This window comes from Oncorhynchus kisutch, linkage group LG3, assembly GCF_002021735.2.
Source record: "Oncorhynchus kisutch isolate 150728-3 linkage group LG3, Okis_V2, whole genome shotgun sequence".
Classification (NCBI taxonomy): Eukaryota; Metazoa; Chordata; class Actinopteri; order Salmoniformes; family Salmonidae; genus Oncorhynchus; species Oncorhynchus kisutch.
This window is the reverse complement of record NC_034176.2, coordinates 6,580,168-6,720,377: the sequence shown is the minus strand read 5'-3', so window position 1 is coordinate 6,720,377 and position 140,210 is coordinate 6,580,168. Positions and strand designations below refer to the sequence as shown.

Below are 140,210 nucleotides of genomic sequence, written 5' to 3'. Positions count from 1 at the left end.
TTAGTGCTTGGGGTTATTGTCTTACTGGAAGATCGACTTGTGGCCAAGTTTCAGACTCCTGGAGAGGCAACCAGGTTTTTGGCTGAAATGGCCTGGTACTTGGCAAATTTGATGATGCCGTTGACCGTAAAAAAAGGGCCCCAGGACAAAACAAAAATAATATTTTTGGTCTTCTTTTAAGGTTGGGGTTAAGGTTAGGTTTAAAAATATAATTTCTCAGAAGATAAATGGTAGAAAAAGGCAGAGTTTTTGACTTTGTGGACAAAAACAAAAAAAACAAGCAAAATAGTCCCATAACATCAAAGATCCACCACCATATTTTACAGTTGGTATGAGGCTCCTTTTTAATGGCATCCAACAAATGTAAACACCTGCAGTTTGATAAACGGAAACGGTCTCCATCGGAACCTGTACTATGTTCAGATGACATGAAAATAAAGCTACTTTGGTTCTTCTCATCTTTATCAAGGGTGTCAGTAGTTGACTGCTGTGGCTACCTAATTGACTGGTGTGACGAGCTAGTTGACTGCTGTGGCTAGCTAATTGACTGGTGTGACTAGCTAGTTGACTGCTGTGGCTAGCTAATTGACTGGTGTGACTAGCTAAATGACTGCTGTGGCTAGCTAATTGACTGGTGTGACTAGCTAGTTGACTGCTGTGGCTAGCTAGTTGACTGCTGTGGCTAGCTAGTTGACTGTTATGGCTAGCTAGTTGACTACTGTGGCTAGTTAGTTGACTACTGTGGCTAGCTAGTTGACTGCTGTGGCAGTCAAAGTATGTGGGAAACATCCCTGGCAGGCATTGCCGTCATCTTAGCTTGCTACTGAACTTCTGAGTGATAGGAAGCAGGAGCACCAATCAGCCTACACCACCGCACATACACCCATTGTTAGTGTGACAACTAGCCATGTCATCAAATGAATGCTGTCTGAACACAAACCCATTGTTACTATGACAACTAGCCATGTCATCAAATGAATGCTGTCTGAACACACACCCATCATTACTATGACAACTAGCCATGTCATCAAATGAATGCTGTCTGAACACACACCCATCGTTACTATGACAACTAGCCATGTCAACAAATGAATGCTGTCTGAACATACACCCATCGTTACTATGACAACTAGCCATGTCATCAAATGAATGCTGTCTGAACACACACCCATCGTTACTATGACAACTAGCCATGTCAACAAATGAATGCTGTCTGAACACACACCCATCGTTACTATGACAACTAGCCATGTCATCAAATGAATGCTGTCTGAACACATACAAATCTGATGTGGTCACTTGTAACTTGCTGTTTGGACAATGAGAAATTTCAAAACGGATTTGAAAAACATAACTGATTTGAGCATTAAGGCCTGCAGTGTGAGCAAGGTTTCATTGCTTTCAACTAAATTTAGCACCTTCACCTTCATTTAAGCAGGTAGGTAGACCAGTTGAGTGGTGTGATTAGCTAGTTGACTGCTGTGGCAGTCAAAGTATGTGGGAAACATCCCTGGCAGGCATTCAACTAGGCCTACATTTAGCAGGGAGAACAACGACATCCAGTTGTCCATTTTCAAAAACGCAGAATTAGTTGCAGGAAGAAAAACACACTGAATTAATTCGTCTCCTTGGAATTCACATTCATCACAAATAGCAAGATGTTTCACATTTTGTAAGAGTTGTTTGTGGTAAGCATGTATCTCTTCTTATTATCATCATTATCATCATATTTTCATTGAACCTTTGTTTAACCAGGTAGACCAGTTGAGAACAAGTTCTCATTTACAACTGTGACCTGGCCAAGATAAAGCAAAGCAGTGCGACACAAACAACAACAAAGAGTTACACAATAAACAAAACGTACAGTCAATAACACAGGTATAACAATAATAACATGGGTAGAATAACATGGGTAGAATAACATGGGTAAAATAACATGGGTAGAATAACATGGGTATAATAACATGGGTAGAATAACATGGGTAGAATAACATGGGTAGAATAACATGGGTATAATAACATGGGTAGAATAACATGGGTAGAATAACATAGGTAGAATATAATGGGTAGAATAACATGGGTATAATAACATGGGTAGAATAACATGGATATAATAACATGGGTAGAATAACATGGGTATAATAACATGGGTAGAATAACATGGGTATAATAACATGGGTAGAATAACATGGGTAGAATAACATGGGTAGAATAACATGGGTAGAATAACATGGGTAGAATAACATGGGTAGAATAGCATGGGTAGAATAACATGGGTAGAATAACATGGGTAGAATAACATGGGTAGAATAACATGGGTAGAATAACATGGGTATAATAACATGGGTAGAATAACATGGGTTGAATAACATGGGTAGAATAACATGGGTAGAATAACATTAATAACATGGGTATAATAACATGGGTATAATAACATGGGTTGAATAACATGGGTAGAATAACATGGGTAGAATAACATGGGTAGAATAACATGGGTTGAATAACATTAATAACATGGGTATAATAACATGGGTAGAATAACATGGGTATAATAACATGGGTAGAATAACATGGGTAGAATAACATGGGTAGAATAACATGGGTAGAATAACATGGGTAGAATAACATGGGTAGATTAACATGGGTAGATAAACATGGGTAGAATAACATTAATAACATGGGTATAATAACATGGGTAGAATAACATGGGTAGAATAACATGGGTAGAATAACATGGGTCGAATAACATGGGTAGAATAACATGGGTAGAATAACATGGGTAGAATAACATTAATAACATGGGTAGAATAACATTAATAACATGGGTAGAATAACATTAATAACATGGGTAGAATAACATGGGTAGAATAACATGGGTTGAAAAACATGGGTAGAATAACATAGGTAGAATAACATGGGTGAATAACATGGGTCGAATAACATGGGTGAATAACATATGTCTTGTAATAAAGGCTATTATGGTCAGATAAAATAGGATTAGATGAAGGCTAATACAAGTTTATAACAAAGTAATAATGTAATAGTAGCTGTGTTAGTATTACTATATTACCATACTTTAATAGTCCCAGACTGACAGTGAGTCTAGTAGATAGGAGGCCTATTATATCAGTCCCATCATTATAATACAGGTGTTTTATGGCTTTGCAGAACCAGAAAACTCCAAATGGACCAAAGGAGGAAGAAAGCACAGCATTTCACTTCCTGGATTTCACTTTCCCCTCTGAACCAGAATAGAAAGTTAGGCAATATAATGAACCTGAACACCGTGTGGGTAAACCACATGCAGCCAGCCCATGTCTGTGCCACCTTCTATGATCTGAGTATGATGAGCATGGTGGGTCAGTGGAAACCTGGGGTGTGTTCACGACCCCTCAAACCCACACGGAAACCAGCAGATGCAAACTGAAGGAAAAGGGGAGGGACCAACATGAATTTGTCCAGAAGAAACTTGAATTTTTATTGAAAAGCATGTTTTTGTTCAAAGGTAATGGTTTCCATTACAAACTGTTTGTTACGGTTTTGTTCTGAATGAACAGACCTCCGGGTGTTAAGACCAGTGTCTCCCAATCCTGGTTCTGGAGACCCAAAGGGGAGCACTCACACACCTGATTCAAATCAAAGGTTTGATGATGACTTGATTAGTTGATCAAGTCTGAGTGCTCGTGCAAACAGCACTAACTGTTATATAGACCTCATAACACTGTTATATAGACCTGATAACACTGTTATATAGACCTGATAACACTGTTATATAGACCTGATAACACTGTTATATAGACCTGATAACACTGTTATATAGACCTGATAACACTGTTATATAGACCTGATAACACTGTTATATAGACCTGATAACACTGTTATATAGACCTGATAACACTGTTATATAGACCTGATAACACTGTTATATAGACCTCATAACACTGTTATATAGACCTGATAACACTGTTATATAGACCTGATAACACTGTTATATAGACCTGATAACACTGTTATATAGACATTATAACACTAACTGTGAGAATCACACTGTTTTATTCAGTGGAAACTATTGCAGCTCATACTGTAACTATCATGCATGTTGGTCCCAGTAGTTTCCATTGGAAATGATGAGTGTGTACCTAACCTCATCTGCATACGGTTGGCTGTTAGCAGGCTCCCACACTAAAGGACTGTTAGCAGGCTCTCAGACTAAAGGACTGTTAGAAGGCTCCCATACTAAAGGACCGTTAGCAGGCTCCCACACTAAAGGACTGTTAGCAGGCTCCCACACTAAAGGACTGTTAGCAGGCTCCCACACTAAAGGACCGTTAGCAGGCTCCCACACTAAAGGACTGTTAGCAGGCTCCCACACTAAAGGACTGTTAGCAGGCTCCCACACTGAAGGACTGTTAGCATTCTCCCACACTGAAGGACTTTTGGCAGACTCCCATACTGAAAGACTGTTAGCAGGCTCCCACACTAAAGGACTGTTAGAAGGCTCCCACACTAAATGACTGTTAGCAGGCTCCCACACTGAAGGACTGTTAGCAGGCTCCCACACTAAAGGACTGTTAGCAGGCTCCCACACTAAAGGACTGTTAGCAGGCTCCCACACTAAAGGACTGTTAGCAGGCTCCCACACTAAAGGACTGTTAGCAGGCTCCCACACTGAAGGACTGTTAGCAGGCTCCCACACTAAAGGACTGTTAGCAGGCTCCCACACTGAAGGACTGTTAGCAGACTCCCACACTAAAGGACTGTTAGCAGGCTCCCACACTAAAGGACCGTTAGCAGGCTCCCACACTAAAGGACTGTTACCAGACACTCTTATCCAGAGAGACTATCAGTTTAGTGTGTTCATCTGAAGATAGCTAGGTGGGACAAGTTAGACATACCGGAACCAACAAGTTCACCACACTTTGACATTTAAACGTTGGCGTGCTTCTGCCTGGTTTGTTAGGCCGATATAGTTACAGCTTAGTCATTTAGCAGATCTTTATCCAGAGGGATTTACAGGAGCAGATTAGGGTGAAGTGGTGAGGCTGATCTCAATTCCGGTTCAAGAGGTAAGATGAAACATGATAGCACTAGCAAACACTTGAGTGGAGAGAGAAGAACTGTGGTAAATCACCACAGAAGAACTGTGGTAAATCACCACAGAAGAACTGTGGTAAATCAACACAGAAGAACTGTGGTAAATCACCACAGAAGAACTGTGGTAAATCGAGCAGAGGATGGTGCCACGAGCAGCAGGCCAGCGAGGAGTAGCCAGGCTCAGCAAGAGAAGATTGTGTAAAAATATGCTATGTGTCGAGGGGAACATGATTAAGGTGAATGTGGAAGCAATGTGAAGGTTAAGTGCTCTAATTGTGGGGGAGAACACGGTGCGGCATTTGGTGGATGGCAGGTACAGAGAGAGGCTAGAGAGGCTCACATATATACAATTAGTCATGATGTATCATATGTAGAGGCTGTAAAACAGATTGGTGGACTTGCAGTGTGGACTGATGGAGCTTCCATAGCTGCTCCTGTAGTAAGTGAACCTACTGTCAGACTGATGGAGCTTCCATAGCTGCTCCTGTAGTAAGTGAACCTACTGTCAGACTGATGGAGCTTCCATAGCTGCTCCTGTAGTAAGTGAACCTACTGTCAGACTGATGGAGCTTCCATAGCTGCTCCTGTAGTAAGTGAGCCTACTGTCAGACTGATGGAACTTCCATAGCTGCTCCTGTAGTAAGTGAACCTACTGTCAGACTGATGGAGCTTCCATAGCTGCTCCTGTAGTAAGTGAACCTACTGTCAGACTGATGGAGCTTCCATAGCTGCTCCTGTAGTAAGTGAGCCTACTGTCAGACTGATGGAGCTTCCATAGCTGCTCCTGTAGTAAGTGGACCTACTGTCAGACTGATGGAGCTTCCATAGCTGCTCCTGTAGTAAGTGAACCTACTGGCAGACTGATGGAGCTTCCATAGCTGCTCCTGTAGTAAGTGAACCTATAGTCAGACTGATGGAGCTTCCATAGCTGCTCCTGTAGTAAGTCAGCCTACAATTTTGTGGTGTCCAATTGGTAGTTACAGTCTTGTCTCATAGCTGCAACTCCCGTATGGACTCGGGAGAGGTGAAGGTCGAGAGCAGTGCATCCTCCGAAACAAAGCCAGCTGCACCAATGTGTCGGAGGAAACACCGTACACCTGGCGACCCGTGTCAGCGCGCAGGGACCGCCACAGGAGTCAATAGCGTGCGATGGGACAAGGAAAGGGAGGTTGTGGTAGAAGTTAGTAGGGATTTATTTGGTTTTTATTTTCATGATTACACATGATTATACAGAATTGGGCATATCATGATTGATAGTACTTTCTAGCACAGTAGGTGATGCACTTACACGATTGTTTGCAGAACGCCATGATATCATAGAAGAAGCAGAAGAAGAAGAGAGAAGAAACCGCATCAGCCCCTCGAAAGTGAGGCAGCTTGTATTTCGGGATGCAAATCTCTCATAAAAGCAAAATATGGTCAGCATTGCTGGTTATAACATGGTAATAAAGCAGAGAGCGAAAAGAGGGACCAGTTTAATGTCTTAAGTGGGATGCTGCAGTTTTGCAAATTGTTATTTATTTTTCTTTGATATTTTGCAATATTCTATTGTTATGTTGTTCAGAATGATTTCATTTTTAATTGTTACATTTATATACATTTTGTTTATATACATTAAAAGGTTATACGTGAAATGCAAATGTTTAATAGCATGGGTGGTAGAATGCATTTTTAAATACATTGTAGTTAAGGTAGAGTATGATTTAATTTAATAATTTAATTAGAATCGTTTTAACACCAATCATAGTCAAACTATCGCAAACTGTTTGACTTGAAAAAATACAAAACATATTTTTATTAAAGAGCCGTTTGGGGCCAAAAGAGCTGGACTGTCCACAACAACAGCCCCTTAAATCACATGTCTGACTTTCTGATTTGTAAATTCACCGCAGTTCCCAACATTGACCAGCAGGTGGTAATGATACTCTCTTCTCAGACAGTAAATGACCACCAGTCAGATACATTTATTTTGTTAGGAGGGGATGGAAAAGCATTGAGACTATTTGTCATGGAAGCAATTTCACTCATTTACTCATGTGAAGGTGTCCAAAGAGATAAGAGAAGCTAATATTGATAGTCACTATCTTTACAGCTCAGGATAATATGACTATAATTAAAGATCATCACTACCATCTGCTGGCTGGATCGGTCTTCTGATTAGAACCCTATTCTACACACTGCTAACCTTATGCCTAACCTTAAACCTAAATTAAGATCAGAAATGCACATTTTTGTTTTCATTACATTTTATGATAGTCCTATAGACAATTTAGACTTTGTGACTGGGTTTTCTAATAACCAGAGAGGCTGGGGGGAGGAGTTTACTCCAAATACCTGAGCAAAGGTGAAAGTGAAAGGTGGGTCTCAGTATAGGACTGAGGTGTAGATTGTTCTGTAAAAACATGTAGATATGCACATATAGTGACTATTAGAGTGGTTATAGATTTAAATAAACTATTTTTAAAGTGAAGTGGAGGACGTGAAGACCAGTAAAGGTAAGAGGAGATCTCAGGATATTTCACTTTCCAAACTAGACACAACAGTCCTGTTTTAAAACAATGAGGACTGGAGAAAGAAGAAGGGATGTTTGTATCTGTGTGATTGAGCAAAAGAGAGAATTTGATGAAAGGTAATGATGTAAATATGAATGTTTTCTCGTTTTATTGAGAAATGAGCCACACACCCCGCCTTCATCCCGGCTGTATGTAATAACACACTAAAATGTCTGGCTAACAATGTAAGAAATAACACTGGAATGTTGCCTCGGGGCAAGAATCACTTCCTCCCTCTCTATCGGCGCCATTTTATATATTGACTACGTCCGTCCTGGCTCGCTCATTAATATATTAATCAAAATGACTGATTGTCTCTTATCTGCTTGTCATCCCATTATGCCATAGTTTGTCCATCTCAATTAACAGTAGAAACCACATTTGTTTAAGCAAGTCATCCATATCAGCTATGTTTTTTTTAAAGCAGTAAATGAGGCTGAATGAACTGTTTCAATTAATGGGGCTCAATGAGAAATAGTTAATGACAAATCACCAGTAACCTTCTAAGACGACATGGTAATATTGTCTAGATAGAGAACGACAGATCAGCTGTAAACAAGCAGGGCAGGTGGTAATACAGGCAATTAACTTAAAAACAAACAGTTGAAATCAAATGCAGCTTTAAATATCTACCTGTAAAACATAAGATCCAGCATCACTGTCTGTTAGTGCCCAGATTGTAATGGTTTTAACCCAAACTCAGCCTTTACCCCCAGCCCTGTCCCCTACACACCCTAACCCAAACTCAGCCTTTACCCCCAGCCCTGTCCCCTGTCCCCTACACACTCTAACCCAAACTCAGCCTTTAACCCCAGCCCTGTTCCCTGTCCCCTACACACCCTAACCCGAACTCAGTCTATACTCCAAGCCCTGTCCCCTACACACCCTAACCTAAACTCAGTCTATACCCCAAGCCCTGTCCCCTACACACCCTAACCCAAACTCAGTCTTTACCCCCAGCCCTGTCCCCTGTCCCCTACACACCCTAACCCAAACTCAGTCTTTACCCCCAGCCCTGTCCCCTACACACCCTAACCAAATCTCAGTCTTTACCCCCAGCCCTGTCCCCTGTCCCCTACACACCCTAACCAAAACTCAGTCTTTACCCCCAGCCCTGTCCCCTGTCCCCTATACACCCTATCCCAAACTCAGTCTTTACCCCCAGCCCTGTCCCCTACACACCCCAACCCAAACTCAGTCTTTACCCCCAGCCCTGTCCCCTGTCCCCTACACACCCTAACCCAAACTCAGTCTTTACCCCCAGCCTCCTAAATTGTATGTCTGACTTTCTGATTTGTAAATTCACCGCAGTTCCCAACATTGACCAGCAGGTGGTAATGATACTCTCTTCTCAGACAGTAAATGACCACCAGTCAGATACATTTATTTTGTTAGGAGGGGATGGAAAAGCATTGAGACTATTTGTCATGGAAGCAATTTCACTCATTTACTCATGTGAAGGTGTCCAAAGAGATAAGAGAAGCTAATATTGATAGTCACTATCTTTACAGCTCAGGATAATATGACTATAATTAAAGATCATCACTACCATCTGCTGGCTGGATCGGTCTTCTGATTTGAACCCTATTCTACACACTGCTAACCTTATGCCGAACCTTAAACCTAAATTAAGATCAGAAATGTACATTTTTGTTTTCATTACATTTTATGATAGTCCTGTAGACAATTTAGACTTTGTGACTGGGTTTTCTAATAACCAGAGAGGCTGGGGGGAGGAGTTTACTCCAAATACCTGAGCAAAGGTGAAAGTGAAAGGTGGGTCTCAGTATAGGACTGAGGTGTAGATTGTTCTGTAAAAACATGTAGATATGCACATATAGTGACTATTAGAGTGGTTATAGATTTAAATAAACTATTTTGAAAGTGAAGTGGAGGACGTGAAGACCAGTAAAGGTAAGAGGAGATCTCAGTATATTTCACTTTCCAAACTAGACACAACAGTCCTGTTTTAAAACAATGAGGACTGGAGAACGAGGAAGTGATGTTTGTATCTGTGTGATTGAGCAAAAGAGAGAATTTGATGAAAGGTAATGATGTAAATATGAATGTTTTCTCTTGTTATTGCAGTGAAAATGGCAGAGTCCAGAGTTCATAGTAAGTCAACATGCTATAATTAATGATTAACTTTTCTTTCATGTATCTGGGAGAACAGAACTAAACCAACTATTGAAAATGAAATGTGTTTGTGGTTTTATTTGTCATTATGTGTAAATGTGTGTCTGGATGAAATGTGTTTGTAACATGAGGAGTTGTAGCTGAGTTTGTGTCTGTGAGAAACAGCTCTACTGCTCCACAGTGACCTCTCCCTCCAAACATCTCTTTATTATAGAACCCATTTAATCCAGTCGGACACAATATGGAACTAAATCAACCTTTTGTACTTTACTGGCTCTAGAGAAGTTAAAGTTGTACATTTCAACAAATAAGTTGTTCTCCTGAGTGGAGGAGCTGTCTAAGTGTGAGAGGCGTCTCTACAGACTCGAGTTCAATTCCAGGCTGTATCACATGATTTGGAGTCGCATAGGGCAGAGCACAATTGATCCAGTGTTGTCTGGGTGTCATTGTAAATAAGAATTTGTTCTTAACTGACTTGCCTCGTTAAATAAATATATGTATCCAGAGCAATTAGGACTAAAGTGCCTTGCTCAAGGGCATATTAACAAATGTTTTCCTAGTTTCCTCAGGGACTCAACCCAGCAACGTTTGGGTTACTGGTCCAATGCTCTTAAGTGCTCAACTACCTGACAAACATGTCTGTCTAATGGAGAAATACAGAGCCTCTAATTTCTTCTAATTTTATAATTTATTTTAGATATGCCTGTATATGTACTTGATTGTATAGGTTTGAGGGTATTGGCATGTGGGTGTTGGGGTTAGGGCATGGGGGTAACAGGGCTGGGGTGTGTGGGTCACTGAGTTTAGGTGTGTGGGTAAGTGGGCTGAGGTATATAGATATTGAGGTTGAGGAATAGGGGTAAATATCTGTTCATGTTATTATAGACAGAGCACTCTGTCACAACTGTGACCAAGAATAAAACATACTTTTAAATAGATAAATAATCCAAATGGATGACATGTTAGGCTACTAGTGGCATAAGATTAGCATAGTGGCATGTCTGGGAAAGATGTGGGAACAAATGGGATAATATCATTCTAGATTGTAGCATCACATTCTTCCATGACATATAGACTTTCCTTCAAATGAATCTGTCTGTCTGGGATTGTGGGGGTTGTATTTTAGAATTGACATGGTCCTGGTTGTTGTGTGTCTATTGTAGTTTTTAATTCAGATGTGTTTATAAATGTACTGAGAAGATTTGAGTTCCTGACACAGATGATGTCATTAAACATGAAATGTTCTCTCTTTTCTGAACAGCTCAGTTTAAACTCACCTCAGAAGACTATGTGAGGGCTTATGTTGGTGAAGAGGTCACCCTCCCCTGTCACCTCTCACCTGACACCAGTGCTGTTGACACAACGATCAGGTGGTTTAAAGGGACAGAGTGTATTTACCTGTATAAGAATGGCCAGGTGACAGAGAGGAGTGGCTATGAGGGCAGAGTGAGTCTGATCACCCAGGAGCTGGAGAGAGGCAACGTGTCTCTGAGGCTGAGAGACATCAGGAGGTCAGATACAGGAGTCTACATCTGTCAGGTCATCCATGGAGAACAGAAGGAGGAGGCTGCAGTGGGTTTAAGGGTCAGAAGAGGTAAGTGTTCTAGAACTCCAGTAATGTTTCTAAACACCTAAACAACAACAATAACAACCAGTCTCTTTCCCTGTACAGAACACTTGTACTTTCTCATGTAGGTAGGAGTTCATAGTAGGAGTTACAGATGAATAGACTAGATTCATTCTGAATATCAACTAGTTACAATGCATATTACATTCACTCTGAGCTTTGAGCTGGTCCTAAAGTATTAGAACCATTCCAACATTACTGTCACGTCCCTTGATTGTCATTAGTAATGAATGTGATGAACACTCACACCCCTCTGATGAACATCACATCACTATGGTATTTCCAATAGTAGCACTGCTTACATCCCTTTCCCTAGATGTACATTAGTAATGAATGTGATGAACAGTCATTCCAATATGATGTATGGTATTTGATTAAATTATGTCATGAGACAGAAATTTAATGAACAATAATAACTAATGCATTCTGTTTTACATGATCATTATTCATGACTCTCCATCTTGGATAATGGGTGAACAGTTTGGGGTGAGTAATTACTTATTTGTCTGTTTTGTTTATTGACAACCAATAACACAAGACAAAGAACAGACCAGAGTGTTAATCTGATACTATAAAAACTACAGGCCTTGTGAACAGCAGTGTGTCTTCTTCAAGGCTACACATTAAATCCGTTTCTTTACATTTATCAATACTCTCCCCAAATGTTCTCAAGGTCGGTTGGATTAAGATGTATAGATGTTCTGTAAATTATCCAGAATTTTTACATCATAGATCTCCCACAGAATATCTGCTATAGAGCTCAACATGTCAGAGGGGTTGAGTTAAATGTGGAAGACATATTTCAGTACAATACATTCAGTTGGACAACTGACTAGGAATCAATTTTTCCCTTTAACTTCCTTTTCACTTATTCCTCCCACAATATATCTGGCATTGAGGTCAATATTTCACATAGTCCTCCCACAATATATCTGGCATTGAGGTCAATATTTCACATAGGCCTCCCACAATATATCTGGCATTGAGGTCAATATTTCACATAGGCCTCCCACAATATATCTGCTTTTGAGGTCAACATTTCTCACTTCGAAATGAACATGGAATCAGCTTGAATTCAGTTTGATGTCCTAGTATGAATCATTCTGTGATGTTTAGACTGTTCCAATAGTAGCACTGCTTACATCCCTTTCCCTAGATGTACATTAGTAATGAATGTGATGAACAGTCATATCAATATGATGTATGGTATTTCATTAAATTATGTCATGAGACAGAAATTCAATGAACAATAATAACTAATGCATTCTGTTTTACATGATCATTATTCATGACTCTCCATCTTGGATAATGGATGATCAGTACAACGTGAGTAATTACTTATTTGTCTGTTTTGTTTATTGACAACCAATAACACAAGACAAAAAACAGACCAGAGTGTTAATCTGATACTATAAAAACTACAGGCCTTGTGAACAGCAGTGTGTCTTCTTCAAGGCTACAAATTAAATCAGTTCCTTTACATTTATCAATACTCTCCCCAAATGTTCTCAAGGTTGGTTGGATTAAGATGTATAGATGTTCTTTAAATTATCCAGAATTTTTACATCATATCCCTCCCACAAAATATCTGTTGTAGAGCTCAACATTTTAGAGGGGTTGAGTTAAATGCGGAAGACACATCTCAGTTGAATACATTCAGTTGGACAACTGACTAGGTATCCCCCTTTCCTTTCCCTTTCACTATATATCTGCCATGGAGGTCAATATTTCACATAGTCCTCCCACTATATATCTGCTATAGAGGTCAACATTTCACATAGTCCTCCCACTATATATCTGCCATAGAGGTCAATATTTCACATAGTCCTCCCACAATATATCTGCCACAGAGGTCAACATTTCAGAGGGGTTGAGTTAAATGTGGAAGACATATTTCAGTACAATACATTCAGTTGGACAACTGACTAGGAATCAATTTTTCCATTTAACTTCCATTTCACTTAGTCCTCCCACAATATATCTGGCATTGAGGTCAATATTTCACATAGTCCTCCCACAATATATCTGGCATTGAGGTCAATATTTCACATAGTCCTCCCACTATACATCTGGCATTGAGGTCAATATTTCACATAGGCCTCCCACAATATATCTGCCACAGAGGTCAATATTTCACATAGTCCTCCCACTATATATCTGCCACAGAGGTCAATATTTCACATAGTCCTCCCACTATATATCTGCTATAGAGGTCAATATTTCACATAGCCCTCCCACTAAAAATCTGCTATAGAGGTCAATATTTCACATAGTACTCCCACAATACATCTGCCATAGAGAACAACATTTCACACTCCAAAATGAAAATAGAATCAGCTTGAATTCAGTTTGATGTCCCAGTATGAATCATTCTGTGATGTTTAGACTGTTCCAATAGTATCACTGCTTACATCCCTTTCCCTAGATGTACATTAGTAATGAATGTGATGAACAGTCATTCCAATATGATGTATGGTATTTCATTAAATTATGTCATGAGACAGAAATTCAATGAACAATAATAACTAATGCATTCTGTTTTACATGATCATTATTCATGACTCTCCATCTTGGATAATGGATGATCAGATGAGGGTGAGTATTTACTTATTTGTCTGTTTTGTATGAAGACAACCAATAACACAAGACAAAGAACAGACCAGGATGTTAATCTGATACTATAAAAACTACAGGCCTTGTGAACAGCAGTGTGTCTTCTTCAAGGCTACAAATTAAATCAGTTCCTTTACATTTATCAATACTCTCCCCAAATGTTCTCAAGGTCGGTTGGATTAAGATGTATTGATGCTCTTCAAACTATCCAGAATTTTTACATCATAGACCTCCCACAATATATCTGCTATGGAGGTCAACATTTCACATAGTTCTCCCACAATATATCTGCCAAAGAGGTCAACATTTCACATATCCCTCCCACAAAATATCTGTTTTTGAGGTCAACATTTCTCACTTCGAAATGAACATGGAATCAGCTTGAATTCAGTTTGATGTCCTAGTATGAATCATTCTGTGATGTTTAGACTGTTCCAATAGTAGCACTGCTTACATCCCTTTCCCTAGATGTACATTAGTAATGAATGTGATGAACAGTCATATCAATATGATGTATGGTATTTCATTAAATTATGTCATGAGACAGAAATTCAATGAACAATAATAACTAATGCATTCTGTTTTACATGATCATTATTCATGACTCTCCATCTTGGATAATGGATGATCAGTACAACGTGAGTAATTACTTATTTGTCTGTTTTGTTTATTGACAACCAATAACACAAGACAAAAAACAGACCAGAGTGTTAATCTGATACTATAAAAACTACAGGCCTTGTGAACAGCAGTGTGTCTTCTTCAAGGCTACAAATTAAATCAGTTCCTTTACATTTATCAATACTCTCCCCAAATGTTCTCAAGGTTGGTTGGATTAAGATGTATAGATGTTCTTTAAATTATCCAGAATTTTTACATCATATCCCTCCCACAAAATATCTGTTGTAGAGCTCAACATTTTAGAGGGGTTGAGTTAAATGCGGAAGACACATCTCAGTTGAATACATTCAGTTGGACAACTGACTAGGTATCCCCCTTTCCTTTCCCTTTCACTATATATCTGCCATGGAGGTCAATATTTCACATAGTCCTCCCACTATATATCTGCTATAGAGGTCAACATTTCACATAGTCCTCCCACTATATATCTGCCATAGAGGTCAATATTTCACATAGTCCTCCCACAATATATCTGCCACAGAGGTCAACATTTCAGAGGGGTTGAGTTAAATGTGGAAGACATATTTCAGTACAATACATTCAGTTGGACAACTGACTAGGAATCAATTTTTCCATTTAACTTCCATTTCACTTAGTCCTCCCACAATATATCTGGCATTGAGGTCAATATTTCACATAGTCCTCCCACAATATATCTGGCATTGAGGTCAATATTTCACATAGTCCTCCCACTATACATCTGGCATTGAGGTCAATATTTCACATAGGCCTCCCACAATATATCTGCCACAGAGGTCAATATTTCACATAGTCCTCCCACTATATATCTGCCACAGAGGTCAATATTTCACATAGTCCTCCCACTATATATCTGCTATAGAGGTCAATATTTCACATAGCCCTCCCACTAAAAATCTGCTATAGAGGTCAATATTTCACATAGTACTCCCACAATACATCTGCCATAGAGAACAACATTTCACACTCCAAAATGAAAATAGAATCAGCTTGAATTCAGTTTGATGTCCCAGTATGAATCATTCTGTGATGTTTAGACTGTTCCAATAGTATCACTGCTTACATCCCTTTCCCTAGATGTACATTAGTAATGAATGTGATGAACAGTCATTCCAATATGATGTATGGTATTTCATTAAATTATGTCATGAGACAGAAATTCAATGAACAATAATAACTAATGCATTCTGTTTTACATGATCATTATTCATGACTCTCCATCTTGGATAATGGATGATCAGATGAGGGTGAGTATTTACTTATTTGTCTGTTTTGTATGAAGACAACCAATAACACAAGACAAAGAACAGACCAGGATGTTAATCTGATACTATAAAAACTACAGGCCTTGTGAACAGCAGTGTGTCTTCTTCAAGGCTACAAATTAAATCAGTTCCTTTACATTTATCAATACTCTCCCCAAATGTTCTCAAGGTCGGTTGGATTAAGATGTATTGATGCTCTTCAAACTATCCAGAATTTTTACATCATAGACCTCCCACAATATATCTGCTATGGAGGTCAACATTTCACATAGTTCTCCCACAATATATCTGCCAAAGAGGTCAACATTTCACATATCCCTCCCACAAAATATCTGTTTTTGAGGTCAACATTTCTCACTTCGAAATGAACATGGAATCAGCTTGAATTCAGTTTGATGTCCTAGTATGAATCATTCTGTGATGTTTAGACTGTTCCAATAGTAGCACTGCTTACATCCCTTTCCCTAGATGTACATTAGTAATGAATGTGATGAACAGTCATATCAATATGATGTATGGTATTTCATTAAATTATGTCATGAGACAGAAATTCAATGAACAATAATAACTAATGCATTCTGTTTTACATGATCATTATTCATGACTCTCCATCTTGGATAATGGATGATCAGTACAACGTGAGTAATTACTTATTTGTCTGTTTTGTTTATTGACAACCAATAACACAAGACAAAAAACAGACCAGAGTGTTAATCTGATACTATAAAAACTACAGGCCTTGTGAACAGCAGTGTGTCTTCTTCAAGGCTACAAATTAAATCAGTTCCTTTACATTTATCAATACTCTCCCCAAATGTTCTCAAGGTTGGTTGGATTAAGATGTATAGATGTTCTTTAAATTATCCAGAATTTTTACATCATATCCCTCCCACAAAATATCTGTTGTAGAGCTCAACATTTTAGAGGGGTTGAGTTAAATGCGGAAGACACATCTCAGTTGAATACATTCAGTTGGACAACTGACTAGGTATCCCCCTTTCCTTTCCCTTTCACTATATATCTGCCATGGAGGTCAATATTTCACATAGTCCTCCCACTATATATCTGCTATAGAGGTCAACATTTCACATAGTCCTCCCACTATATATCTGCCATAGAGGTCAATATTTCACATAGTCCTCCCACAATATATCTGCCACAGAGGTCAACATTTCAGAGGGGTTGAGTTAAATGTGGAAGACATATTTCAGTACAATACATTCAGTTGGACAACTGACTAGGAATCAATTTTTCCATTTAACTTCCATTTCACTTAGTCCTCCCACAATATATCTGGCATTGAGGTCAATATTTCACATAGTCCTCCCACAATATATCTGGCATTGAGGTCAATATTTCACATAGTCCTCCCACTATACATCTGGCATTGAGGTCAATATTTCACATAGGCCTCCCACAATATATCTGCCACAGAGGTCAATATTTCACATAGTCCTCCCACTATATATCTGCCACAGAGGTCAATATTTCACATAGTCCTCCCACTATATATCTGCTATAGAGGTCAATATTTCACATAGCCCTCCCACTAAAAATCTGCTATAGAGGTCAATATTTCACATAGTACTCCCACAATACATCTGCCATAGAGAACAACATTTCACACTCCAAAATGAAAATAGAATCAGCTTGAATTCAGTTTGATGTCCCAGTATGAATCATTCTGTGATGTTTAGACTGTTCCAATAGTATCACTGCTTACATCCCTTTCCCTAGATGTACATTAGTAATGAATGTGATGAACAGTCATTCCAATATGATGTATGGTATTTCATTAAATTATGTCATGAGACAGAAATTCAATGAACAATAATAACTAATGCATTCTGTTTTACATGATCATTATTCATGACTCTCCATCTTGGATAATGGATGATCAGATGAGGGTGAGTATTTACTTATTTGTCTGTTTTGTATGAAGACAACCAATAACACAAGACAAAGAACAGACCAGGATGTTAATCTGATACTATAAAAACTACAGGCCTTGTGAACAGCAGTGTGTCTTCTTCAAGGCTACAAATTAAATCAGTTCCTTTACATTTATCAATACTCTCCCCAAATGTTCTCAAGGTCGGTTGGATTAAGATGTATTGATGCTCTTCAAACTATCCAGAATTTTTACATCATAGACCTCCCACAATATATCTGCTATGGAGGTCAACATTTCACATAGTTCTCCCACAATATATCTGCCAAAGAGGTCAACATTTCACATATCCCTCCCACAAAATATCTGTTGTAGAGCTCAACATTTTAGAGGGGTTGAGTTAAATGTGGAAGACACATCTCAGTTGAATACATTCAGTTGGACAACTGACTAGGTATCCCCCTTTCCTTTCCCTTTCACAATATATCTGCCATAGAGGTCAATATTTCACATCGTCCTCCCACTATATAATTTCAACCAAGGTGGCATAGCAGTTCAGACGTCTTTTGTCCTCGTCTTGTCGTGTCCTGTATATATATATATTTACAACTTTTTCACATACATTTTATTTTTATTTTCCATCAACTCATCTTCAAAACACTCTCCTGCAACCCGCCTCACCAATGTATATTTATAAAAAAGTATTATTTACCTCAGATCTGTAATCCTCCAAGAAGCTAGCCAGAAACTCCAAGAAGCTAGCCTGAAACTAGCCAGAAGCTAATCCAGAAGCTAGTTCAGAAGCTAGTTAGCTCCTCTTCTGGCAAATCGTTAGTATTCGGTCCGTCTTTGGACACTGTGCTATCTAACCTCCAAACAAGCTTCAATGCCATACAACACTCCTTCCGTGGCCTCCAACTGCTCTTAAACGCTAGTAAAACCAAATGCATGCTTTTCAACCGGTCGCTGCCTGCACCCGCATGCCCGACTAGCATCACCACCCTGGATGGTTCCGACCTAGAATATGTGGACGTCTATAAGTACCTAGGTGTCTGGCTAGACTGCAAACTCTCCTTCCAGACTCATATCAAACATCTCCAATCGAAAATCAAATCAAGAGTCGGCTTTCTATTCCGCAACAAAGCCTCCTTCACTCACGCCGCCAAGCTTACCCTAGTAAAACTGACTATCCTACCGATCCTCGACTTCGGCGATGTCATCTACAAAATGGCTTCCAACACTCTACTCAGCAAACTGGATGCAGTCTATCACAGTGCCATCCGTTTCGTCACTAAAGCACCTTATACCACCCACCACTGCGACTTGTATGCTCTAGTCGGCTGGCCCTCGCTACATATTCGTTGCCAGACCCACTGGCTCCAGGTCATCTACAAGTCCATGCTAGGTAAAGCTCCGCCTTATCTCAGCTCACTGGTCACGATGGCAACACCCATCCGTAGCACGCGCTCCAGCAGGTGTATCTCACTGATCATCCCTAAAGCCAACACCTCATTTGGCCGCCTTTCGTTCCAGTACTCTGCTGCCTGTGACTGGAACGAATTGCAAAAATCGCTGAAGTTGGAGACTTTTATCTCCCTCACCAACTTCAAACATCAGCTATCTGAGCGGCTAACCGATCGCTGCAGCTGTACATAGTCTATTGGTAAATAGCCCACCCTTTCTCACCTACCTCATCCCCATACTGTTTTTATTTATTTACTTTTCTGCTCTTTTGCACACCAATATCTCTACCTGTACATGACCATCTGATCATTCATCACTCCAGTGTTAATCTGCAAAATTGTAATTATTTGCCTACCTCCTCATGCCTTTTGCACACATTGTATATAGACTCCCCCTTTGGTTTCTACTGTGTTATTGACTTGTTAATTGTTTACTCCATGTGTAACTCTTTGTTGTCTGCTCACACTGCTATGCTTTATCTTGGCCAGGTCGCAGTTGCAAATGAGAACTTGTTCTCAACTAGCCTACCTGGTTAAATAAAGGTGAAATAAAATAAAAATTAAATAAAAATTCAGCTAACCACGGTTTGTGGTCATCAGCTATCCTTTAGCTCGAAAATCTATCGCCAGTTCTGTACGGTGCAGCGCGGCTCGGAACGGAACATACCGGACCAATTTTTTTCTCCATGTCCCTGGATTTCGACTGCTCTCTGGACATTCATACCCGGATCTCACAGCTAGCTAGCTGCTATCCGTGTGACTATCGGCCTTCGTCGATTCCGGAGCAAACATAAATTATTCCGGAGCTAGCAAGCTCCGTCAATCACTCCTGAGTTCCATCAATCACACCTGGGCTGCAGTCACCTATCCGGACCCGTTTTACTGCCTTCGCGGAGCCCCACCGGGCCTTCACAACTGGACTGCCGACGTTATCTACCCGAAGGAGTTATTCGGCTGGCTCCTCCGTCGCGACGTTACCTGAACGCCCATCTGCGGCCTGCTAACCGTTAGCTGTCTTACAGGCTGCTATCTGAATAGACAATCGGACAATTTATTTATCTTTATTATTATTATGTTTTCTTCTTGGGCCTCTATAACTATATCTATTGTTTTTATTTTTGTTGTTGTTGTGTGATTTGGATTAATCCCCTCTACCACACGGAACCCCACTAATCTACTGACGGAACGCAAGAGGTGGCTAACAACAGACCTCCATCCTATGCTAGCTTGCTACCGATGCCCTGGCTAGCTGTCTAAATCACCAACCAACCTCTCCACTCACCGGACCCTTTTGATCACTCGACTAAGCATGCCTCTCCTTAATGTCAATATGTCTTGTCCATTGCTGTTCTGGTTAGTGTTTATTGGCTTATTTCACTGTAGAGCCTCTAGTCCTGCTCAGTATACCTTATCCAACCTATTAGTTACACCACCCACACATGCAATGACATCTCCTGGTTTCAACGATGTTTCTAGAGACAATATCTCTCTCTTCATCACTCAATACCTAGGTTTACCTCCACTGTATTCACATACTACCATACCTTTGTCTGTACATTATACCTTGATGCTATTTTATCGTCCCCAGAAACCTCCTTTTACTCTATGTTCCAGACGTTCTAGACGACCAATTCTCATAGCTTTTAGCCGTACCCTTATTCTACTCCTCCTATGTTCCTCTGGCGATGTAGAGGTGAATCCAGGCCCTGCAGTGCCTAGCTCCACTCCTATTCCCCAGGCGCTCTCTTTTGACGACTTCTGTAACCGTAATAGCCTTGGTTTCATGCATGTTAACATTAGAAGCCTCCTCCCTAAGTTTGTTCTATTCACTGCTTTAGCACACTCTGCCAACCCGGATGTTCTAGCTGTGTCTGAATCCTGGCTTAGGAAGACCACCAAAAATTCAGACATTTTAATTCCAAACTACAACATTTTCAGACAAGATAGAACTGCCAAAGGGGGCGGTGTTGCAATCTACTGCAAAGATAGCCTGCAGAGTTCTGTCCTACTATCCAGGTCTGTACCCAAACAATTTGAACTTCTACTTTTAAAAATCCACCTCTCTAAAAACAAGTCTCTCACCGTTGCCGCCTGCTATAGACCACCCTCTGCCCCCAGCTGTGCTCTGGACACCATATGTGAACTGATTGCCCCCCATCTATCTTCAGAGTTCGTGCTGCTAGGCGACCTAAACTGGAACATGCTTCACACCCCAGCCATCCTACAATCTAAACTTGATGCCCTCAATCTCACACAAATTATCAATGAACCTACCAGGTACCTCCCCAAAGCCTTAAACACGGGCACCCTCATAGATATCATCCTAACCAACTTCCCCTCTAAATACACCTCTGCTGTCTTCAACCAAGATCTCAGCGATCACTGCCTCATTGCCTGCATCCGTAATGGGTCAGCGGTCAAACGACCTCCACTCATCACTGTAAAACGCTCCCTGAAACACTTCTGCGAGCAGGCCTTTCTAATCGACCTGGCCGGGGTATCGTGGAAGGATATTGATCTCATCCCGTCAGTAGAGGATGCCTGGATATTTTTTTTAAATGCCTTCCTAACCATCTTAAATAAACATGCCCCATTCAAGAAATGTAGAACCAGGAACAGATATAGCCCTTGGTTCTCCCCAGACCTGACTGCCCTTAACCAACACAAAAACATCCTATGGCGTTCTGCATTAGCATCGAACAGCCCCCGTGATATGCAGCTGTTCAGGGAAGCTAGAAACCATTATACACAGGCAGTTAGAAAAGCCAAGGCTAGCTTTTTCAAGCAGAAATTTGCATCCTGCAACACTAACTCAAAAAAGTTCTGGGACACTGTAAAGTCCATGGAGAATAAGAACACCTCCTCCCAGCTGCCCACTGCACTGAAGATAGGAAACACTGTCACCACTGATAAATCCACCATAATTGAGAATTTCAATAAGCATTTTTCTACGGCTGGCCATGCTTTCCACCTGGCTACTCCTACCCCGGACAACAGCACTGCACCCCCAATAGCAACTCGCCCAAGCCTTCCCCATTTCTCCTTCTCCCAAATCCATTCAGCTGATGTTCTGAAAGAGCTGCAAAATCTGGACCCCTACAAATCAGCCGGGCTAGACAATCTGGACCCTTTCTTTCTAAAATTATCTGCCGAAATTGTTGCCACCCCTATTAGTAGCCTGTTCAACCTCTCTTTCGTGTCGTCTGAGATTCCCAAAGATTGGAAAGCAGCTGCGGTCATCCCCCTCTTCAAAGGGGGGGACACTCTTGACCCAAACTGCTACAGACCTATATCTATCCTACCGTGCCTTTCTAAGGTCTTCGAAAGCCAAGTCAACAAACAGATTACCGACCATTTCGAATCTCACCATACCTTCTCTGCTATGCAATCTGGTTTCAGAGCTGGTCATGGGTGCACCTCAGCCACGCTCAAGGTCCTAAACGATATCTTAACCGCCATCGATAAGAAACATTACTGTGCAGCCGTATTCATTGATCTGGCCAAGGCTTTCGACTCTGTAAATCACCATATCCTCATCGTCAGACTCGACAGCCTTGGTTTCTCAAATGATTGCCTCGCCTGGTTCACCAACTACTTCTCTGATAGAGTTCAGTGTGTCAAATCAGAGGGTCTGCTGTCCGGACCTCTGGCAGTCTCTATGGGGGTGCCACAGGGTTCAATTCTTGGACCGACTCTCTTCTCTGTATACATCAATGAGGTCGCTCTTGCTGCTGGTGAGTCCCTGATCCACCTCTACGCAGACGACACCATTCTGTATACTTCCGGCCCTTCTTTGGACACTGTGTTAACAACCCTCCAGGCAAGCTTCAATGCCATACAACTCTCCTTCCGTGGCCTCCAATTGCTCTTAAATACAAGTAAAACTAAATGCATGCTCTTCAACCGATCGCTACCTGCACCTACCCGCCTGTCCAACATCACTACTCTGGACGGCTCTGACTTAGAATACGTGGACAACTACAAATACTTAGGTGTCTGGTTAGACTGTAAACTCTCCTTCCAGACCCATATCAAACATCTCCAATCCAAAGTTAAATATAGAATTGGCTTCCTATTTCGCAACAAAGCATCCTTCACTCATGCTGCCAAACATACCCTTGTAAAACTGACCATCCTACCAATCCTCGACTTTGGCGATGTCATTTACAAAATAGCCTCCAATAGCCTACTCAACAAATTGGATGCAGTCTATCACAGTGCAATCCGTTTTATCACCAAAGCCCCATATACTACCCACCATTGTGACCTGTACGCTCTCGTTGGCTGGCCCTCGCTTCATACTTGTCGCCAAACCCACTGGCTCCATGTCATCTACAAGACCCTGCTAGGTAAAGTCCCCCCTTATCTCAGCTCGCTGGTCACCATAGCATCTCCCACCTGTAGCACACGCTCCAGCAGGTATATCTCTCTAGTCACCCCCAAAACCAATTCTTTCTTTGGCCGCCTCTCCTTCCAGTTCTCTGCTGCCAATGACTGGAACGAACTACAAAAATCTCTGAAACTGGAAACACTTATCTCCCTCACTAGCTTTAAGCACCAACTGTCAGAGCAGCTCACAGATTACTGCACCTGTACATAGCCCACCTATAATTTAGCCCAAACAACTACCTCTTTCCCAACTGTATTTAATTTTTATTTATTTATTTATTTTGCTCCTTTGCACCCCATTATTTTTATTTCTACTTTGCACATTCTTCCATTGCAAAACTACCATTCCAGTATTTTACTTGCTATATTGTATTTACTTTGCCATCATGGCCTTTTTTGCCTTTACCTCCCTTCTCACCTCATTTGCTCACATTGTATATAGACTTGTTTATACTGCATTATTGACTGTATGTTTGTTTTTACTCCACGTGTAACTCTGTGTCGTTTTATCTGTCGAACTGCTTTGCTTTATCTTGGCCAGGTCGCAATTGTAAATGAGAACTTGTTCTCAACTTGCCTACCTGGTTAAATAAAGGTGTTCTCAACTAGCCTACCTGGTTAAATAAAGGTGTTCTCAACTAGCCTACCTGGTTAAATAAAGGTCAAATAAAATAAAATAAAAATAAATATATCTGCCATAGAGGTCAATATGTCACATAGTCCTCCCATTATATATCTGCCATAGAGAACAACATTTCACACTCCAAAATGAAAATAGAATCAGCTTGAATTCAGTTTGATGTCCCAGTATGAATCATTCTGTGATGTTTAGACTGTTCCAATAGTAGCACTGCTTACATCCCTTTCCCTAGATGTACATTAGTAATGAATGTGATGAACAGTCATATCAATATGATGTATGGTATTTTATTAAATTATTGTAATGAGACAGAAATTCAATGAACAATAATAACTAATGCATTCTGTTTTACATGATCATTATTCATGACTCTCCATCTTGGATAATGGATGATCAGGACAACGTGAGTAATTACTTACTTGTCTGTTTTGTTTATTGACAACCAATAACACAAGACAAAGAACAGACCAGAGTGTTAATCTGATACTATAAAAACTACAGGTCTTGTGAACAGCAGTGTGTCTTCTTCAAGGCTACAAATTAAATCAGTTCCTTTACATTTATCAATACTCTCCCCAAATGTTCTCAAGGTTGGTTGGATTAAGATGTATAGATGTTCCTCAAATTATCCAGATTTTTATATCATTGTCCTCGCACAATATATCTGGCATAGAGGTCAACATTTCACACTCCAAAGAAGTTAAGAGAATTATGTTCTCAAAGTTCATAAACTGACCTTCAATTAAACTACTCGGTCTGTTACCGAGATTTTGTAAGGTTCTTGTTGAAATGAAACAGACAGAGGCCAGTCTACAATAGTCAGCAACGTTTATTTACGAGAGCTCTACTTAGTTGTACAAAACCATTTATTTTATACTTGGCTTGTTACGCACATACATACACACACAACATTAGGTATCCAACGCACACCCCGTCCTGCTACCCAGCTGAGAGAGATTAGGGAAGGCCACGAAAAACACTCCCCATCCTCCCTCAAGATAGGGGGGCCCTGGGAAGTACGTCCTTTCCTTTCTACCATCTCCCAGAGGCCCCATGTCCAAGGTCTGCATGAGAATTCTGCTAAGACAGTCTGTGTTTGAGACACCCAGACACCACATTATCTATATTGTTTTACTCTAATTCTGACTAGAATTACACATTTATTGATTATAATTTTATACATTCTAATCAATTCCATTAAATCATACAGGGGGAGGGTGGAATACTGTTAATTATAATCCTGTGTTAAATGTATACATCATTTAGTCATTATTCATCAAATTCACAACCAAAATTAATATGGAATCATCTTGAATTCAGTTTGATATCCTAGTATGAAACATTCTGTGATGTTTAGACTGTTCCAATAGTAGCACTGCTTACATCCCTTTCCCTAGATGTACATTAGTAATGAATGTGATTAACAGTCATTACAATATGATGTATGGTATTTCATTAAATTATGTCATGAGACAGAAATTTAATGAACAATAATAACTAATGTATTCTGTTTTACATGATCATTATTCATGACTCTCCATCTTGGATAATGGATGATCAGTACAACGTGAGTAATTACTTATTTGTCTGTTTTGTTTATTGACAACCAATAACACAAGACAAAGAACAGACCAGAGTGTTAATCTGATACTATAAAAACTACAGGCCTTGTGAACAGCAGTGTGTCTTCTTCAAGGCTACACATTAAATCAGTTCCTTTACATTTATCAATACTCTCCCCAAATGTTCGCAAGGTCGGTTGGATTAAGATGTATAGATGTTCTTCAAATTATCCAGAATTTTTACATCATAGATCTCCCACAATATATATGCTTTGGAGGTCAACATTTCACATAGTCCTCCCACAATATATCTGCTATGGAGGTCAACATTTCACATAGTTCTCCCACAATATATCTGCCAAAGATGTCAACATTTCACATATCCCTCCCACAAAATATCTGTTGTAGAGCTCAACATTTTAGAGGGGTTGAGTTAAATGCGGAAGACACATCTCAGTTGAATACATTCAGTTGGACAACTGACTAGGTATCCCCCTTTCCTTTCCCTTTCACTATATATCTGCCATAGAGGTCAATATTTCACATAGTCCTCCCACTATATATCTGCTATAGAGGTCAATATTTCACATAGTCCTCCCACTATATATCTGCCACAGAGGTCAATATTTCACATAGTCCTCCCACTATATATCTGCCACAGAGGTCAATATTTCACATAGTCCTCCCACTATATATCTGCTATAGAGGTCAATATTTCACATAGTCCTCCCACTATATATCTGCTATAGAGGTCAATATTTCACATAGTCCTCCCACAATATATCTGTCATAGAGAACAACATTTCACATAGCCCTCCCACAATACATCTGCCATAGAGGTCAACATTTCACACACCAAAATTAACATGGAATCAGCTTGAATTCAGTTTGATGTCCTAGTATGAAGCATTCTGTGATGTTTAGACTGTTCCAATAGTAGCACTGCTTACATCCCTTTCCCTAGATGTACATTAGTAATGAATGTGATGAACAGTCATATCAATATGATGTATGGTATTTCATTAAATTATGTAATGAGACAGAAATTCAATGAACAATAATAACTAATGTATTCTGTTTTACATGATCATTATTCATGACTCTCCATCTTGGATAATGGATGATCAGAAATAGGTGAGTAATTACTTATTTGTCTGTTTTGTATAAAGACAACCAATAACACAAGACAAAGAACAGACCAGAGTGTTAATCTGATACTATAAAAACTACAGTCCTTGTGAACAGCAGTGTGTCTTCTTCAAGGCTACAAATTAAATCAGTTTCTTTACATTTATCAATATTCTCTCCAAATGTTCTCAAGGTTGGTTGGATTAAGATGTATAGATGTTCCTCAAATTATCCAGATTTGACATACAATATCCCTCCCACAATATATATGCTATAGAGCTCAACATGTCAGAGGGGTTGAGTTAAATGTGGAAGACATATTTCAGTACAATACATTCAGTTGGACAACTGACTAGGAATCAATGTTTCCCTTTAACTTCCCTTTGACATAGTCCTCCCACTATATATCTGCCATAGAGGTCAATATTTCACTTAGCTCTCCCACAATATATCTGGCATTGAGGTCAATATTTCACCTAGCCCTCCCACAATATATCTGCCATAGAGGTCAATTTTTCACATAGCCCTCCCACTATATATCTGCTATAGAGGTCAATATTTCACTTAGCCCTCCCACAATATATCTGGCATTGAGGTCAATATTTCACTTAGCCCTCCCACAATATATCTGACATTGAGGTCAATATTTCACATACCCTTCCCACAATATATCTGGCATTGAGGTCAACATTTCACATAGCCCTCCCACAATATATCTGGCATTGAGGTCAATATTTCACTTAGCCCTCCCACAATATATCTGGCATTGAGGTCAATATTTCACATAGTCCTCCCACTATATATCTGCCATAGAGGTCAATATTTCACATAGTCCTCCCATTATATATCTGCCATAGAGGTCAATATTTCACATAGTCCTCCCACAATATATCTGCTATAGAGGTCAATATTTCACATAGTCCTCCCACTATATATCTGCCATAGAGGTCAATATTTCACATAGTCCTCCCCCCACTATATATCTGCCATAGAGGTCAATATTTCACATAGTCCTCCCAAAATATATCTGTCATAGAGAGGTTAATATTTCACATAGTCCTCCCACTATATATCTGACATAGAGGTCAATATTTCACATAGTCCTCCCCCCACTATATATCTGCCATAGAGGTCAATATTTCACATAGTCCTCCCAAAATATATCTGTCATAGAGAGGTCAATATTTCACATAGTCCTTCCACAATATATCGGGCATTGAGGTCAAAAGTTCACATAGCTCTCCCACAATATATCTGCTTTTGAGGTCAACATTTCTCACTTCGAAATGAACATGGAATCAGCTTGAATTCAGTTTGATGTCCCAGTATGAATCATTCTGTGATGTTTAGACTGTTCCAATAGTAGCACTGCTTACATCCCTTTCCCTAGATGTACATTAGTAATGAATGTGATGAACAGTCATATCAATATGATGTATGGTATTTCATTAAATTATTGTAATGAGACAGAAATTCAATGAACAATAATAACTAATGCATTCTGTTTTACATGATCATTATTCATGACTCTCCATCTTGGATAATGGATGATCAGTACAACGTGAGTAATTACTTATTTGTCTGTTTTGTTTATTGACAACCAATAACACAAGACAAAGAACAGACCAGAGTGTTAATCTGATACTATAAAAACTACAGGCCTTGTGAACAGCAGTGTGTCTTCTTCAAGGCTACAAATTAAATCAGTTCCTTTACATTTATCAATACTCTCCCCAAATGTTCTCAAGGTCGGTTGGATTAAGATGTATAGATGTTCTTCAAATTACCCAGAATTTTATATCATAGTCCTCGCAAAATATTTCTGCCATAGAGGTCAACATTTCACACTCCAAAGTTGTTAGAGAATTATGTTCTCAAAGTTCATAAACTGACCTTCAATTAAACTACTCGGTCTGTTACCGAGATTTTGTAAGGTTCTTGTTGAAATGAAACAGACAGAGGCCAGTCTACAATAGTAACGTTTATTTACGAGAGCTCTACTTAGTTGTACAAAACCATTTATTTTATACTTGGCTTGTTACGCACATACATACACACACAACATTAGGTATCCAACGCACACCCCGTCCTGCTACCCAGCTGAGAGAGATTAGGGAAGGCCACGAAAAACACTCCCCATCCTCCCTCAAGATAGGGGGGCCCTGGGAAGTACGTCCTTTCCTTTCTACCATCTCCCAGAGGCCCCATGTCCAAGGTCTGCATGAGAATTCTGCTAAGACAGTCTGTGTTTGAGACACCCAGACACCACATTATCTATATTGTTTTACTCTAATTCTGACTAGAATTACACATTTATTGATTATAATTTTATACATTCTAATCAATTCCATTAAATCATACAGGGGGAGGGTGGAATACTGTTAATTATAATCCTGTGTTAAATGTATACATCATTTAGTCATTATTCATCAAATTCACAACCAAAATTAACCTGGAATCATCTTGAATTCAGTTTGATATCCTAGTATGAAACATTCTGTGATGTTTAGACTGTTCCAATAGTAGCACTGCTTACATCCCTTTCCCTAGATGTACATTAGTAATGAATGTGATGAACAGTCATTACAATATGATGTATGGTATTTCATTAAATGATGTAATGAGATAGAAATTCAATGAACAATTATAACTAATGTATTCTGTTTTACATGATCATTATTCATGACTCTCCATCTTGGATAATGGATGATCAGATTTCCGTGAGTAATTACTTACTTGTCTGTTTTGTTTATTGACAACCAATAACACAAGACAAAGAACAGACCAGAGTGTTAATCTGATACTATAAAAACTACAGGCCTTGTGAACAGCAGTGTGTCTTCTTCAAGGCTACAAATTAAATCAGTTTCTTTACATTTATCAATACTCTCCCCAAATGTTCTCAAGGTTGGTTGGATTAAGATGTATAGATGTTCTGTAAATTACCCAGAATTTTTCCATCATAGATCTCCCACAGAATATCTGCTATAGAGCTCAACATGTCAGAGGGGTTGAGTTAAATGTGGAAGACATATTTCAGTACAATACATTCAGTTGGACAACTGACTAGGAATCAATTTTTCCCTTTAACTTCCTTTTCACTTATTCCTCCCACAATATATCTGGCATTGAGGTCAATATTTCACATATTCCTCCCACAATATATCTTGCATTGAGGTCAATATTTCACATAGTCCTCCCACAATATATCTGGCATTGAGGTCAATATTTCACATAGTCCTCCCACAATATATCTGGCATTGAGGTCAATATTTCACATAGTCCTCCCACAATATATCTGGCATTGAGGTCAATATTTCACATAGGCCTCCCACAAAATATCTGGCATTGAGGTCAATATTTCACATAGGCCTCCCACAATATATCTGGCATTGAGGTCAATATTTCACATAGGCCTCCCACAAAATATCTGGCATTGAGGTCAATATTTCACATAGGCCTCCCACAATATATCTGGCATTGAGGTCAATATTTCACATAGGCCTCCCACAATATATCTGCTTTTGAGGTCAACATTTCTCACTTCGAAATGAACATGGAATCAGCTTGAATTCAGTTTGATGTCCCAGTATGAATCATTCTGTGATGTTTAGACTGTTCCAATAGTAGCACTGCTTATATCCCTTTCCCAAGATGTATATTAGTAATGAATGTGATGAACAGTCATATCAATATGATGTATGGTATTTCATTAAATTCTGTCATGAGACAGAAATTCAATGAACAATAATAACTAATGCATTCTGTTTTACATGATCATTATTCATGACTCTCCATCTTGGATAATGGATGATCAGGACAACGTGAGTAATTACTTATTTGTCTGTTTTGTTTATTGACAACCAATAACACAAGACAAAGAACAGACCAGAGTGTTAATCTGATACTATAAAAACTACAGGCCTTGTGAACAGCAGTGTGTCTTCTTCAAGGCTACAAATTAAATCAGTTTCTTTACATTTATCAATACTCTCCCCAAATGTTCTCAAGGTTGGTTGGATTAAGATGTATAGATGTTCTGTAAATTACCCAGAATTTTTCCATCATAGATCTCCCACAGAATATCTGCTATAGAGCTCAACATGTCAGAGGGGTTGAGTTAAATGTGGAAGACATATTTCAGTACAATACATTCAGTTGGACAACTGACTAGGAATCAATTTTTCCCTTTAACTTCCTTTTCACTTATTCCTCCCACAATATATCTGGCATTGAGGTCAATATTTCACATATTCCTCCCACAATATATCTTGCATTGAGGTCAATATTTCACATAGTCCTCCCACAATATATCTGGCATTGAGGTCAATATTTCACATAGTCCTCCCACAATATATCTGGCATTGAGGTCAATATTTCACATAGTCCTCCCACAATATATCTGGCATTGAGGTCAATATTTCACATAGGCCTCCCACAAAATATCTGGCATTGAGGTCAATATTTCACATAGGCCTCCCACAATATATCTGGCATTGAGGTCAATATTTCACATAGGCCTCCCACAAAATATCTGGCATTGAGGTCAATATTTCACATAGGCCTCCCACAATATATCTGGCATTGAGGTCAATATTTCACATAGGCCTCCCACAATATATCTGCTTTTGAGGTCAACATTTCTCACTTCGAAATGAACATGGAATCAGCTTGAATTCAGTTTGATGTCCCAGTATGAATCATTCTGTGATGTTTAGACTGTTCCAATAGTAGCACTGCTTATATCCCTTTCCCAAGATGTATATTAGTAATGAATGTGATGAACAGTCATATCAATATGATGTATGGTATTTCATTAAATTCTGTCATGAGACAGAAATTCAATGAACAATAATAACTAATGCATTCTGTTTTACATGATCATTATTCATGACTCTCCATCTTGGATAATGGATGATCAGGACAACGTGAGTAATTACTTATTTGTCTGTTTTGTTTATTGACAACCAATAACACAAGACAAAGAACAGACCAGAGTGTTAATCTGATACTATAAAAACTACAGGCCTTGTGAACAGCAGTGTGTCTTCTTCAAGGCTACAAATTAAATCAGTTCCTTTACATTTATCAATACTCTCCCCAAATGTTCTCAAGGTAGGTTGGATTAAGATGTATAGATGTTCTGTAAATTATCCAGAATTTTCATATCATCGATCTCCCACAGAATATCTGCTATGGAGGTCAACATTTCACATAGTTCTCCCACAATATATATATGCCAAAGAGGTCAACATTTCACATATCCCTCCCACAAAATATCTGTTGTTAAGCTCAACATTTCACATAGTCCACCCATTATATATCAGGCATAGAGGTCAACATTTCACATAGTCCTCCCATTATATATCAGGCATAGAGGTCAACATTTCACATAGTCCTCCCACTATATATCTGCCAAAGAGGTCAACATTTCACACTCCAAAATGAAAATAGAATCAGCTTGAATGCAGTTTGATGTCCCAGTATGAATCATTCTGTGATGTTTAGACTGTTCCAATAGTAGCACCGCTTACATCCCTTTCCCAAGATGTACATTAGTAATGAATGTGATGAACAGTCATTCCAATATGATGTATGGTATTTCATTAAATTATGTAATGAGACAAAGATTCAATGAACAATAATAACTAATGCATTCTGTTTTACATGATCATTATTCATGACTCTCCATCTTGGATAATGGATGATCAGATGAGGGTGAGTATTTACTTATTTGTCTGTTTTGTATGAAGACAACCAATAACACAAGACAAAGAACAGACCAGAGTGTTAATCTGATACTATAAAAACTACAGTCCTTGTGAACAGCAGTGTGTCTTCTTCAAGGCTACAAATTAAATCAGTTTCTTTACATTTATCAATATTCTCCCCAAATGTTCTCAAGGTCGGTTGGATTAAGATGTATAGATGTTCTTCAAATTATCCAGCATTTTCATATCATCGATCTCCCACAATATATATGCCAAAGAGGTCAACATTTCACATAGTTCTCCCACAATATATATGCCAAAGAGGTCAACATTTCACATATCCCTCCCACAAAATATCTGTTGTAGAGCTCAACATTTTAGAGGGGTTGAGTTAAATGCGGAAGACACATCTCAGTTGAATACATTCAGTTGGACAACTGACTAGGTATCCCCCTTTCCTTTCCCTTTCACAATATATCTGCTATAGAGGTCAATATTTCACATAGTCCTCCCACTATATATCTGCCATAGAGGTCAATATTTCACATAGTCCTCCCACAATATATCTGCTATTGAGGTCAATATTTCACATAGTCCTCCCACTATATATCTGCCATAGAGGTCAATATTTCACATAGTCCTCCCACTATATATCTGCTATTGAGGTCAATATTTCACATAGTCCTCCCACTATATATCTGCCATAGAGGTCAATATTTCACATAGTCCTCCCACAATATATCTGGCATTGAGGTCAATATTTCACATAGTCCTCCCACAATATATCTGGCATTGAGGTCAATATTTCACATAGGCCTCCCACAATATATCTGGCATTGAGGTCAATATTTCACATAGGCCTCCCACAATATATCTGGCATTGAGGTCAACATTTCTCACTTCGAAATGAACATGGAATCAGCTTGAATTCAGTTTGATGTCCCAGTATGAATCATTCTGTGATGTTTAGACTGTTCCAATAGTAGCACCGCTTACATCCCTTTCCCTAGATGTACATTAGTAATGAATGTGATGAACAGTCATTCCAATATGATGTATCGTATTTCATTAAATTATGTAATGAGACAAAGATTCAATGAACAATAATAACTAATGCATTCTGTTTTACATGATCATTATTCATGACTCTCCATCTTGGATAATGGATGATCAGGACAACGTGAGTAATTACTTATTTGTCTGTTTTGTTTATTGACAACCAATAACACAAGACAAAGAACAGACCAGAGTGTTAATCTGATACTATAAATACTACAGTCCTTGTGAACAGCAGTGTGTCTTCTTCAAGGCTACAAATTAAATCCGTTTCTTTACATTTATCAATACTCTCCCCAAATGTTCGCAAGGTTGGTTGTATTAAGGTGTATAGATGTTCTGTAAATTATCCAGAATTTTTACATCATAGATCTCCCACAGAATATCTGCTATAGAGCTCAACATGTCAGAGGGGTTGAGTTAAATGTGGAAGACATATTTCAGTACAATACATTCAGTTGGACAACTGACTAGGTATCCCCCTTTCCTTTCCCTTTCACAATATATCTGCTATAGAGGTCAATATTTCACATAGTCCTCCCACTATATATCTGCCATGGAGGTCAATATTTCACATAGTCCTCCCACTATATATCTGCCATGGAGGTCAATATTTCACATAGGCCTCCCACAATATATCTGGCATTGAGGTCAATATTTCACATAGGCCTCCCACAAAATATCTGGCATTGAGGTCAATATTTCACATAGGCCTCCCACAATATATCTGGCATTGAGGTCAATATTTCACATAGGCCTCCCACAATATATCTGCTTTTGAGGTCAACATTTCTCACTTCGAAATTAACATGGAATCAGCTTGAAATCTGTTTGATGTCCCAGTATGAATCATTCTGTGATATTTAGACTGTTCCAATAGTAGCACTGCTTACATCCCTTTCCCTAGATGTACATTAGTAATGAATGTGATGAACAGTCATTCCAATAGGATGTATGGTATTTGATTAAATTATGTCATGAGACAGAAATTTAATGAACAATAATAACTAATGCATTCTGTTTTACATGATCATTATTCATGACTCTCCATCTTGGATAATGGGTGAACAGTTTGGGGTGAGTAATTACTTATTTGTCTGTTTTTTATAAAGACAACCAATAACACAAGACAAAGAACAGACCAGAGTGTTAATCTGATACTATAAAAACTACAGTCCTTGTGAACAGCAGTGTGTCTTCTTCAAGGCTACAAATTAAATCAGTTTCTTCACATTTATCAATACTCTCCCCAAATGTTCGCAAGGTTGGTTGTATAAAGATGTATAGATGTTCTGTAAATTATCCAGAATTTTTACATCATAGATCTCCCACAGAATATCTGCTATAGAGCTCAACATGTCAGAGGGGTTGAGTTAAATGTGGAAGACATATTTCAGTACAATACATTCAGTTGGACAACTGACTAGGAATCAATTTTTCCCTTTAACTTCCTTTTCACTTATTCCTCCCACAATATATCTGGCATTGAGGTCAATATTTCACATAGTCCTCCCACAATATATCTTGCATTGAGGTCAATATTTCACATAGGCCTCCCACAATATATCTGGCATTGAGGTCAATATTTCACATAGGCCTCCCACAATATATCTGGCATTGAGGTCAATATTTCACATAGGCCTCCCACAAAATATCTGGCATTGAGGTCAATATTTCACATAGGCCTCCCACAATATATCTGGCATTGAGGTCAATATTTCACATAGGCCTCCCACAATATATCTGCTTTTGAGGTCAACATTTCTCACTTCGAAATGAACATGGAATCAGCTTGAATTCAGTTTGATGTCCCAGTATGAATCATTCTGTGATGTTTAGACTGTTCCAATAGTAGCACTGCTTATATCCCTTTCCCAAGATGTACATTAGTAATGAATGTGATGAACAGTCATATCAATATGATGTATGGTATTTCATTAAATGATGTCATGAGACAGAAATTCAATGACCAATAATAACTAATGCATTCTGTTTTACATGATCATTATTCATGACTCTCCATCTTGGATAATGGATGATCAGGACAACGTGAGTAATTACTTATTTGTCTGTTTTGTTTATTGACAACCAATAACACAAGACAAAGAACAGACCAGAGTGTTAATCTGATACTATAAAAACTACAGGCCTTGTGAACAGCAGTGTGTCTTCTTCAAGGCTACAAATTAAATCAGTTTCTTTACATTTATCAATACTCTCCCCAAATGTTCTCAAGGTCGGTTGGATTAAGATGTATAGATGTTCTTCAAATTATCCAGACTTTTCATATCATAGTTGTCCCACAAAATATCTGCTATGGAGGTCAACATTTCACATAGTCCTCCCATTATATATCTGCTATAGAGGTCAATATTTCACATAGTCCTCCCACTATATATCTGCTATAGAGGTCAATATTTCACATAGTCCTCCCACTATATATCTGCCATAGATGTCAACATTTCACATATCCCTCCCACAAAATATCTGTTGTAGAGCTCAACATTTTAGAGGGGTTGAGTTAAATGCGGAAGACACATCTCAGTTGAATACATTCAGTTGGGCAACTGACTAGGTATCCCCCTTTCCTTTCCCTTTCACAATATATCTGCCATGGAGGTCAATATTTCACATAGTTCTCCCACAATATATCTGCTATGGAGGTCAACATTTCACATAGTCCTCCCACTATATATCTGCTATAGAGGTCAACATTTCACATAGTCCTCCCACTATATCTCTGGCATTGAGGTCAATATTTCACATAGTCCTCCCACAATATATCTGTTGTTAAGCTCAACATTTCACATAGTCCTCCCACTATATATCTGCTATAGAGGTCAACATTTCACATAGTCCTCCCACTATATATCTGCCATAGAGGTCAATATTTCACATAGTCCTCCCACTATATATCTGCCATAGAGGTCAATATTTCACATAGTCCTCCCACTATATATCTGCTATTGAGGTCAATATTTCACATAGTCCTCCCACTATATATCTGCTATAGAGGTCAATATTTCACATAGTCCTCCCACTATATATCTGCTATAGAGGTCAATATTTCACATAGTCCTCCCACTATATATCTGCTATAGAGGTCAATATTTCACATAGTCCTCCCACTATATATCTGCTATAGAGGTCAATATTTCACATAGTCCTCCCACTATATATCTGCTATAGAGGTCAATATTTCACATAGTCCTCCCACTATATATCTGCTATAGAGGTCAATATTTCACATAGTCCTCCCACTATATATCTGCTATAGAGGTCAATATTTCACATAGTCCTCCCACTATATATCTGCCATAGAGGTCAATATTTCACACTCCAAAATGAAAATAGAATCAGCTTGAATTCAGTTTGATGTCCCAGTATGAAGCATTCTGTGATGTTTAGACTGTTCCAATAGTAGCACTGCTTACATCCCTTTCCCTAGATGTACATTAGTAATGAATGTGATGAACAGTCATTCCAATATGATGTATGGTATTTGATTAAATTATGTAATGAGGCAAAGATTCAATGAACAATAATAACTAATGCATTCTGTTTTACATGATCATTATTCATGACTCTCCATCTTGGATAATGGATGATCAGCATGCGGTGAGTAATTACTTATTTGTCTGTTTTGTTTATTGACAACCAATAACACAAGACAAAGAACAGACCAGAGTGTTAATCTGATACTATAAAAACTACAGGCCTTGTGAACAGCAGTGTGTCTTCTTCAAGGCTACAAATTAAATCAGTGTCTTTACATTTATCAATACTCTCCCCAAATGTTCTCAAGGTAGGTTGTATAAAGATGTCATATGTTCTTCACATTCTACTGAATGTATATTCCATAGAACCCTGCCTCCTGACACAATATCCTGTATCTGCCATAGAGCCCAATGCTGGTTATCACAAACAATGACAATAATCATTTGATCAGAGATAACAAAACAACATTATTTATGAAGTTAACCAGATCTCATTGGTTGCCACAGTCCCTACATGAGGGAGGCTTGAGTGACAGGAGAAATCTGATTGGTCCTGTTTGTTCTGTATATAGTGATGTCATCTACCACACAGAACTCACCTCTCTGTTTTACACCATAGACTCAGGATCACAGTATTTACAACGTGAGACCCAGGAGGACAAGCTGAAGAGGGAGGCATCAGCTGGTGAGCTTGGTAAGTATGAGAGAGTCTGGAGGAGAGAGGATTGAATCAGGGAACATGAGTGATGTCATTCTGTTATTCAGACTAATTCATTTGTAATGTATCAAATAGTCAATAGACCAGTTGAGGATTGGTTCAGCTCAGGTAACTGTTGACTGGAGGAAATAATTACTAATAATTGTACCACCTCCATCAAATGATAATGTCTTTATAGACACACTATTGAATGAATTAATACATTACTTATTAAAACAACCAATTAAATATGTTAATTGCTCTCAGAGTTGAAGATGGAAAAAGAATTAAAAGAGATATTAAGACAGAAGATGATGAAACAACTAAAGGAGAAAGACACACAACTGGATGATATGACCCAGGAAGTGAGAGAGAAAGAGAGACTCCTGGATGATATGACCCAGGAAGTGAGAGAGAAAGAGAGACTCCTAGATGATATGACCCAGGAAGTGAGAGAGAAAGAGAGACTCCTGGATGATATGACCCAGGAAGTGAGAGAGAAAGACACACAACTGGATGATATGACCCAGGAAGTGAGAGAGAAAGACACACAACTGGATGATATGACCCAGGAAGTGAGAGAGAAAGACACACAACTGGATGATATGACCCAGGAAGTGAGAGAGAAAGAGAGACTCCTGGAGGAGAAGAACCAGATAATGGAACAGAGGGACAAACTATTAGAAGAGAAAGACAAGCAACTAAAGGATAGAGACATTCAACTAGAGGACAGAGACCACAGACTGGGAGAGAAGGACAAACAACTAAAGGATAGAGACATTCAACTAGAGGACAGAGACCACAGACTGGGAGAGAAGGACAAGCAACTAAAGGATAGAGACATTCAACTAGAGTCTCTGAGAAAGAACCTGCAGGACAAGAACAGCCAAGTAGAGAACTTCAGAGTCCGTCTGCAGGAACAAGACCTTCAACTAGAGGACAGGAACCACAGACTGGGAGAGAAGGACAAACTACTGGAAGAGAGAGACAAACTACTGGAAGAGAGAGACAAACAACTGGAAGAGAGAGACAAACTACTGGAAGAGAGAGACAAACTACTGGAAGAGAGAGACAAACAACTGGAAGAGAGAGACAAAGTACTGGAAGAGAAGGACAAGCAACTAAAGGATAGAGACATTCAACTAGAGGACAGAGACCACAGACTGGGAGAGAAGGACAAACTACTGGAAGAGAGAGACAAACTACTGGAAGAGAGAGACAAACTACTGGAAGAGAAAGACAAACTACTGGAAGAGAGAGACAGACGACTGGAAGAGAGAGACAAACAACTGGAAGAGAGAGACAAAGTACTGGAGGGAAAAGAAAACGAACTAAGGGAGAGGAGACAGGAACTAAAAGAGAGAAGACAGGAAGTAGAAGAGAGGAGACAGGAACTAAAAGAGAGAAGACAGGAAGTAGAAGAGAGGAGACAGGAAGTAGAAGAGAAAGACAACCTACTAGAGGAGAGAGAGAACCAGTTAAAGGAGAGAGACAAACAGGTGGAGGGTGTCAACAATGAAAATGCTGAACTGGGTGAGATTATTCACACCATTAATACATTTAGTCTGCTGTACTTTCCTCAATTCTCAGGTTATTGTCGACTCTCCACTGAGTTGTGAATATTGTTGTCCATCACTTCATACTTTCCCTCTGCATCATATTTCTGTCTAAAGTCTTTAACACAGAATTCAGATCCTAGTCCTCCTTTGTTATTTCAGCTCAACAGATATGTGATGTGAAGACTGAGGTAGAGAGACTGAGAAGAGAGATCTCAGCCCAGATGACTGGTGAGTGAGATATGTGATACTTAACATTTCAGTAGAAACCCAGAACTCCCCTTCAGTTGGTCTATGTGCCTTCATGTGTCACTGAGGTAAATGTTCCCATTCTAAATGGTTGTTCTACTATTTTAGAACATGGAGAGACGTCAGATACAGGTTCCATCCTCCCAGTCAGGAGGAGAAACAGCATGGAGTTTCCTCTAAACAGTGAGTTATCAATATTGTCCTGTTGTCTCCTACTGTTTCTAGTCTATAGTGGACCATCCTCCACTTAGTGAGTTATCACTATTGTCCTGTTGTCTCCTACTGTTTCTACTCTATAGTGGACCATCCTTCACTTAGTGAGTTATCAATATTGTCCTGTTGTCTCCTACTGTTTCTAGTCTATAGAGGACCATCCTTCACTTAGTGAGTTATAGATATTGTCCTGTTGTCTCCTACTGTTTCTAGTCTATAGTGGACCATCCTTCACTTAGTGAGTTATCAATATTGTCCTGTTGTCTCCTACTGTTTCTAGTCTATAGTGGACCATCCTCCACTTAGTGAGTTATCAATATTGTCCTGTTGTCTCCTACTGTTTCTAGTCTATAGAGGACCATCCTCCACTTAGTGAGTTATCACTATTGTCCTGTTGTCTCCTACTGTTTCTACTCTATAGTGGACCATCCTTCACTTAGTGAGTTATCAATATTGTCCTGTTGTCTCCTACTGTTTCTAGTCTATAGTGGACCATCCTCCACTTAGTGAGTTATCACTATTGTCCAGTTGTCTCCTACTGTTTCTACTCTATAGTGGACCATCCTTCACTTAGTGAGTTATCAATATTGTCCTGTTGTCTCCTACTGTTTCTAGTCTATAGTGGACCATCCTTCACTTAGTGAGTTATCAATATTGTCCTGTTGTCTCCTACTGTTTCTAGTCTATAGTGGACCATCCTTCACTTAGTGAGTTATCAATATTGTCCTGTTGTCTCCTACTGTTTCTAGTCTATAGTGGACCATCCTCCACTTAGTGAGTTATCAATATTGTCCTGTTGTCTCCTACTGTTTCTAGTCTATAGTGGACCATCCTTCACTTAGTGAGTTATCAATATTGTCCTGTTGTCTCCTACTGTTTCTAGTCTATAGTGGACCATCCTTCACTTAGTGAGTTATCAATATTGTCCTGTTGTCTCCTACTGTTTCTAGTCTATAGTGGACCATCCTTCACTTAGTGAGTTATCAATATTGTCCTGTTGTCTCCTACTGTTTCTAGTCTATAGTGGACCATCCTTCACTTAGTGAGTTATCAATATTGTCCTGTTGTCTCCTACTGTTTCTAGTCTATAGAGGACCATCCTTCACTTAGTGAGTTATCAATATTGTCTCAAACTGTCATCAATCTTGATATTCTCTATGTTCTCCAATGATCTATATTTCACTATGATGTGTAATGTATTTGTAATGTATTTGTAATGTATTTGTAATGTATTTGTAATGTATTTGTAATGTATTTGTAATGTATTTGTAGTTTGTTTATACTATGTTTTAAATGTGTCCCTGATGAGTCAGTATGTTGACCAGTTCTCTATGTTGTGTTACAGTGAGAGGAGAGACCTCAGATACAGACCCCACACTTCCACTGAGGAGGACAAACAGCATGGAGTTAATTCCTCCAGATAGTGAGTTATGAATGTAGATGTTATTATATTAGACACTGTTGTATATCCTCCATCTAGTGAGTTATGGATGTAGATTTAATTATATTAGACACTGTTGTACCTCCTCCATCTAGTGAGTTATGGATGTAGATGATATTATATTAGACACTATTGTATATCCTCCATCTAGTGAGTTATGGATGTAGATTATATTATATTAGACACTGTTGTACCTCCTCCATCTAGTGAGTTATGGATGTAGATGATATTATATTAGACACTGTTGTATATCCTCCATCTAGTGAGTTATGGATGTAGATTATATTATATTAGACACTGTTGTACATCCTCCAGAGAGTCAGAGTGTTGATCAGTGCTGTGTGTTGTGTTGCAGTGGAAGGAGAGAGCAGCAGTCCAGATTCCCCAGTGTCTCCCAGTGTGTCTGAGCTGAGACTGGTGCTGCTGGGGAGGACTGGGGCTGGGAGGAGTGCAGCAGGAAACACCATCCTGGGCAGAGAGGAGTTTGGGGCCCAGGCCAGCCCCTCTGCAGTGACCCAGAGGAGTAAGAGGAGAGAGGGGGACGTGTGTGGGAGACGGCTGGTGCTGGTGGACACTCCAGACTGGTTCTGTCCTGGACTCTCTCTGGAGGAGATGAGACAGGATGTGGGGCTCTGTGTCCGTCTGTCTGCCCCGGGACCCCACGCCTTCCTCCTGGTCATACCAGTGGAGCCCTCTAAGGGGGAGGAGAGAGGGGTGCTGGAGAGAATGGAGGAGATGTTTGGGGAGGGTTGTTGGGGACACACTGTGATTCTATTCACCCATGATGATGGACTGAAAGAGCAGAGTATTGAAGATTTTCTCCAAGCAGGAAGTCAGGACCTCCAGCAGCTTGTAGAGAAAAGTGGGAGCAGGGGCCACGTCCTCAACATTAAGGACAGGGCCCATGGCACTCAGGTATCAGAGCTGCTGGATCAGGTAGAGGAGATGGTGGCAGGAAACAGAGAGAGATTCTACAGCAGTCAGACCTACCAGGAGGCAGAGGACCAGGTTAGAGAGATGGAGGGAAAGATCCAGAGAGAGAGAGGAGAGAGGAAACAGAGGGAGGAGAGAGACTTGAGAGAGAGGCTTCAGAAGGAGTTGCAGGACTCTCTGATAAAGATAGAGGGAGTGATCCAGGAACATGAGGGAGATATCAGAACACTCAGTGAAAGAACCAGTGAACTGGAGAGACAGGTGAAAGAAGAGAGGGATGAGGAGAAGAAAAGAGAGCTGGAGAGGGAGCTGAAGAGGGAGTCTGATAGGAGGGAGGAGATGGAGAGAAAGCTGGAGAGATTTAGAGAGAAGAGAGAGAATGAGAGGAGGGAGATGGAGGAGAGACACAGACAGGAGATAGAGGAGATGATGGAGAACTATGAAGGAGAGGCCAGAGTTGAAGCAGAGAGAAACCTGATGAAGATAGTCCTGCCTGAGTTACAGAGGAACATCATGATCTCACAGACAAATATGGAGAGGGAGTTCAGCAGACAGATGAAAGGGAAGAATATAGAGATGGGGAGACTAAGACAGAACTTGAAAGAAGTCATGGAAGCTCACTCAGTGTTGCAGAAGAGACTGGAACGAGAGGGGAGAGGTCAGAGGGCACTGATAGGGTTGTTGGGCTGGGTCAGGAGAAACTCATCAAGTTGGCTTCTCCACAATCTGATATGATTCACCATCACCGTCTATGATGATGAACCAGACCAGGTCTACTGTCCACTGTACCGTGGGGGGTGATCATGGATCATGGTGGTCATGGGGAAAACAGGACAGAATAATGTCTGGTCCAGTCTACAGTGTCAAGAGAAGGAGGGGAGGGAGGTCTGTAAAGATCTTGATGAGACGTAAAACAGAATTCCAATCCAACGTAGATTATTGACCTTTGCACTGCAGACCTTTAGAATGGAGAGGGTTGTGGGGGGTCAGGAGGTCAGCGGGCGGAGTCAGAGACTGAGAACTCTAAAGATCTGAGTGAGACTTTTACCCAGTGTTTGAGGAGGTCTACTATTGAACAGAGAACCATACTGTATTTACCACACACTACTTCCTGTTCTTATTCAAATCGTTTCATGTTGAAACTTTAAATATACACTGAGTGCACAAAACATTAAGAAAACCTTCCTAAAGTTGAGTTACAATCTATCCCAATGGAACTCTGTTACCACATGAGACTGACATTGTTGAAATAAAATGTCACTTTGTAAGACATCAGTGTTTGGACATTGTTTGTCTTGGATGATTCTCTACAGTACAGAGCTGAGCTGTCAACACTGAGCTGTCAACACTGAGCTGTCAACACTGAGATGTCAACACTGAGCTGTCAACACTGAGCTGTCAAAACTGAGCTGTCAACACTGAGCTGTCAACACTGAGCTGTCAACACTGAGCTGTCAACACTGAGCTGTCAAAACTGAGCTGTCAACACTGAGCTGTCAACACTGAGCTGTCAACACTGAGCTGTTAAAACTGAGATGTCAACAATGAGCTGTCAACAGTAGGCTGGTCTCTACATGATACTGCTACTACTACTGCTACTACTACTACTACTGCTACTACTACTACTGCTCAAATCAAATCAAATCAAATGTATTTATATAGCCCTTCGTACATCAGCTGATATCTCAAAGTGCTGTACAGAAACCCAGCCTAAAACCCCAAACAGCAAGCAATGCAGGTGTAGAAGCACAGTGGCTAGGAAAAACTCCCTAGAAAGGCCAATACCTAGGAAGAAACCTAGAGAGGAACCAGGCTATGTGGGGTGGCCAGTCCTCTTCTGGCTGTGCCGGGTGGAGATTATAACAGAACATGGCCAAGATGTTCAAATGTTCATAAATGACCAGCATGGTCGAATAATAATAAGGCAGAACAGTTGAAACTGGAGCAGCAGCACAGTCAGGTGGAAGTTGAAACTGGAGCAGCAGCATGGCCAGGTGGACTGGGGACAGCAAGGAGTCATCATGTCAGGTAGTCCTGGGGCATGGTCCTAGGGCTCAGGTCAGTTGAAACTGGAACAGCAGCATGGCCAGGTGGACTGGGGACAGCAAGGAGTCATCATGTCAGGTAGTCCTGGGGCATGGTCCTAGGGCTCAGGTCCTCCGAGAGAGAGAAAGAAAGAGAGAAGGAGAGAATTAGAGAACGCACACTTAGATTCACACAGGACACCGAATAGGACAGGAGAAGTACTCCAGATATAACAAACTGACCCCAGCCCCCCGACACATAAACTACTGCAGCATAAATACTGGAGGCTGAGACAATCAGAGTTCGAATTATACAACCAATTTTCCAAAGCCTATAGAGTTATCAGAGGCCTGGGAAGTAGGTCTCAGCGAGATTACATACCCCCATAGCTGGTATAATATCAAAGATAAGGACCGTGATTTTTATTTCAAAAAGTTATCGGAACCTGCGAAACTTATTAAGGTTAAAAAAAGGGTTCTATAGAACCGTCGACAGGATCGTCTCCGAGTTGAATGAACGCCTATCACTGAACAATATGGAAATATTCCTGATGTACAACCCTATACATAAACGTGTACAAATCTCAGGAGATGCTTCCGGGGGGATAAAGACCGGCGGTAATTTAGCATACATGTTGGGGATGGGTCCCAATAAATGGACGTATGTGAAAGATAAATTATTCCCATTCCCCGCGGATATACATGCAGGATTTTACAACATATTTGTGTATACCGACATCATATCCTATCAAAGGGTCGGAGACAGCTGTGTGCCACTCCTGAGAACGGTTCATATAGACGGAAAGGATGGGGACATAGTCACTGTCACCTACGACAAGCCACACTACGTACCTGTAAGCAAGAAATATATTGGAAACATTCTTGTTGAGCTTAAAACGGATCAGAACGAAAACATTGAATTTACTTATGGTAAAACGATTGTAAAAATCCACTTTAGACCCACCAAAACCTCTCTACATATATAATATTAGTATTATATATTTTATATACATAATACATCTAAATTTAAATGTTGGAACACCGACATCTTGACCCTAACCGGTATGTCTCATACTATGTTGATCAAGTGGGTAATGGGTTACCCGGCTATTATGGTTCCCCCACCATGTATGGTTCGGGGATAGGAGGTATATTTCGTAACCTCTTTAGGATGGTTTTACCGTTTATGAAGAGAGGCTTCAGCATAGCCAAACTGCATTAAAAAATCTGCAGCAAAAAATATAGTAAGTGAGGTTGTAGCCAATGCTATGACCAGAAGGGCGTCACCAGATGTCGAGAATCAAGAAGGCTCAGGGTTGATGATGTTGTCTCGAAGACCGAAAAAGAGACCTCCGGGTATAAGCCGCAGGCTTGCGCCTAAAAAACGGAGGTTAACGGTTAAAAGAAACTCAGTTAGTCAAAGACGGGGTAAAGTGAGGAGGTCTGGACCAAAAACGGTAAAAAGAATACTCAGAAGTATTTTCTTAAAGAACAAGCACCATGGCTCTTTTACACCGCATGTCCTCTGAAGCTATAAAGCCAGAGCTCGATCTTTTCACGGCCCCCTTAACCCAACATTCAGTAGAGAGGTCCAGTGATGTGGAGATAGCCCCACTCTCTGCCATTACAGACAACGGCCCCATAGAGTTTTTCATACCAGGCCACGGTGACAACTATCTGGACCTCAACAACACCTTGGTGCATTTGCGTCTAAAAGTGACCAAAAGAGATGGTACTGATATTGCAAACGATGCCAAAGTGAGTCTCATTAATTACCCAGTGGCCACCATCTTCTCCCAAGTGGATGTGACTTTGGGGGAACGTCTAATCAGTCAAAGCAGTGCCACATACCCATACCGGGCCATCCTGGAATGCTTACTCAACTACTCTGAAGACACTCTCAAGACCCAATTCAGCGCAGGGCTTTTTAGCAAGGATACTGCAGGAGGCTCTATGGAATCGACAGACCCATCCACCGGTGCAAATAAAGGACTGGAGGCACGGGCTCGCTACTGTGCAGAATATCGAGAGTTTCATCTGCTAGGCCCCTGACATAAATGCGGTTGATTTAAGACTAAAATGAACCAGGGCCAAGGATGAGTTTTGCCTAATGTCTGCCCAGGACGGGGACTTTAGTTTAAAAGTGTTGGGGGCTTTATATTTAAAAGTGTCTGTATCTCTGGCAGTTCGTCTGGGTCATTCACAGGCTCTGATGAAAGGAAATGCCCTTTACCCTCTCCAAAGAATTACCATGAAAACCTTTAGCATACCTGTGGGCAGCAGAATCTGCAGTCAAGAAAACCTATTTCTAGGCCCTTTACGTGGTTTTTGGTTTGGTTGATCACGCCGCCAATACGGGCAGCTTAAATAAAAACCCATTTAATTTTCAACACTTCAATGCAGAGTATGTAGCTCTATATCAGGATGGACGTCAGGTCCCTGCTAAGGCTTTCCAACCGCAATTTAATAACAACATATCTGTGCGAGAATTTTACAATCTATTCCTGGCTACTGGGAGGCATCTAAAAGATCTCTCTTTACCTATTGACAGAAATGATTTTGCAGAGGGTTACACAATGTATGCTTTCAATTTATCCCCTGATGATGACACCTCAGGAAATCTTTCGGTGGTGTCCCAAGGTAACCTCAGGCTGGAAATGCGTTTCCGTACACCTTTAGCCTGTACCGTTAGCATGATTGTTTATGCCTGCTCTGATTCAATCTTGGAGGTGAATAGCCGAAGACAGGTTTTAGTAGATTATTATTAAGGATCGTTGAGCAAAGACATGAATACCCAAGAGTTGGAAGGGCTCATGAGCCGCCTGATTGGAAAACAATTTTGCGGAGTGTTGGCTTGTGATGAATTACCTATGGAGAAATGGATGGTGCGGCCTGCCATGTTTATTGTACCCATCCTAAACACATGCCAGGTGAACATTGGCTAGCTGTGACACTAGAAGAGGAAGAAAAATCTCAACTTTTTTTGATTCCTACGGCTTTCCCCCCGGTTTTTCACATTTCCCCAAATCTATTAAAGAATTTCTGACCAAAAACTGCTCAAAGATATACTACAACATCAAACAGGTGCAAGATAACCTTTCCACTACATGCGGTCAACACAGTGTATTCTACCTATGCCAAAGAGCCCGGGGAGTTTCTTTTGAAGATGTTATGTCTCTTTATAAGGATGATTTAAGAAGTAATGATAACGTTGTAGCTTGTTTTGTTAGAAAATATCAAAAGTGTTCCAATGTGTATCCTTTAAGAACGTGTAATCAAGGCGTATGCTCACGCCAAATGTTTCAAGAATGCCACAAATGTTAAATTGCTTATTTTTTCAAATAAAATGTATTGAATTTAATCATAGTCATTCAAAAGTCATTCAAAAGTCTAACCACCCAGAGAGATCGGGATTAGGGAAAGGTCCGGAGGCGTTCAGGGGGGTAAATGGGTTATCGTCATTCATTTCATAAGGATGCGAGGGTTTTGGGGCATCTTTAGGGGTGCTGTATCTCGTTGAAGGTTTGTGTTTTAAAGAGTTAATCTGTTGACGAAGCTTATAGTTGGGTACAACCGAGAGGGGAATGTTGAGGATGGCCAGGGCCTTAAGAAACTGAAGCCACCCTGGAGGTCTTCTGTCATCAGCAACCTTGTGGGCAGATGTGGTACTTTTAAGCTAGTCAAGCATATGTGAACCCTTAACCCTGAAGGATAAACTCTCCTTTGTCGTTCCAAGTAGCTGCCCCATTTGAGTCTTTTATCTTGTTCATAATGTAGCTAACATTTTTCCTGTTACGTGCCGGAACATGGGTTAACAAGTCATGCATAACTTTATCTTCAACAGGCATTTGATCTTCAGACGGTAAGCTCGCAGGTACAGGCATTACAGGGGCGTGGCTCTCGCTAGGCTCGTCATCTTTTAAAGGGTCCTGTAGGGAAATAGTTAAATGGCCTGTCTCTCTCTCCCCTTGTTTCACCAAGGACAAATACCTTTGCAAGAGGTTTGTGTATTTTTGGACCTTATCATAGGGGTTCAATCCTTTTTGATTCAAAATATCCTTCATGGCCGTATCCAAATCATTTTCCGCTGTTTGTCTGATATTTTCGGGACCCTGCACTTGTTTTTTAAGTCTATCCAACTCTTGTTGTGGCACCAAATACATTTTATTGGCCATCACCCTATGTGTTCAACCACCACGTCTGGCAGCAATAAGGCTGGTGATGAAGGGCATGGCTATACTTAGTAAAGGTAGAATAAAACCGCCAGACTGTTGTATGCTATGTCGTTTCTTTTGAAGACTGACCCTTTTATTGGCAAAGAGTTTGATCTTTTGTCTCTTTAATTGTTTTAATTGTGCCGGGGTGAGTGGAATGCTTTTGCCTTTGAGAAGATTCAAAGCAATCTCACATAGGGATAATATGAGATCTGAAGAACAGTGACACAAGATGGCCTTCCGTTCATTAGATGTAGCCCCAACTAGGCTTCTCAAGAGGGGCAAGTTTCTTTTTAAACGCAGAGACATAGCGGTTACTTTTTAGGAATGTACGCAGCCGGCCACTCCCACGGGAACAGACCTGTTCGTAGCCTCAGGTGTTCTGGAGTATTGTCACGTTCTGACCTTTATTTCCTTTGTTTTGTATTTATTTAGTATGGTCAGGGCGTGAGTTGGGTGGGCAGTCTATGTTTGTTTTTCTATAATTTGGGTATTTCTATGTTTCGGCCTAGTATGGTTCTCAATCAGAGGCAGGTGTCATTAGTTGTCTCTGATTGAGAATCATACTTAGGTAGCCTGGGTTTCACTGTGTTTGTGGGTGATTGTTCCTGTCTCTGTGTTTGCACCAGATAGGACTGTTTAGGTTTTCACACGTTTCTTGTTTTTGTAGTCAGTTGTTCATGTGCACATTTATGTATTAAAAGAACCATGGACACTTACCACGCCGCATATTGGTCCTCTGATCCTTCTCGCCTCTCCTCTTCGGAAGAAGAGGAGGAAATTCTTGACAAGTATTTGCTTTTAAATCCACGATTAAATAAGAAAATGGAGCTTTGGTAGCGTCCTCGTAGCCCTCCATAAAGTAGGATTTCCTTCCCGGGTACATCTGCTGAGCTAGAGTGTTAATTTGTAGTTTGTCTCTAGGACTTTTGAACAAAACCATGTAATTGGCGTTCATACTGATGGTGCGGCAATTTTTACCTTGGTGAAACACATTCTGCACCAAGTAAAGCACGGACAGGTTTCTATGATGAGTATATTGGGTAAACGCTCAGGCAATTTCGGGATGGTCGCTACCTGCAAATAGCATATCGTCCAAAACCAGCAGATTGTTTTTATGAGGAGGGAGAAGTTCATCATCAGAGAGGGATGCAGGTATTCCTTCAACAAACTTGATTTTTATTGTCTTCAACAATTCATCATACATAGGTTTATAACAAGAATAACACCACACAACATTATCAGGCTTTTGAGATAACACATGTTCAGAATTCTCTCAAATACTTTTTACAAAGCAGGTTTTACCACTATTCCAAGGCCCTGCGATTAAGGCCGAAAATGGTAGTTGCAACCGGGGGTCAAAACCTTCTACAGCAGTCATTATATCCTAAGCTTTAAGAAACCCTGTAGCTTGTAGCTTGTAGCATAAGTCAGTAGCCAAAGGGACAATGTGGTCCCGTCAGGCAAAAGCAGTCTCTTGTCATAGATGACCCTGAATCTTTTAGTGAGTGGGGCATTCCTCAGACGGAAGCCCTTTTTATCCCTAACAATCTGTTTGTAGGAGCTCCAAAATCTCCAAGTCACTATTCCTGTCATTTAGGAACCCCTCGACCAAGCGTGTGATTGATTCCAAGTTTTACACGCGGGGCATTTTCATAGTTTTGAGTCACGCCTTTGGCTTTCAACACAACGTTATTGTCTTTAGTCCTAAAAGCATAGCTTTTGGGACCACAGGAGGACCATCCTGTGATATGGTCACCCTCTGCGAGTTCACTCGTTAAGCCACCCAGATAGTTGCTGAGCTCCAATCCCCCGGTTTGCTTACATAGACCACAGAGTCTGTGTCGTGGTAAAGAACCTGCCTCTGAAGCTGCTCCATGAGCTTGTACAGTTCAAGTCGGCCATAGGCCGTGGTAAATTCTGCAAGAAACACATTTACATTACCCGGGGGTAGAACCCACTTCTTGTTACGTAGCCATTGCACCAAGGCAATATCTTGACTCAAGAATGAAAAATGTGAAATTTCGTATTGGTCCGAAAAAACTAATTCCAAAAATTCTTCAGGGTCTTTAATAATCGACGTTGTTAGCATATTACACCTCTGCGCTAATTTGCCCCAAAGCGAATTTAAGTACAATTTCGACACATTTCGTTTGGTTTTGTTGACCTCTATTCTGTCAGGGTCAAGAAGGATGCCTTCTCTGTCGTGATAGTCTTGAATGTACCTGTCTTTGCTCTCTTGATCTGTGACCGATGCAGGATAGCCTGAAGCCATTTGCTTACATCTCAAGAAGGTATTGATGTACTCTTTAAAAAGAGTGTCTGATTTCTTGGAAAAGTTCCATACTTCAAAGATTTTGGCCACACGATACCCCATCTCTAAAGCCTTAGAGAATTCAACTGTGACCCATACACCTGTCAGGGCTCTTTCTTGATCGGAGTGATCACATGGGGTTTGTTGTTTGTTTTCACTGCAGGTGCGACAAAGGGGAAAGAAAAGTTTTCCTTGAGGGCCCCTGTAAGGCAACACTGGTATAAACAAACCCTTAGGATGGTAGACAGTTGCTTTGATCAGACCAAAATAGTTTTGAGGTAAGTCAAAATCACGATGAATAATTTCCGGATGCCCTATAGGATAGCATGAGGAACTCATTACATGAGGATAAAGGGATGTAAAATCTACATAGCCTATTGTCTCGTCGGGTTGCGCTACATACCGCAATGTCAAAGCATTGGTACGGCCGCCATACAAGGCCTGTCGGGGTTCCAGGGGTTCTGGGGTGTCAAAGCTGGAAAGGAAGGCTTGAACATGAGGATCAGACTTTTTGAGGGCTGTCCATTCGTGCTCCCACAAAACCACCACTTTTAGACCGTAAGTAGCCTGGAAAGAATCAACTTTGTCTTGAAACTCTTGGTACATTTCCCCAAAAGTCTTTTGGGTTAGGACACACATGGTCTGGGGCACAAAGCAAGATTTGCAACCATGGAAGAAACAACCGTTGTACTCATACACGGTCTCAACCCCGTCAATCTGGGTGTAGCCATCTACATGGTAAGAGCCAAATGCCTTCTCCCCTCGATTCAAAGCATGTTGAATAAAAATGTCTTTATCCTGGGCCATATACTCTAACCATTGAATGGACCCACTAGAGTATGACTTGAATTGGCGTCGGTAGTTGTCAGGCGAGGGGATAGCTATAGAGGCTGTAGGCAGATAGTGTGTCGGTATGTTTTCATGCATGCCGATGCAATAGTTGTACAACTCCAGGGGTCAATGCCTGCATCTTTGATTACCTCTTCTCTGAATCTGAGGCATCCTTCACAAAGTATAACCACATCATTGTCACAGTATGATTCCATCTCTTTATGGAAATCAAAGGGGCCATGTCTTACTGTCTCGTACCACGTCATGAATCTCTCACGCTCTTTGGGAGACATTTGATCACACCCGTACATTTCAGGGCTGGGATATGATCCGACATAATTTAGATTCTCCTCAGATGTGAAGAAGTGGGGGAACCAGCCTTTTACAGAGTTTTCAAAACCCAAGGCCTCTGGCATTTGAGCCAAGCGCATGGGTAAGAAGCTTAAACTGTCAATGTATCTCTGGTTGAAGGCTGGGTCTACAAAACACAAGATTTTACTACCTTGAGCTATGACCCTGGGTGCCACCCGCCTTGCTGTATCAATGGATTCAGAAGCAGGTAAGAATCGTAGGCTCTAGCATTGTGGGCTATAAACGTGAAGTTTCGGTACTGTGGATTTCTAAAATGTTTTAGAAAGAGTAGTGCACAATTGGATCCTTCTGCAGACCACTTTTCCCCCTTGAATGTCGTGGTAGATACAAAAATAGGCAAATGATCCCCCGATTGCTGATTTGTCTCAAAATCATAGAACACATATTTCTCTGAATGTTCATCTTCAGCCAAGGGCTGAATATAACACTCGTGTGGCACTTCTTGAACCACTTCAGTGTCTCTGCTTTTCAAAGGCCCTTTACAGATTGGACAATGTATGGTTCCACACACATGCGGTTTAGGGCTATCTATTTTAAGGTTGTAATTGCAATGACATTTTGGGCATTTCTTGTTAATGGCACAAATGCTTACAGATTTACATGCTTTAGGGTGCCATGTTTCAATTTTGTGTTTATCGTAACAGTAGGTCGAACGACATGTGCGGTGGCAATCCTCACAGGGTGTCAAGTTTAAGGGTTGCATTGGGCACTCTGCATCCTGACATACCGAACAGTTATAACGGCACGAGTGTCCCCCCTTTCGGGTGTAGCCGGTATGGCAGGATGGACACACATATGGTGAGCCTAAAAATGCCGTGATGTTGGTAACGGCGTAGTAATGTTCGTTTTACACATAAAAGTACAGAATCTGAGGGTGCGGTTGGGGGGTGTTTTGGAACTTCAAGAGAGCTGCATTAGCTCTACTGTGGTACAAAACCACAATCTTGATATTCAGAAAGTTTTCAAATTTGACTATGTCCAAGAAAGCCACCCCATCCTGTATACCGAGACCCACCACATCCTGTATACCGAGACCCACCGCCTCCTGTATACCGAGACCCACCCCATCCTGTATACCGAGACCCACCACATCCTGTATACCGAGACCCACCCCATCCTGTATACCGAGACCCACCCCATCCTGTATACCGAGACCCACCACATCCTGTATACCGAGACCCACCCCATCCTGTATCCCGAGACCCACCGCCTCCTGTATACCGAGACCCACCCCATCCTGTATCCCGAGACCCACCGCCTCCTGTATACCGAGACCCACCGCCTCCTGTATACCGAGACCCACCCCCATCCTGTATACCGAGACCCACCCCATCCTGTATACCGAGACCCACCCCATCCTGTATCCCGAGACCCACCACATCCTGTATACCGAGACCCACCCCATCCTGTATACCGAGACCCACCGCCTCCTGTATACCGAGACCCACCCCATCCTGTATACCGAGACCCACCACATCCTGTATACCGAGACCCACCACATCCTGTATACCGAGACCCACCCCATCCTGTATCCCGAGACCCACCGCCTCCTGTATACCGAGACCCACCCCATCCTGTATACCGAGACCCACCACATCCTGTATACCGAGACCCACCCCATCCTGTATACCGAGACCCACCCCATCCTGTATACCGAGACCCACCACATCCTGTATACCGAGACCCACCACATCCTGTATACCGAGACCCACCCCATCCTGTATCCAGAGACCCACCCCATCCTGTATACCGAGACCCACCCCATCCTGTATCCCGAGACCCACCGCCTCCTGTATACCGAGACCCACCACATCCTGTATACCGAGACCCACCCCATCCTGTATACCGAGACCCACCGCCTCCTGTATACCGAGACCCACCCCATCCTGTATCCCGAGACCCACCCCATCCTGTATACCGAGACCCACCGCCTCCTGTATACCGAGACCCACCCCATCCTGTATACCGAGACCCACCCCATCCTGTATACCGAGACCCACCCCATCCTGTATACCGAGACCCACCCCATCCTGTATACCGAGACCCACCGCCTCCTGTATACCGAGACCCACCCCATCCTGTATCCCGAGACCCACCACATCCTGTATACCGAGACCCACCCCATCCTGTATACCGAGACCCACCCCATCCTGTATCCCGAGACCCACCACATCCTGTATACCGAGACCCACCCCATCCTGTATCCCGAGACCCACCACATCCTGTATACCGAGACCCACCCCATCCTGTATACCGAGACCCACCGCCTCCTGTATACCGAGACCCACCCCATCCTGTATCCCGAGACCCACCACATCCTGTATACCGAGACCCACCCCATCCTGTATCCCGAGACCCACCACATCCTGTATACCGAGACCCACCCCATCCTGTATCCCGAGACCCACCACATCCTGTATACCGAGACCCACCCCATCCTGTATACCGAGACCCACCACATCCTGTATACCGAGACCCACCCCATCCTGTATACCGAGACCCACCCCATCCTGTATACCGAGACCCACCCCATCCTGTATACCGAGACCCACCCCATCCTGTATACCGAGACCCACCACATCCTGTATACCGAGACCCACCCCATCCTGTATCCCGAGACCCACCACATCCTGTATACCGAGACCCACCCCATCCTGTATACCGAGACCCACCCCATCCTGTATACCGAGACCCACCCCATCCTGTATACCGAGACCCACCGCCTCCTGTATACCGAGACCCACCCCATCCTGTATACCGAGACCCACCACATCCTGTATACCGAGACCCACCGCCTCCTGTATACCGAGACCCACCCCATCCTGTATCCCGAGACCCACCACATCCTGTATACCGAGACCCACCCCATCCTGTATACCGAGACCCACCGCCTCCTGTATACCGAGACCCACCCCATCCTGTATACCGAGACCCACCACATCCTGTATACCGAGACCCACCACATCCTGTATACCGAGACCCACCCCATCCTGTATCCCGAGACCCACCCCATCCTGTATACCGAGACCCACCCCATCCTGTATCCCGAGACCCACCGCCTCCTGTATACCGAGACCCACCCCATCCTGTATCCCGAGACCCACCACATCCTGTATCCCGAGACCCACCGCCTCCTGTATACCGAGACCCACCCCATCCTGTATCCCGAGACCCACCACATCCTGTATACCGAGACCCACCCCATCCTGTATCCCGAGACCCACCACATCCTGTATACCGAGACCCACCCCATCCTGTATACCGAGACCCACCCCATCCTGTATACCGAGACCCACCCCATCCTGTATACCGAGACCCACCACATCCTGTATACCGAGACCCACCCCATCCTGTATACCGAGACCCACCGCCGTTTGGATCTCTCTAGCCTTTTGTAATGCCATCAGATCAGTACATCCAGGGTTAAGTAAATGCGCTAGGCCTATTGCAAAACATAGCTTATTATCGGGATTGTGAACGTTTATGAGGTAGGCCCTTTTATTGCTTATGATTTCTGACTGCATTAGGCTATCAAGCTTCCTTCTCTGCCCACCACCACCCTGGGGTTGACGTATTATTTGCACTACAAGCTCGAGGGTCCGATTGGCTATGATGGCTAAATTTGACTGAACAAGGCGGTCTAGCAGCGCAGTAAATTGTTCAAGATCTGCTTCGCCATTGGGTAAAATAAGAGATACTGTGTTATGCAGGCTATCTCCACAAATCTCCAACTGTAAGACATCACGTGGTTCGCCATAATCTCTTGCCGTCTCCAACAGATCGTTTAGAGTGTCCATTATCATTATGTAAAATACCGCATAGTCAAGATTCTGATTCACCCATAGGAAATTGAAAAACTGTCGAATCTCTGTATTGTTGAATTTATTCCGGTACACAACCCGGACACGTCTATCAAGACCATCTCCCGACAGATTTATTAGACAATTTTCCAATTCCCCAAAAACATATTGTGGCGTTTCAGACTCTACGGACCTGGGCGTTACTGGTTGGTCTATCTCTGTTGGGGTGGCAGGGGCCAAACATGTCGGACTCTCGTTCAACCTATTAATTAAGGTTATGAGGGCTTCGGGAATCTGTTTTAACATGTTTTCATCGGACGTCCCTGACTCATTCATACGTTTAATAACTTCTAGGAGTTCTGTCGGTATCTGTGCTAAGAGGCTTTCAACTGTCTCCCCTTGTTGCTGTAGTTCTGCCATTTGGATAATTAAGGATGTGCGTTTTTTGGGTCTTTCTGGAATGATTGGTGTTACATGTATGATTTTAGCTTCTGTATTTGCGTTTTTTAATCGGTTTGCTGTTTAACATGCGTGGAATTGTTCTATGCCAGAATAACATATCGTCTCTGTACTGTCTCAATTAAAACAATTAAAACGGTACTGATGCCGTAGAATTGACGGGGTCGATAAATTTGGCCGCATCACAGAATAACTGGTCGTCAACATCTGAAATGTCATTAAAAACAGGTCTAACAGGTTTCTTCGGGAATGTTCGGTGCGCTGGAATCCCCCAGCTCTAGATGTATGTGGCCGTCTGTGCCGTTTTTCGCCGGGGAGGAGTCTGAATGAAAATAATACATACAACATTACGTTATTAAATATAAAAATATGTTAGATACATAAAATGTCAAATACATTTCAGGTATAATAATATATATTAACTACACATAGTTAAAATACCTCTGCTTTTTTGGCGCTGGCAGTTCTGACGAATTGCAGATACGGAGGGCTCTAGGGTTTTTTCATCGAGCATTCCGGATTCTGCAGGGCCTTTCTCCTGGCAGTCTGAAAAAACAATATTTGTCCTTGTTTTAACATATTCTATCATAAGAGGTATAACTAATAAAAAGACGTATAACTAATAACAAAAACATATAATGGTCTCATACTGTGTCCTTGGAGCGCCGGCTCGTGAAGCCGCTAGTTCCCTGCCCAGCAGTACTTTTCGGGAGGGGTGGATTCTGAGCAATGTACTTGGGCCACAGTTGTGCGTTTGTTTTTGGGGTCTGGAATATGTCGTGAGGGGGTGGAGGTTCCCGGGATTCGCGGTGAGTTTGAAAAAACGTTTGTACAGAACGGGAGAATTGCATCCAAGTCACCCGATGTGTCCGATGTCCATAACGAATCCTTTATCATTCTTGGCTGTATGTCGGCTGTAAATACATAAAATAGCTTTTAAAATAGTACACTATATTTTTAATTTTTATATATAAATATTCTTGGGTATGTGATTAATTATAAGGACCTCCAGCGAAAAAATGCTGATGGCGACTGACTGCCTGGTTTTTGAGACTGAGAATCCCCCTCATGTTGTTCCAGATCCGGTAAACCGCGTAAAAGCTGCGTAAATGTTTGGGATCCTAACAAACGTTAGACAATTGTTTGGGATCCTAACAAACATTAGACAATATTACCAGTTATACGCTATATATACCCTTTTTAACGTATATTGGCATTTGGCCTGAAATACACAAATAACTCGGGTTTAATATTACAATAATACCCCGATAATATTTTTTAAAAATCTTAAAATATATTTTTCATTTACTCACCTCCAGAAATATCCGTTAGGAGAGATTCACTTATTCAGAATATATTTTTTTATCTGTCCGGGCAGCTAAATATTCGGGCCTGTGGGTTTGCGCTAAAGCGGTGCTAACCGTGTTAAAATATATGCTCCCGGTTCTGTCCCTAACATGCTAAAGTACGTAAAGAGTTTGCAGGGCCGTGGTGGGATTGTTTCGGGAGATATAATGTATGCAACCCCCCTGTATGTTTGGTTTAGAGACCAAAAGGCTGTGAATTCAAAGAGACATTCTGTCTACAACCGGTTTGGTGGGGTACCGGGGCGCTGATTAGATATCAGTGTTTAACCCCGGGCGGTTGGCCGATATCTGGACATGCCGTATGCCTGATAGTGCAAACATTGGCCTCAAACGATTCTCTACAGATAGAGCGCTGGGACCCCTGTTGAACCCACACCCTTTGGTTTCTGTAACGCACACACACACACACACACACACACACACACACACACACACACACACACACACACACTCCTGCTGCACCGTCACACACACACTCACGCACGCCCCCTGATTCTCCATCTCTTTTTCCTTCGAGACAGAGCTGGGTGATGATGTGAAATACATTTTCCCCTAGTTAAGGGTGAGATACAGTTTTTTAAATTCCTTTTATTGAATTCCAAAATATTTTGTACAACCTTTAAGACATGTTTGAATTAAGTAACAAATTTGAATAATATTTAAACATGCATCACGAGTGTTTTATGTATAAAAAAACCTTGGAGGCCTGCCGTTGTACATTATTACAAACTTCAATAACCCGTAATGTTCATAACATACCATTGTAGGAAAAGACTATAAAATAATACATGTTTTTTCAGATATTACAGTTGTCTGCGCCAGACCCTAGCGTGAGAGAAAAGACCGCTTCCCCTTTCGTTAAATGGGTGAGATACATTTTCAAAACCAATGATTTAATTCTAAATATTTAGCACCTACATTTTAACACACGTTATAATTCAAAATTGTTTACTATTTCTTACAGATAAAGGGGCTGGTTAGCCCTGATCATTATCCGTTTCCAATTCACCATCGCAATGTCTTTTGCCCGCTCCATCGAAGTTGGACGTTTTCACTCCAGGGAAAGATCCGCCTTTGGTCTTGTGAGTCCTGGGTATGTCTCAACGATAACCTCGGCCATCGCCGTAATTGTTCACGATTTTCGAAAAGACTGTCCAGCTTATTCATCAGTGTTCGGAAAATATGGTAATCGCGCCATTTAAAACTGAACATTATTTTAAAAAAATGTACATCCTTGCATGCTTTGGAAGATACATATGAACTGACAGTTTTCGACTCATTTGCACTATCAAATTGTTCACATGCTAAAATTGTCACTCTGGAGTCCGGGGTATACACCATTGAAGCGACTCTTAGGGCCATTAGATAATATCGTCCGCAGACCTGTTCTTCCAACGCATATCCGGGCAGCCTTGAAGCACTCAGGGCGCGTTCAATTTGACACAGCATGAGTCTTATTTTAAGCCATTCTCTCATCCTTAGCGCTGGAGAAAAACTCTTGGGCTCTGCCCGATAAAAGGGTTTGGACACGCTGTCTGTGAATATCTTAACCGTAGATTCCTCAGGTTGGAATATGTAAGACATATATATGTCCCTCACTTGTACACAAAAATCCTTTAAAACATTCTGGAGCCTCACGCAAAACATCCTCCAGGCTTTTGTCATTGGATTCATGACATGAGCTGCAGAGCACCCCGAGAATCGGCCTTGGAGACATATTTTAGATGTTTAATATTGGGGTCTTTATTTTAAAAATGGCTTGTTCTGGACCTTTATAATGCATATGCCACAGCCAATACCCCAGGACATTCCTGCTTCATCAGATAACAAACATAAGGGCAATAAAACTGGAGGTGGGGGACATACACGTTCCAAAAGTTCAAACACTCAACCCCCCCCAGTTCAACCAGGCCCCTAGACATCAATCACCATGACTACTTCAAAGGATGCCATATAGATATAAAACAACACACACCCTCTAACACGTGACCACAGGAACAGGATGGACGGGCCGGAGGCCCATATTTGGACATACACACGTCATCATGACACAGGGTCATAAATCAATTACTTTGACGCGTGCCGTCTACTTTAATCTCTCTAACAGTAATCCATCATTTATCACTCCCCCATCTGCGCCATCGATGCCCCCGTCCTGCATGATCTCTCCCATAGCACGCATGCTCGTCACCCTGGCCAGTAGTTCCTTGGCATACACATCACAGACAAACTGAATTGGTCCACTCACACAGACAGCATCGTGAAGAAGGCGCAGCAGCGCCTCTTCAACCTCAGGAGGCTGAAGAAATTCGGCTTGTCACCAAAAGCACTCACAAACTTCTACAGATGCACAATCGAGAGCATCCTGGCGGGCTGTATCACCGCCTGGTATGGCAACTGCACCGCCCTCAACCGTAAGGCTCTCCAGAGGGTAGTGAGGTCTGCACAACGCATCACCGGGGGCAAACTACCTGCCCTCCAGGACACCTACACCACCCGATGCTACAGGAAGGCCATAAAGATCATCAAGGACATCAACCACCCGAGCCACTGCCTGTTCACCCCGCTGTCATCCAGAAGGCGAGGTCAGTACAGGTGCATCAAAGCTGGGACTGAGAGACTGAAAAGCAGCTTCTATCTCAAGGCCATCAGACTGTTAAACAGCCACCACTAACATTGAGTGGCTGCTGCCAACACACTGTCAATGACACTGACTCAACTCCAGCCACTTTAATAATGGGAATTGATGGGAAATGATGTAAATATATCACTAGCCACTTTAAACAATGCTACCTTATATAATGTTACTTACCCTACATTATTCATCTCATATGCATACGTATATACTGTACTCTATATCATCGACTGCATCCTTATGTAATACATGTATCACTAGCCACTTTAACTATGCCACTTTGTTTACATACTCATCTCATATGTTATACTGTACTCGATATCATCTACTGTATCTTGCCTATGCTGCTCTGTACCATCACTCATTCATATATCCTTATGTACATATTCCTTATCCCCTTACACTGTGTATAAGACAGTAGTTTTTTTGGAATTGTTAGTTAGATTACTTGTTCGTTATTACTGCATTGTCGGAACTAGAAGCACAAGCATTTCGCTACACTCGCATTAACATCTGCTAACCATGTGTATGTGACAAATAAAATTTGATTTGATTTGATTTGATTTGGTGCCCTTATGTCGCCCACCGCCAGCAATTTCCCCACGGTATGTTCTTCAAAGGTTCTGATCCATTTACCCGCCCCTTCATGTAGATCTGGCAGACGGGCAACCAACCCCTCCAGGTCCCGTGTGGCCCATGGTGTATAGTGTCCCTGAGTGCCTTTTACTAGGATTGGAAACTGTTTTTTATAGAAACCAGGTTTCTTTCCCGACCCTTTTCTACGAGCCCCAAGATGGTTTTCAACAGACTCACTTCTCATGTCCTCATGTGTATCCCAGACTGGATCTTTTTCCTTTTGCTGTCCCTCACTCATTCCTAGTTCTATTTCTATTCTATCACATTCCTCCTGTAGCTTTGACCTTTGATCTTCTAATTCCTTTTCCTTTCTATTGTATCTGCCGCTCTCTTCTTCTTCCTCTCCTGAATCACAAAGACTCTGTTCTGCTTGGTAATCTGATAATATTTCCAAACCCCTTTCCTAAAGTCTTTTCCTTTTCCATTCTTCCTTTTTTTGTTTTGCTTTTCTTCTTTCTGTTGTTAGCGGAGCGGTCCTGTTATTTCCTTTTCATCTTTTACTGTTTCCATTGCGGCCAGGTTTTTTCTCACGCCCTTTTACTGTTTCCATTGCGGCCAGGGTTTTTCTCACGCCCTTTTACTGTTTCCATTGCGGCCAGGGTTTTTCTCACGCCCTTTTTGTCATGTCTTGTCATATTATGTCTTGTTCCTGTTCTTTCTCTTCACTCTGTCTCCCTCTGCTGGTCGTATTAGGCTACCTTCTCTTTCTCTCCTCCTCCAGCTGTTCCTCATCTCCTCTAACTACCTCGTTCACCCTTTTCCCACCTGTTCCCTTTTTCCCTCTGATTAGGTCTCTATTTCTCTCTCTGTTCCTGCTTCTTTCCTTGTCAGATTCTCGTTTGAGTTTCTCATGCCAGAACCAAACTATCGTCTTGTTTGCTTCACCCTTGTCCCATCCTGTTGGAATCTGCCTGTTCTTCTGATGCTACTTGTGATCAGGTACCTCTGTCCGCTACGACCCGCGCCTACCCAGAGAGACCAGCAGTCTGTCACCGCAACCCAGCTATTCTCCTCTGCTGCTAAGAAGGGGACTCTTTAGTAAATATCAGAAGGACTTTCTGTTTCATTTGTCGCCCTCTCTGAGGGTTGTCTATTTTGCCATTTTCTACATCTGAAGAGGATCTATGTCTTCCCTGTGTTTTTACATTAAAGGACTCTGTTTTTGTTAAATCGCTTTTGGGTCCTCACTCAAGTGCACAACAGAAGAATCTGACCAAGAATGGACCCAGCGATTTCGGATCCTTTCCACTCAGCCGTCGAGATCCAGGGAGCGATGCTAGGCAGACACGAGCAGGAATTGTCTGTTGCTCGACATGCCGTTGAGACCCTGACCGCCCAAGTCTCCGACCTCACAAGACAGGTTCACCATCTCCGCCTCGATCCACCGGCCACTTCCAGGGCTTCCGAATCTCCGGAGCCCAGAATCAATAACCCGCCGTGTTACTCTGGGGAGGCCACTGAATGCCGCTCGTTCCTCACCCAGTGTGATATTGTGTTTTCTCTCCAGCCCAACACTTACTCCAGGAGCACAGCTCGTATCGCCTACGTCATATCTCTCCTTACTGGACGGGCTCGTGAGTGGGGCACGGCTATCTGGGAGGTGAGGGCTGAGTGTACTAACCAGTATCAGGACTTTAAGGAGGAGATGATACGGGTTTTTGATCGTTCTGTTTTTGGGGAGGAAGCTTCCAGGGTCCTGGCTTCCCTATGTCAAGGTAATCGATCCATAACAGATTACTCTATTGAGTTTCGCACTCTTGCTGCCTCCAGTGACTGGAACGAGCCAGCTTTGCTCGCTCGTTTTCTGGAGGGTCTCCGCGCTGAGGTAAAGGATGAGATTCTCTCCCGGGAGGTTCCCTCCAGCGTGGATTCCTTGATTGAACTCGCTATTCGCATAGAGCGACGGGTTGATCTTCGTCACCGAGCTCGGGGAAAGGAGCTCGCGTTCTCCGTTGCCCCCCTCTCCGCATCACTACCATCTTCCTCCGCCGGCTCGGGTGCTGAGCCTATGCAGCTGGGGGGTATCCGCATCTCGACTAAGGAGAGAGAACGGAGAATCACCAACCGCCTCTGTCTCTATTGCGGTTCCGCTGGTCATTTTGTCACTTCATGTCCAGTAAAAGCCAGAGCTCATCAGTAAGAGGAGGGCTACTGGTGAGCGCTACTACTCTGGTCTCTCCTTCAAGATCCTGCACTACCTTGTCGGCCCATCTACGCTGGACCGGTTCGTCAGCTTCCTGCAGCGCCTTGATAGACTCTGGGGCGGAGGGCTGCTTTATGGACGAGACCTGGGCTCGGGAACATGACATTCCTCTCAGACAGTTAAAGGAGCCCACGGCCTTGTTCGCTCTGGATGGGAGTCCTCTCCCCGGGATTCAGCGTGAAACGCTACCTTTAACCCTCACTGTCTCTGGTAATCATAGCGAAACCATTTCTTTTTTAATTTTTCGTTCACCTTTTACACCTGTTGTTTTGGGTCATCCCTGGCTAGTTTGTCATAATCCTTCTATTAATTGGTCTAGTAATTCTATCCTCTCCTGGAACGTCTCTTGTCATGTGAAATGTTTAATGTCTGCTATCCCTCCTGTTTCCTCTGTCTCTTCTTCACAGGAGGAGCCTGGTGATTTGACGAGGGTGCCGGAGGAATATCACGATCTGCGCACGGTGTTCAGTCGGTCCAGGGCCACCTCTCTTCCTCCGCACCGGTCGTATGATTGTAGTATTGATCTCCTTCCAGGAACCACCCCCCCCCGGGGTAGACTATACTCTCTGTCGGCTCCCGAACGTAAGGCTCTCGAAGATTATTTGTCTGTAGCTCTCGACGCCGGTACCATAGTCCCCTCCTCCTCTCCCGCCGGAGTGGGTTTTTTTTTGTTAAGAAGAAGGACGGGTCCCTGCGCCCCTGCATAGATTATCGAGGGCTGAATGACATAACAGTTAAGAATCGTTATCCGCTTCCTCTTATGTCTTCAGCCTTCGAGATCCTGCAGGGAGCCAGGTTTTTCACTAAGTTGGACCTTTGTAACGCTTACCATCTCGTGCGCGTCAGGGAGGGGGACGAGTGGAAAACGGCGTTTAACACTCCGTTAGGGCACTTTGAATACCGGGTTCTTCCTTTCGGCCTCGCAAACGCTCCAGCTGTCTTTCAGGCATTAGTAAATGACGTCCTGAGAGACATGCTGAACATTTTTGTTTTCGTCTACCTTGACGATATCCAGATTTTTTTCACTGTCACTCCAGATTCATGTTCAGCACGTTCGACGTGTCCTCCAGCGCCTTTTAGAGAATTGTCTTTATGTGAAGGCTGAGAAGTGCACTTTTCATGCCTCCTCCGTCACATTTCTCGGTTCTGTTATTTCCGCTGAAGGCATTAAGATGGATCCCGCTAAGGTCCAAGCTGTCATTGATTGGCCCGTTCCTAAGTCACGAGTCGAGCTGCAGCGCTTTCTCGGCTTCGCGAATTTCTATCGTCGTTTCATCCGTAATTTCGGTCAGGTGGCAGCTCCCCTCACAGCCCTTACTTCTGTCAAGACGTGCTTTAAGTGGTCCGATTCCGCCCAGGGAGCTTTTGATCTTCTCAAGAATCGCTTTACATCCGCACCTATCCTTGTTACACCTGACGTCTCTAGACAGTTCGTTGTCGAGGTTGACGCGTCAGAGGTGGGCGTGGGAGCCATTCTTTCTCAGCGCTCCCTCTCTGACGACAAGGTCCACCCTTGCGCGTATTTTTCTCATCGCCTGTCGCCGTCGGAACGTAACTATGATGTGGGAAACCGCGAACTGCTCGCCATCCGCTTAGCCCTAGGCGAATGGCGACAGTGGTTGGAGGGGGCGACCGTTCCTTTTGTCGTTTGGACTGACCATAGGAACCTTGAGTACATCCGTTCTGCCAAACGACTTAATGCGCGTCAGGCTCGTTGGGCGCTGTTTTTCGCTCGTTTCGAGTTCGTAATTTCTTATCGTCCGGGCTCTAAGAACACCAAGCCTGATGCTTTATCTCGTCTCTTCAGTTCTTCAGTAGTCTCCACCGACCCCGAGGGGATTCTCCCTGAGGGGCGTGTTGTCGGGTTGACTGTCTGGGGAATTGAGAGGCAGGTAAAGCAAGCACTCACTCACACTCCGTCGCCGCGCGCTTGTCCTAGGAACCTTCTTTTCGTTCCCGTTCCTACTCGTCTGGCCGTTCTTCAGTGGGCTCACTCTGCCAAGTTAGCAGTTTCGTGGCTGCTTGTTCGGTCTGCGCGCAGACTAAGTCCGGTAACTCCCCTCCTGCCGGCCGTCTCAGACCGCTTCCCATTCCCTCTCGACCGTGGTCTCACATCGCCTTAGATTTTATCACCGGACTGCCTTCGTCAGCGGGGAAGACTGTTATTCTTACGGTTGTCGATAGGTTCTCTAAGGCGGCTCATTTTATTCCCCTCGCTAAGCTCCCTTCTGCTAAAGAAACGGCACAAATCATCATCGAGAATGTTTTCAGAATTCATGGCCTTCCGTCAGACGTCGTTTCGGACAGGGGTCCGCAATTCACGTCTCAATTTTGGAGGGAGTTTTGCCGATTGATTGGAGCTTCCGTCAGTCTCTCTTCCGGCTTTCACCCTCAGTCTAACGGTCAAGCAGAACGGGCCAATCAGACTATTGGTCGCATCTTACGCAGTCTTTCTTTTCGTAACCCTGCGTCTTGGTCAGAACAGCTCCCCTGGGCAGAATACGCCCACAACTCGCTTCCTTCGTCTGCGACCGGTCTATCTCCTTTTCAGAGTAGCCTCTGGTACCAGCCTCCGCTGTTCTCGTCTCAGCTCGCCGAGTCCTGCGTCCCCTCCGCTCAGGCTTTTGTCCAACGTTGTGAGCGCACTTGGAAGAGGGTCAGGTCTGCACTTTGCCGTTATAGGGCGCAGACTGTGAGAGCCGCTAATAAGCGTAGAACTAAGAGTCCTAGATATTGTCGCGGTCAGAGAGTATGGCTCTCCACTCAAAACCTTCCCCTTAAGACAGCTTCTCGCAAGTTGACCCCGCGGTTCATTGGTCCGTTCCGTATTTCTCAGATCATTAATCCTGTCGCAGTGCGACTTCTTCTCCCGCGATATCTTCGTCGCGTCCACCCGGTCTTCCATGTCTCCTGTGTTAAGCCCGTTCTTCGCGCCCCCGCTCGTCTCCCCCCCCCCCCCCCCCCCATCCTTGTCGAGGGCGCACCTATCTACAGGGTCCGTAAGATTTTGGACATGCGTCCTCGGGGCCGTGGTCATCAGTACCTAGTAGATTGGGAGGGGTACGGTCCTGAGGAAAGGAGTTGGGTTCCCTCTCGGGACGTGCTGGACCGTTCGCTGATCGATGATTTCCTCCGTTGCCGCCAGGTTTCCTCCTCGAGTGCGCCAGGAGGCGCTCGGTGAGTGGGGGGGTACTGTCATGTCTTGTCATATTATGTCTTGTTCCTGTTCTTTCTCTTCACTCTGTCTCCCTCTGCTGGTCGTATTAGGCTACCTTCTCTTTCTCTCCTCCTCCAGCTGTTCCTCATCTCCTCTAACTACCTCGTTCACCCTTTTCCCACCTGTTCCCTTTTTCCCTCTGATTAGGTCTCTATTTCTCTCTCTGTTCCTGCTTCTTTCCTTGTCAGATTCTCGTTTGAGTTTCTCATGCCAGAACCAAACTATCGTCTTGTTTGCTTCACCCTTGTCCAATCCTGTTGGAATCTGCCTGTTCTTCTGATGCTACGTGTGATCAGGTACCTCTGTCCGCTACGACCCGCGCCTACCCAGAGAGACCAGCAGTCTGTCACCGCAACCCAGCTATTCTCCTCTGCTGCTAAGAAGGGGACTCTTTAGTAAATATCAGAAGGACTTTCTGTTTCATTTGTCGCCCTCTCTGAGGGTTGTCTATTTTGCCATTTTCTACATCTGAAGAGGATCTATGTCTTCCCTGTGTTTTTACATTAAAGGACTCTGTTTTTGTTAAATCGCTTTTGGGTCCTCACTCAAGTGCACAACACTTTTACTGTTTCCATTGCGGCCAGGGTTTTTCTCACGCCCTTTTACTGTTTCCATTGCGACCAGGGTTTTTCTCACGCCCTCATACTGTTTCCATTGCGGCCAGGGTTTTTCTCACGCCCTCATACTGTTTCCATTGCGGCCAGGGTTTTTCTCACGCCCTGTTACTGTTTCCATTGCGGCCAGGGTTTTTCTCACGCCCTTTTACTGTTTCCATTGCGGCCAGGGTTTTTCTCACGCCCTTTTACTGTTTCCATTGCGGCCAGGGTTTTTCTCACGCCCTCATACTGTTTCCATTGCGGCCAGGGTTTTTCTCACGCCCTTTTACTGTTTCCATTGCGGCCAGGGTTTTTCTCACGCCCTTTTACTGTTTCCATTGCGGCCAGGGTTTTTCTCACGCCCTTTTACTGTTTCCATTGCGGCCAGGGTTTTTCTCACGCCCTTTTACTGTTTCCATTGCGGCCAGGGTTTTTCTCACGCCCTTTTACTGTTTCCATTGCGGCCAGGGTTTTTCTCACGCCCTTTTACTGTTTCCATTGCGGCCAGGGTTTTTCTCACGCCCTTTTACTGTTTCCATTGCGGCCAGGGTTTTTCTCACGCCCTTTTACTGTTTCCATTGCGACCAGGGTTTTTCTCACGCCCTTTTACTGTTTCCATTGCGACCAGGGTTTTTCTCACGCCCTTTTACTGTTTCCATTGCGGCCAGGGTTTTTCTCACGCCCTTTTACTGTTTCCATTGCGACCAGGGTTTTTCTCACGCCCTTTTACTGTTTCCATTGCGGCCAGGGTTTTTCTCACGCCCTCATAACAATTGAAACCTCCTTCTGTGTTTTTAGATTCTTCACAGTCTTTTTTCTGTCCGTTGAGTGAGAGAGTGCACATGTTGCCCCAGGCGTGACAGCCTCTTCTCTTTCTTCAGTCACTTCTACCTCACCTCTTATGTCCATGTGTCCAGTTATTATCGGAAATTGCCCATCGGAATAAGGTGGGGGGGGTTAGTCACCCAATCTTTTCCCTTAGTTGTTTTGTCATCTTTCTTCAGCATTTCTCTTGCCGTTTTCATGCTTTTTAACAAACCAGTTCCTTCTTCTTTGAACATTTTTATTATTTCATTCTCTCTTTCTCATTTATTTCTCATTTTTTGCTTCTTGTCCTTTGGTTTGTAGTTCTTTATCAGTGTCTCCATTTCCTCACACACAGAGACATCCAATGTTCCCACCGCTGGCCATTTGGTGGTTAGCTTCCTCATGCGTTTCTCCCATTTTATGGAAGTTTTTATTATTTCTTCTTTGCTCAAGGTCTTGGCCCCTAAGATCTCTACTGGTGTCGTATTCATTCGTTTGGTTTGTTCTGTTATTAGGATTTTAATACATTTTTAAGATCTTTATCTAACGTCTTATTTTTAGCTTTATTTATTTTGTATTATTTAGACTTCTTATCTTTACTCTATTTTCTTGTTGTTTTGATTCTATGGTTAATTTATTAATGAGGCAAGCCTCTCTTTCTTTCCTTTCTTACCCTGACCACTATATTTTGCACCCCTCTCTGCCCTTCAGGCTATTTTTAGATCGTAGTCTCTGCGAACACAGAGTGACTAGCGTCTGTTTTTCCTCTTACTCTGCTCGCACTGTTTATGAATTCTTAATGTGTCCTGGATTTGACTTATTCATGTTCTTTATTTTAATTAACCTAGATTTGTTTTATTGTTATAGTATAATTTCAGTTTATTAGCATTTCTGCTTTCTCTTTTGTTGTACACTATTCGCTTTATACTGTTCGGTTAATGCCTCTTTAATTATTCTACTATTCGCTTTATACTGTTTGGTTAATGCCTCTTTAATTATTCTACTATTCGCTTTATACTGTTCGGTTAATGCCTCTTTATTCTACTATTCGCTTTATACTGTTCGGTTAATGCCTCTTTAATTATTCTACTGTTTGTTTTATACTGTTCGGTTAATGCCTCTTTAATTATTCTACTATTCGCTTTATACTGTTCGGTTAATGCCTCTTTAATTATTCTACTGTTTGTTTTATACTGTTCGGTTAATGCCTCTTTAATTATTCTACTATTCGTTTTATACTGTTCGGTTAATGCCTCTTTAATTATTCTACTGTTTGTTTTGACATCCTTTTATTATTCTTATTGCAGTCGTTTACCACTTTATCACATCAGTGTTTTTATCCTTGCTTATAACTTATTTTACTTTGATGTTCCTTAATTTCGTTCCCTTTGCCTAATAGTAGTTAAACTATGATAGGGATCACTCTGTAAATGTATTGAACTGTGATAGAGGATCACTTTTGGCCAATCAGAAGAAGTCAAAGGCACCCTTCTTCAACTTTATATTCTGTCACAGGAGGGCTGCGCGCTCCCTCTTCTGGACATTCTGTCTAAACACACACAATCTGTCCTTCCTTATTCCTAGTGTTCTATTCTTACACAGAATTATATTACAGCATTCTTCTCATTCATTCGTTTATTTTCATTCGTTCATTCAATCCTTTTGTTTTTACCTAAAAACAACTCACAGTCTTTCTTTATTGACTTAATACACTTCCTCAACATAAGCCTAGACTGATAGGATTTCTGTGATATGCCAAGACTACTGTCTAATCGGATCAGCTTGTCTTCATATCCTATTCATCCATTAATTATTCTACTATTCATCATTCCCCGTACTGATCTTTGTTTTATGTTAGAGCAATATCGTGGCGTGACCTACTGATTTACAAACCCCCGTTTAGCTAGGCGGACCGTTTTATATTCGTAGGATTTCCTTTTTCAGTTGAACGCCGCACAATCAGGCCAGCGTTCTTCCTGCGTTCTAAATATTCTCCCATGAATATTTATTTAACTACTTATTTATGTTTTAACCGTATAAGCAGGCAGCCGAGCCCAACCGCTCAGCCAGAGGGTACGAACAGTCGCACCAGCCAGCCTACACAAAAGTCCCCAACATAAATGGCCCAACGAGAGGGGCAGTCCGAATCACACACCCGACACGAGTCGCTCACCCAGGTTGATCGAGGTGTGTTTACGCAGACCCCAAAAACAGATCCTGAAACGGTCGAACCCGTCCAAGCAGAATCAGACGGAACAACTCCCCCAATCAAACCAGACACGTGGGTCCGTTCAAGCAGTCCGACCAGAGCAAATGCCCGCCCCCTCCGCCCAAACACCCGACACAAGCGAAGTTCACAGCCCCCGCTGCCTCAATCACTAGACATGCATGTACATCTATATTTGCTATACAATTCCCAAGCTTACACATACATGCAAATTTATTGAATTTCAAAAGTTATTTCGTTTCTATAGTTTTTAGGAAATTTGAGAGAGAGACCTACTTGACGTCCCTCCTGCTGAGACAGGATCTCTGAAGCAATCTATACAAACATTTCAACTATTGTAAGAACTTGCTTACCTTGTTATAGTTGGGCGGCCACCCTTGTTTGCCAGATTGCCCAAAGAACCCGTCGTCAGCCAAGAACGTCCCAGTCCCTGTCACTCCTGGCCAAGCTCGCCAAGTTATGTTGTGGAAAATCGGTTCAAATATGACACTTGCTAGAACTTGTGAAATCAAATAGGCTTTTTTAATACAAAGTATAGCAAGCCGGAGTGGTCCGCGGGACACACACCTTCCCAGAGTCCCGGCTCCTGTATTTATACACATATAGCATATGGGTCCAACCCATATGCAAATAAGCATACTTCCCCTATTCTTCTGCCACCATTATCTTTTTAGTTCAGGCTTCTTGCTTGTTCACGCCCAATAACGCCCATATCTGCTTTCAGTTAGATTATAATGGTGGCAGGACCCTTGCTTTGTCCTAAAAATAATATACGTCCCTTTATTCTACAGGCCTATTCTTTGGCCTTGTATTTAGCTTATGGTTCTTTTGTATGTATGCTCTTATCTAGTGTCAGCCGACTATGTGTCTCCTCTTACTTTAGTGTATCCAGTTCCCCTAGGCGCCTGTGTGTCTCATTTCCTCCCACATTAGCAAGCTAGCATAAGGGCCTTAGAGGGACGTCGCGATGGGGGGAAGTCTGTTTTTGCCTCCTCGTGCGGTGACGTCGACAGACCAGTCGTAGAATTAGTAGGGTTCCAAGTAGCAGAGGGGTCCAAGTCCAATTGGCAAAATGAGTATAGTGGTCCAAGAAACTGGCCGGTGGATCAGTTAACAGTCCAATATGCTCTAGATAGCTAGCAGGCCTGAGGGGCCTGTTGGGATCCTTGGGCAGATTATGTTGGTATTCCAGTCGTCAAGGATCGGCGGGGTTCTGTGCCCAGCGGAAGGGGTCCGGATATTGTAGCCGAGGAGTGGGCTTCATGAGTAGCCCAGGAGCCCTAGCCGGGAGATGAGTCTAGCATGGGCTAGCTCCAGGCTAGTTGGTGCTTGCTCCGGGACGAAAACTTTAGCCAGGATTAGTCAACCCGGGTTGCGTTTAGTAGTAGTAGTAGTAGTAGTAGTAGTAGTAGTGTTAGCAGTAATGGTAGCAGTGGTAGAAGTAGTAGTAGAAGTTGTGTGTCAGGTAAAGAGAGAGACCAGCTCAGTGTTGACATCTCAGTGTTGACAGCTCAGCTCTGTACTGTAGAGAATCATCCAAGACAAACAATGTCCAAACACTGATGTCTTACAAAGTTAAATTTCTTTATTTCAACAATATCAGTCTCATGTGGTAACAGAGTTCCATTGGGATAGATTCCCAGCATCAATATGAGACATCACCATGGTAACTGGAAGCTACATCCACATCACAGATTACTACCCACTGGGTAATGGGCTCAACTAACATACCATAATAAACACATGTATTACTCATCAATCCTTCACTGTGACCTCTGAACCCTGAACCAAATGTTACGTGAACAGAGTGTTGCCTGTCTGTCCACTAGCGAGAACTGTAGAGATATGTTTAAGGTTTCAACTTGAAACATAACATCATAACAACAGCAGTATCCTGATGAACTTTGATTGATGAAGGTCAGCAAATAGAAAACAACAGTGTGACTGTGGTAAAAGTGTGACTGTGGAGGAAAATACAGTGGGGTTCTCTCTATCTGGTCTCCTCTCTAACTAGTCTCCTCTCTAACTAGTCTCCTCTCTATCTAGTCTCCTCTCTATCTGGTCTCCTCTCTAACCCCTACACATAACAGTTCTCTCTATCTGGTATCCTCTCTAACCCCTACACATAACAGTTGTCTCTCTATCTGGTCTCCTCTCTAACCCCTACACAAAACAGTTGTCTCTAACTAGTCTCCTCTCTAACCCCTACACAAAACAGTTGTCTCTATCTGGTCTCCTCTCTAACCCCTACACAAAACAGTTGTCTCTCTAAATAGTCTCCTCTCTAACCCCTACACAAAACAGTTGTCTCTAACTAGTCTCCTCTCTAACCCCTACACAAAACAGTTGTCTCATCCTACTCATCCTTCTTCCCTCTCTTCCTCCTCTAATTCCTATTGGTTCTCGCTGTGCATGTTGCCTGCTCATTTCACCTCTGAGTTCTGTTTCAGTCTCTTTATCTCTCTATCCTTCTCCTTCATCTGTCTATCCTTCTCCTCCATCTCTCTATCCTTCTCCTCCATCTCTCTATCCTTCTCCATCTCTCTATCCTTCTCCTCCATCTCTCTATCCTTCTCCTCCATCTCTCTATCCTTCTCCTCCATCTCTCTATCCTTCTCCTCCATCTCTCTATCCTTCTCCTTCATCTGTCTATCCTTCTCCTTCATCTGTCTATCCTTCTCCTCCATCTCTCTATCCTTCTCCTCCATCTCTCTATCCTTCTCCTCCATCTCTCTATCCTTCTCCTCCATCTCTCTATCCTTCTCCTCCATCTCTCTATCCTTCTCCTCCATCTCTCTATCCTTCTCCTCCATCTGTCTATCCTTCTCCTCCATCTGTCTGCTGAACTCCCTCTCCATCTTTGTCTGTGAGATCATGATGCTCCTCTGTAACTCAGGCAGGACTATCTTCATCAGGTTTCTCTCTGCTTCAACTCTGGCCTCTCCTTCATAGTTCTCCATCTCCTGTCTGTGTCTCTCCTCCATCTCCCTCCTCTCATTCTCCCTCTTCTCTCTAAATCTCTCCAGCTTTCTCTCTATCTCCTCCCTCCTATCAGACTCCCTCTTCAGCTCCCTCTCCAGCTCTCTTTTCTTCTCCTCATCCCTCTCTTCTTTCACCTGTCTCTCCAGTTCACTGGTTCTTTCACTGAGTGTTCTGATATCTCCCTCATGTTCCTGGATCACTCCCTCTATCTTTATCAGAGAGTCCTGCAACTCCTTCTGAAGCCTCTCTCTCAAGTCTCTCTCCTCCCTCTGTTTCCTCTCTCCTCTCTCTCTCTGGATCTTTCCCTCCATCTCTCTAACCTGGTCCTCTCCCTCCTGGTAGGTCTGACTGCTGTAGAATCTCTCTCTGTTTCCTGCCACCATCTCCTCTACCTGATCCAGCAGCTCTGATACCTGAGTGCCATGGGCCCTGTCCTTAATGTTGAGGACGTGGTACCTGCTCCCACTTTTCTCTACAAGCTGCTGGAGGTCCTGACTTCCTGCTTGGATAAACTCCTCAATGCTCTGCTCTTTCAGTCCATCATCATGGGTGAATAGAATCACAGTGTGTCCCCAACAACCCTCCCCAAACATCTCCTCTATTCTCTCCAGCACCCCTCTCTCCTCCCCCTTGGAGGTCTCCACTGGTATGACCAGCAGGAAGGCGTGGGGTCCCGGGGCAGACAGACGGACACAGAGCCCCACATCCTGTCTCATCTCCTCCAGAGAGAGTCCAGGACAGAACCAGTCTGGAGTGTCCACCAGCACCAGCCGTCTCCCACACACGTCCCCCTCTCTCCTCTTACTCCTCTGGGTCACTGCAGAGGGGCTGGCCTGGGCCCCAAACTCCTCTCTGCCCAGGATGGTGTATCCTGCTGCACCCCTCCCAGCCCCAGTCCTCCCCAGCAGCACCAGTCTCAGCTCAGACACACTGGGAGACACTGGGGAGTCTGGACTGCTGCTCACTCTCTCCTCCCACTGCAACACAACACACAGCACTGATCAACACTCTGACTCTCTGGAGGATGTACAACAGTGTGAAATATATCATGAAAATCTACATCCATAACTCACTATGTGGAGGATTTAAACCTGTTAGGGAGGCTGCGAATTTTCGCAGCTTTTTGTTAAAAATCGCGCAAGATTTCAACGTCCTGCTACTCATGAAAGGAATATAGTAAATGCATATGATTAGTATGTGTGGATAGAAAACACTCTGAAGTCTCTAAAACTGGTTAAATCATGCTATAACAGAACGTGTTCAGGAGACAAAATCGCAAGGAAAACTGTTCATCAAAAACACACAAAAAATATCCATCCGCCAGTCTCTGTTTTGTCTAAGGCAAGGGAAAATAGATAGAGCCCTGTTTACAATGCCTACAGCTTCCACACGATGTCGCCAGTACTGGCAATTCAGTTGTAGTTTATCCTTGGTGGGATGACGTATAGGCACTTCCTGTCTTGGGGTCCACCGAAGGAAGTTATGAAAGGGAGAATATGGACGATGATTTCAAGACTTGCTGCTATCGAATTCGCCCTGTGATCAATTTGATCGATTATTAATGTTTATTAATACCTAAAGTTGGTTTAGAAAGGTAGTTTGAAATGTTTTGTCAAACTTTATAGGCAACTTTTTTAATTTAAAAAAACGCCGTTGCGTTTTAGAAAGGTGCTTTTTCCTGGATCAGACTTCATAAATGGACATTTTGGGTATACATGGACCGATTTAATCGAAAAAAAGACCCAATTGTGATGTTTATGGGACATATAGGAGTGCCAACAAAGAAGCTCGTCAAAGGTAATGAATGTTTTATATTTTATTTCTGCGTTTTGTTTAGCTCCGGCTACGCTAATTATTTCTGTTTACGTCCCCTTTGGGTATTTCGGGGGTTGCATGCTATCAGATAATAGCTTCTCATGCTTTCGCTGAAAAGCATTTTACAAATCTGACATGTTGGCTAGATTCACAACAAGTGTAGCTTTAATTGAGTACCCTGCATGTGTGTTTTAATGAAAGTTTGAGTTGTATAGAGTACTAGTTGGCGCTCTGAAATTTCCGCTGATTTGGTCCCTGTACAGGGACAGCAGCCGTAAAAGGTTTTAACTCCATGCTGTTTGTCCTCCTCAGTGGAAGTGTGGGGTCTGTATCTGAGGTCTCTCCTCTCACTGTAACACAACATAGAGAACTGGTCAACATACTGACTCATTAGAGACACATTTAAAACATAGTATAAACAAACTACAAATACGTTACAAATACATTACAAATACATTACAAATACATTACAAATACATTACAAATACATTACAAATACATTACACATACATTACACATACATTACAAATACATTACAAATACATTACAAATACATTACAAATACATTACACATACATTACACATACATTACACATCATAGTGAAATATAGATCATTGGAGAACATAGAGAATATCAAGATTGATGACAGTTTGAGACAATATTGATAACTCACTAAGTGAAGGATGGTCCACTATAGACTAGAAACAGTAGGAGACAACAGGACAATATTGATAACTCACTAAGTGAAGGATGGTCCACTATAGACTAGAAACAGTAGGAGACAACAGGACAATATTGATAACTCACTAAGTGGAGGATGGTCCACTATAGAGTAGAAACAGTAGGAGACAACAGGACAATATTGATAACTCACTAAGTGAAGGATGGTCCACTATAGACTAGAAACAGTAGGAGACAACAGGACAATATTGATAACTCACTAAGTGAAGGATGGTCCACTATAGACTAGAAACAGTAGGAGACAACAGGACAATATTGATAACTCACTAAGTGAAGGATGGTCCACTATAGAGTAGAAACAGTAGGAGACAACAGGACAATATTGATAACTCACTAAGTGAAGGATGGTCCACTATAGACTAGAAACAGTAGGAGACAACAGGACAATATTGATAACTCACTAAGTGAAGGATGGTCCACTATAGACTAGAAACAGTAGGAGACAACAGGACAATATTGATAACTCACTAAGTGAAGGATGGTCCACTATAGAGTAGAAACAGTAGGAGACAACAGGACAATATTGATAACTCACTAAGTGAAGGATGGACCACTATAGACTAGAAACAGTAGGAGACAACAGGACAATATTGATAACTCACTAAGTGGAGGATGGTCCACTATAGAGTAGAAACAGTAGGAGACAACAGGACAATATTGATAACTCACTAAGTGAAGGATGGTCCACTATAGACTAGAAACAGTAGGAGACAACAGGACAATATTGATAACTCACTAAGTGAAGGATGGTCCACTATAGACTAGAAACAGTAGGAGACAACAGGACAATATTGATAACTCACTAAGTGAAGGATGGTCCACTATAGACTAGAAACAGTAGGAGACAACAGGACAATATTGATAACTCACTAAGTGGAGGATGGTCCACTATAGAGTAGAAACAGTAGGAGACAACAGGACAATATTGATAACTCACTAAGTGAAGGATGGTCCACTATAGACTAGAAACAGTAGGAGACAACAGGACAATATTGATAACTCACTAAGTGAAGGATGGTCCACTATAGACTAGAAACAGTAGGAGACAACAGGACAATATTGATAACTCACTAAGTGGAGGATCCTCCAGGCTCTGTCTCCTCCTGACTGGGAGGATGGAACCTGTATCTGACGTCTCTCCATGTTCTAAAATAGTAGAACAACCATTTAGAATGGGTACATTTACCTCAGTGACACATGAAGGCACATAGACCTACTGAAGGGGAGTTCTGGGTTTCTACTGAAATGTTAAGTATCACATATCTCACTCACCAGTCATCTGGGCTGAGATCTCTCTTCTCAGTCTCTCTACCTCAGTCTTCACATCACATATCTGTTGAGCTGAAATAACAAGGGAGGACTAGGATCTGAATTCTGTGTTAAAGACTTTAGAAAGAAATATGATGCAGAGGGAAAGTATGAAGTGATGGACAACAATATTCACAACTCAGTGGAGAGTCGACAATAACCTGAGAATTGAGGAAAGTACAGAAGACTAAATGTATTAATGGTGTGAATAATCTCACCCAGTTCAGCATTTTCATTGTTGACATCCTCCACCTGTAAGTCTCTATCATTTAACTGGTTCTCTCTCTCCTCTAGTAGGTTGTCTTTCTCTTCTACTTCCTGTCTCCTCTCTTTTAGTTCATTTTCTTTTCCCTTCAGTACTTTGTCTCTCTCTTCCAGTTGTTTTTCTCTCTCTTCCAGTAGTTTGTCTCTCTCTTCCAGTAGTCTGTCCTTCTCTCCCAGTCTGTGGTTCCTGTCCTCTAGTTGAAAGTCTTTTTCCTGCAGTAGGACTCTGAAGTTGTCTACTTGGCTGTTCTTGTCCTGCAGGTTCTTTCTCAGAGCCTCTAGTTGAATGTCTCTATCCTTTAGTTGTTTGTCCTTCTCTCCCAGTCTGTGGTCTCTGTCCTCTAGTTGAATGTCTCTATCCTTTAGTTGCTTGTCTTTCTCTTCTAATAGTTTGTCCCTCTGTTCCATTATCTGGTTCTTCTCCTCCAGGAGTCTCTCTTTCTCTCTCACTTCCTGGGTCATATCATCCAGGAGTCTCTCTTTTTCTCTCACTTCCTGGGTCATATCATCTAGTTGTGTGTCTTTCTCTCTCACTTCCTGTGTCATATCATCCAGTTGTGTGTCTTTCTCCTCTAGTTGTTTCATCATCTCTATAAACATCTTCAACTCTGAGAGCAATTAACATATTTAATTGGTTGTTTGAATAAGTAATGTATTAATTCATTCAATAGTATGCCTATAAAGACATTATCATTTGATGGAGGTGGTACAATTATTAGTAATTATTTCCTCCAGTCAACAGTTATCTGAGCTGAACCAATCATCAACTGGTCTATTGACTATTTGATACATTACAAATGAATTAGTCTGAAAAACTGAATGACATCACTCATGTTCCCTGATTCAATCCTCTCTCCTCCAGACTCTCTCATACTTACCAAGCTCACCAGCTGATGCCTCCCTCTTCAGCTTGTCCTCCTGGGTCTCATGTTGTAAATACTCTGATCCTGAGACTATGGTGTAAAACAGAGAGGTGAGTTCTGTGTGGTAGACGACATCACTATATACAGAACAAACAGGACCAATCAGATTTCTCCTGTCACTCAAGCCTCCCTCATGTAGGGACTGTGGCCACCAATGAGATCTGGTTAACTTCATAAATAATGTTGTTTTGTTATTGGTTTTTCTCTGATCAAATGATTATTGGCATTGGGCTCTATGTCAGTGTGGCAAAGAAGGGGGTCGAGTGATAAATGGCAGATATGTGAGAGCAGAACTAATAAACGGGCTCTGCCCGATCACTAAAATGGCCACCCCTGTCAGAACTACAGATCACAAAATGGTCGACCTCCAAAACTACAAGTCCCAGAAGCAAGGGAAACCCTCAGAAGGTGGAGCCGACCCACAGATCAAGGGTCAAGAAAAACCAGGAAGAGGAAGTGCTGGAAGGATCTATGAACAATACAGAAAGAGACTATAGAGATTGGCTGGATTTACCGTGTATGAGCTGGATTGTTTTGGACTTACCTGTTGGTGTTTGGACCTGGACCTACCGAGAACCCGATTCGTGTACCGCACCCTGCTATCCTTGACCTCGCCTACGGCCTGGGTGGACCAGGACGGAGAAACAAACACACAGGTACTGTCCTGTTTGAAAGAACTCTCATTCTTGGGTGATTTGGTGACAGTTTACCACTTAATTTTTGACAAACGCTCCTAACCTTGAAGAGGGTTTGCCACACGTGGTGGAGAATGCGGGCATGGACTAACCATACCACTGGTTAGGTAGAAGAAAAATAAAAAATGTTCAGTTAGCACTCCAAAGGGGAGTCAGGTTTTTTTTTTGTGGCTTTGTTTGGTTGGGACAGTTTTTCAGGAAAATGAGTATGGAGGGAGCCATACAGGCCCTGTTACAAGCGGCGGCCGCCCAACTAGAGCTCAACAAATCGCTCATCAGGATGCAATGCGAATGTATCAGGACACGTTACAGGTACAGCACCTCACCAACCAGCTGCTCAGAGAAGAGCAGGAGAGAAACACCCGGGAGTTAAGAGAAGGCCTAAAGGGGCTTGCGGACCAAATTGGGGCTCAATTACCAGCTGCAAATACCAGAGGAGGGCCAATAATTTTCTTCGAAAAATGACAGCGCAGGATGATGTGGAAGCATATCTTACCACCTTCGAGAGGACGGTCTGCTGGATTATGAGGTCGGCGTGGTCCCAAAGAGGCCATATGATGTAATATTGGGTAGAGACTTTCCTAACTTTGCAAAGTTAGGCCACAAGAATGGCATATTTGAGAAGCCAACAACCCTGACCAAGCAGGACGAAGCATGGGGCCTTCAACCAAAGCCAAGAAAAGAGGTCTCCCAGGGCACAACATCACAGGTGCTAGTAGGGGAGGAGGAGGATGAAGTGGCAAACCTCGCTGATAACGAACAGCCCGGTACTAGTGGGGCTGAGGACGACGATCTAGAACCAGCAGACCTGGCAGGGTCCTTGACTAATTTCGGGACGGCCCAAAACCAGGATCCAACCCTGCAGCAAGCCAGAGCAGATGTGCAAGTCGTAGATGGTACTCCCATAAATGTTGGGATGATGCCTAATAGTTTTCCCCACTTCATCATGAAAAAGTGTTTGGTGTACAGAGTCTCGAAAATAGGGGTTGATGTGGTGGAACAGTTGTTGGTTCCCACTCGGTACCGGAGGACAGTACTGGATCTAGCTCATGGGCACATTCTGGGTGGACACCTTGGTATCGATAAAACCTGAGACCGGATTGTAAGGAGGTTTTACTGGCCAGGAATTCAAGCTGAAGTGGCTCGGCATTGTGGAGAGTGCCCGGAGTGCCAGTTAACAGCTCCCCGACCAGCTGTTAGAAGCCCGTTAGTGCCACTCCCCATCATCGAAACGTCATTTGAGAGGATAGCGATGGATTTAGTGGGCCCACTACCCAAATCCGCCAGAGGGCACCAATACATTCTGGTCATTCTAGATTATGCCACTCGCTACCCAGAAGCCATTCCCCTTCGGACGATGGCTTCCAAAAATATCGCAAAGGAATTAGTGCTCTTGTTCACCAGGGTAGGGGTTCCAAAGGAGATCCTTACCGACCAGGGGACCCCCTTTATGTCCCGCCTTATGGCGGACCTCTGTGGCAGGTGAAACAGTTGAGGACATCGATTTACCATCCTCAGACGGACGGGCTGGTTGAGAGATTCAACCGAACCCTGAAGTCAATGCTCAGGAAGGTAATCGATAAGGATGGGAAAAACTGGGATTGCATGTTGCCGTATCTGATGTTTGCCATTAGAGAGGTTCCTCAAGCCTTGCTGGGGTTTTCTCCCTTTGAGCTGGTATATGGGAGGCATCCCCGGGGAATCTTAGACATCGCCCGGGAAACCTGGGAGCACCAATCCACCCCGTATACTAGTTTCATAGAGCACGTCACGGCAATGCAAGACAGGATAACCAGTCATGCCCATCGTCAGAGAGCACATGAGACAAACACAAGAACACCAGCGGCACACTTATAACCGACAGGCTACCCTGAGGGAATTTCAACCGGGAGATAAGGTGTTAGTGCTGATCCCCACGGTAGAGTGTAAACTACTAGCCACATGGAAAGGACCATATGAAGTACTGGAGAGAATAGGAGAAGTCAATTATCGGATCCGACAGCCAGGTCGACGGCCCCAGGAACAGATTTATCACATAAACCTGTTAAAAGCATGGAGAGAGAGAGAAACAATGGTCACATACCCCACACACATTCAGGAGACAGCCGAAGTAAATATTTCACCCACTCTGTCCCCAGCGCAAGTACAGGAAGTAAAGACCCTGATCCAGAAAAACAGAGATGTCCGAACTGAGGTTACGGCTCATGATATTGTTTCCCTACCAGGGAGAAAAGTGAGTTTGAGGCCATATCGGGTACCCGAGGCTCGACGGGCCGCGATTAGAGCAGAGACGGAGAAAATGTTGACAGCTGGAGGGTTCAAAGAGTCACATAGTGAGTGGTCTAGCCCAATTGTGATGGTCTCCAAGCCCGATGGGTCTTTGCGGTTCTGTAACGACTTTCGGAAGGTAAATGAAATCTCCAAGTTTGATGCCTACCCCATGCCCCGAGTAGATGAACTGCTGGAGAAAATTGGTAATGCTCGGTACATTACGACACTTGATCTGACAAAAGGGTACTGGCAAATTCCTCTGACCCCCAGGGCCAAAGAAAAGACGGTTTGTTTCAATACACCGTCATGCCATTCGGCATTTGCCACACTAGGCCCCGGCCACCTTTCAACGGCTCATGGACAAAGTCCTAAAACCGCACAAAGCATGACAGTTTACCACTTAATTTGTGACAAACGCTCCTAACCTTGAAGAGGTTAGATAGTCAGATACAGGATATTATGTCAGGATGCAGGGTTCTATGGAATATACATTCAGTAGAATTTGAAGAACATCTATACATATTAATCCAACCTACCATGAGAACATTTGGGGAGAGTATTGATAATGTTGAGCTTAACAACAGATATTTTGTGGGAGGGATATGTGAAATGTTGACCTCTTTGGCATATATATATTGTGGGAGAACTATGTGAAATGTTGACCTCCATAGCAGATATTCTGTGGGCGATCGATGATATGAAAAGTCTGGATAATTTGAAGAACATCTATACATCTTTATACAACCAACCTTGAGAACATTTGGGGAGAGTATTGATAAATGTAAAGAAACTGTTTTAATTTGTAGCCTTGAAGAAGACACACTGCTGTTCACAAGGCCTGTAGTTTTTATAGTATCAGATTAACACTCTGGTCTGTTCTTTGTCTTGTGTTATTGGTTGTCAATAAACAAAACAGACAAATAAGTAATTACTCACCCTCATCTGATCATCCATTATCCAAGATGGAGAGTCATGAATAATGATCATGTAAAACAGAATGCATTAGTTATTATTGTTCATTGAATTTCAGTCTCATTACATAATTTAATGAAATACCACACATCATATTGATATGACTGTTCATCACATTCATTACTAATGTACATCTAGGGAAAGGGATGTAAGCAGTGCTACTATTGGAACAGTCTGAGAATGACTGAATACTTCATACTAAGACATCAAGCTAAATTCAAGATTATTCTATTTTCATTTTGGTGTGTGAAATGTTGAGCTCTATGGCAGAAATATAGTGGGAGGTTTATGGTATTGATCCTGATCATCCATTATCCAAGATGGAGATGAATTAATATTGATAATGTATAACAAAATGTATGAGTTATTACAATTTTAGTCACATTACAATTTTCAATCAAATACCATACATCATATTGATATGACTGTTCATCACATTCATTACTAATGTACATCTAGGGAAAGGGATGTAAGCAGTGCTACTATTGGAACAGTCTAAACATCACAGAATGATTCATACTGGGACATCAAACTGAATTCAATCTGATTCCGTGTTTATTTTGGGGTGTGAAATGTTGACCTCTATGACAGATATATAGTGGGAGGACTATGTAATGAAAAATCTGGAAAATTTGAAGATCATCTATACATCTTAATCCAACCTACCTTGAGAACATTTGGGGAGAGTATTGATAAATGTGAAGAAACTGATTTAATTTGTAGCCTTGAAGAAGACACACTGCTGTTCACAAGGCCTGTAGTTTTTATAGTATCAGATTAACACTCTGGTCTGTTCTTTGTCTTGTGTTATTGGTTGTCAATAAACAAAACAGACAAATAAGTAATTACTCACATTTTTCTGATCATCCATTATCCAAGATGGAGAGTCATGAATAATGATCATGTAAAACAGAATGCATTAGTTATTATTGTTCATTGAATGTCTGTCTCATTACATAATTTAATGAAATACCATACATCATATTGATATGACTGTTCATCACATTCATTTCTAATGTACATCTAGGGAAAGGGATGTAAGCAGTGCTACTATTGGAACAGTCTAAACATCACAGAATGATTCATACTGGGACATCAAACTGAATTCAAGCTGATTCCATGTTCAATTCGAAGTGAGAAATGTTGACCTCAAAAGCAGATATATTGTGGGAGAGCTATGTGAACTTTTGACCTCAATGCCCGATATATTGTGGAAGGACTATGTGAAATATTGACCTCTCTATGCCAGATATATTTTGGGAGGACTATGTGAAATATTGATCTCTATGGCAGATATATAGTGGGGGGAGGACTATGTGAAATATTGACCTCTATGGCAGATATATAGTGGGAGGACTATGTGAAATATTGACCTCTATAGCAGATATATTGTGGGAGGACTATGTGAAATATTGACCTCTATGGCAGATATATTGTGGGAGGGCTAAGTGAAATATTGACCACAATGCCAGATATATTGTGGGAGGGCTATGTGAAATGTTGACCTCAATGCCAGATATATTGTGGGAAGGGTATGTAAAATATTGACCTCAATGTCAGATATATTGTGGGAGGGCTAAGTGAAATATTGACCTCAATGCCAGATATATTGTGGGAGGGCTAAGTGAAATATTGACCTCTATAGCAGATATATTGTGGGAGGGCTAAGTGAAATATTGACCTCTATAGCAGATATATTGTGGGAGGGCTAAGTGAAATATTGACCTCAATGCCAGATATATTGTGGGAGAGCTAAGTGAAATATTGACCTCTATGGCAGATATATAGTGGGAGGACAATGTGAAATATTGACATCTATGGCAGATATATAGTGGGAGGACAATGTGAAATATTGACCTCTATGGCAGATATATAGTGGGAGGACTATGTCAAAGGGAAGTTAAAGGGAAACATTGATTCCTAGTCAGTTGTCCAACTGAATGTATTGTACTGAAATATGTCTTCCACATTTAACTCAACCCCTCTGACATGTTGAGCTCTATAGCAGATATATTGTGGGAGGGATATTGTATGTCAAATCTGGATAATTTGAGGAACATCTATAAATAGAATTAGAATTTATCACTAGAATGTGAAGAACATCTATACATCTTAATCCAACCAACCTTAAGAACATTTGGGGAGAGTATTGATAAATGTAAAGAAACTGATTTAATTTGTAGCCTTGAAGAAGACACACTGCTGTTCACAAGGCCTGTAGTTTTTATAGTATCAGATTAACACTCTGTTCTGTTCTTTGTCTTGTGTTATTGGTTGTCTTTATACAAAACAGACAACTAAGTAATTACTTACCAGATTCTGATCATCCATTATCCAAGATGGAGAGTCATGAATAATGATCATGTAAAACAGAATTCATTAGTTATTATTGGTCATTGAATGTCTGTCTCATGACATAATTTAATGAAATACCACACATCATATTGATATGACTGGTCATCACATTCATTACTAATGTACATCTAGGAAAAGGGATGTAAGCAGTGTTACTATTGGAACAGTCTAAACATCACAGAATGATTCATACTGGGACATCAAACTGAATTCAAGCTGATTCCATGTTCATTTCGAAGTGAGAAATGTTGACCTCAAAAGCAGATATATTGTGGGAGGGCTATGTGAAATATTGACCTCAATGCCAGATATATTGTGGGAGGGCTATGTGAAATATTGACATCTATGGCAGATATATAGTGGGAGGACTATGTGAAATATTGACCTCTATAGCAGATATATTGTGGGAGGGCTATGTGAAATATTGACCTCAATGCCAGATATATTGTGGGAGGGCTATGTGAAATATTGACATCTATGGCAGATATATAGTGGGAGGACTATGTGAAATATTGACCTCTATAGCAGATATATAGTGGGAGGACTATGTGAAATATTGACCTCTATAGCAGATATATAATGGGAGGACTATGTGAAATGTTGACCTCCATAGCAGATATTTTGTGGGACAACTATGATATGAAAAGTCTGGATAATTTGAAGAAAATCTATACATCTTAATCCAACCAACCTTGAGAACATTTGGGGAGAGTATTGATAAATGTAAAGACACTGATTTAATTTGTAGCCTTGAAGAAGACACACTGCTGTTCACAAGGACTGTAGTTTTTATAGTATCAGATTAACACTCTGGTCTGTTCTTTGTCTTGTGTTATTGGTTGTCAATAAACAAAACAGACAAATAAGTAATTACTCACCTAATACTGATCATCCATTATCCAAGATGGAGAGTCATGAATAATGATAATGTAAAACAGAATGCATTAGTTATTATTGTTCATTGAATTTCAGCCACATTACATTATTCAATAAAATACCATACATCATATTGGAATGACTGTTCATCACATTCATTACTAATGACAATCAAGGGACGTGACAGTAATGTTGGAATGGTTCTAATACTTTAGGACCAGCTCAAAGCTCAGAGTGATGGTAATATGCATTGTAACTAGTTGATATTCAGAATGAATCTAGTCTATTCATCTGTAACTCCTACTATGAACTCCTACCTACATGAGAAAGTACAAGTGTTCTGTACAGGGAAAGAGACTGGTTGTTATTGTTGTTGTTTAGGTGTTTAGAAACATTACTGGAGTTCTAGAACAATTACCTTCTCTGACCCTTAAACCCACTGCAGCCTCCTCCTTCTGTTCTCCATGGATGACCTGACAGATGTAGACTCCTCTATCTGACCTCCTGATGTCTCTCAGCCTCAGAGACACGTTGCCTCTCTCCAGCTCCTGGGTGATCAGACTCACTCTTCCCTCATAGCCACTCCTCTCTGTCACCTGGCCATTCTTATACAGGTAAATACACTCTGTCCCTTTAAACCACCTGATTGTCGTGGCAACAGCACTGGTGTCAGGTGAGAGGTGACAGGGGAGGGTGACCTCTTCACCAACATTAGCCCTCACATGGTCTTCTGAGGTGAGTTTAAACTGATCTGTTCAGAAAGAGAGAACATTGCATGTTTAATGACATCATCTGTGTCAGGAACTCAAATCCTCTCAGTACATTTATAAACACATCTGAATTAAAAACTACAATAGACATACAACAACCAGGACCATGTCAATTCTAAAATACAACCCCCACAATCCCAGACAGACATCATTTGAAGGAAAGTCTATATGTCATGGAAGAATGTGATGCTACAATCTAGAATGATATTATCCCATTTGTTCCCACATCTTTCCCAGACATGCCACTATGCTAATCTTATGCCACTAGTAGCCTAACATGTCATCCATTTGGATTATTTATCTATTTAAAAGTATGTTTTATTCTTGGTCACAGTTGTGACAGAGTGCTCTGTCTATAATAACATGAACAGATATTTACCCCTATTCCTCAACCTCAATATCTATATACCTCAGCCCACTTACCCACACTTACCCACTTACCCTGTCCAAGCCTCAACATTCATACTAACCAGGTCTACCCCAGTGTCCAAGCCTCAACATTCATACTAACCAGGTCTACCCCAGTGTCCAAGCCTCAACATTCATACTAACCAGGTCTACCCCAGTGTCCAAGCCTCAACATTCATACTAACCAGGTCTACCCCAGTGTCCAAGCCTCAACATTCATACTAACCAGGTCTACCCCAGTGTCCAAGCCTCAACATTCATACTAACCAGGTCTACCCCAGTGTCCAAGCCTCAACATTCATACTAACCAGGTCTACCATTGTGCAAGAGACACTAAACAAACTTAAAAACATTAAATATCACTTCAATTATTATAATTGAATAATTAATTCACTTTATGGGTCTATACATGGCCAATTACACCTGAAATAACAACATATGATGTTTTACAGTAAACATCTCTGATTTAAACATCAGTGAAGGTTAATGGATGATGGTAAAATCATCTGGAACATCATTTAGAAGTAAATCCTGAACTGAACTCAACTTAAATCTACTGAAGAAAAGGATCTGCTATGATTAAATATATAGAATAAATGAGAGGCTCTGTATTTTTCCATTAGACAGACATGTTTGTCAGGTAGCTGAGCACTTAAGAGCATTGGACCAGTAACCCAAACGTTGCTGGGTTGAATCCCTGAGGAAACTAGGAAAACATTTGTTGATATGCCCTTGAGCAAGGCACTTAATCCTAATTGCTCTGGATACATATTTTATTTATTTAACGAGGCAAGTCAGTTCAGAACAAATTCTTATTTACAATGACAGCCTACCCCAGACAACGCTGGACCAATTGTGCTCTGCCCTATGCAACTCCCAATCATGTGATACAGCCTGGAATTGAACCAGAGTCTGTAGAGAAGCCTCTCACACTGAGACACAGCACCATAGATCGCTGCGCCACTCAGGAGAACAACTTATTTATTGATATGTACAACTTTAACTTCTCTAGAGCCAGTAAAGTACAAAAGGTTGATTTTGTTCCATATTGTGTCCGACTGGATTAAATGGGTTCTATAATAAAGAGATGTTTGGAGGGAGAGGTCACTGTGGAGCAGTAGAGCTGTTTCTCACAGACACAAACTCAGCTACAACTCCTCATGTTACAAACACATTTCATCCAGACACACATTTACACATAAAGACAAATAAAACCACAAACACATTTCATTTTCAATAGTTGGTTTAGTTCTGTTCTCCCAGATACATGAAAGAAAAGTTAATCATTAATTATAGCATGTTGACTTACTATGAACTCTGGACTCTGCCATTTTCACTGCAATAACAAGAGAAAACATTCATATTTACATCATTACCTTTCATCAAATTCTCTCTTTTGCACAATCACACAGATACAAACATCACTTCATCTTTCTCCAGTCCTCATTGTTTTAAAACAGGACTGTTGTGTCTAGTTTGGAAAGTGAAATATCCTGAGATCTCCTCTTACCTTTACTGGTCTTCAGGTCCTCCACTTCACTTTAAAAATAGTTTATTTAAATCCATAACCACTCTAATAGTCACTATATGTGCATATCTACATGTTTTTACAGAACAATCTACACCTCAGTCCTATACTGAGACACAACTTTCAATTTCCCCTCTGCTCAGGTATTTGGAGTAAACTCCTCCCCCCAGCCTCTCTGGTTAATAGAAAACCCAGTCACAAAGTCCGAATTGACTACAGGCCTATCGTAACATGACATGAGAACAGAAATGTACATTTCTGATCTTAGTTTAATGTTAGGCATACGGTTAGCAGTGTGATTTAGGGTTAAAATCAGAATTTAAGAATGTAAGTCAGTTGGTCGAGCATAGCGCTTGCAATGCCAGAGTTGTGGTTTCGATTACTAAAACAGTATGAAAATTAATGGACTACAGATCTTATGGTAAAATGTAGAAATACAGTGCCGTCTTCATCTCTGAAGTTCTGAAAACTGTTTCAATTCTAATCAGCAGATGGTAGTGATGATCTTTAATTATAGTCATATTATCCTGAGCTGTAAAGATAGTGACTATCAATATTAGCTTCTCTTATCTCTTTGGACACCTTCACATGAGTAAATGAGTGAAATTGCTTCCATGACAAATAGTCTCAATGCTTTTCCATCCCCTCCTAACAAAATAAATGTATCTGACTGGTGGTCATTTACTGTCTGAGAAGAGAGTATCATTACCACCTGCTGGTCAATGTTGGGAACTGCTGTGAATTTGCAAATCAGAAAGTCAGACATACCACTGTCGAGTAAAGGCTGAGTTTGGGTTATGTTGTGCAGGGGACAGGGCTGGGGGTAAAGGCCGAGTTTGGGTTAGGGTGTGCAGGGGACAGGGCTGGGGGTTAAGGCTGAGTTTGGGTTATGTTGTGCAAGGGACAGGGCTGGGGGTTAAGGCTGAGTTTGGGTTATGTTGTGAAGGGGACAGGGGACAGGGCTGGGGGTTAAGGCTGAGTTTGGGTTATGTTGTGCAGGGGACAGGGCTGGGGGTTAAGGCTGAGTTTGGGTTATGTTGTGCAGGGGACAGGGCTGGGGGTAAAGGCTGAGTTTGGGTTAGGTTGTGCAAGGGACAGGGCTGGGGGTTAAGGCTGAGTTTGGGTTATGTTGTGAAGGGGACAGGGGACAGGGCTGGGGGTTAAGGCTGAGTTTGGGTTATGTTGTGCAGGGGACAGGGCTGGGGGTTAAGGCTGAGTTTGGGTTATGTTGTGCAGGGGACAGGGCTGGGGGTAAAGGCTGAGTTTGGGTTAGGTTGTGCAGGGGACAGGGCTGGGGGTTAAGGCTGAGTTTGGGTTAGGGTGTGCAGGGGACAGGGCTGGGGGTTAAGACTCAGTTTGGGTTAGGGTGTGCAGGGGACAGGGCTGGGGGTTAAGGCTGAGTTTGGGTTATGTTGTGCAGGGGACAGGGCTGGGGGTTAAGGCTGAGTTTGGGTTATGTTGTGCAGGGGACAGGGCTGGGGGTTAAGGCTGAGTTTGGGTTAGGGTGTGCAGGTGTAACAGTATAACTTTAGACCGTCCCCTCGCCCATACCCGGGCGTGAACCAGGGACCCTCTGCACACATCAACAACAGTCACCCACGAAGCATCGTTACCCATCGCTCCACAAAAGCCGCGGCCCTTGCAGAGCAAGGGGAACCACTACTTGAAGTTCTCCGAGCAAGTGACGTCACTAATTGAAACGCTATTTAGCGCGCACCGCTAACTAAGCTAGCCGTTTCACATCCGTTACACAGGGGACAGGCCTGGGGGTAAAGACTGAGTTTGGGAGGCTGAGTTAAGGCGTCTGCATGCTTCCCAGCCAAAACAATTCTGAACAGTTCTTCCATATTTATGATGATTGTAGGGGCTTCCTTCCTCTTGACCAGAACCACTTCCCAAGCCTGAAGTGGGGTTGTTTCAGACGCATACAGTCCACATTCCAAGTTCCCAAACGGCCAAAACATTCAATGAGATCCAGGGATATGGTGCAACAAAAAGGTTTATTATTCTTATATCTCACAAAAAAACATATTCTCCGATCAACTTAAAACATAGATTACTTGACGTGAAAAATACATAATATGACCTGTTTGTTGTCTGGTTAAAAGACTATACCACTCCCGTGTCTAGCTAGGACTCCCCCTCCCCCGAAGGCCCAACTTCCTGTCTTTATCCTGTCACTAACACACTGACCACAGTACAATGAATGGTCAAGAGGAGGAGCTAAAACCTAAGGTACACTTATAACAAAGGAATATATCTCAATCAGGTCAATGTAAATCATAAAGGTACCTGATATTTTATCATATTTCATATATTTACACACATGAACATGGAGTTCTGTATGTTCTGTCTTTTATAGAAATATGTCCAAATCGGCTCAAACATACCGGCCCCTAATTGTTAACTGTACTGAATACATAACAGTTACTTAATATTTAAAAAATAGAGCCAAATCACAAAACATTCCATACCAGAGCACCATTACGGTGCATAGCTACACTACCGTTCAAAGTTTGGGGTCACTTAGAAATGTCCTTGTTTTTGAAAGAAAATCATTTTTTTGTCTATTCAAATAACATCAAATTGAAAATAAATACAGTGTAGACATTGTTAACTGCCTGTTGTTAGAGGAATTCTAAATTCCTATATGTTTTGTAGCCAAAACCAAATTCACTCTCTCTATTTCATAATAAGTTGTAAATTTATCATTTTGCATGAAATAGATCGAGACCAGTCTTAAAAACAAGTTCAGCATTTATTCTTGATGAGTACTGACTCAAAATACAAAGAACATTACATTTTAAGGAGAGAACATAAAATGACGTCATCAGTTTCTCACACCCTCTCCGATCCACACAATAGCGCAGTGTCTTCGGGTCTGGAAATTGTCTTCTACTCCCCTCATAAAACTAACATTCCAATCTGTCTAAAATATATACTTTTCTCCACTAATGGAACATCAAACAAACATTCTTATCTGTCTGAAAGGATATATGCCCTCCTTCTCCCTTTCCCGCAAGGTACAGACAATTAATTCGTTCTACTTACATTTTCAGTAACAGCTTAACCAAGAACCCATACATTTCATACCATAACATAATAGTATTAAAATAAATGGTTCTAATTTAAATGTATACATAATTAGTCATTTAAACTATAATTTCCTCCAACAATCCTCCCTTTGATTAAATATTATACATTCAAATCTACATCTAATTTTATCAAACATAAAAAAACAAAAATATGAACAAACTTATTTTTATCAGATGTATCATACGAATAGACTTATAACTTATAACTAACCTTATTATAAAGGTTTACCAGATTATCATACGAATAGACTTATAACTAACCTTACTATAAAGGTTTATCAGATTATCATACGAATAGACTTATAACTAACCTTACTATAAAGGTTTATCAGATTTATCATACGAATAGACTTATAACTAACCTTACTATAAAGGTTTATCAGATTATCATACGAATAGACTTATAATTAACCTTATTATAAATGTTTATCAGATTATCATACGAATAGACTTATAACTAACCTTACTATAAAGGTTTATCAGATTATCATACGAATAGACTTATAACTAACCTTACTATAAAGGTTTATCAGATTTATCATACGAATAGACTTATAACTAACCTTACTATAAAGGTTTATCAGATTTATCATACGAATAGACTTATAACTAACCTTATTATAAAGGTTTATCAGATTTATCATACGAATAGACTTATAACTAACCTTACTATAAAGGTTTATCAGATTATCATACGAATAGACTTATAACTAACCTTACTATAAAGGTTTATCAGATTTATCATACGAATAGACTTATAACTAACCTTATTATAAAGGTTTATCAGATTTATCATACGAATAGACTTATAACTAACCTTACTATAAAGGTTTATCAGATTATCATATGAATAGACACATAACCAACATTATTATAAATGTTTATCCGACTCTTCACCCATCATTAATCAAATCTAACCTTAACCTTAATCTAACCTTTAACCCTACATCAGAATTATAACTCTTCTTATCAGGATTTTCGTTACAATCTTTATTAAAAAACAGTCTAATATTGAGATGGGATACAACCTAGCCTCCCTAAACATCGAAAATGGTCTCATCAAATATAAATTCCCCACAAATTGCAACCATTCCAGTTACTAGTCCAACACTCTAACCACTAGGCTACCCTGCTGCCCCAGTCATATGGACATCTGCATTCAGACTGATGCTCCATCACTTCCTCTGGTCTTCTCAAACTGCTGTCCAAGAGGAGAAGATGTAGTAGTAGAAGTAGCAGTATTAGTAGTAGTGTTAGTAGTAGTACCAGTAGTAGTACCAGTAGTAGTAGTAGTACTGGTAGTCGTAGTACTGGTAGTAGTAGTAGTAGTAGTAGTGGTAGAAGGCTCCGCCTGCTCTCCCAACCCCTAAACAAAACAGTTGTCTCTCTATCTAGTCTCCTCTCTAACCCCTACACAAAACAGTTGTCTGTAACTAGTCTCCTCTCTAACCCCTACACAAAACAGTTGTCTCTATCTAGTCTCCTCTCTAACCTCTACACAAAACAGTTGTCTCTATCTAGTCTCCTCTCTAACCCCTACACAAAACAGTTGTCTCTGTAACTAGTCTCCTCTCTAACCCCTACACAAAACTTTTGTCTCTGTTACTAGTCTCCTCTCTAACCCCTACACAAAACAGTTGTCTCTATCTAGTCTCCTCTCTAACCCCTACACAAAACAGTTGTCTCTATCTGGTCTCCTCTCTAACCCCTACACAAAACAATTGTCTCTGTAACTAGTCTCCTCTCTAAACCCTACACAAAACAGTTGTCTCTAACTAGTCTCCTCTCTAACACAAAACAGTTGTCTCTCTAACTAGTCTCCTCTCTAACCCCTACACAAAACAGTTCTCTAACTAGTCTCCTCTCTAACACAAAACAGATGTCTCTCTAACTACTCTCCTCTCTAACCCCTACACATAACAGTTGTCTCTCTAACTAGTCTCCTCTCTAACCCCTTCACAAAACAGTTGTCTCAACAGCAACAGAACAATAATCTAATGTATTACTCATCAAGTCACTGTAGACATACACTGTGTGTACAAAACATTAAGGACACTTGATCTTTCCATGACATAGACTGACCAGGTGAATCCAGGTGAAAGATATGATCCCTTATTCATGTCACTTGTTAAATCCACTTCAATCAGTGTAGATGAAGGGGAGGAGGAAGGTTAAATAAGGATATTGAGACATGGATTGTGTATGAATGCCATTCAAAGGGTGAATGGGCAAGATGCAGTATATAAATGTGTTTGAACGGGGTCTGGTAACAGGTGCATGGAGCACTGGCTTGTGTAAAGAACTGCAATGCTGTTGGGATTCCTGTGTGTTTCAAGAATGGTCCACCAACCAAAGGACATCTGGGCGACGTCTTTCTAATGGGAAAACACTCCACATTTTGTCAGACAAAGGTGTTTGTATTTCTTCCCCCAGTACTCCTCTTCTTTCACCCGTCTCTCCAGTTCTGTTATTTGGGAGACACTGGGGAGTCTGGACTGCTGCTCTCTCCTCCCACTGCAACACAACACACAGCACTGATCAACACTCTGACTCTCTGGAGGATGTACAACAGTGTCTAATATAATATCATCTACATCCATAACTCACTAGATGGAGGATGTACAACAGTGTCTAATATAATATCATCTACATCCATAACTCACTAGATGGAGGATGTACAACAGTGTCTAATATAATATCATCTACATCCATAACTCACTAAATGGATGAGGTAACTCCATGCTGTTTGTCCTCCTCAGTGGAAGTGTGGGGTCTGTATCTGAGGTCTCTCCTCTCACTGTAACACAACATAGAGAACTGGTCAACATACTGACTCATCAGGGACACATTTAAAACATAGTATAAACAAACTACAAATACATTACAAATACATTACAAATACATTACAAATACATTACAAATACATTACAAATACATTACAAATACATTACACATCATAGTGAAATATAGATCATTGGAGAACATAGAGAATATCAAGATTGATGACAGTTTGAGACAATATTGATAACTCACTAAGTGAAGGATGGTCCACTATAGACTAGAAACAGTAGGAGACAACAGGACAATATTGATAACTCACTAAGTGAAGGATGGTCCACTATAGACTAGAAACAGTAGGAGACAACAGGACAATATTGATAACTCACTAAGTGAAGGATGGTCCACTATAGACTAGAAACAGTAGGAGACAACAGGACAATATTGATAACTCACTAAGTGAAGGATGGTCCACTATAGACTAGAAACAGTAGGAGACAACAGGACAATATTGATAACTCACTAAGTGGAGGATGGACCACTATAGACTAGAAACAGTAGGAGACAACAGGACAATAGTGATAACTCACTAAGTGAATGATAGTTCACTATAGACTAGAAACAGTAGGAGACAACAGGACAATATTGATAACTCACTAAGTGAAGGATGGTCCACTATAGACTAGAAACAGTAGGAGACAACAGGACAATATTGATAACTCACTAAGTGAAGGATGGTCCTCTATAGACTAGAAACAGTAGGAGACAACAGGACAATATTGATAACTCACTAAGTGAAGGATGGTCACTATAGACTAGAAACAGTAGGAGACAACAGGACAATATCTATAACTCACTAAGTGAAGGATGGTCACTATAGACTAGAAACAGTAGGAGACAACAGGACAATATCTATAACTCACTAAGTGAAGGATGGTCACTATAGACTAGAAACAGTAGGAGACAACAGGACAATATCTATAACTCACTAAGTGAAGGATGGTCACTATAGACTAGAAACAGTAGGAGACAATCTCACCCAGTTCAGCATTTTCATTGTTGACATCCTCCACCTGTTTGTCTCTCTCCTTTAACTGGTTCTCTCTCTCCTCTAGTAGGTTGTCTTTCTCTTCTACTTCCTGTCTCCTCTCTGCTACTTCCTGTCTCCTATCTTTTAGTTCGTTTTCTTTTCCCTCCAGTAGTTTGTCTCTCTCTTCCAGTTGTTTGTCTCTCTCTTCCAGTTGTTTGTCTCTCTCTTCCAGTAGTTTGTCTCTCTCTTCCAGTAGTCTGTCCTTCTCTCCCAGTCTGTGGTTCCTGTCCTCTAGTTGAAGGTCTTTTTCCTGCAGTAGGACTCTGAAGTTCTCTACTTGGCTGTTCTTGTCCTGCAGGTTCTTTCTCAGAGCCTCTAGTTGAATGTCTCTATCCTTTAGTTGCTTGTCCTTCTCTCCCAGTCTGTGGTCTCTGTCCTCTAGTTGAATGTCTCTATCCTTTAGTTGTTTGTCCTTCTCTCCCAGTCTGTGGTCTCTGTCCTCTAGTTGAATGTCTCTATCCTTTAGTTGCTTGTCCTTCTCTTCCAGTTGGTTTTCTTTCTCTTCTACTAGTTTGTCCCTCTGTTCCATTATTTGGTTCTTCGAGTCTCTCTTTCTCTCTCACTTCCTGGGTCATATCATCCAGGAGTCTCTCTTTCTCTCTCACTTCCTGGGTCATATCATCCAGGAGTCTCTCTTTCTCTCTCACTTCCTGGGTCATATCATCCAGGAGTCTCTCTTTCTCTCTCACTTCCTGGGTCATATCATCCAGGAGTCTCTCTTTCTCTCTCACTTCCTGGGTCATATCATCCAGGAGTCTCTCTTTCTCTCTCACTTCCTGGGTCATATCATCTAGTTTCTCCTCTAGTTGTTTCATCTCCTGTCTTAATTTCTTTTTAAATTCATTTTCCATCTTCAACTCTGAACTCTCTCATACTTACCAAGCTCACCAGCTGATGCCTCCCTCTTCAGCTTGTCCTCCTGGGTCTCACGTTGTAAATACAGTGATCCTGAGACTATGGTGTAAAACAGAGAGGTGAGTTCTGTGTGGTAGATGACATCACTATATACAGAACAAACAGGACCAATCAGATTTCTCCTGTCACTCAAGCCTCCCTCATGTAGGGACTGTGGCAACCAATGAGATCTGGTTCATAAATAATATTAATAAATAAGAAACTGATTTAATTTGTAGTCTTGAAGAAGACACACTGCTGATCACAAGGCCTATAGTTTTTATAGTATCAGATTAACACTCTGGTCTGTTCTTTGTCTTGTGTTATTGGTTGTCAATAAACAAAACAGACAAATAAGTAATTACTCACTTGGTCCTGATCATCCATTATCCAAGATGGAGAGTCATGAATAATGATCATGTAAAACAGAATGCATTAGTTTTTAATTTAATGAAATACCATACATCATATTGATATGACTGTTCATCACATTCATTTCTAATGTACATCTAGGGAAAGGGATGTAAGCAGTGCTACTATTGGAACAGTCTAAACATCACAGAATGATTCATACTGGGACATCAAACTGAATTCAAGCTGATTCTATTTTCATTTTGGGGTGTGAAATGTTGTTCTCTATGGCAGATATATAGTGGGAGGACTATGTGAAATGTTGACCTCTATGACAGATATATAGTGGGAGGACTATGTAATGAAAAATCTGGATAATTTGAAGAACATCTATACATCTTAATCCAACCTACTGTCACGCCCTGGTCTTAGTATTTTGTGTTTATATATTTATTTGGTCAGGCCAGGGTGTGACATGGGGTTATTTTGTGTTGTATTGTGGTATTGGGGGTTTTAGTAGGTATTGGGATTGTGGCTGAGTAGGGGTGTCTAGCATAGTCTATGGCTGCCTGAGGTTCTCAATCAGAGTCAGGTGATTCTCGTTGTCTCTGATTGGGAACCATATTTAGGTAGCCTGGGTTTCACTGTTTGTTTGTGGGTGATTGTTCCTGTCTCTGTGTTAGTTTGCACCAGATAAGGCTCAGTCACTTTGGATTTTCTTTTTTCATTGTTTTGGAAGAGAAGAGAAGAGAACGAGCGCCATTCTCCTTGCGGAGATGGTGCTAAATACATCAACACGGTCGGTCCCTGGGATTGGGCTGGCCAACACGATTCGGTTTGCTTGGAAAGAAAAGGAGTTGGAGCCTTTAGGACGGGAAACCTTTGGAAGGATAATATTGATGGGGATTCTAAAGCTGACGGTGAAGGACGTGTTTTGTTTCCAAGGCAACTCGTTGGAGGGAGCATACGACGTGGCACTATATACAGAGGAGAAACACGATGATATCCTGAGAAGGGCAAGAGCAGTGGGAGGCGAGAGGCCGATGAGCCACTATGAAATAACAAGCCTGGCGAAGAATAACTTTAGGGTTGTAACTGTCAACATTTACAACCCATACGTTAAGGATGAAGAGGTGAGGGCCTTTCTGGGGAGATACATGGATAACGTCTCCTCAGCAAGGCACCTCAAAGACTCCCTTGGGTTTTGGAATGGGAGGAGAGGCTTCCAGGCCCTCCTCAGAGAGGACCCAAAGGGACATGGTGGCTACCTCCATCCTCCTGCTATGTTCTCCCTAGGGGCTGACAGGGGGACGTTGTTTTATACACGTCAGCCCCCATTTTGCAGGCGCTGTATGGCCTACGGCCACATATTCGCCTCGTGCAGCACAAGAAAATGCAGATTTTGTGGATCTGAGGAACACGAGGCGAAGGATTGTGACAAGCCTAAGGCGTGCCACGGGTGTGGCTCGTCAGCACACCTGTGGCGGGGGTGCCCGGCTCGTCAGAGGTCATATGCGTCTGCGGCTGGGGGGGGAGCAGGAGCAGGGGATGGGGGAAGAAGAGGGGGGGAAGGAAGCAAGCCTCATGACCAGAGTACAGGTCCAGAGGGGAAGGCCGCAAGGAAGGAGGAGGAGCAAGAAGCGGCGGATGGAAGAGAGAAGGAAACGGAAGGCACGGGAGTAGGAGAACCAGGGAAAGCGGCGGAAGAAGGCAACCGAGTGGAGGAGCATGAGAGAGAAGAAAGCGAGGGAGGAGTGTTGGAGACGGTGGAAGAGCAAGTGGACTGGGGGGAAAGTGCCCTGGTGGAAGAGATGAGGGGTATGGTGGAGGAGCTGGTGGGGAGGGAGGGTGGTATCTCTCCACTACCACCATCACCAAAGAAGAGAATGAAGAGGAGGGTGCGATTGGCCGACAGTGAGAGGGAGGGGATGGCCAAGAGAGTGATGGGGGTGGGAGAAACCTCTGGGTTGCTGCTGGTTTCCCCAGGCCCTCAACTTCTGTTGGGTGGGGACACACCTAACAAGACTCAGGACTGGGTACAGGAGGAGGTGGGGAGTTTTTTGTTTGGGGACTCAGCCTCCCCAATTGTTTTCCAATCCAGCTGCAGCACTGGGGAGGGGGAGGATTGTGGGGGTAGACCCAGGGTGCAGGGCACCCCGGAGCCAAACACTATTCCTGCATCCTGGGTTGGTGAGATGGAGGAAGTGGGGGGGATGTCGGGAGTACGGATGGTGTTTTCACCGGTAGATATGGAGCAGTTATTTGGAGGGTGTGGGGTTTGATTTTTGTTTTTTACAGGAGGTTCACCTGAGGGATGGAGGGGATGTTAGTAGGTTTAAGAGGGAGTGGGACAAGGGGGAGTCGGTTTGGGGTATTGGGGGGGTGCACTCATCGGGGGTAGGGATTTTGTGTGGGCACAGGGAGGTAAAAGTGGAGGATTCTTTTGTGGTAATGCAGGGGAGGGTTATAGGGGTGGATGTCACGATAAGGGATTGTAAATTTAGATTAGTGGTGGTGTATGGGCCACAGGTGGTGGCAGACAGGAGGGAGATGGTGGACTGTCTGACGCCCCTGTGTGTCACAAATAGGAAATTAGTGATAGGGGGTGATTTTAATACAGATTTAGGAATAGGGGGGGATAGCAGTGCAGGCGCCATTACCAGGCTAATGGCTTGCCATGGTCTGGTTGATGGTGGTCTGCACACTACTCCGAAAATGGCCGGTCCTACATGGCGCAACTCCAGGGGGGTTGAGCGGAGGCTCGACTATATTTTTGTACCCAGGTCTTTGGGTAAGTTGTCTGGGCGGCTGTTGCCTGTTTTCTTTTCGGATCACGACGGGGTGCTCCTGCAGGTGGGGTCTCCAGTCTGCCTCTTTGGTAGGGGGTACTGGAAGTTAGATCGGGATGTGCTGGAGGAGCAGGCTTTTGTTGACAGGTTTTATGATTTCTTTTGGAGGCTTGAAGGCCTCCGGTCCATGTGCGAGGGGGTGTTAGAGTGGTGGGAATTAGTTAAGGTGAGGATTAGGGCTTTTATAATAGGGTATTGCAAGAGGAAAAAAAGGGAGGAGAGGAGGGAGGTGGATCGTATCCAAAGGTTAATTGAACTCGAGTATGAGGCAGGCAACCTCGGCGGGTCGTTTGACTGGGAGAGATCCGCTACCCTAAAGGCGCAGCTCAGGGAGTTGCAGGAGCGGAAGGCTCGAGCTTTCCTGGAGCGTGCGCATAGTGGCTTTCTAGAACACAATGAGACTTGTTCCGCTATGTTCTTTAAGTCGGTTAGGGCCAGACAGAGTAGGAAGGTAATGCATGGCATTAGGGAAGAAAATGGTAGTATAGTTAGAGAACCAGAGGATATGGTCAGGGTGACAACTGATCATTTCCAAGGTTTATTTAAGGAAAGGGAAATAGATGTAGAGCAGGGAAATGTGTTTTTAGAACACTTGTCCAGGCGGTTGCCGGAGGACATTAGAGAAGTGATGGAGGCCCAGATTTCACTAGAAGAGGTTGAGAGCGCTCTTAGGAGGATGGGAAAAGGGAAGGTGCCTGGGATGGATGGGCTGCCGGCTGAGTTTTATCTCAAGTTTTGGGGTATACTTGGACCAGTGGTCCTCGAAGTCTTGAAGGCCATCCTTGAGACGGGGGTCCCGGGGGGATCAATGGCTGTTGGTGTGCTGTCACTTTTATATAAGAAGGGGGAAGTAACAGACCTTGGCAACTGGCGGCCATTGACCATGCTGTGCGTAGATTACAAGCTACTTGCAAAGGTTTTAGCAGACCGGTTGCGCACAGCCCTTCCCTACGTCGTTCATGAGGATCAGACGTGCGGGGTAGAGGGCCGCTCTATTAGATGGAACCTACAGTTAATCAGGGACTCCATCGCTTGGGTTGAAGATAGAGGACTGCCTTTAATGGTAGCAGCGCTAGATCAGGCGAAAGCCTTTGATCGCGTGAATAGATCCTTTTTATTCAGAGTGTTAGGTCGATTAGGATTTGGGGAGAAGTTCATAGGATGGATTCGTACATTATATGTCGGAGCGGGGTGCCGAGTTAGTGTAAATAGTCACTTGGGTGACGTTTTTGACCTCTCGTCTGGGGTCAGGCAGGGGTGCCCACTCTCGGCTCTCCTCTTCGTTCTGTACATGGAGCCTCTGGGGGCTGCCATTAGGGCAGACACAGGGGTGGAAGGCTTGTTGATCCCTGGAAGTGGTGGGCTGCGTGTTAAGATGACGCAGTACGCCGACGACACTTCCTTGCTGCTGTGCAAGGACTCGTGCCTGACAAGGTCCCTTGCCATCTTTGGGGATTTCACCCGAGCGTCGGGAGCGGTTCTGAACCATGCAAAGTCTTCCGTCAAGTTTTTCGGTAGATGGCGCGGTAGAACGGATGTGCCCGGGGGGTTATCTCTCTGTGAGGGGGCCCTGAGGATTCTCGGGGTCCATTTTGAGACCTCCGGCTCAGCGACGCTGAACTGGAACATGCGTATCGCAGTGGTACAGAGGAAGCTAGCAATGTGGAAGGCTAGGTATTTGTCTTTTATGGGCAAAGTCCTGGTCCTAAAGGTGGATGTGTTGCCGTCTCTTTTGTATTTGGCGTACATCTACCCATTGCCGGCTTGTCTGAGGAGGCCTCTAGTGAGGCTTGTGTTTCAGTTCATGTGGAGTGGCAGGTGCGAGTGGGTCGCCAGGGCGCGCATGATCTGTCCCATCGGGGAGGGAGGTAGGGGGGTACCACATTTCCCCCTCAAGCTGGACACAATTTTTGTTTCTTTCTTGTTAACGGAGCTTGCTCATCCAGTGATACACCCATCCGGTTACCTCCTGCAGGTGTTCTTCTCATATCAGGCGAGAAGCATAATGGTGTGGTCTAACACGGGTCCTCGGGCAGAACAGCTGCCGTGGCACTTTGGTCATGCGGCCAAGTGGCTGCGTGCGCACCCTGAGGTTGAAGTTGCCCGAGTAGGTTTAGATCACAGGCACCTGTACGAGGAGGCCAGAAAGGCAGGGAGTCCGGTGCCTGTAGTGGGCATCTCGGAAGTGGTCTGGGAGGGAGTGCAGACGCGGGGTCTGGACAACAGGCTCAAGGACCTGAATTGGTTGAGCCTCCATAGGTGCTTGCCGGTACGTTCCATCATGTACCGGTATAGTTTGGTGCAATCCCCCACCTGTCCAAGATCCTCTTGTGGCAGGGAGGAGACTGTGCGCCATGTCTTTTGGGACTGTGCCTTTGCCGGAGTAGTATGGTCTAGGGCACGGGTGTTGTTAGGTTTGGTAAGGGGGGATTTTGTATTGACGTGGGCCAGGTTAGAGAGAGGTGTAGGGAGAGCGAGAGGGACGGATAGGGACAGGTTTCTGCTCTGGCTTCTCATGAGTCTCTTTAAACGGGGGCTGTGGGAAGCCAGGCAGAACATGGTGAAGACAGGGAGAGATTGGGGGGTGGAAGGGATAGTGAGGAGGGTGGAAGGAGATTTGAGGGGGAGGATGAAGAGGGAGCAGAGGAAGTGGGGGCAGCATGCTGCTCGGGAGAGGTGGAAGGGGGGTTTAGGGCTGGGTGTCATTTAGATTTGTAAGGGGATAGATTAGGGATGGGGAGATAGGGAAAGGTATTTTGTAGGGTGACGGGAGGGAAGATGCTCCCCTGAGGTTTTGTTTGGGGTTTATGTTTAGTTAAATTAGTTAAATTAAAATACCATTATTTGAGTATGTATGAAAATTATGAGTTGTAAAGAATGAATGGTATTGAAGATAATAAATTATTTTTTATAAAAAAAAAAAAAAGATAAGGCTCAGTCACTTTGGATTTTCTTTTTTCATTGTTTTGGAAGAGAAGAGAACGAGTGCCATTCTCCTTGCGGAGATGGTGCTAAATACATCAACACGGTCGGTCCCTGGGATTGGGCTGGCCAACACGATTCGGTTTGCTTGGAAGGAAAAGGAGTTGGAGCCTTTAGGACGGGAAACTTTTGGAAGGATAATATTGATGGGGATTCTAAAGCTGACGGTGAAGGACGTGTTTTGTTTCCAAGGCAACTCGTTGGAGGGAGCATACGACGTGGCACTATATACAGAGGAGAAACACGATGATATCCTGAGAAGGGCAAGAGCAGTGGGAGGCGAGAGGCCGATGAGCCACTATGAAATAACAAGCCTGGCGAAGAATAACTTTAGGGTTGTAACTGTCAACATTTACAACCCATACGTTAAGGATGAAGAGGTGAGGGCCTTTCTGGGGAGATACATGGATAACGTCTCCTCAGCAAGGCACCTCAAAGACTCCCTTGGGTTTTGGAATGGGAGGAGAGGCTTCCAGGCCCTCCTCAGAGAGGACCCAAAGGGACATGGTGGCTACCTCCATCCTCCTGCTATGTTCTCCCTAGGGGCTGACAGGGGGACGTTGTTTTATGCACGTCAACCCCCATTTTGCAGGCGCTGTATGGCCTACGGCCACATATTCGCCTCGTGCAGCACAAGAAAATGCAGATTTTGTGGATCTGAGGAACACGAGGCGAAGGATTGTGACAAGCCTAAGGCGTGCCACGGGTGTGGCTCGTCAGCACACCTGTGGCGGGGGTGCCCGGCTCGTCAGAGGTCATATGCGTCTGCGGCTGGGGGGGGAGCAGGAGCGGGGGATGGGGGAAGAAGAGGAGGGGAAGGAAGCAAGCCTCATGACCAGAGTACAGGTCCAGAGGGGAAGGCCGCAAAGAAGGAGGAGGAGCAAGAAGCGGCGGATGGAAGAGAGAAGGAAACGGAAGGCACGGGAGTTGGAGAACCAGGAAAAGCGGCGGAAGAAGGCAACCGAGTGGAGGAGCATGAGAGAGAAGAAAGCGAGGGAGGAGTGTTGGAGAAGGAGACGGTGGAAGAGCAAGTGGACTGGGGGGAAAGTGCCCTGGTGGAAGAGATGAGGGGTATGGTGGAGGAGCTGGTGGGGAGGGAGGGTGGTATCTCTCCACTACCGCCATCACCAAAGAAGAGAATGAAGAGGAGGGTGCGATTGGCCGACAGTGAGAGGGAGGGGATGGCCAAGAGAGTGATGGGGGTGGGAGAAACCTCTGGGTTGCTGCTGGTTTCCCCAGGCCCTCAACTTCTGTTGGGTGGGGACACACCTAACAAGACTCAGGACTGGGTACAGGAGGAGGTGGGGAGTTTTTTGTTTGGGGACTCAGCCTCCCCAATTTTTTTCCAATCCAGCTGCAGCACTGGGGAGGGGGAGGATTGTGGGGGTAGACCCAGGGTGCAGGGCACCCCGGAGCCAAACACTATTCCTGCATCCTGGGTTGGTGAGATGGAGGAAGTGGGGGGGATGTCGGGAGTACGGATGGTGTTTTCACCGGTAGATATGGAGCAGGGGAGCATCGGGTGAGTCTCCTGTTTTTGATTTTTTTTTCTGTCTGGGTTTAGAATTCGAGTGTATTACATGTTTTTATTTGATTCTTTCATGGGGTCTAATTTTACTTTTGTTACTTTAAATGTAAGGGGTTTAAGGGATTTTGTTAAGAGGAGGGCGGTTTTTAGTTATTTGGAGGGTGTGGGGTTTGATTTTTGTTTTTTACAGGAGGTTCACCTGAGGGATGGAGGGGATGTTAGTAGGTTTAAGAGGGAGTGGGACAAGGGGGAGTCGGTTTGGGGTATTGGGGGGGTGCACTCATCGGGGGTAGGGATTTTGTGTGGGCACAGGGAGGTAAAAGTGGAGGATTCTTTTGTGGTAATGCAGGGGAGGGTTATAGGGGTGGATGTCACGATAAGGGATTGTAAATTTAGATTAGTGGTGGTGTATGGGCCACAGGTGGTGGCAGACAGGAGGGAGATGGTGGACTGTCTGACGCCCCTGTGTGTCACAAATAGGAAATTAGTGATAGGGGGGGATTTTAATACAGATTTAGGAATAGGGGGGGATAGCAGTGCAGGCGCCATTACCAGGCTAATGGCTTGCCATGGTCTGGTTGATGGTGGTCTGCACACTACTCCGAAAATGGCCGGTCCTACATGGCGCAACTCCAGGGGGGTTGAGCGGAGGCTCGACTATATTTTTGTACCCAGGTCTTTGGGTAAGTTGTCTGGGCGGCTGTTGCCTGTTTTCTTTTCGGATCACGACGGGGTGCTCCTGCAGGTGGGGTCGCCAGTCTGCCTCTTTGGTAGGGGGTACTGGAAGTTAGATCGGGATGTGCTGGAGGAGCAGGCTTTTGTTGACAGGTTTTATGATTTCTTTTGGAGGCTTGAAGGCCTCCGGTCCATGTGCGAGGGGGTGTTAGAGTGGTGGGAATTAGTTAAGGTGAGGATTAGGGCTTTTATAATAGGGTATTGCAAGAGGAAAAAAAGGGAGGAGAGGAGGGAGGTGGATCGTATCCAAAGGGTAATTGAACTCGAGTATGAGGCAGGCAACCTCGGCGGGTCGTTTGACTGGGAGAGATCCGCTACCCTAAAGGCGCAGCTCAGGGAGTTGCAGGAGCGGAAGGCTCGAGCTTTCCTGGAGCGTGCGCATAGTGGCTTTCTAGAACACAATGAGACTTGTTCCGCTATGTTCTTTAAGTCGGTTAGGGCCAGACAGAGTAGGAAGGTAATGCATGGCATTAGGGAAGAAAATGGTAGTATAGTTAGAGAACCAGAGGATATGGTCAGGGTGACAACTGATCATTTCCAAGGTTTATTTAAGGAAAGGGAAATAGATGTAGAGCAGGGAAATGTGTTTTTAGAACACTTGTCCAGGCGGTTGCCGGAGGACATTAGAGAAGTGATGGAGGCCCAGATTTCACTAGAAGAGGTTGAGAGCGCTCTTAGGAGGATGGGAAAAGGGAAGGTGCCTGGGATGGATGGGCTGCCGGCTGAGTTTTATCTCAAGTTTTGGGGTATACTTGGACCAGTGGTCCTCGAAGTCTTGAAGGCCATCCTTGAGACGGGGGTCCCGGGGGGATCAATGGCTGTTGGTGTGCTGTCACTTTTATATAAGAAGGGGGAAGTAACAGACCTTGGCAACTGGCGGCCATTGACCATGCTGTGCGTAGATTACAAGCTACTTGCAAAGGTTTTAGCAGACCGGTTGCGCACAGCCCTTCCCTACGTCGTTCATGAGGATCAGACGTGCGGGGTAGAGGGCCGCTCTATTAGATGGAACCTACAGTTAATCAGGGACTCCATCGCTTGGGTTGAAGATAGAGGACTGCCTTTAATGGTAGCAGCGCTAGATCAGGCGAAAGCCTTTGATCGCGTGAATAGATCCTTTTTATTCAGAGTGTTAGGTCGATTAGGATTTGGGGAGAAGTTCATAGGATGGATTCGTACATTATATATCGGAGCGGGGTGCCGAGTTAGTGTAAATAGTCACTTCGGTGACGTTTTTGACCTCTCGTCTGGGGTCAGGCAGGGGTGCCCACTCTCGGCTCTCCTCTTCGTTCTGTACATGGAGCCTCTGGGGGCTGCCATTAGGGCAGACACAGGGGTGGAAGGCTTGTTGATCCCTGGAAGTGGTGGGCTGCGTGTTAAGATGACGCAGTACGCCGACGACACTTCCTTGCTGCTGTGCAAGGACTCGTGCCTGACAAGGTCCCTTGCCATCTTTGGGGATTTCACCCGAGCGTCGGGAGCGGTTCTGAACCATGCAAAGTCTTCCGTCAAGTTTTTCGGTAGATTGCGCGGTAGAACGGATGTGCCCGGGGGGTTATCTCTCTGTGAGGGGGCCCTGCGGATTCTCGGGGTCCATTTTGAGACCTCCGGCTCAGCGACGCTGAACTGGAACATGCGTATCGCAATGGTACAGAGGAAGCTAGCAATGTGGAAGGCTAGGTATTTGTCTTTTATGGGCAAAGTCCTGGTCCTAAAAGTGGATGTGTTGCCGTCTCTTTTGTATTTGGCGTACATCTACCCATTGCCGGCTTGTCTGAGGAGGCCTCTAGTGAGGCTTGTGTTTCAGTTCATGTGGAGTGGCAGGTGCGAGTGGGTCGCCAGGGCGCGCATGATCTGTCCCATCGGGGAGGGAGGTAGAGGGGTACCACATTTCCCCCTCAAGCTGGACACAATTTTTGTTTCTTTCTTGTTAACGGAGCTTGCTCATCCAGTGATACACCCATCCGGTTACCTCCTGCGGGTGTTCTTCTCGTATCAGGCGAGAAGCGTAATGGTGTGGTCTAACACGGGTCCTCGGGCAGAACAGCTGCCGTGGCACTTTGGTCATGCGGCCAAGTGGCTGCGTGCGCACCCTGAGGTTGAAGTTGCCCGAGTAGGTTTAGATCACAGGCACCTGTACGAGGAGGCCAGAAAGGCAGGGAGTCCGGTGCCTGTAGTGGGCATCTCGGAAGTGGTCTGGGAGGGAGTGCAGACGCGGGGTCTGGACAACAGGCTCAAGGACCTGAATTGGTTGAGCCTCCATAGGTGCTTGCCGGTACGTTCCATCATGTACCGGTATAGTTTGGTGCAATCCCCCACCTGTCCAAGATCCTCTTGTGGCAGGGAGGAGACTGTGCGCCATGTCTTTTGGGACTGTGCCTTTGCCGGAGTAGTATGGTCTAGGGCACCGGTGTTGTTAGGTTTGGTAAGGGGGGATTTTGTCTTGACGTGGGCCAGGTTAGAGAGAGGTGTAGGGAGAGCGAGAGGGACGGATAGGGACAGGTTTCTGCTCTGGCTTCTCATGAGTCTCTTTAAACGGGGGCTGTGGGAAGCCAGGCAGAACATGGTGAAGACAGGGAGAGATTGGGGGGTGGAAGGGATAGTGAGGAGGGTGGAAGGAGATTTGAGGGGGAGGATGAAGAGGGAGGAGAGGAAGTGGGGGCAGCATGCTGCTCGGGAGAGGTGGAAGGGGGGTTTAGGGCTGGGTGCCATTTAGATTTGTAAGGGGATAGATTAGGGATGGGGAGATAGGGAAAGGTATTTTGTAGGGTGACGGGAGGGAAGATGCTCCCCTGAGGTTTTGTTTGGGGTTTATGTTTAGTTAAATTAGTTAAATTAAAATACCATTATTTGAGTATGTATGAAAATTATGAGTTGTAAAGAATGAATGGTATTGAAGATAATAAATTATTTTTTATTTAAAAAAAAGACAGGCTGTATTAGGTTTTCACATTTTTCCATTTGTTGTTTTTGTATTGTTCGTGTTTTCGTTTAGATTAAACATGTATCGAACTAACCAGGCTGCATTTTGGTCAGACTCTCCTTCGACGGAAGAAAGCCGTAACAGAATCACCCACCACACACGGACCAAGCGGCGTGGTGACAGGCAGCGACAGCAGAAACAGCGAAAGGAGGAATGGACATGGGAAGACGTTTTGGATGGCAAAGGTTGTTAAACTTGGGAGGAGATACTGGCCGGAAGAGATCGCCTCCCATGGGAACAGGTGGAGGCACTTAGGAGAGCAGAGGCAGCCGGAGATAGGAGCCGACGATACGAGGGAACACGGTTGGCAAGGAAACTCGAAAGTCAGCCCCCAAAATTTATTGGGGGGGGGGCTCAGGGAGAGTGTGGCAGAGTCAGGGTTCAGACCTGAGCCAACTCCCCCTGTTTATCGTGAGGAGCCAAGGAGGAGACCAGAACCAGAGCCGGTGTTGGAGGTGAGTGAAGCAGAGACTGTGAAGGAGTTAATGGGGAAAGTGGAGGAGAGAGTAATGAGGGAGTTGCTAGTTTGGTGCTTTAGGTATGATATTCGTCCGACGGAGCTTGTCGGGGATTTGATGGCACCTGGGTCAGCGCTCCATACTCGTCCTGAGGTGAAGAGGTTGGCTGGTGAAGAGTGTGCCAGCCTCACGCACTAGGCCTCCTGTGTACCTACCTAGCATTGCACGTCCTGTGCCAGTCCTGCTCTCAGGCTCTCCAGTACACCTTCACGGTCCGGTCCATCCTGTGCCACCTTCACACACCAGTTCTCCGGTGGCAGCTCCCCGCACCAGGCTTCCTGTGCGTGTCCTCGGTTCAGTACCACCAGTGCCAGCACCACGCACCAGGCCTTCAGTGCGCACCGCCTGTTTAGCGCTGTCAGAGCCTACCTCCTCTCCAGCGCTGTCGGAGTCTCCCGCCTGCCTAGCGCTATCAGAGCATTCCTCCTCTCCAGCGCTGCCGGAGCCTCCCGCCTGTTCAGCGCAGCCAGAGTCTTCCTCCTCTCCAGCGCTGCCGGAGTCTCCCGCCTGTTCAGCGCAGCCAGAGCCTTACTCCTCTCCAGCGCTGCCGGAGTCTCCCGCCTGTTCAGCGCAGCCAGAGCCTTCCTCCTCTACAGTGCTGCCGGAGTCTCCCGCCTGTTTAGCGCTGCCAGAGCCTTCCTTCTCTCCAGCGCTGCCGGAGTCTCCTGCCTGTTCAACGCAGCCGGAGCTGCCAGTCTGCATGGAGCAGCCAGAGCTGCCAGTCTGCATGGAGCAACCAGAGCTGCCAGTCTGCATGGAGCAGCCAGAGCTGCCAGTCTGCATGGGGCAGCCAGAGCTGCCAGTCTGCATGGAGCAGCCAGAGCTGCCAGTCTGCATGGAGCAGCCAGAGCTGCCAGTCTGCATGGAGCAGCCAGAGCTGCCAGTCTGCATGGAGCAGCCAGAGCTGCCAGTCTGCATGGAGCAGCCAGAGCTGCCAGTCTGCATGGAGCAGCCAGAGCTGCCAGTCTGCATGGAGCAGCCGGAGCTGCCAGTCTGCATGGAGCAGCCAGATCTGCCAGTCAGCCAGACTCTTCCAGATCTGCCAGTCAGCCAGACTCTTCCAGATCTGCCAGTCAATCAGACTCTTCCAGATCTGCCAGTCAACCAGACTCTTCCAGATCTGCCAGTCAACCAGACTCTTCCAGATCTGCCAGTCAACCAGACTCTTCCAGATCTGCCAGTCAACCAGACTCTTCCAGATCTGCCAGTCAACCAGACTCTTCCAGATCTGCCAGTCAACCAGTCAACCAGACTCTTCCAGATCCGCCAGCCAGCCAGGATCTGCCGGAGCAAACTACCTGCCTGAGCTTCCTCTCAGTGCTGAGCTTCCCCTCAGTGCTGAGCTTCCCCTCAGTGCTGGGCTTCCCCTCAGTGCTGGGCTTCCCCTCAGTGCTGGGCTTCCCCTCAGTCCCGAGCTGCCCCTCAGTCCCGAGCTGCCCCTCAGTCCCGAGCTGCCCCTCAGTCCCGAGCTGCCCCTCAGTCCCGAGCTTCCCCTCAGTCCCGAGCTTCTACCTCAGTCCCGAGCTGCCCCTCAGTCCAGTGGGGTCCTTGGTGAGGGTTATTAGGCCAAGGTCGGAGGTGAGGGTCGCCAATCAAAGGACGCGTTACAGGGGGACTAAGACTTGGTTGGAGTGGGGTCCACGTCCCGAGCCGGAGCCGCCACCGTGGACAGACGCCCACCCGGACCCTCCCCTATGGGTTTTAGTGTGCGGCCGGGAGTCCGCACCTTGGGGGGGGGGGGGGTTCTGTCACGCCCTGGTCTGAGTATTTTGTGTTTATATATTTATTTGGTCAGGCCAGGGTGTGACATGGGGTTATTTTGTGTTGTGTTGTGGTATTGGGGGTTTTAGTAGGTATTGGGATTGTGGCTGAGTAGGGGTGTCTAGCATAGTCTATGGCTGCCTGAGGTTCTCAATCAGAGTCAGGTGATTCTCGTTGTCTCTGATTGGGAACCATATTTAGGTAGCCTGGGTTTCACTGTGTGTTTGTGGGTGATTGTTCCTGACTCTGTGTTAGTTGTCACCAGACAGGCTGTATAGGTTTTCACATTTTCCGTTTGTTTTTGTATTGTTCGTGTTTTCGTTTTCATTAAACATGTATCGAACTAACCACGCTGCATTTTGGTCCGACTCTCCTTCGACAGACGAAAGCTGTAACACCTACCTTGAGAACATTTGGGGAGAGTATTGATAAATGTAAAGAAACGGATTTAATTTGTAGCCTTGAAGAAGACACACTGCTGTTCACAAGACCTGTAGTTTTTATAGTATCAGATTAACACTCTGGTCTGTTCTTTGTCTTGTGTTATTGGTTGTCAATAAACAAAACAGACAAGTAAGTAATTACTCACGGAAATCTGATCATCCATTATCCAAGATGGAGAGTCATGAATAATGATCATGTAAAACAGAATACATTAGTTATAATTGTTCATTGAATTTCTATCTCATTACATCATTTAATGAAATACCATACATCATATTGTAATGACTGTTCATCACATTCATTACTAATGTACATCTAGGGAAAGGGATGTAAGCAGTGCTACTATTGGAACAGTCTAAACATCACAGAATGTTTCATACTAGGATATCAAACTGAATTCAAGATGATTCCATGTTAATTTTGGTTGTGAATTTTATGAATAATGACTAAATGATGTATACATTTAACACAGGATTATAATTAACAGTATTCCACCCTCCCCCTGTATGATTTAATGGAATTGATTAGAATGTATAAAATTATAATCAATAAATGTGTAATTCTAGTCAGAATTAGAGTAAAACAATATAGATAATGTGGTGTCTGGGTGTCTCAAACACAGACTGTCTTAGCAGAATTCTCATGCAGACCTTGGACATGGGGCCTCTGGGAGATGGTAGAAAGGAAAGGACGTACTTCCCAGGGCCCCCCTATCTTGAGGGAGGATGGGGAGTGTTTTTCGTGGCCTTCCCTAATCTCTCTCAGCTGGGTAGCAGGACGGGGTGTGCGTTGGATACCTAATGTTGTGTGTGTATGTATGTGCGTAACAAGCCAAGTATAAAATAAATGGTTTTGTACAACTAAGTAGAGCTCTCGTAAATAAACGTTGCTGACTATTGTAGACTGGCCTCTGTCTGTTTCATTTCAACAAGAACCTTACAAAATCTCGGTAACAGACCGAGTAGTTTAATTGAAGGTCAGTTTATGAACTTTGAGAACATAATTCTCTTAACTTCTTTGGAGTGTGAAATGTTGACCTCTATGCCAGATATATTGTGCGAGGACTATGATATAAAATTCTGGATAATTTACAGAACATCTATACATCTTAATCCAACCTACCTTGAGAACATTTGGGGAGAGTATTGATAAATGTAAAGGAACTGATTTAATTTGTAGTCTTGAAGAAGACACACTGCTGTTCACAAGGCCTGTAGTTTTTATAGTATCAGATTAACACTCTGGTCTGTTCTTTGTCTTGTGTTATTGGTTGTCAATAAACAAAACAGACAAATAAGTAATTACTCACATTTTTCTGATCATCCATTATCCAAGATGGAGAGTCATGAATAATGATCATGTAAAACAGAATGCATTAGTTATTATTGTTCATTGAATGTCTGTCTCATTACATAATTTAATGAAATACCACACATCATATTGATATGACTGTTCATCACATTCATTTCTAATGTACATCTAGGGAAAGGGATGTAAGCAGTGCTACTATTGGAACAGTCTAAACATCACAGAATGATTCATACTGGGACATCAAACTGAATTCAAGCTGATTCCATGTTCATTTCGAAGTGAGAAATGTTGACCTCAAAAGCAGATATATTGTGGGAGAGCTATGTGAACTTTTGACCTCAATGCCCGATATATTGTGGAAGGACTATGTGAAATATTGACCTCTCTATGACAGATATATTTTGGGAGGACTATGTGAAATATTGACCTCTATGGCAGATATATAGTGGGGGGAGGACTATGTGAAATATTGACCTCTATGGCAGATATATAGTGGGAGGACTATGTGAAATATTGACCTCTATAGCAGATATATTGTGGGAGGACTATGTGAAATATTGACCTCTATGGCAGATATATAATGGGAGGACTATGTGAAATATTGACCTCTATGGCAGATATATAGTGGGAGGACTATGTGAAATATTGACCTCAATGCCAGATATATTGTGGGAGGGCTAAGTGAAATATTGACCTCAATGCCAGATATATTGTGGGAGGGCTATGTGAAATGTTGACCTCAATGCCAGATATATTGTGGGAAGGGTATGTGAAATATTGACCTCAATGCCAGATATATTGTGGGAGGGCTAAGTGAAATATTGACCTCTATAGCAGATATATTGTGGGAGGGCTATGTGAAATATTGACCTCTATGGCAGATATATTGTGGGAGGGCTAAGTGAAATATTGACCTCAATGCCAGATATATTGTGGGAGAGCTAAGTGAAATATTGACCTCTATGGCAGATATATAGTGGGAGGACTATGTCAAAGGGAAGTTAAAGGGAAACATTGATTCCTAGTCAGTTGTCCAACTGAATGTATTGTACTGAAATATGTCTTCCTCATTTAACTCAACCCCTCTGACATGTTGAGCTCTATAGCATATATATTGTGGGAGGGATATTGTATGTCCAATCTGGATAATTTGAGGAACATCTATACATCTTAATCCAACCAACCTTGAGAACATTTGGGGAGAGTATTGATAAATGTAAAGGAACTGATTTAATTTGTAGCCTTGAAGAAGACACACTGCTGTTCACAAGGCCTGTAGTTTTTATAGTATCAGATTAACACTCTGGTCTGTTCTTTGTCTTGTGTTATTGGTTGTCTTTATACAAAACAGACAACTAAGTAATTACTTACCAGATTCTGATCATCCATTATCCAAGATGGAGAGTCATGAATAATGATCATGTAAAACAGAATTCATTAGTTATTATTGGTCATTGAATGTCTGTCTCATGACATAATTTAATGAAATACCACACATCATATTGATATGACTGGTCATCACATTCATTACTAATGTACATCTAGGGAAAGGGATGTAAGCAGTGTTACTATTGGAACAGTCTAAACATCACAGAATGATTCATACTGGGACATCAAACTGAATTCAAGCTGATTCCATGTTCATTTCGAAGTGAGAAATGTTGACCTCAAAAGCAGATATATTGTGGGAGGGCTATGTGAAATATTGACCTCAATGCCAGATATATTGTGGAAGGACTATGTGAAATATTGACCTCTATAGCAGATATATTGTGGGAGGGCTATGTGAAATATTGACCTCTATAGCAGATATATAATGGGAGGACTATGTGAAATATTGACCTCCATAGCAGATATTTTGTGGGACAACTATGATATGAAAAGTCTGGATAATTTGAGGAACATCTATACATCTTAATCCAACCAACCTTGAGAACATTTGGGGATAGTATTGATAAATGTAAAGAAACTGATTTAATTTGTAGCCTTGAAGAAGACACACTGCTGTTCACAAGGCCTGTAGTTTTTATAGTATCAGATTAACACTCTGGTCTGTTCTTTGTCTTGTGTTATTGGTTGTCAATAAACAAAACAGACAAATAAGTAATTACTCACCTAATACTGATCATCCATTATCCAAGATGGAGAGTCATGAATAATGATAATGTAAAACAGAATGCATTAGTTATTATTGTTCATTGAATTTCAGCCACATTACATTATTCAATCAAATACCATACATCATATTGGAATGACTGTTCATCACATTCATTACTAATGACAATCAAGGGACGTGACAGTAATGTTGGAATGGTTCTAATGCTTTAGGACCAGCTCAGAGTGATGGTAATATGCATTGTAACTAGTTGATATTCAGAATGAATCTAGTCTATTCATCTGTAACTCCTACTATGAACTCCTACCTACATGAGAAAGTACAAGTGTTCTGTACAGGGAAAGAGACTGGTTGTTATTGTTGTTGTTTAGGTGTTTAGAAACATTACTGGAGTTCTAGAACACTTACCTCTTCTGACCCTTAAACCCACTGCAGCCTCCTCCTTCTGTTCTCCATGGATGACCTGACAGATGTAGACTCCTCTATCTGACCTCCTGATGTCTCTCAGCCTCAGAGACACGTTGCCTCTCTTCAGCTCCTGGGTGATCAGACTCACTCTGCCCTCATAGCCACTCCTCTCTGTCACCTGGCCATTCTTATACAGGTAAATACACTCTGTCTCTTTAAACCACCTGATCGTTGTGTCAACAGCACTGGTGTCAGGTGAGAGGTGACAGGGGAGGGTGACCTCTTCACCAACATAAGCCCTCACATAGTCTTCTGAGGTGAGTTTAAACTGAGCTGTTCAGAAAAGAGAGAACATTGCATGTTTAATGACATCATCTGTGTCAGGAACTCAAATCTTCTCAGTACATTTATAAACACAGCTGAATTAAAAACTACAATAGACACACAACAACCAGGACCATGTCAATTCTAAAATACAACCCCCACAATCCCAGACAGACAGATTCATTTGAAGGAAAGTCTATATGTCATGGAAGAATGTGATGCTACAATCTAGAATGATATTATCCCATTTGTTCCCACATCTTTCCCAGACATGCCACTATGCTAATCTTATGCCACTAGTAGCCTAACATGTCATCCATTTGGATTATTTATCTATTTAAAAGTATGTTTTATTCTTGGTCACAGTTGTGACAGAGTGCTCTGTCTATAATAACATGAACAGATATTTACCCCTATTCCTCAACCTCAATATCTATATACCTCAGCCCACTTACCCACACACCTAAACTCAATGACCCACACACCCCAGCCCTGTTACCCCCATGCCCTAACCCCAACACCCACATGCCAATACCCTCAAACCTATACAATCAAGTACAGATACAGGCATATCCTGGCCCTAAATGACGTGTGTGTTACTCAAGACCCCAGTTCCTTTGCCAATACCCCTCATCCCTGTCACTTTCCTATCTCAGTCCTATTACCCACTTTCCTTAGGCCTCTATTCCCCAAGTCACCAACAGTAAAAATCTCTGATTTAAACATCAGTAAAGGTTAATGGATAATGGTAACATCAGTAAAGGTTAATGGATAATGGTAACATCAGTAAAGGTTAATGGATAATGCCCCAGTGTCCAAGCCTCTACATTCATACTAACCAGGTCTACCCCAGTGTCCAAGCCTCAACATTCATACTAACCAGGTCTACCCCAGTGTCCAAGCCTCAACATTCATACTAACGAGGTCTACCCCAGTGTCCAAGCCTCAACATTCATACTAACCAGGTCTACCCCAGTGTCCAAGCCTCAACATTCATACTAACCAGGTCTACCCCAGTGTCCAAGCCTCAACATTCATACTAACCAGGTCTACCCCAGTGTCCAAGCCTCAACATTCATACTAACCAGGTCTACCCCAGTGTCCAAGCCTCAACATTCATACTAACCAGGTCTACCCCAGTGTCCAAGCCTCAACATTCATACTAACCAGGTCTACCCCAGTGTCCAAGCCTCAACATTCATACTAACCAGGTCTACCCCAGTGTCCAAGCCTCAACATTCATACTAACCAGGTCTACCCCAGTGTCCAACCTCAACATTCATACTAACCAGGTCTACCCCAGTGTCCAAGACTCAACATTCATACTAACCAGGTCTACCATTGTGCAAGAGACACTAAACAAACCTAATAACATTAAATCTCACTTCAGTTATTATACTAATTCACTTTATGGGTCTATACATGGCCAATTCCCCCTGAAATAACAACATATGATGTTTTACAGTAAACATCTCTGATTTAAACATCAGTGAAGGGTAATGGATGATGGTAACATCATCTGTAACATCATTTAGAAGTAAATCCTGAACCGAACTCAACTTAAATCTACTGAAGAAAAGGATCTGTTATGACTAAATATATAGAATAAATTAGAGGCTCTTTATTTTTCCATTAGACAGACATGTTTGTCAGGTAGCTGAGCATTTGTCAGGTAGCTGAGGAAACTAGGGAAATGTTTGCTTGCTAGGAACAGTGGGTTTTAACTGCCTTGTTCAGGGGCAGAACAACAGATTTTTACCTTGTCAGCTCGGGGATTCAATCTAGCAACCTTTCGGTTACCTGCTCAACACTCTAACCACTAGTCTACCTGTCGCCCCTCATGTTACATTTCATCCAGACACACATTTACACATAAAGACAAATAAAACCACAAACACATTTCATTTTCAATAGTTGGTTTAGTTCTGTTCTCCCAGATACATGAAAGAAAAGTTCATCATTAATTATAGCATGTTGACTTACTATGAACTCTGGACTCTGCCATTTTCACTGCAATAACAAGAGAAAACATTCATATTTACATCATTACCTTTCATCAAATTCTCTCTTTTGCTCAATCACACAGATACAAACATCACTTCATCTTTCTCCAGTCCTCATTGTTTTAAAACAGGACTGTTGTGTCTAGTTTGGAAAGTGAAATATCCTGAGATCTCCTCTTACCTTTACTGGTCTTCACGTCCTCCACTTCACTTTCAAAATAGTTTATTTAAATCTATAACCACTCTAATAGTCACTATATGTGCATATCTACATGTTTTTACAGAACAATCTACACCTCAGTCCTATACTGAGACACAACTTTCAATTTCCCCTTTGCTCAGGTATTTGGAGTAAACTCCTCCCCCCAGCCTCTCTGGTTAATAGAAAACCCAGTCACAAAGTCCGAATTGACTACAGGCCTATCGTAACATGACATGAGAACAGAAATGTACATTTCTGATCTTAGTTTAATGTTAGGCATACGGTTAGCAGTGTGATTTAGGGTTAAAATCAGAATTTAAGAATGTAAGTCAGTTGGTCGAGCATAGCGCTTGCAATGCCAGAGTTGTGGTTTCGATTACTAAAACAGTATGAAAATTAATGGACTACAGATCTTATGGTAAAATGTAGAAATACAGTGCCGTCTTCTATCATCTCTGAAGTTCTGAAAACTGTTTCAATTCTAATCAGCAGATGGTAGTGATGATCTTTAATTATAGTCATATTATCCTGAGCTGTAAAGATAGTGACTATCAATATTAGCTTCTCTTATCTCTTTGGACACCTTCACATGAGTAAATGAGTGAAATTGCTTCCATGACAAATAGTCTCAATGCTTTTCCATCCCCTCCTAACAAAATAAATGTATCTGACTGGTGGTCATTTACTGTCTGAGAAGAGAGTATCATTACCACCTGCTGGTCAATGTTGGGAACTGCGGTGAATTTACAAATCAGAAAGTCAGACATACCATATAGGGGGCTAGGGGTAAAGACTGAGTTTGGGTTAGGGTGTGTAGGGGACAGGGGACAGGTCTGGGGGTAAAGACTGAGTTTGGGTTAGGGTGTGTAGGGGACAGGGCTGGGGGTAAAGGCTGAGTTTGGGTTAGGGTGTGTAGGGGACAGGGGACAGGGCTGGGGGTAAAGACTGAGTTTGGGTTAGGGTGTGTAGGGGACAGGGCTTGGGGTATATGCTAACAGTCCTTTAGTGTGGGAGCCTGCTAACAGTCCTTTAGTGTGGGAGCCCGCTAACAGTCCTTTAGTGTGGGAGCCTGCTAACAGTCCTTTAGTGTGGGAGCATGATAACAGTCCTTTAGTGTGGGAGCATGCTAACAGTCCTTTAGTGTGGGAGCATGCTAACAGTCCTTTAGTGTGGGAGCCTGCTAACAGTCCTTCAGTGTGGGAGTCTGCTAACAGTCCTTTAGTGTGGGAGCCTGCTAACAGTCCTTTAGTGTGGGAGCCTGCTAACAGTCCTTTAGTGTGGGAGCATGCTAACAGTCCTTTAGTGTGGGAGCCTGCTAACAGTCCTTTAGTGTGGGAGCCTGCTAACAGCCAACCGTATGAAACAGATGAGGTTAGGTACACACTCATCATTTCCAATGGAAACTACTGGGACCAACACGCATGATAGTTACAGTATGAGCTGCAATAGTTTCCACTGAATAAAACAGTGTGATTCTCACAGTTAGTGTTATAATGTCTATATAACAGTGTTATAATGTCTATAACAGTGTTATAATGTCTTTAACAGTGTTATAATGTCTATAACAGTGTTATAATGTCTATAACAGTGTTATAATGTCTATAACAGTGTTATCAGGTCTATTTAACAGTGCTATAATGTCTATGTAACAGTGTTATGAGGTCTATATAACAGTGTTATAATGTCTTTAACAGTGTTATAATGTCTATAACAGTGTTATCAGGTCTATTTAACAGTGCTATAATGTCTATGTAACAGTGTTATGAGGTCTATATAACAGTGTTATGAGGTCTATATAACAGTGTTATGAGGTCTATATAACAGTGTTATGAGGTCTATATAACAGTGTTATCAGGTCTATATAACAGTGTTATGAGGTCTATATAACAGTGTTATGAGGTCTATATAACAGTGTTATCAGGTCTATATAACAGTGTTATGAGGTCTATATAACAGTGTTGTGAGGTCTATATAACAGTGTTGTGAGGTCTATATAACAGTGTTATCAGGTCTATATAACAGTGTTATCAGGTCTATATAACAGTTAGTGCTGTTTGCATGAGCACTCAGACTTGATTCAACTAACAAGTCGTCATCAAACCTTTGATTTGAATCAGGTGTGTGAGTGCTCCCCTTTGGGTCTCCAGAACCAGGATTGGGAGACACTGGTCTTAACACCCGGAGGTCTGTTCATTCAGAACAAAACCGTAACAAACAGTTTGTAACGGAAACCATTACCTTTGAACAAAAACATGCTTTTCAATAAAAATGCAAGTTTCTTCTGGACAAATTCATGTTGGTCCCTCCCCTTTTCCTTCAGTTTGCATCTGCTGGTTTCCGTGTGGGTTTGAGGGGTCGTGAACACACCCCAGGTTTCCACTGACCCACCATGCTCATCATACTCAGATCATAGAAGGTGGCACAGACATGGGCTGGCTGCATGTGGTTTACCCACACGGTGTTCAGGTTCATTATATTGCCTAACTTTCTATTCTGGTTCAGAGGGGAAAGTGAAATCCAGGAAGTGAAATGCTGTGCTTTCTTCCTCCTTTGGTCCATTTGGAGTTTTCTGGTTCTGCAAAGCCATAAAAAACCTGTATTATAATGATGGGACTGATATAATAGGCATCCTATCTACTAGACTCACTGTCAGTCTGGGACTATTAAAGTATGGTAATATAGTAATACTAACACAGCTACTATTACATTATTACTTTGTTATAAACTTGTATTAGCCTTCATCTAATCCTATTTTATCTGACCATAATAGCCTTTATTACAAGACATATGTTATTATACCCATGTTATTATACCCATGTTATTCACCCATGTTGTTCAACCCATGTTATTATACCCATGTTATTCAACCCATGTTATTATACCATTGATGACATGGCTAGTTGTCACACTAACAATGGGTGTATGTGTGGTGGTGTAGGTTGATTGGTGCTCCTGCTTCCTATCACTCAGAAGTTAAGTATCAAGCTAAGATGACGACAATGCCTGCCAGGGATGTTTCCCACATACTTTGAATGTTCAAAATCATAGTGTCAGAACACCTTTAAAGCCTCAAATCACAAGATGATCCAACTTTCAAAACCAGTCCTATTTCGGCCACAGCATTCAACTAGCTAGCCACAGCAGTCAACTAGCTAGCCACAACAGTCAGCTAGCTAGCCACAGCAGTCAACTAGCTAGCCACAGCAGTCAGCTAGCTAGTCACACCAGTCAATTAGCTAGCCACAGCAGTCAGCTAGCTAGTCACACCAGTCAACTAGCTAGCCACAGCAGTCAACTAGCTAGTCACACCAGTCAATTAGCTAGCCACAGCAGTCAGCTAGCTAGTCACACCAGTCAATTAGGTAGCCACAGCAGTCAACTAGCTAGCTGTTTACCTTTCTACCACATTCACTAATTTGTTTGTAAACAACTAACAAGCTAGTTTGCTCTCTCATGTTCTTGTCAAACTGTCAACAGAGTAGCTAGGAAGCAACAAGATATGCCAAACAACAGCCTAAAAACCACTTGAGGGCAAATAAATCAGATTTGATAGTTCAGACACAAGTCGCATGGCCAGGAATCAGATTTGTATCTGACTTAAAATCACTTATGAAGGTGGTTTGAAATGTGACTTGAAATGTCCAATTCCATGTGCTTTTTGCTGTTCAGACTGCAGGAAAAATAACAGATTAGAATCGGATATGGAAAAAATGTGGATTTGAGTCATTTCAAACTGCCAATGGGAACAAGCCCTATATGTAGGTTCGCTTTGGATAAGAGCGTCTGATAAATGACCACAATGTGAAATTAGATGTGATCTTCACCGGGCAGTCCACGGCCAATAGAGAGCTCTTTCCATCAGTCTGCTAATGCTTGTTAGCATTTTCAGGTCCTTATTCTGGGTTCCCTGCACCCGATGAAGTGAAATGAATCTAAATGAAACACAAGTGATATGAAGCTATCAGCCTTGATAAATGTGTGGCTGAGTGATTCTGATAGGGAAAAGAACACAAGTGATATGAAGCTATCAGCCTTGATAAATGTGTGGCTGAGTGATTCTGATAGGGAAAAGAACACAAGTGATATGGAGCTATCAGCCTTGATAAATGTGTGGCTGAGTGATTCTGATAGGGAAAAGAACACAAGTGATATGGAGCTATCAGCCTTGATAAATGTGTGGCTGAGTGATTCTGATAGGGAAAAGATACGACAGGGTAATACTCTATTAATTCCCAAGGAGGAGATGTTGTTGCAGTGTATAAAGTCAGGTCCACAATTACTGACACCCTTGATAAAGATGAGAAGAACCAAAGTAGCTTTATTTTCATGTCATCTGAACATAGTACAGGTTCCGATGGAGACCGTTTCCGTTTATCAAACTGCAGGTGTTTACATTTGTTGGATGCCATTAAAAAGGAGCCTCATACCAACTGTAAAATATGGTGGTGGATCTTTGATGTTATGGGACTATTTTGCCTGTTCTTTTTATGTTTTTTGTCCACAAAGTCAAAAACTCTGCCTATTTCTACCATTTATCTTCTGAAAAATGAGATTCTTAAACCTAACCTTAACCCTAAGCTTAAAAGAAGACCAAAAATATTATTTTTGTTTTGTCCTGGGACCCTTGTTACGGTCAACGGCATCATCAAATTTGCCAAGTACCAGGCCATTTCAGCCAAAAACCTGGTTGCCTCTCCAGGGGTCTGAACCTTGGCCACAAGGTTAAATTACCACAAAATGAACAGTTTGTTAAGGTCCTCTCAGTCTCCAGACTTGAACCCCATTGAAAACCTGTGGTTTGAATTGAAGAGGGCAGAGTCCATCAGCGCAGACAAGAGATATCAAGGATCTGGAAAGACTCTGTTATAGAGGAATGGTCAAAGATACCTCCTGATGTGTTCTTCATTCTCATAACCTAATGTAGCAGGTCTAAGATCCCTCCTGATGTGTTCTTCATTCTCATAACCTAATGTAGCAGGTCAAAGATCCCTCCTGATGTGTTCTTCATTCTCATAACCTAATGTAGCAGGTCTAAGATCCCTCCTGATGTATTCTTCATTCTCATAACCTAATGTAGCAGGTCTAAGATCCCTCCTGATGTGTTCTTCATTCTCATAACCTAATGTAGCAGGTCTAAGATCCCTCCTGATGTGTTCTTCATTCTCATAACCTAATGTAGCAGGTCTAAGATCCCTCCTGATGTGTTCTTCATTCTCATAACCTAACGTAGCAGGTCTAAGATCCCTCCCGATGTGTTCTTCATTCTCATAACCTAATGTAGCAGGTCTAAGATCCCTCCTGATGTGTTCTTCATTCTCATAACCTAATGTAGCAGGTCTAAGATCCCTCCTGATGTGTTCTTCATTCTCATAACCTAATGTAGCAGGTCTAAGATCCCTCCTGATGTGTTCTTCATTCTCATAACCTAATGTAGCAGGTCTAAGATCCCTCCTGATGTGTTCTTCATTCTCATAACCTAACGTAGCAGGTCTAAGATCCCTCCTGATGTGTTCTTCATTCTCATAACCTAATGTAGCAGGTCTAAGATCCCTCCTGATGTGTTCTTCATTCTCATAACCTAATGTATCAGGTCTAATATCCCTCCCGATGTGTTCTTCATTCTCATAACCTAATGTAGCAGGTCTAAGATCCCTCCCGATGTGTTCTTCATTCTCATAACCTAATGTAGCAGGTCTAAGATCCCTCCTGATGTGTTCTTCATTCTCATAACCTAATGTAGCAGGTCTAAGATCCCTCCTGATGTGTTCTTCATTCTCATAACCTAATGTAGTAGGTCTAAGATCCCTCCTGATGTGTTCTTCATTCTCATAACCTAATGTAGCAGGTCTAAGATCCCTCCTGATGTGTTCTTCATTCTCATAACCTAATGTAGCAGGTCTAAGATCCCTCCCGATGTGTTCTTCATTCTCATAACCTAATGTAGCAGGTCTAAGATCCCTCCTGATGTGTTCTTCATTCTCATAACCTAATGTAGCAGGTCTAAGATCCCTCCTGATGTGTTCTTCATTCTCATAACCTAATGTAGCAGGTCTAAGATCCCTCCTGATGTGTTCTTCATTCTCATAACCTAATGTAGCAGGTCTAAGATCCCTCCTGATGTGTTCTTCATTCTCATGACCTAACGTAGCAGGTCTAAGATCCCTCCTGATGTGTTCTTCATTCTCATAACCTAACGTAGCAGATCTAAGATCCCTCCTGATGTGTTCTTCATTCTCATAACCTAATGTAGCAGGTCTAAGATCCCTCCTGATGTGTTCTTCATTCTCATAACCTAATGTAGCAGGTCTAAGATCCCTCCTGATGTGTTCTTCATTCTCATAACCTAATGTAGGAGGTCTAAGATCCCTCCTGATGTGTTCTTCATTCTCATAACCTAACGTAGGAGGCGTAAAAGAAGATCCTATAAAACGTAGTAGAAAAAGACTCAGTGGCCATTATCCTCTCAAGGTGAGGTATTGAAAACAGCAGGGCCATTTTAACCCCTTTCTTTTTGAGAGAGAAAAGAAATATGACTTGTGAAACAAAATCACTTTCACTGAGCAATTGTATTAGTATAAAATATAATTTTTTGCATAAAATATAGCTCAGTGTTTGTATTGTTGATTTTATACAGTCTTTTATTGATCATCTTTATCAAAGCCAATAATTATGGACCTGTCTGTATGTCTACGAGAAATACAGTTTTTAAACGCTCTCCAATCTTAACCACTGAATCTCTACTTGTTCTACTCAGCATTTACCAGGTTTTGACTAGATTTTTATATCCTCCAAAAGTCTGATCTTCATTTTGTGTGAAGACGAGGGATTCCCCCACACTTCCTTTTTAGCAGCAATATAAACCCAGAGACAACATCATTCAGTTTCAGTAGACACCAGCCGACCACAGCCAACACAGACTCAAGATGCCTTTCAAGCCACACTACCTGTTGGTGTCCCTGACTCTCTGCTGGTTCGTGGCTCTTCAAGGTGAGATATTGCATATTTATCTATATATCTACATATCTATGAATCTGTTCAACTTGACTCTTAAACAATCAACAAACCAAACCTACTATCGTTTATTTTTTTAAACAATTTAATTCCAATTATCACAATCAATCCACTGCAATGTTAAGTGTCTCAGAGTAGGGTCTGTATTCAATTCGTACGGCAGAAGTTCTGCGTTGCAGCGTGAGTGAAGTTTAAAGGTAATGTTCCTGAGTGGAAACTGCATTCACGGTAAACGCTGCATGTCGGCTCAATCAGATATTACCGTTACATTGCTGTCACGCAATCACCGTCTTTTAACTGGTGTTTTTATTTCTTTACTTACCTATTGTTCACCTAATACCTTTGTTGCACTATTGGTTAGAGCCTGTAAGTACACATTTCACTGTCAGGTCTACTACACCTGTTGTATTCAGCATTTCACTGTAAGGTCAACTACACCTGTTGTATTCAGCATTTCACTGTCAGGTCTACTACACCTGTTGTATTCAGCATTTCACTGTGAGGTCTATTACACCTGTTGTATTCAGCATTTCCCTGTAAGGTCTACTACACCTGTTGTATTCAGCATTTCACTGTGAGGTCTATTACACCTGTTGTATTCAGCATTTCACTGTAAGGTCTACTACACCTGTTGTATTCGGCGCATGAGACAAATAAACTTTGATTTGATTTAATCTGTAACACTTCAGCGATGATACAGACTGAATAGCGCCCTAAGAGTGCTGATCTAGAATCAGTTTTGTCTTTGTAACATTCACATGTTTCAAAGTGCAACTTTTAGTGATGATAAAAAGGTGTTAACCCTACCCCGTAAACCTTAACCTTTAACCCAAAATTCTAACAACACTATATTGTTATTGTATGTAATATTCCCGGTCTTCATTCCTGCAGCATTCCCCATGAACGGCTGTGCTGCATGTCAGAAGTGTCGCTGCATCCGGACGTCCTCTGCTTTCATCTCTCCTAGGCTGTTCCACAGGATAGAGATCCTACCTCCAGGTGCCCACTGTCGTCAAACAGAGATCATGTGAGTCAACTAACTGTAACGGTTCTCTTGTAGTGAAGGAGAGTCGGACCAAAATGCAGCGTGTAGATCCATGTTTAATAAACAAACGTAAAACACGAATCAATTATAAACACTACAAAACAAAGAACGTAACGAACGTAACGAAAACCAAAACAGCCTATACTTGTGTGAACTAACACAGCGACAGGAACAAGGACATTAAGGACAATCACCCACGAAACACTCAAAGAATATGGCTGCCTAAAAATGGTTCCCAATCAGAGACAACGATAAACACCTGCCTCTGATTGAGAACCACTTCAGACAGCCATAGACTTAACTAGAACACCCCACTAAGCTACAATCCCAATACATACACACCACATACAAAAACCCCATGCCACACCCTGGCCTGACCAAATAAATGAACACAAAAGATAAACACAAAAGATAAACACAAAATACTTCGACCAGGGCGTGACACTAACACCACCTAGCAACCAGTCAAGAACATTTTCACAGTCAAAATGCAAACCAAGATCTATTTCTGAAACAATTTTTTTTTTAAACATGACTTGGTTACATTAACCTAACAAAAACTGTTATCTTGTACAGTAGCCCTAATACGTTACCTGGTCTGCCTAATACATTATCACAGCATTCATAATACGTTACCTGGTCTGCCTAATACATTATCACAGCATTCATAATACATTACCTGGTCTGCCTAATACATTATCACAGCATTCATAATACATTACCTCATCTGCCTAATACATTATCACAGCATTCATAATACATTACCTGGTCTGCCTAATACATTATCACAGTATACCTAATACATTGTCACAGCATGCCTAATATATTATCACACTATGTCTAATATGTATCACAGTATACCAAATACATTATTACAGTATACCTAATACATGATCAGTGTGCCTACTACATTATCACAGTATACCTAAAATATTATCATAGTATGTCTAATATGTATCACAGTATACCTAATACAGTATTAGTCTGCGTAATACATTATCACAGCATTCCTAATACATTGTCACAGCATGCCTAATACATTATCACAGTATACCTACTACATTATCACAGCATAATACATTATCACAGTATACCTAATACATTATCACAGCATAATACATTATCACAGTATACCTAATACATTATCACAGTATGCCTAATACATTATCACATCATATTGGCTACACTCTTAGAAAAAAAAGGTGCTATCTAGAAACCAAAAGGGTTCTTCAGCTGTCCCCATAGGAGAACCCTTTGACTAAATCGCTTCCTGCTTCCAGGTAGAACCCTTTTGAGTTCCATGTAGAACCCTCTGTGGAAAGGGTTCTACATGGAACCAAAAAGGGTTCTCCTATGGGGACAGCTGAAGAACCCTTTGGAACCCTTTTTCTATGTGTGTATATGCCTGACCTGACAATATTGTTATTCTCAGACAATATTATAGTTCAAAACTCGAGCTTTGATTACAAAACAGATCTGGTGGAGCACTTGTGAGGCACAGCTGAGCAGAAATTGAAATAATTGGCTTTTATTTTACTGGACTGATGGTATCTGTATCTGCCATGGTGCTTTCAAGACAACTGGGAACTCTGGGAGATAAACTAGGTCAAATCATGAAGTCAACAAACTTCAGGTTGGAAAGTTGGAGTTCTAGAAAGATGTCTCAGTTATCGACTTGGAATTTAGAGCCGGATGACCGTTCAAAATGATTTTTCCTAGTCGGGTCTCGTTTTTTTTTAGTTTCCAGTTGTCTTGAACACACTGAAGTTGGAAGTCTGAGATTTCGGAGTTCCCAGTAGTTTTGAACTCCGCATTAGTCTCAGCAGAGAGAGGGAGAGAACAGCAGAAAGTCCACCTCACACGGTCCAGCTCTCTCCTTCCTTTCCTCCGGTGAGACTGACCAGAGAGAGGTGAGACTAACCAGAGTGAGGTGAGACTGACCAGAGAGAGGTGCGACTGACCAGAGAGAGGTGAGACTTACCAGAGAGAGGTGAGACTGACCAGAGAGAGGGGACAACGTCTTCCACCTGATGGCTAATGCCTACCCGGTGCGCTTCTGAATAAAGTGCAACACAATTTTTTTTTTTTTTAAAGAAGAAGCGTAAGACTTTTATCGTTGGCTTTTATACAAAAAAATTTGGTGATGGACTAGGAATGCCTTGAAGTCGATGGCGATCGATTGGTTGGTAACCACTGGCCCAGTGGAATCTCCATTCATGTTGTTGTTGTTGTTCAGGCTTCATCTGTGTCTTGGAAACCGCACCTAAAACCCACGGTGGCTGTCATTGTCTTCACACATAGATCATGTGAGTCAGTCAGCGAGGTCTTGAACGAAGCGCTAAACTGTGGTTTTCTAATGCATAGGGGGAAGAAGCGTGGGGGAATCGGTCGTGGTGGAGGGGAAATTAATTAGTCAGTATAGTCGCTTTACTGCATGCTATGCAAACCAATCATTAGTCACTGATGATGAGTTCAATGTTCCTATTCGTAACCAAGGCTAAGACGTTGTAATAAATGTGGGCATTTGCAGTGGTAGCCTATAGCAATTCCCCCCGAAACTCAGTATGTGGCAGGGACTCCAGACAATCACAGATTACAAATATGTTTTTCTAGTCAAGGCTATCCTATTCAACTATTGCTGTACATATACTATTATATGCTACCTATTCTACATATGTACTATATATTCTATCCATATACTGTCCACAATGACTCTACATTCAATCACACATGTAAACATATACATACAGTGTATTCAGAAAGTATTCAGACCCCTTGACTTTTTCCACATTTTATTATGTTTACAGCCTTTTTCTAAAATGGATGAAATAAAAGTGTCCTCATCAATTTACACACAATACTCCATAATAACAAAGAGAAAACAGGTTTTTAGACATTTTAGAAAATGTATTAAATATAAAAAACAGAAACACCTTATTTACATAAGTATTCAGACGCTTTGCTATGAGACTACATTGAGTTTAGATGCATCCTGTTTCCATTGATCATCCTTGAGATGTTTCTACAACTTGATTGGAGTCCACCTGTGGTACATTCAATTGATTAGACATGATTTGGAACATCTCACACCTGTCTATATAAAGGTCCTACAGTTGTCAGTGCCTGTCAGAGCAAAAGTCAAGCCATGAGGTCGAAGGAATGCCAAGAGTGTGAAAAGCTGTCATCAAGGCAAAGGGTGGCTACTTTGAACAATTTCAAATATATATATATTTTTTAATGCATTTTGGGTTACTACTTGAATCCATATGTGCTATTTCATAGTTTTGATGTCACTATTATTCTACAATGTAGAAAATAGTAAAAAATAAAGAAAAACCCTGAAATGAGTAGGTGTCCAAACTTTTGTCTGGTACTGTACCTATACATACATTTACATATACAGGACTCTGACTTTGCTCGTCCTAATATTTATAGATTTCTTAAATCCATTATTCTACTCAGATTTGTGTGTATTGTTAGATATTACTGCACTGTTGGAGCTGGGAACACAACCATTTCACTACAGCCATAATAACATCTGCTAAATATGTGTACGTTCATATTGACGTTTTCTGATAGGTTAAATGCTGCAGTGTATGATATGTAACCATGGTGACACTGTAATATATATCCCTCCCTTCATTCATCAGCGTTACCAAGAAGGACAAAGCCACCGTCTGTGTGACTCCAGATGCAAGATGGATCAACAAAGTCATTGTCAAGTTACAAAGGTAAATACAACACACACACACACACTTCTGTTGACTTTAACACAGACCATCTCTTTCTACAGTACCAACAAGAAGAAGAGAAGTGCAGAACTTCCCATCTCAACCACCATTGAGTGAATTGGAACAGGAATGTATCAAGTTGGAGCTAAATGGACATGTGATACCAATGTGATGCCAATGTGATGCCAATGTGATGCCAATGTGATACCAATGGATTCTATTCAAATATGATTCCAATACCAAGTTAATTAGTTTATCTTAAATTATCTAAGTATGATTTGTTAGGTTCTTATTATTCAGAGTAAATAATCCACGGACACTAGAGAAGCTTTAACCAAGTTGAATTCTTCCCAGAGGTTCTGTACAGCTGTAATTCAGACAACCCAACATTTGTCCCATCCAGATATTTATATCCCAATTATTAAGACCCTCCTCCTTCTCTTCAATCCTTTCATTTTATGGTTCTACAGGAAGAGAGAAAAAAGGGAAACAGGAAACCAAACCTTTATTACTCCCTTCAGGTGACCTGTCCTCACCTCCTGACCTCAACCCCTCCTTCATCTAATCCACAGATGTCCATCTGTCTCCCCTGTATCAACACATCGCTGTCCTCACCTCCTGACCTCAACCCCTCCTTCACCTAATCCACAGATGTCCATCTGTCTCCCCTGTTTCACACTTTGCTCTCCTCTCGTCCCCCAACACATTCCACAGCTATCTGTCTTTCTACAGAGACCCAGTCTCTTTTACTCCTTAATATACTATGTGTCTAATCTGTCATGTCTTTAATATCTCAATGTTCAAACTGTCGAATCCAACAAGTCCCTCGTCTTGAACAACAGCATCCTAATGTTCAATTCATATAAACTTGGAAATTACTAATAAATGTATAAACAATGATAATAAAACATGAATAAAAACTAACAAATGATTAGAAAACATGAATTAAACAAACACATGAACAAACAACGAACAGACAGTCACCGTGAGGTGTACAGATTCAGAGACTTATGGCCTCTGAATGTTGATCACACAACAAAATGCCATTCCAGCTGAATCTGCTGTCTCCTTCAATGGCAGCTGGAGCAGCTTTTAGTCTCTCCACTTTCCCCTTCTGGTTATAAATAGAACATAACAGTATTAACAATGTGATAAGCGATGCATAATTATATATGCATAAAAACCAAAGTCTGAGACCATGACAAGTCCCACTCTCTCTTCACCTGACTCTATGCCTCCAGGATACTTTCCTGCCAGACTATAAAGCTTCCTCATGCTTACGCCCAGTCTTCCCCTTTAGGCCCCAGGTTCCGAGAGGTGTTCCCCAGTCTTCCCCTTTAGGCCCCAGGTTCCGAGAGGTGTTCCCCAGTCTTCCCCTTTAGGACCCAGGTTCCAAGAGGTGTTCCCCAGTCTTCCCCTTTAGGACCCAGGTTCCGAGAGGTGTTCCCAAGTCTTGTCACTTTCTCTCATCTCCTCCATTTCACCTGATTGGCACGTCACCTGATATGCAAGGGCGTTGTCACGCCCTGGTCAAAGTATTTTGTGTTTATCTTTATGTATTTGGTCAGGCCAGGGTGTGGCATGGGGTTTTTGTAATTGTGGTGTGTTTATCTTGGGGTTTTGGTGGTGGTATTGGGATTGTTGCTTAGTGGGTTATCTAGCAAAGTCTATGGCTGTCTGGAGTGGTTCTCAATCAGAGGCAGGTGCTTATCGTTGTCTCTGATTGGGAACCATATTTAGGCAGCCATATTCTTTGAGTTTGTCGTGGGTGATTGTCCTTAGTGTCCTATGTGTCTTTGTTTCTGTCGCATTGTTAGTTGACACAAGTATAGGCTGTTTCGGTTTTCATTACGTTTATTGTTTTGTAGTGTTTAGTGTTTATTCATTGTTACGTTTGTTTGAATAAATATGGATCGCAATCGCCACGCTGCAGTTTGGTCCGACTCTCCTTCACCACACCTAGAAAGCCGTAACTGGCGTATCCCTAACCCTGATAGGCACGTCACCTGATATGCAAGTGTGTATCCCTAACCCTGATTGGCACGTCACCTGATATGCAAGTGTGTATCCCTAACCCTGATTGGCACGTCACCTGATATGCAAGGACGTATCCCTATAATCCACGTTACATCCTCTTGAGGGAACTCAGCACTGTATCTGTTTTCACATCAATACCCCCCCCCCCCCCCCAAGGAGATCTTAACCCCTGCAGGTACTCTACGAAGTAGTGTGTCTCTCAAACCAATGCTGGTATAACCGCATCGCCTGTTCTCCAATAGGTCCCCTAGTTACCAGTAACCAATCCATGTGACATGAGTCGTAATAAACTGATATCCCAACAATGCTACTAAAGTAACCAATGTTACTAACAACATGGCCCATGACTATAGTCTCACAATACCCCTCATTTGCGCAGTAGTCCAATTCCATGCAATAAATACACTGTAGTATCCTACGCTACTAATACTGCTCCTTCAGTTACTGTCTCTACAGCTCCTTCAGTTGCTGTCCCTACAGCTCCTTCAGTTACTGTCCCTACAGCTCCTTCAGTTACTGTCCCTACAGCTCCTTCAGTTACTGTCCCTACAGCTCCTTCAGTTACTGTCCCTACAGCTCCTTCAGTTACTGTCCCTACAGCTCCTTCAGTTACTGTCCCTACTACTCCTTCAGTTACTGTCCCTACTGCTCCTTCAGTTACTGTCTCTACAGCTCCTTCAGTTACTGTCCCTACAGCTCCTTCAGTTACTGTCTCTACAGCTCCTTCAGTTACTGTCTCTACAGCTCCTTCAGTTGCTGTCCCTACAGCTCCTTCAGTTACTGTCTCTACTACTCCTTCAGTTACTGTCTCTACAGCTCCTTCAGTTACTGTCCCTACAGCTCCTTCAGTTCAGTTACTGTCCCTACAGCTCCTTCAGTTCAGTTACTGTCCCTACAGCTCCTTCAGTTACTGTCCCTACAGCTCCTTCAGTTACTGTCCCTACAGCTCCTTCAGTTACTGTCCCTACAGCTCCTTCAGTTACTGTCCCTACTACTCCTTCAGTTACTGTCCCTACTACTCCTTCAGTTACTGTCCCTACTACTCCTTCAGTTACTGTCCCTACTACTCCTTCAGTTACTGTCCCTACAGCTCCTTCAGTTACTGTCCCTACAGCTCCTTCAGTTACTGTCCCTACTACTCCTTCAGTTACTGTCCCTACAGCTCCTTCAGTTACTGTCCCTACTACTCCTTCAGTTACTGTCTCTACAGCTCCTTCAGTTACTGTCCCTACTACTCCTTCAGTTACTGTCCCTACAGCTCCTTCAGTTACTGTCCCTACAGCTCCTTCAGTTACTGTCCCTACTACTCCTTCAGTTACTGTCCCTACAGCCAACCTATAACCCATAACACACTATACTCTATCACTACATCTAACCCATAACACACTATACTCTATCATTACATCTAACCAGTGGTGTGCCGTGGGCCTGGGGGCTGGGCCTTCAGTGAGGTCCTACACAGTCCCACCCGAATTAATCCACCTCTTATTACCATCATTATGATGCCATGGCTCTAGACACTATACATTTAGACAGAAACGCAGTATAAAACCAGGCGTTGCGTCAGCTTGAAATTGAAATGTTTATTCATAGAATTGCAGGGGAAGAGTACAATACCTTTTCATTGTGCAGCTCCCGTTGCCCTGCGCGCTTGTTCGTTGAGCTGTAGATCCACTCGGGTGTCCCCAAAAGTTTTCAAAAGCACCATTGCTTGTAAGTGCCCAGCCGTGTCTCATTGCTGCCTTGGTTAGACAACTCAAGTTTGCAAAGCCAGTGTGGCTCCAAACACCAAATCTATCACTTGCAAATAATAGGCATTCCCAGCAGTACAGTTTGCAGTGCTTCTCGGAGCCTGTGAGCCATTGATAACGCTCGTAGTTGGAACTTTGAAAGTGGCGAACGAACCCCTTTCCCACCTGTGACAGGCTTTGTAGCGTCGGCGTCGGCCGACCTCTCCTTACAATGTCTAACTTTTCTTTAAAAGTTTGTCTTGAGAATGGCGTTATAATTATATCCTCGACCAAATCGATATCTTCTCCTTCTTCCGCCATTGTGGGTTAAAAAAAACAGCTTAGTAGTACGCAAATTAATTAGTTTATCAAATTCAGTTTCCTAGTTCTGAGGTTTGCATAGACCTGCCCATATAGGACCTGCCTCTCAATATTGGTAATCCAATCAAAAGACGTGCACGCACTTCGCCTGCTAGCTGGCTCCTGTGTAACACTGGAGCCAGCCAGCAGGCGTACAATTGCAAACTCTAAAGCTGATTGGTTGACACTAAATTTTCATTTCCATTCACTTTAAGCTACAAGCGCCCGCACTGTTGATTCTGAAGGTCTGAGGGCAGATTTTAGACCCCTGGCAACACATGATGGCTAAATATGATTGGATAAAATATCTAACATAAAGACCAGCCCTCCAAATCTCAACCTGGGGCTGGAAGCAGTGCAACCAAGAGGAACGCTATGAAATGAAGAGTATAACTCTTACTCTGGGGAATCATTTAATACATATTTGTGGGAAAATATATTTTAAAAAATATATATTTTCTGATGATGTTTAGGCCAGCAGAGAAGGCCTTGCTGGCCCTGACGGCCCACCACTGCATCTAACCCATAACACACTATACTCTATCATTACATCTAACCCATAACACACTATACTCTATCATTACATCTAACCCATAACACACTATACTCTATCACTACATCTAACCCATAACACACTATACTCTATCATTACATCTAACCCATAACACACTATACTCTATCATTACATCTAACCCATAACACACTATACTCTATCATTACATCTAACCCATAACACACTATACTCATCTATCACTACATCTAACCCATAACACACTATACTCATCTATCACTACATCTAACCCATAACACACTATACTCATCTATCACTACATCTAACCCATAACACACTATACTCATCTATCACTACATCTAACCCATAACACACTATACTCTATCATTACATCTAACCCATAACACACTATACTCATCTATCACTACATCTAACCCATAACACACTATACTCTATCATTACATCTAACCCATAACACACTATACTCTATCATTACATCTAACCCATAACACACGATACTCCTAATGCATTTTCTACAGTTATAAACATTCTAACATGTTCTCAAACCAGTTAGTCAATATACATCATTCCCTCCTCTGGAACCATGAACACCCTCATGTTCCACGAAACCTAAAAACATATTGACTTGAAAAGAAAAGAGAAACAAAGTACATGTATAATAACTCAGCACCACTGGTTGATGTGATGTAACATAATAACTCTGAATACAGGGTGAAACTAAACAACTTTCATGGTCGTCCCAAGCTGTCATCCAGTGATTCCCCCAAACAAACCACCTCCCCTCAGAACGACACTTAGAGATACGTTTCTGGAGACTCTCTCTGCCACATTAATGTGATCAGCGCCCCCCACCCTTCATCATGCTTCAGCAGGTCTCTCTCGCTGCATCCCAATCACAACTAAAACATTTGATAAATTATCCAACCCGAATGTAGAGTGACTGAACTCAATGCTTACTCTGAGACTGAGGCTCAAATTCCAGTTTATCAACTTGGCACACATCATCCCTGTTAGAACATACATTTATAAACCACCTTTTATTGTCGGTCAGAACTCTTCTCATTACAGCCCCCCCTTGTCCCTGTACTACAAATACAATGCATGTTAGTTTAAATAGTTAGCAGGGCGTATATCACCCCCCTCCCCCCCCCCCCCACCACCCCCCTTGTCCCTGTTTTCCTGTCATGAGTGGCCTGGTGAAGACAGATCAGTCTCTCAATGCATGTTAGTTTAAATAGTTAGCAGGGCGTATACCACCCCCCCCCTTTCCTTCACCCGGCACTTATCATTCCAGCATGTCTTCTTCAGATATCGTTTACAGTTCATTTTCCCAACGGCACATGTCACTTTGGCCTGTCACATTTCATGGCCCTTGATAATGTCCCGATTTTAATATCCAAGGAGATACTTCGGTTTCTCCCACGTACACAAGTCTCTCACCTGAACTTGTTCTGTCTCTCCACACTCACTCCACACGGACACACTCAACAAAACACAGATCACAACAACAGTTAAGTTCATTACATTTCTGTTTCAGGAAATTCAGACAAACATTGACTATATGACGAATTATGACCTTAACCTTTTCTTAGTAAAATCTTGAAGACAAATGTCAAAAAGCATAACATAATGTTACTGCTAAAACCATTTTCTAAATTAGTCCATATCCCCTTATTCTACTGGTGATCTCTAGGAAAAGTTACTAGATCATGAAGTTAGCGCCCGAACCCCTCACAGAATTCCCTCTCCAGGATCCCAATCTGGTGAAATTTGGATCAAAACAGAAACTCAAAGTGAAATCAGCAATACAGTATATCACAATACATATATCACAATCCATATATCACAATACAGTATATCACAATCCATATATCACAATACATACATCACAATACATACAGTATATCACAATACATATATCACAATACATATATCACAATACATACATTATATCACAATACATATATCACAATACATTATATCACAATACATACATCACAATACATACATCACAATACATACATCACAATACATACATCACAATACATACAGTATATCACAATACATACATCACAATACATATATCACAATACATATATCACAATACATATATCACAATCCATATATCACAATCCATTAGAAGTTACTGTCATTCCTTATTAACATATAGTTTCCTTTCTACAGGCAGCGTGAACACAGTACCACTGTATAAGTACCCAAAACCAGGACCTCAGGGAACTGGTCATTTTCCCCTTTCAAACACGTGATTGTAAAAAAATAAACCAATTCGACTAACTAATCATCTTAGAATTACAACTCTTTATTACTCTCTATGGAAATGTATTACCAAGCGCAACATAGCTTCTGCGTGTAAATCAGCTAGAAAGATGTGTCGGCATCGAGTAATTGTCTCTGGCCCCCTCCCAGTTAGGGGGAGTGATGAGCTCTACAGCAAAGTCTCACAACTCAATTGCTGGTTGAAAACTGTTTTATGCCCCTCCCAAAAGATAGAATTTGTAGATAATTGGCCCTCTTTCTGGGACTCACCCACAAACAGGACCAAGCCTGACCTGCTGAGGAGTGACGGACTCCATCCTAGCTGGAGGGGTGCTCTCATCTTATCTACCAACATAGACAGGGCTCTAACTCCTCTAGCTCCACAATGAAATAGGGTGCAGGCCAGGCAGCAGGCTGTTAGCCAGCCTGCCAGCATAGTGGAGTCTGCCACTAGCACAGTCAGTGTAGTCAGCTCAGCTATCCCTACTGAGACCGTGTCTGTGCCTCGACCTGGGTTGGGCAAAACTAAACATGGCGGTGTTCGCCTTAGCAATCTCACTAGGATAAAGACCACCTCCATTCCTGTCATTATTGAAAGAGATCATGATACCTCACATCTCAAAATAGGGCTACTTAATGTTAGATCCCTTACTTCAAAGGCAATTATAGTCAATGAACTAATCACTGATCATAATCTTGATGTGATTGGCCTGACTGAAACATGGCTTAAGCCTGATGAATTTACTGTGTTAAATGAGGCCTCACCTCCTGGCTACACTAGTGACCATATCCCCCATGCATCCCGCAAAGGCGGAGATGTTGCCTACATTTACGATAGCAAATTTCAATTTACAAAAAAAAAATGACGTTTTCGTCTTTTGAGCTTCTAGTCATGAAATCTATGCAGCCTACTCAATCACTTATTATAGCTACTGTTTACAGGCCTCCTGGGCCATATACAGCGTTTCTCACTGAGTTCCCTGAATTCCTATCGGACCTTGTAGTCATAGCAGATAATATTCTAATCTTTGGTGACTTTAATATTCACATGGAAAAGTCCACAGACCCACTCCAAAAGGCTTTCGGAGCCATCATCGACTCAGTGGGTTTTGTCCAACATGTCTCTGGACCCACTCACTGTCACAGTCATACTCTGGACCTAGTTTTGTCCCATGGAATAAATGTGGTGGATCTTAATGTTTTTCCTCATAATCCTGGACTATCGGACCACCATTTTATTACGTTTGCAATTGCAACAAATAATCTGCTCAGACCCCAACCAAGGAACATCAAAAGTCGTGCTATAAATTCACAGACAACACAAAGATTCCTTGATGTCCTTCCAGTTTCCCTCTGTCTACCCAAGGACGCCAGAGGACAAAAATCAGTTAACCACCTAACTGAGGAACTCAACCTTGCGCAATACCCTAGATGCAGTTACACCCCTAAAAACGAAAAACATTTGTCATAAGAAACGAGCTCCCTGGTACACAGAAAATACCCAGGCTCTGAAGCAAGCTTCCAGAAAATTGGAACGGAAATGGCACCACACCAAACTGGAAGTCTTCCGACTAGCTTGGAAGGACGGTACCGTGCAGTACCGTAGAGCCCTTACTGCTGCTCGATCATCCTATTTTTCTAACTTAATTGAGGAAAATAAGAACAATCCGAAATTCCTTTTTGATACTGTCGCAAAGCTAACTAAAAAGCAGCATTCCCCAAGAGAGGATGACTTTCACTTTAGCAGTGATAAATTCATGAACTTCTTTGAGGAAAAGATTATGATTATTAGAAAGCAAATTACGGACTCCTCTTTAAATCTGCGTATTCCTTCAAAGCTCAGTTGTCCTGAGTCTGCACAACTCTGCCAGGACCTAGGATCAAGAGAGACGCTCAAGTGTTTTAGTACTATATCTCTTGACACAATGATGAAAATAATCATGGCCTCTAAACCTTCAAGCTGCATACTGGACCCTATTCCAACTAAACTACTGAAAGAGCTGCTTCCTGTGCTTGGCCCTCCTATGTTGAACATAATAAACGGCTCTCTATCCACCAAACTCACTAAAAGTGGCAGTAATAAAGCCTCTCTTGATTTATACATAAATTTGATTTGAATTTGATTATTACTCTCTACGGGGCGGCAGGGTAGCCTAGTGGTTAGAGCGTTGGATTAGCAGCCGAAAGGTTGCAAGTTTAAATCCCCGAGCTGACAAGGTACAAATTTGTTGTTCTGCCCCTGAACAAGGCAGTCAACCCACTGTTCCTAGGCCGTCATTGAAAATAAGAATGTGTTCTTAACTGACTTGCCCTAGTTAAATAAAGGTTAAATAAAGGTTAAATAAAGGTTAAATAAAGGTTAAATAAAGGTTAAATAAAGGTTAAATAAAATACAAAATAATAATCTCCTAAAGTAATGGTACAATTTGAATAGAGAATAGTGTTTCTCATTATTTTATAATTAAATCCCCCTGTTCTGTTCCTTTTAATTGAGGTTGATCATTCCTCATTAGAGATGTATAGTAAACAGGGCTTTTCCACACCATTAAAATGTTTCCTCTCCGTTTCTCTCCCTCCTTAGGAAACCATGTAAATACCTCTTCAAAACATTTCCTTCTACAAACCCAATTTACCTGCATTGAAAAGACCCCATCCGATAAATCCCACAACACGGCGACATGATCTCTCCCCCGAGTCTAACGATTCACAGGTCTCCTTTTCCCCATGATTCTCCATAACCACCACACCACAGAAAACAATTCAGTTCATTAAGGGTTAGGTAACACCTATACTAATTCCTCATGACCCCAGTTCATTTTAGGTTAGGTAACACCTATACTAATTCCTCATGACCCCAGTTCATTAAGGGTTAGGTAACACCTATACTAATTCCTCATGACCCCAGTTAATTTTAGGTTTGGTAACACCTATACTAATTCCTCGTGACCCCAGTTAATTTTAGGTTTGGTAACACCTATACTAATTCCTCGTGACCCCAGTTCATTTTAGGTTTGGTAACACCTATACTAATTCCTCGTGACCCCAGTTCATTTTAGGTTTGGTAACACCTATACTAATTCCTCATGACCCCAGTTCATTTTAGGTTAGGTAACACCTATACTAATTCCTCGTGACCCCAGTTCATTTTAGGTTTGGTAACACCTATACTAATTCCTCGTGACCCCAGTTCATTTTAGGTTTGGTAACACCTATACTAATTCCTCGTGACCCCAGTTCATTTTAGGTTAGGTAACACCTATACTAATTCCTCATGACCCCAGTTCATCTTAGGTTAGGTAACACCTATACTAATTCCTCATGACCCCAGTTCATTTTAGGTTAGGTAACACCTATACTAATTCCTTGTGACTCCAGTTCATTTTAGGTTAGGTAACACCTATACTAATTCCTTGTGACCCCAGTTCATTTTAGGTTAGGTAACACCTATACTAATTCCTCGTCACCCCAGTTCATTTTAGGTTAGGTAACACCTATACTAATTCCTCGTGACCCCAGTTCATTTTAGGTTTGGTAACACCTATACTAATTCCTCATGACCCCAGTTCATTTTAGGTTTGGTAACACCTATACTAATTCCTCGTGACCCCAGTTAATTTTAGGTTTGGTAACACCTATACTAATTCCTCGTGACCCCAGTTCATTTTAGGTTTGGTAACACCTATACTAATTCCTCGTGACCCCAGTTCATTTTAGGTTTGGTAACACCTATACTAATTCCTCATGACCCCAGTTCATTTTAGGTTAGGTAACACCTATACTAATTCCTCGTGACCCCAGTTCATTTTAGGTTTGGTAACACCTATACTAATTCCTCGTGACCCCAGTTCATTTTAGGTTTGGTAACACCTATACTAATTCCTCGTGACCCCAGTTCATTTTAGGTTAGGTAACACCTATACTAATTCCTCATGACCCCAGTTCATTTTAGGTTAGGTAACACCTATACTAATTCCTCATGACCCCAGTTCATTTTAGGTTAGGTAACACCTATACTAATTCCTTGTGACTCCAGTTCATTTTAGGTTAGGTAACACCTATACTAATTCCTTGTGACCCCAGTTCATTTTAGGTTAGGTAACACCTATACTAATTCCTCGTCACCCCAGTTCATTTTAGGTTAGGTAACACCTATACTAATTCCTCGTGACCCCAGTTCATTTTAGGTTAGGTAACACCTATACTAATTCCTCATGACCCCAGTTCATTTTAGGTTAGATAACACCTATACTAATTCCTTGTGACCCCAGTTCATTTTAGGTTAGGTAACACCTATACTAATTCCTTGTCACCCCAGTTCATTTTAGGTTAGGTAACACCTATACTAATTCCTTGTGACCCCAGTTCATTTTTGGTTAGGTAACACCTATACTAATTCCTTGTGACCCCAGTTCATTTTAGGTTAGGTAACACCTATACTAATTCCTTGTGACCCCAGTTCATTTTAGGTTAGGTAACACCTATACTAATTCCTCGTGACCCCAGTTCATTTTAGGTTAGGTAACACCTATACTAATTCCTTGTCACCCCAGTTCATTTTAGGTTAGGTAACACCTATACTAATTCCTTGTGACCCCAGTTCATTTTTGGTTAGGTAACACCTATACTAATTCCTCGTGACCCCAGTTCATTTTAGGTTAGGTAACACCTATACTAATTCCTCGTAACCCCAGTTCATTTTAGGTTAGGTAACACCTATACTAATTCCTTGTCACCCCAGTTCATTTTAGGTTAGGTCACACCTATACTAATTCCTTGTCACCCCAGTTCATTTTTGGTTAGGTAACACCTATACTAATTCCTCATGACCCCAGTTCATTTTAGGTTTGGTAACACCTATACTAATTCCTCATGACCCCAGTTCATTTTAGGTTAGGTAACACCTATACTAATTCGTGACCCCTCCACCCTTCCATTCAAGAATCCTATTCCAGAATAAGACGACATGAAATTTACATTTATTTCAAAATAAAACCACATAAAATGTCTCATGATTTAAAACCCCCCCAAGGACTTCTGAGAGTGTTGTGTCATATAATTTAAATGTGTTACCTTTAGTATCCACTCCTCTGTCATTTCGCCTCGAATCCTCAACCTAAAATATGTTTTCCTG

General features: G+C 42.4%; 5 protein-coding genes and 1 long non-coding RNA gene across 16 annotated transcripts; 3 read left to right on the top strand and 3 right to left on the bottom strand.

The window, feature by feature from the left end:
• The first annotated feature begins 7,421 nt into the window (after positions 1–7,421).
• LOC116362872 (myelin-oligodendrocyte glycoprotein-like) lies at positions 7,422–17,321 on the top strand. 3 transcript variants are annotated; one of them, XM_031816870.1, is made up of 9 exons: positions 7,422–7,589; positions 9,735–9,761; positions 11,044–11,376; positions 11,890–11,895; positions 12,730–12,735; positions 13,999–14,004; positions 14,655–14,660; positions 15,924–15,929; positions 16,580–17,321. In XM_031816870.1, exons 2-9 carry the CDS (start codon positions 9,740–9,742, stop codon positions 16,591–16,593), a joined length of 399 nt encoding a protein of 132 aa, XP_031672730.1. In that variant the 5' UTR covers positions 7,422–7,589; positions 9,735–9,739; the 3' UTR covers positions 16,594–17,321. The 3 variants fall into 3 exon arrangements, with proteins under 3 accessions (XP_031672730.1, XP_031672724.1, XP_031672738.1); XM_031816864.1 differs by lacking the exon at positions 7,422–7,589 and adding an exon at positions 9,399–9,560; XM_031816878.1 differs by lacking the exons at positions 7,422–7,589; positions 11,890–11,895; positions 12,730–12,735; ... (2 more) ...; positions 15,924–15,929; positions 16,580–17,321 and adding exons at positions 9,399–9,560; positions 11,586–11,872.
• Positions 17,322–32,732: 15,411 nt separating this feature from the next.
• LOC116362864 (trichohyalin) lies at positions 32,733–43,645 on the top strand. The gene is made up of 13 exons (XM_031816856.1): positions 32,733–32,738; positions 33,906–33,911; positions 34,859–34,864; positions 35,831–35,836; positions 37,400–37,405; positions 37,904–37,978; positions 38,249–38,385; positions 38,596–39,514; positions 39,700–39,768; positions 39,895–39,969; positions 41,345–41,422; positions 41,796–42,712; positions 42,800–43,645. Exons 7-13 carry the CDS (start codon positions 38,257–38,259, stop codon positions 43,106–43,108), a joined length of 2,496 nt encoding a protein of 831 aa, XP_031672716.1. The 5' UTR covers positions 32,733–32,738; positions 33,906–33,911; positions 34,859–34,864; positions 35,831–35,836; positions 37,400–37,405; positions 37,904–37,978; positions 38,249–38,256; the 3' UTR covers positions 43,109–43,645.
• A 27,993-nt stretch (positions 43,646–71,638) lies between these two features.
• LOC109886235 (trichohyalin-like) lies at positions 71,639–116,486 on the bottom strand. Of its 8 annotated transcripts, XM_031816846.1 has the most exons (14): positions 116,336–116,486; positions 116,135–116,161; positions 87,766–87,792; positions 85,697–86,029; positions 85,281–85,286; positions 84,361–84,366; positions 82,901–82,906; positions 82,012–82,017; positions 78,065–78,139; positions 77,141–77,794; positions 76,887–76,955; positions 76,686–76,760; positions 75,093–75,222; positions 73,910–74,034 (listed from the first exon to the last, which is right to left on the bottom strand). In XM_031816846.1, exons 2-14 carry the CDS (start codon positions 116,154–116,156, stop codon positions 74,019–74,021), a joined length of 1,425 nt encoding a protein of 474 aa, XP_031672706.1. In that variant the 5' UTR covers positions 116,157–116,161; positions 116,336–116,486; the 3' UTR covers positions 73,910–74,018. The 8 variants fall into 8 exon arrangements, with proteins under 8 accessions (XP_031672712.1, XP_031672705.1, XP_031672706.1 ...); XM_031816848.1 differs by lacking the exons at positions 116,135–116,161; positions 116,336–116,486 and adding an exon at positions 87,967–88,117; XM_031816850.1 differs by lacking the exons at positions 73,910–74,034; positions 75,093–75,222 and adding an exon at positions 75,366–76,613 and having other exon boundaries at positions 76,681–76,760.
• Positions 90,724–95,586, bottom strand: LOC116362797 (golgin subfamily A member 6-like protein 4). The gene is made up of 3 exons (XM_031816853.1): positions 94,897–95,586; positions 93,799–93,876; positions 90,724–93,593 (listed from the first exon to the last, which is right to left on the bottom strand). Exons 1-3 carry the CDS (start codon positions 95,474–95,476, stop codon positions 93,547–93,549), a joined length of 705 nt encoding a protein of 234 aa, XP_031672713.1. The 5' UTR covers positions 95,477–95,586; the 3' UTR covers positions 90,724–93,546.
• On the bottom strand, positions 95,819–111,809 carry LOC116362838 (uncharacterized). Its single transcript, XR_004207790.1, has 3 exons — positions 110,138–111,809; positions 96,211–96,216; positions 95,819–95,901 (listed from the first exon to the last, which is right to left on the bottom strand). It is a non-coding gene; the product is annotated as an uncharacterized LOC116362838 (long non-coding RNA).
• Positions 116,487–123,230: 6,744 nt separating the features above from the next.
• Positions 123,231–129,754, top strand: LOC109877883 (C-X-C motif chemokine 13-like). 2 transcript variants are annotated; one of them, XM_020470115.2, is made up of 4 exons: positions 123,231–123,343; positions 124,259–124,394; positions 128,063–128,143; positions 128,614–129,754. In XM_020470115.2, exons 1-4 carry the CDS (start codon positions 123,280–123,282, stop codon positions 128,666–128,668), a joined length of 336 nt encoding a protein of 111 aa, XP_020325704.1. In that variant the 5' UTR covers positions 123,231–123,279; the 3' UTR covers positions 128,669–129,754. The 2 variants fall into 2 exon arrangements, with proteins under 2 accessions (XP_020325704.1, XP_020325703.1); XM_020470114.2 differs by having other exon boundaries at positions 128,206–128,723.
• The last annotated feature ends 10,456 nt before the right edge of the window (positions 129,755–140,210 follow it).

Coding starts and splice junctions, on each gene's coding strand:
- LOC116362872 (XM_031816870.1), top strand. CDS start 9,740: ATGGCAGAGTCCAGAGTTCATA. Junction 9,762..11,043: donor GGCAGAGTCCAGAGTTCATA/GTAAGTCAACAT, acceptor TTTTCTGAACAG/CTCAGTTTAAACTCACCTCA.
- LOC116362864 (XM_031816856.1), top strand. CDS start 38,257: ATGGAAAAAGAATTAAAAGAGATATTAAGACAGAAGATGATGAAACAA. Junction 38,386..38,595: donor TCCTGGATGATATGACCCAG/GAAGTGAGAGAG, acceptor GATATGACCCAG/GAAGTGAGAGAGAAAGAGAG. Junction 39,769..39,894: donor GATCTCAGCCCAGATGACTG/GTGAGTGAGATA, acceptor CTACTATTTTAG/AACATGGAGAGACGTCAGAT.
- LOC109886235 (XM_031816845.1), bottom strand. CDS start 75,263: ATGAGTCAGTATGTTGACCAGTTCTCTATGTTGTGTTACAGTGAGAGG. Junction 74,035..75,092: donor AAATTTCAGAGCGCCAACTA/GTACTCTATACA, acceptor GTTGTGTTGCAG/TGGGAGGAGAGAGTGAGCAG.
- LOC116362797 (XM_031816853.1), bottom strand. CDS start 95,476: ATGGAACAGAGGGACAAACTAGTAGAAGAGAAAGAAAACCAACTGGAA. Junction 93,877..94,896: donor CAATGAAAATGCTGAACTGG/GTGAGATTGTCT, acceptor GTTGTGTTACAG/TGAGAGGAGAGACCTCAGAT. Junction 93,594..93,798: donor GGAGTTACCTCATCCATTTA/GTGAGTTATGGA, acceptor GTTGTGTTGCAG/TGGGAGGAGAGAGCAGCAGT.
- LOC109877883 (XM_020470115.2), top strand. CDS start 123,280: ATGCCTTTCAAGCCACACTACCTGTTGGTGTCCCTGACTCTCTGCTGG. Junction 124,395..128,062: donor TGTCGTCAAACAGAGATCAT/GTGAGTCAACTA, acceptor TTCATTCATCAG/CGTTACCAAGAAGGACAAAG. Junction 128,144..128,613: donor GTCATTGTCAAGTTACAAAG/GTAAATACAACA, acceptor ATGGTTCTACAG/GAAGAGAGAAAAAAGGGAAA.